The sequence below is a fragment of the Coregonus lavaretus genome (assembly GCF_964263955.1).
Source record: "Coregonus lavaretus genome assembly, chromosome: 11".
Lineage (NCBI taxonomy): Eukaryota > Metazoa > Chordata > Actinopteri > Salmoniformes > Salmonidae > Coregonus > Coregonus lavaretus.
Window position 1 is genome coordinate 45,201,574 of NC_139998.1, and position 144,179 is coordinate 45,345,752.

General features: G+C 42.5%; 5 protein-coding genes and 1 pseudogene across 6 annotated transcripts in view; 3 read left to right on the top strand and 3 right to left on the bottom strand.

Annotated features, from left to right (window-relative positions):
* Positions 1-4,174: 4,174 nt before the first annotated feature.
* On the top strand, positions 4,175-11,636 carry LOC311137734 (large subunit GTPase 1 homolog). The gene is made up of 14 exons (XM_084172299.1): positions 4,175-4,385; positions 4,839-4,965; positions 5,429-5,549; positions 5,843-5,929; positions 6,072-6,158; positions 6,256-6,316; positions 6,546-6,722; positions 6,910-7,314; positions 7,889-7,990; positions 8,598-8,741; positions 9,040-9,163; positions 9,290-9,369; positions 10,218-10,388; positions 10,485-11,636. Exons 1-14 carry the CDS (start codon positions 4,293-4,295, stop codon positions 10,674-10,676), a joined length of 1,971 nt encoding a protein of 656 aa, XP_084028425.1. The 5' UTR covers positions 4,175-4,292; the 3' UTR covers positions 10,677-11,636.
* An 860-nt stretch (positions 11,637-12,496) lies between these two features.
* LOC311137553 (transmembrane protein 44-like) lies at positions 12,497-53,104 on the top strand (annotated as a pseudogene). The gene is made up of 10 exons: positions 12,497-12,505; positions 15,607-15,693; positions 15,869-16,037; positions 16,186-16,320; positions 16,555-16,681; positions 16,714-16,860; positions 20,818-20,982; positions 23,074-23,102; positions 46,873-46,954; positions 52,910-53,104. The product of its transcript is annotated as a transmembrane protein 44-like (transcript).
* Positions 22,923-82,348, top strand: LOC311137331 (polyamine-transporting ATPase 13A3-like). The gene is made up of 32 exons (XM_084171771.1): positions 22,923-23,102; positions 46,873-46,954; positions 58,796-58,880; positions 59,223-59,396; positions 60,044-60,223; positions 62,032-62,102; positions 62,586-62,669; positions 63,241-63,310; positions 64,451-64,585; positions 65,124-65,196; positions 65,634-65,765; positions 65,987-66,163; positions 66,335-66,492; positions 66,745-66,933; positions 67,127-67,339; positions 67,655-67,774; positions 68,049-68,066; positions 68,169-68,322; positions 69,087-69,332; positions 70,579-70,751; positions 71,157-71,279; positions 71,390-71,469; positions 71,563-71,605; positions 71,722-71,831; positions 71,986-72,082; positions 72,227-72,299; positions 72,482-72,659; positions 73,022-73,206; positions 73,360-73,448; positions 73,581-73,661; positions 76,381-76,473; positions 77,375-82,348. Exons 3-32 carry the CDS (start codon positions 58,830-58,832, stop codon positions 77,585-77,587), a joined length of 3,783 nt encoding a protein of 1,260 aa, XP_084027897.1. The 5' UTR covers positions 22,923-23,102; positions 46,873-46,954; positions 58,796-58,829; the 3' UTR covers positions 77,588-82,348.
* Positions 82,349-85,794: 3,446 nt separating this feature from the next.
* Positions 85,795-90,862, bottom strand: LOC311136754 (small conductance calcium-activated potassium channel protein 3-like; the record flags this gene model as incomplete). Its single annotated transcript, XM_084171028.1, has 8 exons — positions 85,795-86,076; positions 86,168-86,237; positions 86,358-86,485; positions 87,349-87,459; positions 87,857-87,998; positions 88,517-88,935; positions 89,044-89,139; positions 89,255-90,862. The coding sequence occupies 8 exons, from the start codon at positions 90,860-90,862 to the stop codon at positions 85,795-85,797; spliced, it is 2,856 nt and encodes a 951-aa protein (XP_084027154.1).
* Positions 90,863-98,675: 7,813 nt separating this feature from the next.
* Positions 98,676-102,515, bottom strand: LOC311136957 (coiled-coil domain-containing protein 124-like). The gene is made up of 5 exons (XM_084171291.1): positions 102,416-102,515; positions 100,377-100,560; positions 99,970-100,177; positions 99,765-99,870; positions 98,676-99,469 (listed from the first exon to the last, which is right to left on the bottom strand). Exons 2-5 carry the CDS (start codon positions 100,533-100,535, stop codon positions 99,268-99,270), a joined length of 675 nt encoding a protein of 224 aa, XP_084027417.1. The 5' UTR covers positions 100,536-100,560; positions 102,416-102,515; the 3' UTR covers positions 98,676-99,267.
* Positions 102,516-127,280: 24,765 nt separating this feature from the next.
* Positions 127,281-144,179, bottom strand: part of slc5a5 (solute carrier family 5 member 5) — a gene marked incomplete at both ends in the record, with an annotated part of 18,186 nt that continues 1,287 nt past the window's right edge. Inside the window, 14 exons of the mRNA XM_084172072.1 lie at positions 127,281-127,483; positions 131,011-131,114; positions 131,346-131,548; positions 131,848-131,934; positions 132,084-132,154; positions 132,322-132,434; positions 132,531-132,619; positions 132,977-133,106; positions 134,257-134,397; positions 134,516-134,670; positions 134,778-134,845; positions 136,414-136,465; positions 138,656-138,721; positions 138,945-139,370. Coding sequence (XP_084028198.1) covers positions 127,281-127,483; positions 131,011-131,114; positions 131,346-131,548; positions 131,848-131,934; positions 132,084-132,154; positions 132,322-132,434; positions 132,531-132,619; positions 132,977-133,106; positions 134,257-134,397; positions 134,516-134,670; positions 134,778-134,845; positions 136,414-136,465; positions 138,656-138,721; positions 138,945-139,370 — 1,908 coding nt within the window. The remainder of the gene's footprint in view (positions 127,484-131,010; positions 131,115-131,345; positions 131,549-131,847; positions 131,935-132,083; positions 132,155-132,321; positions 132,435-132,530; positions 132,620-132,976; positions 133,107-134,256; positions 134,398-134,515; positions 134,671-134,777; positions 134,846-136,413; positions 136,466-138,655; positions 138,722-138,944; positions 139,371-144,179) is intronic.

Consider the following 144,179-nt stretch of genomic DNA (forward strand, 5'->3'; position numbering starts at 1 on the left):
TGGCGCAAACCCAACACCTCTCATCACCCGAGAACACCATCCCCACAGTGAAGCATGGTGGTGGCAGCATCATCACATTTACATTTTAGTCATTTAGCAGACGCTCTTATCCAGAGCAACTTACAGTTAGTTAGTGAATGCATACGTATTTTATTTTTTATATTTTTTTCTTACTGGCCTCCCGTGGGAAACGAACCCACATCCCTGCCGGCCAAACCCTCCCCTACCTTGGACCAATTGTGCGCCACCCATGGGTCTCCCGGTTGCGGCCAGCTGCGACAGAGCCTGGACTCCAACCAGGATCTCTAGTGGCACAGCTAGCACTGCGATGCAGTGCCTTAGACCACTGCGCCACTGTGGGGATGTTTTTCATCGGCAGGGACTGGGAAACTGGTCAGAATTGAAGGAATGATGGATGGTGCTAAATACAGGGAAATTCTTGAGGGAAACCTGTTTCAGTCTTCCACAGATTTGAGACTGGGACGGAGGTTCACCTTCCAGCAGGACAATGACCCTAAGCATACTGCTAAAGCAACACTTGAGTGGTTTAAAGGGAAACATTGAAATGTCTTGGAATGGCCTAGTCAAAGCCCAGACCTCAATCCAATTGAGAATCTGTGGTATGACTTAAAGATTGCTGTACACCAGCGGAACCCATTCAACTTGAAGGAGCTGGAGCAGTTTTGCCTTGAAGAATGGGCAAAAATCCCAGTGGCTAGATGTGCCAAGCTTATAGAGAAATACCCCAAGACACTTGCAGCTGTAATTGCTGCAAAAGGTGGTGCAAAATAGTTATGCACGCTCAAGTTCTCTGTTTTTTTGTCTTCTTTTTTATTTGTTTCACAATAAAACATATTTTGCATCTTCAAAGTGGTAGGCATGTTGTGTAAATCAAATGATACAAACCCCCAAAAAATCCATTTTAATTCCAGGTTGGAAAATAGGAAAAATGCCAAGGGGGGTGAATACTTTCGCAAGCCCCTGTAATTGGGCCTACAACACAGAGCGCCTCATTTCATTCATGGATGACCTCTATGGAAGGCTTTTGCCAGGTGAAGAAAGAGGGCAAGTCAGAAGAGATATGGAAACCTGGGTGATTGTATGGGACAATGTGGCATTTCACCACTCCCATGCAGTCACAGAGTGGTTTGTAGCCCATCCCGGCATGGTGTCACTGTTCCTCCCCCCTTACTCTCCCTTCCTCAACCCCATAGAATAATTGTTTTTCCTCATGGAGGTGGAACGTTTATGACCACCATCCACATTATCAAATGTCAGTCTTGGATGCAATGAATGCAGGATGCCTGGATATCTCTGCAGAAGATTGCCAGGGATGGATCAGGCATGCAAAGATATTCGTGTATTCTTTCCCAGGCCATACGGTGTGATGTGGATGAGAACTTGTGGCCCAATGCAGCAGACAGGGTTGACTAACATTGTTATATATCTGTTTCATTTGGACAATATGCTATGCATATTCATAGTGTGTTAACACTTTTTGTTTGTTTAACAGTACTGGAATTATTTAGTTTTGTGTATTTTGGAATTACTCTGCAAAAAGCAAAATACAATAATTTGCAAAAATACAGTAAATTGTATTGAAGCATATTGCAGCCTTTCTGCTTTATTTCTTTACTTATCTTGCAGGACATTCTATACAGTACAGGTTTGCCACTCTTCTTTTGTAAAAATGACTGTTGGTTCATCTAAAGAAAATATGATATTAAAGACAAATTGACACATTTTCAAGTGGTAGCTGTTTTTAGAGTTTTGTAGGTCATGAATGACAAATGAATGACAAAGTGTGCATGTCGTGAGAGACTATTAGCTTTCATTTGGTAGAAAGATTTGCTTTTGATGTATGTAGGATTTGCATTGCCAAGTTGCATGTTGTTTTGATAACTGTATTTAGAGTTTTGCACATGTATCCGCAGTATTGAAAAATGCTTGTTAGCAATACAAAAAACTGTAAATCCAATAATAACATTAATAATATGCATATGTTTTATTATAATATTAATAATAATAATAATAATAATAATAAGGCTATGCATATACAGTACCAGTCAAAAGTTTGGACACACATACTCATTCAAGGGTTTTTCTTTATTTTTACTATTTTCTACATTGTATTTATATTTGAGATTCTTCAAATAGCCACCCTTTGTCTTGATGACAGCTTTGCACACTCTTGGCTTTCTCTCAACCAGCTTCATGAGGTAGTCACCTGGAATGCATTTCAATTAACAGCTGTGCCTTCTTAAAAGTTTATTTGTGGAATTTCTTTCCTTCTTAATGTGTTTGAGCCAATCAGTTGTGTTGTGACAAGGTAGGGGTGGTATACAGAAGATAGCCCTATTTGGTAAAAGACCAAGTCCATATTATGGCAAGAACAGCTCAAATAAGCAAAGAGAAATGACAGTCCATCATTACTTTAAGACATGAAGGTCAGTTAATACGGAAAATGTCAAGAACTTTGAAAGTTTCTTCAAGTGCAGTCGCAAAAACCATCAAGCGCTATGATGAAACTGTCTCTCATGAGGACCGCCACAGGAAAGGAGTTACCTCTGCTGCAGAGGATAAGTTTATTAGAGTTACCTGCACCTCACATTGCAGCCCAAATAAATGCTTCACAGAGTTCAAGTCACAGACACATCTCAACATCAACTGTTCAGAGGAGAATGCGTGAATCAGGCCTTCATGGTCGAATTGCTGCAAAGAAACCACTACTAAAGGACACCAATAATAAGAAGAGACTTGCTTGGGCCAAGAAACACGAGCAATGGACATTAGACCAGTGGAAATCTGTCCTTTGGTCTGATGAGTCCAAATTTGAGATTTTGGGGTCCAACCGCCGTGTCTTTGTAAGACGCAGAGTAGGTGAACAGATGATCTCTGCATGTGTAGTTCCCACCGTGAAGCATGGAGGAGGTGTGATGGTGTGGGGGTGCTTTGCTGGTGACACTGTCTGTGATTTATTTAGAATTCACTTAACCAGCATTGCTACCACAGCATTCTGCAGCGATACGCCATCCCATCTGGTTTGCGCTTAGTGGGACTATCGTTTGTTTTTCAACAGGACAATGACTCAAAACATACCTCCAGGCTGTGTAAGGGCTGGTGGAGTGCTGCATCAGATGACCTGGCCTCCACAATCACCCGACCTCAACCCAATTGAGATGGTTTGGGATGAGTTGGACCGCAGAGTGAAGGAAAAGCAGCTAACAAGTGCTCAGCATATGTGGGAACTCCTTCAAGACTGTTGGAAAAGCATTCCAGGTGAAGTTGGTTGAGAGAATGCCAAGAGTGTGCAAAGCTGTCATCAAGGCAAAGGGTGGCTACTTTGAAGAATCAAAAATATAAAATATATTTTTATTTGTTTAACACTTTTTTGGTTACTACATGATTCCATATGTGTTATTTCATAGTTTATGTTTTCACTATTATTCTACAATGTAGAAAATATTAAAAATAAAGAAAAACCCTTGAATGAGTAGGTGTGTCCAAACGTTTGACTGATACTGTAATTAGACTATAGTATAATTTTCTCTTCATGAAACAAAGTAGTGTGGAATTTTTTGAAAATTATCAAAACAGATTTGGAGAAAAAAATAAGCATATTTGTATAAGGTCCATGTATTATTTGTTTCCCGTTTTTCCATGTCCAATTTTGACACAATAAATGAGAAAACAAGTCAATTTCCGATTTTCCACATCGTTTTTTGAATCAAATAACCAATGAAGGGACGAGTTTCTTGTGTTACGCATGCATTGCAGAAATGTAATTAGAAATATATTTAGTATTAAGTATTTAGAAATGTAAACAATTGAGTATCAACATTTAGATGATAGCACCTGTCACACATTTTTTTTGTTTTATTTAGATTTTAGACCGTGTCCTTGGCGGACATGTTATTTGACGGAGGATGTTTCCTTCAATGCATATTTGAGTGTTGGACATATCTTTTGGAATGTACCACAAAACCAAAGTCAATGCGCAAATCATTACAGTAATTCATAATAAAATTACAATTTAAGCAACAAAAATACATATTGAATCTGATTCAGTTACTTCCAGAGATTTATACACTTGAGGTCAATCTCTATAGTTATTATTATTATTAGTAATTATTCAGCGAAGTTGGTATGTTCCGTTTCACTTCCTCCTCATGCTACAACAATTCTCACTTCACATGGGGTATTGCTTGCTGAGCTGTTTAACGTGAAATACCAACGTGAACTAATAAAATTGACAAAAAGTAATTTGTGGTAACAAGTAAGGACTACCCAAAATGGGTAAGAAGAAGTCTGCCATGGGGCTCGGGAGATCGTTGATAAAGGAGAGACTCAACGCAGGCCGAGGCAACAAGAGGGGCGATACTTGGGTAACGTTAATTACGTTTTACATTTTACCTTTTAGCAGACGCTCTTATCCAGAGCGACTTACAGTGAGTGCATACATTTTTTATTTTCATACTGGCCCCCCGTGGGAATCGAACCCACAACCCTGGCGATGCAAGCGCCATGCTCTACCAACTGAGCTACACGGGACGCTACGTTAGCTAACTGTTATGTTGATAATGGCATCAGCAAGTTAGTTAGCTTAACCTATAGCTAGGCCTACCTCCAACTAAGGGTTCTAGCCTGTTCTGACTTCTAGCTAGTTAGTTAGCAGAGTAAAGTAAAACATTTGAGAAAAAGCAGGATTTGGTGAATACTGCTCTCCTGTAAATAAAGTAACACGTCTTGTTTTAATGGTCGTCTGTCTTGTTAGCTAGCTAACTACAGTAGCTAGCAATACAACTTGCTGATGATTAAACGTGATATCACATTGCCAGCTCCACACCAGTGAACTGAACGATGGCTACGATTGGGGTCGTCTCAACCTGCAGTCAGTGACTGAACAGAGCTCTATGGATGACTTCCTTGCAACTGCAGAAATGGCTGGGACTGAGTTTGTTGCAGGTAAATACTCCATTGCATTGACCTGACAAGTGATCCTTGAAACTGTCCTCTACCAGGGGTGTATTCATTCCGCCAATTATTTTGCAGTACGTTTCTTTAAACGGAAGCTAACGTAACTGAGAGGGAACTACCTGAATTTGTCCAATATAAACTAGAAACTGTTTCCCCAGCGGTGTATTCATTAGTCGGATTCCGTTGCAAAATATTTTGTCTGTTGCAAAACGTTTGCAACAGAAAACTATTTACTCCAAAAGGAAAACATTTTGCAACGAAAATAGTTTCTATTGGACAAATTCAGGTAGGTCGCTCCCCGTTTCGTTCCATTTACTTCTGTTTTGGTTCTTAGAGTTTTTGTAACAGACCAAATGTTTTGCAATGGAATCCGACTAATGAATACACCCCAGAACTTGCCTCTTTGGACTGGATTGCCAGGATGCAACTGATGGATGAAATGTTTCCCCAGAAAAGCTCAACATCAAGTTCGTGCCAGCTGAAGCTCGGGCAGGATTACTGACAGCCGAGGAGACAGCAAAGCTGAAGAAGCTGCACGAAGAGAACAAACAACTCCTCAGAATTCCACGAAGGTGCAGTAAGGGTCCTTGCTACCTGGGATCCATGGGAAGTCCCAATTCTGACGTTATCCTATTAAAGTTGACATTTTAAATGGTTAGGTTTAGGAAAGGGTTAAGATTAGGGTTTAGGGTAGGGACGTCCCAAGGATTACCGATAGCACTAACCGTGCAGTAAACACAGTGACATTACTTCCAAATGTTTTTTCATGTCCTCTTTCTAGTTGTCTTAGTAGTAGGGATTGTGCTGATATTGCATTGCCTCTGATGTTCCATTACTGTATCTTCTTTGTCTTGTCATGTTGCAGGCCTCACTGGGATGAGAGCACCAGTCCAGAGGTCCTCCAGCAGACAGAGAGAGACAGCTTCTTGGAGTGGAGACGAGAACTGGCACTGTATGAAACCCACTACAATCACAACACTTACCCCCCCATCAATTGAATAGGATCTCATTGTTTTGATGTTATAGATTGTGTGCCTTTAGTAACACTGTTTTCTTTCAGCAGTGCCCTAAAGTTGATCTATTTTGTTTCATAGACTTGAAGAGGAGCAGAAAATGTTTCTCACCCCTTTTGAGAGGAATTTGGATTTCTGGAGACAGCTCTGGAGAGTGATTGAGAGGAGGTAGGATTCAGAGCTGCTGTGTCTCATGACTGATTGTGTCCTGTGTCAGCTGTTCAGTGCCTTGTATGATGGTGGAAATGTGAATTTTCCTATGCAGTGACATCGTTGTTCAGATCGTTGATGCCAGAAACCCTTTGCTGTTTCGTTGCCCTGACCTGGTAAGTAAAGTGCCTAAGGGCGCAGCCAAACTAGCCCGTTGATTTGATCCACTGTTCTAATTTGGTGTCCGTTCTCCACGGATCAGTCTGGCCAAAGGCTGTCAAACAATTGAGGCCAATTTTTCATGGATGGGGGATGGCATTGCCAGGTGGGGGAATCCGCCCCACCAAACTGATAGTCGGGGAAACACTGCAGCATTTCACCCATTGATCTTCATGGTTCCTGTAGGAGTGCTATGTCAAGGAGGTGTCCCGGGACAAGGTGAACTTGCTGCTGGTGAACAAAGCTGACCTGCTGACCCGGGAGCAGCGGAGGATCTGGGCCAGATATTTCCAGAGAGAGGGCCTCCGCGCTGTGTTCTGGTCTGCACTGGTGGAGAATGAGAGGCTGGAGGCAGAGGAGAAGGTGAGGAGTCATTCACATTTTAATTGGAAGGGCTGGTCTTAGATGGCCTGGTTAAACCAGACTGAACGCTGTGCTCATCATTGTTTAACTTATGCCTGGTATACTTTTTTGACTGATGAAAGATGAGTTGTCAGGCTTCTCCTCTTCAGACCTCACAGTGATATCTTCCCTTGTTCATTCTCCAAAGGGAATGGAAGTGGAAGAGCAGGAGGATGAAAAGAGCGACGCAGAAAATGAAGACGAGGGAATGCCAGACAACAACAATGTGAGCCGAAGACAGGAGGTAGAGGATAACAAGGATGAGAAAGAGAGCGAGGAGGACGAGGAAGAAGATGAGGAGAGTGATATGGATGAGAAGCAGCAGAGAGGGGAGCAGTTTAAAGACTGTGTAGCAGAGGGAGACTGGCAGACCTGCTCAGAGGCATCAGAGGGTGAGGAAGCAGATGACGAAGACAGTATAGACGGCTCCACCCACGGCTCCTCCTCCTTCCACAACTCCAGTCGCCTGCTGACCAAAGACGAGCTGCTGGCCATATTTAAGGCTGCTCATGATGGGCCAACGTTGAAAGAGGGCGAGCTCACAGTGGGGCTGGTGAGTACACACACTGGACATCAATAGGCTTCAATACTAGGTTATGTTTAAGCAATAAGGCACGAGGGGGTGTGGTATATGGCCAATATATTACGGCTAAGAGCTGTTACGCACAACGCAACGTGGAGTGCCTGGATACAGCCCTTAGGCGTGGTATATTGGCCATATACCACAAACCCCCGAGGTGCCTTATTGCTATTGTGGTCCTCTGTAGCTCAGCTGGTAGAGCACGGCGCTTGTAACGCCAAGGTAGTGGGTTCGATCCCCGGGACCACCCATACACAAAAAAAATGTATGCACGCATGACTGTAAGTCGCTTTGGATAAAAGCGTCTGCTAAATGGCTTATTATTATTATTATAAACTGGTTGCCAACGTAATTAGAACATTAAAAATAAATGTTTTGTCATACCCGTGATATACTGATATACCACGGTTTTCAGCCAATCAGCATTCAGTGCTCGAACCACCCAGTTTATAATACTCTTTATATTACTACAGGAATCATTTACGAAGTAGGAGAACAGGTCTTGTGTTAGGAGAATTGAGATCACTCCAATCTGCTCTCTAAACAGGTGGGGTATCCCAATGTGGGAAAAAGTTCCACCATCAACACCATTCTGAGAAATAAGAAGGTGTCCGTCTCAGTCACGCCTGGGCACACCAAGCACTTTCAGGTAAAGAACTGCTCTCTGATCTAGCCTGCTTGACCTCTAAAAATTTGTGCCTTTGTTACAATAATAAAGCATTCAAATGTGTATGTACTCCTGATGTACTGACCTGTTGCAACCTCTACAACCACTGTGATTATTATTTGACCCTGCTGGTCATCTATGAACGTTTGAACATCTGGCCTTAATGGCCATGTACTGTTATAATCTCCACCCGGCACAGCCAGAAGGGGACTGACCACCCCTCAAAGCATGGTTCCTGTGGTCCTCTGTAGCTCAGCTGGTAGAGCACAGCGCTTGTAACGCCAAGGTAGTGGGTTCGATCCCCGGGACCACCCATACACAAAAAAAATGTATGCACGCATGACTGTAAGTCGCTTTGGATAAAAGCGTCTGCTAAATGGCATATTATTATATTATATTATATTATGGTTCCTCTCTAGGTTTCTTCCTAGGTTTCTGCCTGTCTAGGGAGTTTTTCCTAGCCACCGTGCTTCTACATCTGCATTGCTTGCTGTTTGGGGTTTTAGGCTGGGTTTCTGCATAGCACTTTGTGACATCTGCTGATGTAAAAAGGGCTTTATAAATACATTTGATTGATTGTGTGTTCTAGACGCTGTACGTGGAGCCAGGTCTGTGTCTGTGTGACTGCCCCGGCCTGGTCATGCCCTCCTTTGTGGCCACTAAAGCTGAGATGATCTGCTGTGGGATCCTGCCCATCGACCAGATAAGAGACCATGTGCCTGCCATCTCCCTCATATCCTTCACTTACCAACCCTGCAAACTGCTTGTCTGTTAACTTATGGGTGTAGAAGAGTCATATTTATTGTCCCTATCAGTAGATAATACTGGAGATTTGTTTTTCTAAAATACTTTTTAATTCACAGCTATATCTCTTTTTTTCAGTTGGACCAAAGTGGAGCTGCATACTATTATCATTTCACATTACAAAAATACAGCTAAATTCAGAGGCCTAATCGTTTCACTCGGGTAAAGGATTTTTCAGAAGTTTGATTGGGTGTTTAGTGTGGTTAAGGCCTTAACAGACTGCTCACGTGTGTCAGACTATTCCTCGAGATGTGCTAGAGGGCACTTATGGCATCAACATCATCCGCCCGCGAGAGGACGAGGACCCCGACCGCATACCCAACTATGAGGAGCTACTGATGGCCTACGGATGTGAGACCATAAACCCTGTCCTTATATAGTACAGTACAGTGTAGAACAACAGACACAGCACAACAGAAGCCATATGATAGTGATGGAGTCAGAGCAAGCCGTTGACACTGTCCTGCTCTCTTTCAGACATGAGGGGCTTCATGACAACACACGGACAGCCTGACCAGTCGAGATCAGCCCGCTACATCCTCAAGGACTACGTCGTTGTAAGTTAACCCTCCTCCTTCCGCCATCAAATGCATTCTCTTGATGTAAAATGGTGGTTAATTAGGCAGAATAGTCAAATTGTTTAGTCTGTAGACCTACACTGAACAAAAATATATAATGCAACATGTAAAGTGCTGGTCCCATGTTTCATGAGCTGAAATAAAAGATCCCAGAAAAGTTCTAAATGCACAAAAAGCTTATTTCTCTCAAATGTTGTGCACACATTTGTTTACATCCCTGTTAGTGAGCATTTTATCCTTTGTCAAGATAATCCATCCACCTGACAGGTGTGTCATATCGAGAAGCTGATTAAACAGCATGATCATTACAAAGGTGTACCTTGTGCTCGGGACAATAAAAGCCCACTCTAAAATGTGCAGTTTTGTCACACAACACAATGCCACAGATGTCTCAAGTTTTGAGGGAGTGCAATTGGCATGCTAACAGAAGGAATGTCCACCAGAGCTGTTGCCAGAGAATTTAATGTTAATTTCTCTACCATAAGCTGCCTCCAACGTCATTTTAGAGAATTTGGCAGTACGTCCAACCCGCCTCACAACCGCAGACCACGTGTAAACATGCCAGCCCAGGACCTCCACATCCAGCTTCTTCACATGTGGGATCGTCGGGGGGTGGGGCCTGACTCCCAAGTGGCTGTGCCCCTGCTGAGTCATGTGAAATTCATAGATTGGGCCTAATGAAGTTAGTTCATATAAGGAAATCAGTCAATTGAAATAACTCATCAAAATCTTTGAAATTGTTGCGTTTATATTTTTGTTCAGTATAAATTCAGTAGTAGTAATGGGAGAGGAAGCACCACTAACTGGTTCTTTCTGACCATCCCCAGGGGAAACTGCTGTACTGCCACCCTCCTCCCCACATCAGTGCTGTAGACTTCCAGCCCCAGCACAGCAAGTTCCAGTCCGGAGATGCAGACGGTGAATACTCCAAGACAGGCAACAAACAGAGCAAAGTCAAGAGACATGAGAATCTGGTGGACAAGAACTTCTTCCATCAGGTACAATAGAAGGCAACTCCACAGAAATTACTTTAATATGCCACTGGCAGAGATTGACACCAAACTCATGCCACATTGTTGTGCATTTTGTTCCAGGAGAATGTTCGAGCACTCACCAAGGGGGTCCAGTCTTACATGGGCTACAAGCTAGGCAGCATAGGCCAGCGTGAACAGGTAGGTCAGGGGCAACCTGGCACGGAACAGCCTGTGGTCAAACCCTGGAAGAAGCATGGCAACAGGAACAAGAAAGAGAAAGTACGCCGACTCACCAAGCACTTGGATGCTTGAAGAACATCTATAAACTGTTAGAAATCGCTGATAGTTTGGAGTGGAATGGAGTGTTAACCCCCAAAGGACTTTCCAATGCAATTCCACAGGAATTGGTGTTTGTTGTATGTAGATACTGGTCAACAACAGTAACCTCCATTGCATTTTGCAATATGGAGAACCAGGGATAGGTTGTGAATTAACTTATCATGCATTGCATTGATGATACATTCCACTATTTGATTATGATTGAGTTGTGCAACAAATCTTACAGAAGTTATGAGTGTAGCTACCAGAGCAGAATTGGGGTCAACTCAATTCCTGGAATTTTAGCAACTTAGGAATTGAATGGAATTGAGCCTTACTCCAGATAAAATGTATTGCTAAGGAGATCAATCAGTCAAGATTTATTTGGTTATGTGTTTGTTACATATACAGGAAGGTGCAAACTATTGTACTTTACATAGATAATGAACTACAGATAACTGCCTAAATAAAGGAAACACCAACATAGGGCATTGGGCCACCACGAGCCAGAACAGCTTCAAGTGTCTGGAACTCTATTGAAAGGATGCAATGCCAGAATCTCCCATAAGTGTTAAATTGGGTTGAGATCTGGTGACTGGGACGGCCTTGCGATATGGTTTACATCATTTTCATGCTCATCAAACCATTCAGTGACCACTCAAGTCCTGTGGATGGGGGCATTGTCATCCTATGGGGTAGCCAAAATAATAGCCTGCCCAACGTTTGTATACTTTACCCTAAGCATGATGGGATGTTAATTGCTTAATTAACTCAGGAACCACACCTGTGTGGAAGCACCTGCTTCCAATATACTTTGTCCCTCATTTACTCAAGTGCTTCCATTATTTTGGCAGTAGTTGGATTCCCTAAGATTTAGAACCAACTGCTACTCTGCGATAAATGTCTGATGCAATAACAATTGTGTAATATCCCTGATTAAATAATTATCTTTCAGATGGTTTTCAAATGTTACTTTGTGGTGTTTTTGGCTCTCTCGTGAGTGTTTCTAATATTTGCCCTGATTATGTGCCCAATGTACCCTCAAACTGCCACAACAGAGGCCTCAATGAGGTAGGCCTACTTGAAGCTGACCTACATTTTCTCTCTGAGAAATTCCTTTCATCTTTCAGTGTAGGGCTACAGCAGAAATTAGGAAAGGTGTTCTTTGGTTTGCAATTGATTTGCTTTGTTGCACATGATGTCCAAAGAAAGGTACATAAAATTGACCTAATAAATTATTTTAAAAATGTGACTCATATTAATGAAAATTAAATTGGATCAGCTCGAGTGTATTTATAACTCAAATTTGGTCAAATAAATTAAGAATTGAGTAAGGGCATCATCATGTCAATCTCATTCTAATCTACATGGAAATATGTTTAAATTTGAATAACCAGGCAGCGCTTTTGTGAAGTAAATTTGCATGCCATCAGGGCACAATTGCCCACACCTTTTACATAGGTCCGTGCTATCCGTGATTCTTGGGATGTCTTTACCCCCATTTAAGGTCAAATTTTAAATGGTTAGCCAAGGGTTTAGGGTAGGGACGTCCCAAGGATCCCGGATAGCACATACAATTGTACATACCTGTGCTGGGCTCCACGTATTTGCCAATTGCCATTCCAAATATTTTTTAGGACAATGTTGCCACAGTTTAGCGATATGGGAGAGGATACACAGTGTCACAAATGGACAGAGCAGAAAGCCTTTGGTTTGAAGTCTTGGTGGCACCTGACATATCAACCTGTTTTTCAAACCGACAAAGTTTGCATCCCGACCTGACTCAGCTGTTTGGCGGTGCTTTTGATAATAGCATGTTTTATGTGAGTAGGCCTGTGGGTAATTACGCATTTAAACATGGAGTAATTGCATTTTATGTAATGTACATACACAAAATAGTCCAAATTGGTGAAGTGAAATGAAAAAAACAACTTGTTTCGAAAAATTCTAAAAAAGAAATAACGGGAAAGTGGTGCGTGCATATGTATTCACCCCCTTTGCTATGAAGCCCCTAAATAAGATCTGGTGCAACCAATTACCTTCAGAAGTCACATAATTAGTTAAATAAAGTCCACCTGTGTGCAATCTAAGTGTCACATGATCTGTCACATGATCTCAGTATATATACACCTGTTCTGAAAGGCCCCAGAGTCTGCAACACCACTAGGCAAGGGGCACCACCAAGCAAGCGGCACCATGAAGACCAAGGAGCTCTCCAAACAGGTCAGGGACAAAGTTGTGGAGAGGTACAGATCATAGTTGGGTTATAAAAAAATATCTGAAACTTTGAACATCCCACAGAGGACCATTAAATCCATTATTAAAAAATGGAAAGAATATGACACCACAACAAACCTGCCAAGAGAGGGCCGCCCACCAAAACTCACGGACCAGGCAAGGAGGGCATTAATCAGAGAGGCAACAAAGAGACCAAAGATAACCCTGAAGGAGCTGCAAAGCTCCACAGCGGAGATTGGAGTATCTGTCCATCTGTCCACCACTTTAAGCCGTACACTCCACAGAGCTGGGCTTTACGGAAGAGTGGCCAGAAAAAAGCCATTGCTTAAAGAAAAAAATAAGCAAACACGTTTGGTGTTCGCCAAAAGGCATGTGGGAGACTCCCCAAACATATGGAAGAAGGTACCCTGAGAACACCATCCCCACAGTGAAGCATGGTGGTGGCAGCATCATGCTGTGGGGATGTTTTTCATCGGCAGGGACTGGGAAACTGGTCAGAATTGAAGGAATGATGGATGGCGCTAAATACAGGGAAATTATTGAGGGATATCTGTTTCAGTCTTCCAGAGATTTGAGACTGGGACGGAGGTTCACCTTCCAGTAGGACAATGACCCTAAGCATACTGCTAAAGCAACACTTGAGTGGTTTAAAGGGAAACATTTAAATGTCTTGGAATGGCCTAGTCAAAGCCCAGACCTCAATCCAAGTGAGAATCTGTGGTATGACTTAAAGATTGCTGTACATCAGCGGTACCCATCCAACTTGAAGGAGCTGGAACAGTTTTGCCTTGAAGAATGGGCAAAAATCCCAGTGACTAGATGTGCCAAGCTTATAGAGACATACCACAAGAGACTTGCAGCTGTAATTGCTGCAAAAGGTGGCTCTACAAAGTATTGATTTTGGGGAGGTGAATAGTTATGCACGCTCAAGTTTTCTGTTTTTTTGTCTTATTTCTTGTTTGTTTCACAATAAAAAATATTTTGCATCTTCAAAGTGGTAGGCATGTTGTGTAAATCAAATGATACAAACCCCCCAAAAAAATCAATTTTAATTCCAGGGTGTAAGGCAACAAAAAAGGAAAAAGGCCAAGGGGGGTGAATACTTTCGCAAGCCACTGTAGGTGCAGGAGCTCCACAATATTTTGAACGAATATTCAATAAGAGGTGCAGGAGCTCAAGCAGCTCCAGTGATTCAACTCCCAAGTCAAGCACTGTCATGTTTAGGATACTTGTAGTTGTTTTACTTAACTTTTATCTGCAACGCTTGTTCTAGGCTGGTATGTCAGAGATGCAGAGTGCGGGGCAGGAATTCAGGCGAGGAGGCAGCCTGTGCCCTCTGTTTCCTTGGCCATTTATGTAGCACTGTCGGGGTGTTTCTCTCCAATCAGCTGGCTCTTCAGTTGACAAGACAATTTATGCTGTTATAGATTAGAGTTATAGTTCATATAAGGAAATCAGTCAATTGAAATAAATTCATTAGGTCCTAATCTATGTATTTCACATGACTGGGAATACAGATATGCATCTGCTGGTCACAGATGCCTTAGAAAAAAGGTAGTGGCGTGGATCAGAAAACCAGTCAGTATCTGGTGTGACCACCATTTGCCTCATGCAGCATGACACATCTCCTTCGCTTAGAGTTGATCAGGCTGTTGATTGTGGCCTGTGGAATGTTGTCCCACTCCTCTTCAATGGCTGTGCGAAGTTGCTGGATATTGGCGGGAACTGGAACACGCTGTCGTACACGTCAGTCCAGAGAATTCCAAATGTGCTCAATGTGTGTCATGTCTGGTGAGTATGCAGGCCATGGAAGAACTGGGACATTTTCAGCTTCCAGGAATTGTGTACAGATCCTTGCGACATGGGGCCGTACATTATCATGCTGAAACATGAGGTGATGCCGGCGGATGAATGGCACGACAATGGACCTCAAGATCTTGTCACAATATCTCTGTGCATTCAAATTGCCATAGATAAGATGCAATTGTGTTTGTTGACCGTAGCTTATGCCTGCCCATACCATAACCCCACCGCCACCATGGGGCACTCTGTTCATAACGTTGACATCAGCAAACCACTCGCCCACACGATGCCATACACGTGGTCTGCGGTTGTGAGGCAGGTTGGACGTACTACCAAATTATCTAAAACGATGTTGGAGGTGGCTTAGAGAAATGAACATTCAATTCTCTGGCAACAGCTCTGGTGGACATTCTTGCAGTCAGTATGCCAATTGCACACTCCCTCAAAACATGAGACATCTGTGGTGTTGTGTGACAACTGCACATTTTAGAATGGCCTTTTATTGTCCCCAGTACAAGGTGCACCTGTGTAATGATCATGCTTCTTCATATGCCACACCTGTCAGGTGGATTAATTATCTTGGCGAAGGAGAAATGCTCACTAACAGGGATGTAAACAAATTTGCGCCCAACATTTTATAGAAATACGCTTTTTGTGTGTATGGAACATTTTGGGGATCTTTTATTTCAGCTCATGAAACATGGGACCGTTGCGATTATATTTTTGTTCCGTGTATTTCCAGAACATGTATGGGCCTATACTATATAAGGTTATGATTACCTGCTACATCCATCCATTAATAGTTTTATGGCAGCTGTGGAAGTTGTTCATTTCATCTCCATCCTCTTCCCTATATGTTCTGTGTTGCAACAGAGGGGGGTAGGACAGCACTGAGGTCCTGGGTTATGTTCTTGGTTTGCTCTTTTTTGTGATTGCCTGGACCTCCAAGTTCCGTGCCTTCTCCAGAGCAGTAAGTGACATCCCATCATAGTTCATGTCTGAGTTGCCATACTTGGATGTATTGTCACAACAGGCCCTCAAAGTCAAGTGTTATGTAGTGAAAACCTGCAACACAACATGACATAATGCTCACTGCAACACTACATAATGCTCTCAGCACTTTAACCTCTTCATTGATCTTTTAGCGCAGAGGGGAGATGAGTTCAAGGGCAAGTGTTCTCAGGGGTGCAGTGCTCTCTGGCCAGTGCCCTATACTCCTCGGCCATATTGCTCCACGACACCCAGTATGAGTTTGTACTGAGAGCCATGCCTTGGCTACTGGCATCAACGTGCTGTGCAGCCCTGGATCTTGCTGTATCCTTCTCCAGCTTATGAATATGTAACCTCGTCTCCAGGCTCGAGAGAGCTGGCTGGTGGGCGAGATTAATGAATATGTGAATAGAACTTCTAATTGAATTGAACCCCAACCATGTTGTCATTTCTGTCTTGACTCTGTGGTCAGGTTGTGTTCCTGTCCTGGTGCAGGAAGGGTACCACTCAGCAGCAGCCTGGAAGGGGTTCTCCAGACACAGTCTCCTAGGGGGCTTCTCTCCCCCACTCAGCATAACCCCAGAGGGAAGACTAAGAAAAACAGCCAGTAAGCCTTGAGTCCTGTCTACACATGCCTAGGTTAAGGAGATGGACTCAATGCCTGACAGTGTTGTATATGTGCTTTTATAGAAAGTATTGGAATGAAAGAGCAAATAAAGTTCTTTAAGCTAGAGAATAAAAGACTCAATGGCAGATTTTTGAGAACTCCCCTTTAAGTTGCTCTTTCATTCCTGTTCTGGCTTTGCCTCATACAGTATTTGATAATCATCTTTAAACACAGCTCTCTTTCCTCATGTGAGTTGGGCTTGGATGGCTCTCCTCTCCGTGTTCCCTCCAATAAAAAAAATCTCAACAAGATGGCTGATATGCGATATTACATGGATGTCAACATTCAACCAGTACGAAATGTGAGGGTAAAGACGTCTTTAGAACATTTCAGGTGTGTCTGAAGGAGGTGACTCTGTCCAGGGAAGCAGGTGTGTCAGAGAGCCATCCCCTCAGGAGGACCATGAGGGGGGTGAGAGTGGACGAACCCTGCACCTCAGAAACGTTCTCCGACTCGTCATCCCTCAACTCTGATCTGGAGGTCAGATCCCAACGGATCCTTACATCTTCCTCACATCCTTTATCAACAACCTTACTATCGTGTAAAATCATCTTCTACAGCAACATTTTGCCCAATATGGTTAAGTTCTTCTGAGTTTAATAGTGAAGTTTAGTATGAGATGGTAAAGAGATGTGAACTGTTAAACCATTTTCTGCCACAAGATGGTGATAGTATGTGAAGAATGGTTGAACACTTGTTGCTTTGGATTCATCTACGCATCAGGGAAGCCTATTATTTTCAGTCTTAACACATTGTAGGCCCTGCCCATTACCAAGTAAAAATCAAGACCTTTACCCGCAAGGTCTTCTGAAGTGCTTTGCTTGGTAACTTAGTATGTTTATTTAACGTTACTTCTTTATGCTCAGGCCTTCCCATGTGAACTCACTATTATGGTGCAGTGAAAGTCCACTCAAGGGTCGTTTCATATGAATTCTATCACTTTCTGACTGCACCCCTTTTGATTTGAACAAAACCTTCCATACATGTTTGCCCATGGTAGAAGTGGTCAAAAAGCGACTTTTTGGACCTGAATGCCAAAACATTCAGGAGACAGAGGTGCTCAAAGTTGACCCATTTTGCATACCTACCATTAGACATCCATGTCTTCGTCACTGAAAAATATAACTGACGTTAAAAGAAAAAAAAAATACATCGTTTTTTATATCAAACTCAACCGTTTATCTAAACTCAGATTTGTCACATTTTCACATTGTAGCTTAGACCCTAATTTATCTGAGGTGTTTACAGGGCTGGTTCCAGGCAGAAGCGACATAACCGGTAGCGTAGGGCACCCGGCCCCAAACTCAGTCGGGGTCTCAACTTACTATTGAGAGTAAAAATAGTAGGATACAACAGGTGCAATTTCAGGATTTGGTTGTGCATTAGCAGTTTTTCTCTTATATCAGTCATTGATAGTCACTCAATTACCCATGTCAGCTAACAATTGATAGATTGATAGTTAGTCTAGCAAGCTCTCTAAACTTGTAGTAATCATGGCCGGATAACGACCGAGCACGAAGGGCACGTGCCCAGGGGCCCTGACCTCCAGGGGGCCCCCATTGACTTTATTAGTCATTATTACTCAGATATTGTATTAACATCCCGTGACTTTTTCGAAATTTTTGTTCTGTTAAGAGAAACGACAGTCCATCATTACTTTAAGACATGAAGGTTAGTCAATACGGAAAATGTCAAGAACTTTGAAAGTTTCTTCAAGTGCAGTCGCAAAAACCATCAAGCGCTATGATTGAACTGGCTCTCATGAGGACCGCCACAGGAATGGAAGACCCAGAGTTACCTCTGCTGCAGAGGATAAGTTCATTAGAGTTACCAGCCTCAGAAATTGCAGCCCAAATAAATGCTTCACAGAGTTCAAGTAACAGACACATCTCAACATCAACTGTTCAGAGGAGACTGTGTGAATCAGGCCTTCATGGTCGAATGCTGCAAAGAAACCACTACTAAAGGACACCAATAAGAAAAAGAGACTTGCTTGGGCCAAGAAACACGAGCAATGGACATTAGACCAGTGGAAATGTGTACTTTGGTCTGGAGTCCAAATTTGAGATTTTTGGTTCCAATCGCTGTGTCTTTGTGAGACGCGGTGTAGGTGAACGGATGATCTCCGCATGTGTATTTCCCACCGTAAAGCATGGAGGAGGAGGTGTTATGGTGTGGGGGTGCTTTGCTGGTGACACTGTCTGTGATTTATTTAGAATTCAAGGCACACTTAACCAGCATGGCTACCACAGCATTCTGCAGCGATACGCCATCCCATCTGGTTTGGGTTTAGTGGGACTATCATTTGTTTTTCAACAGGACAATGACCCAACACAGCTCCAGGCTGTGTAAATGGCTATTTTACCAAGAAGGAGAGTGATGGAGTGCTGCATCAGATGACCTGGCCTCCACAATCCCCCGACTTCAACCAAATTGAGATGGTTTGGGATGAGTCGGACCGCAGAGTGAAGGAAAAGCAGCCAACAAGTGCTCAGCATATGTGGGAACTCCTTCAAGACTGTTGGAAAAATATTCCAGGTGAAGCTGGTTGAGAGAATGCCAAGAGTGTGCAAAGCTGTCATCAAGGCAAATGGTGGCTATTTGAAGAATCTCAAATATAAAATATATTTTGATTTGTTTAACACTTGTGTTATTGAATAGTTTTGATGTCTTCACTATTATTCTACAATGTAGAAAATAGTAAAAATAAAGAAAAAGCCTTTAATGAGTAAGTGTTCTAAAACTTTTGACCAGTAGTGTACATTACAAAAAGTGTATGCGTTTTTAGATATTGACATTAAAGGTAATAAAATGTTTTCAAGAAATGTATAAAATAGTTTGATAACCCTAGTTTGACAAAGCTTTCAAATTATATCCAACTCAACCGTTTCTCTTTTTCAGTGATGAAGACGGATGTATAATGGTATGGTATGCAAAATGAATCAATTTTGAGCACCTCGATCTCCTGAATGTTTTGGCATTCAGGTCAAAAAAGTCACTTTCTGATCACTTCTACCACGGGCAAACATGTATGAAAGGGGTGCTGTCAGAAAGTGATTGAAAACCCTTTGGCTCCACCGAAAGCAAAGTCATGGAGGATGTCATTTAACCTGAAACAATTGCAAATGGTGTGAGTGAAAACAATTGGAACTTTATACTATTCACCAAACAGGAAAAGGCTAATGATGTGAACCTTCCCTGGCTAAGTGTGTCAAAGAGCAGTAGGGCCCAAACAGGGGTTCAGAACATACTGTAGTTAACATGGCTTTGAATTGAGTCGTTGTCATTTTGTCAGCAGTGGCATGCAAGTATTTGAGGTCTTTTTCATCCATTTACTTAACATCTCAAATGTTATTCTTTCCCTCTGGTTAGAATTGACCAAGGTCTGACAAATGTCAGACGTTAGGTTACTTAGTAATATGGCGGGGGGAACGACTCCTGTTCAATTCCGTCGACACATATTGCATAATCTTCAGTCACTAACACTGACAAATCATCCATGAATGGGGATGGGCTGACAGCCTGCCAAATGTGTTCCTTTAGGTCTGAGAAGTGCTATTCTGGATTATTTTATTGCAGTGCCTGTCTACCTACCTTTCTATTATATAATACTAAACTATAGGCCAGGGCCATAGAGCTATAAAGTTGTTTGATCTTATTTGGAGAACAAATGGGTTAAGGATTTAATTTTACAACTGAATGATATTAAAATAAATTGCATAAATGATGAAGTTGACTGAAATAATTTGGGTCGTTTTGCATATCATTAATTGCTTTTGCATTGAAATCCCATGAGGAAATAAGGCCTTTTGCAATTTGTCGGCTGCATAATCTCATCACAGGACTCTGGCTCTGTTTCTTCGTACTCTAAAAACAACCTCAGCCACAAGAAAGCAGTTTGGAATTTTCTTTGTATTGTGTTTCTCGCTCATTTCTGCTGAGTGCTTGTTCTGGCGGGGTTGGGGTGAGGCGGAGGGGTTGAATTGTTCGAGATTTGCATTGTGGCCCGATTGTTCTGCTGTTAAAGATCTTTGATTAAAGACAAAGGCAGGGTCAGTCTGACTCGGAAGCAAGCAAAATGGTTGCCTAGCCTATAGGGGATTCATCACTCGGCTCTGCTATTTTGGGAGCTGTTTACAGTCTCCTGTGTGATGCCTACTGGTCAGGGGCTTGGCTCAACATTTTGTACACTGCTCTCCAAGGACTGAGGAGTTCATTGGTTGAACATGTGACAACATTGAGTATCACAGTTTGCAGGCTGCAGTGAACAAATGAACATTGTTATGTTTTTATTGCAGTGTAGAATATTTCCCTAGAGACCAAGAACACAATAATGTGATTAAGAGGTAGACATAAACAATGTGTCAATCATAGTGAATATGCATAATAGATAAACAGAATCTCTGCCCTATAACAAAACAACGGTCTTCTCTCCAGTGGGATTTTGAAGAAGCAAATGCACAGTGGAACAAACTGCCAAAAGAGCAAGAGAAAGTTTATCAGTTTCCCCTGCAAGAATGGCCAAAGAACCCAAGCCCAAAACCAAACAGTGTCTGCATCTGTGGCATCATTGGACAGACTGTGAAGACCATATCAAGCAGAGTGGGTGACTGGAGTGGCATGATCATTTCAAACACTGGTGAATGACCTGGTAATAGTTCCTCATTATATCACATTGTGTCAGATATGTGTTATGGATTGTGACTATATAAGGTAATAAAAGTGCAAAAAATGTGTATGTCATCAAACTTTGTGTTTTTATTGTCATATCTCATGCTTTCATTGGGTGTCATATAAGTTATTGGTTTGCCATCATAAGTGTCCTGTGGAGTTTACATAACAATTTGGATATTGATCCAGCAGTTTGTTGTTTCATTAAATATTGAATGACTGGGTTAAATGGCTCATAGACACACTGTATGGCAGTGTATCTGCCTTGTGATTCTCTTTGTCAGTGTGCGTCGACTACAGATGCAGTCAACGCTCCTCAGATGCTCAGGAGGCCTCGCAGACAGCTTGCCTGTAATAGGTTTGCACCGCTCATTAAACGGATGACACCCAAACTCACACTTATCAGCCCGGCTTTTGCATGGGCTGCACTAACTAACAAGGCCCATTAGGGATGTGTCACCGTAGACCTCCCCTTATAAAACAGTATCACTCCCTGGCCGCCTCGCAAGGTCAAGGGGTCACTTCCTGTATTTTGCTAGTCAGGCCGGGTTATCAGGGCTGAACTGGAAAAGGCCCAGCAAACCTGATAAGGGCCAGACTAGACGGAATGGGCTCCTCTGTCCTTCCCAGTAGCTCCCACTCCCCTGCCTGTCTGGTCCGTTTCTCTAACTGGCGGCTGGGTAGTACGGTGCCAGAGTCACAGACTTGTTTTAACTGATGGGCATTCAAGTGACTTCCCTGGGTTCTGATAATAGGACAATACATAGATTAAAGCAAAGTTGTGAAGCACATTCTTCTCCACCCCATTACATTTCCTTTGGTGACATGTCTGCTGAAGACATTGGTCTATGAGAAGAACGAGGGCTAGCCAAGCAATTGCTGATAAAAGGTAGGAATTTGGCATTCATTTAAAACCTCTCGACTATATCAACATGAATTCTCGTGACAATTAATGTCAGTGTCCTTATGACATTTCCTTTTATATTACACATCTATAAAGGCTTACTACCATATTTGTCTCAAGCTCCTTTGACATACAGAGTACATGCAGGTCCTGAAGCCCAGTCACTGCCAGTGCCTTGTGTTCTGATATGTGTGTTCTGATGTCTTCTGAGTGCTGTGATGGCGTTCCCCAGCCTCTGGGCTGTGATGGGCCAGGGCCTGAGGTTGATTCTTTTCCCTTCTGAGACTGGAGAAAATGAAAACAAACTGTCCTGTCCATATAAATAGGTGGAATTCTGTTTGCACAACTGACTGGGAGCAAGGATTAGAACATCTGAATCAGCAGTCCTGAATGGGCTTTATTGTTTTTCGTTAGGATTGGTGAGAATGTCATTGTACGTCATTCTGAGGGAAGAGAGATGTGGGATGTATTAAAGCTGGTCTAAACTGTATGAGTTTTTGCTCATCATATGCTATAACAGACTGTTATTTTCTCGCTAGTTTCAATAGATCTCATTATGTTTTGCCATCCATAGTAAAATACAACAAATTGCCCTGTTAAAGCAATTAAGCTCTATTGTCAGTGTATCCATTTTATTAATAAAATAATATTTCATGCAATAGGAACACACCTAGTCAGATGGAATCATGAATGGAAAACACCCTTCCACGCTGTGGGTATGCATGCCAGTGTACACGCATGTATAAACTGTAGATTGTAATGTTTAAATACAACAAATGTGACCCCAGCGAGGTGAATCAAGATATTTTGATGATAATATATGGCAGAAATATGTGCGCTATTTGACCACAGAGTTTCTAACCCATTTTTTCACCTCGCGTATGTTCTCTCGTGATCTCATATCCTGTGCCTCACGCCCTCACTTCCTCTTGGTAAGTGAGGCAGTTTCAGGCAGTTAATCCGAAGACTCGTTCGTTGTTTCACTGAGCTGTCAATATTGAATTGTGAGGCGACTACATTCGATATAAAATATAGATAGCCAGCCAGCTAGCTATACTACTCTGCAACAACGTTTTTCTTTTTGAAAACAGCTGCTCTCGTCTTACTATGACTCTCAGGTGATCGTCAAAGAGTCCAGGTGGTTCTGGTAAGTGTCTTTATTTCATTTGAGCGCTCCACATTACCCCATGTGTTGGAGATTGCTTGCTAGCGAGATAAAATGCTGCGTTTAGACAGGCAGTCCAATTCTGATATTTTCTCCACTAATTGTTATGTTGACCAATCTCATTCACATCAGCTCTTTATAAGAACTGATCGGATTGGTCTAAGACCAATTAGTGATGAGAAAAAGAAAGCTAACGTTAGCAACTAGCCACAGTGTCAGTCATCCTCAGCCATACCATAGTAGTGTAACGTTAGCCAGTTCCTGTGTAACACGAAATGGGGTTCCTCCTGTCTGTTTGCGGTCTCTCCTCACCTGACCAAAGCAGAGTGTTTCACATTGACAGGTAAACTAGAACTAACGTCGCAAGCTACCTATCCATCGAGCTCATTCTATTTCTATGAGCGAGCTAGCTTTGTTACTCATCATTATTGGTCCCCCTGCCCTATTATCTGAGAACATTAGCTAGCTAAGGTTACTTGGTTAGCTAGCTAGATAATATTTGTTAGCTGCTAATATATGCAGTTCCTCACGTAGTTGTATGGCTAAAATCACTAAGATGACTAACGTAAAATAACACAAGTATTTGCTTTTGTTACTAACTAGGTAGATAGTGCATGGGCGCCTAACTTTGTCTGAAAGTGGGGGTGCAAAAGCTTGGGAGGGTGTGTCCCCGCCCCCCCCTCTATGGAATTGTACATGTACACTGACCAAAAATATAAACGCAAATGTAAATTGTTGGTCCCATGTTTCATGAGCTGAAATAAAAGATCTCAGACATTTTCCATACGCACAAAGCTTATTTCTCTCAAATTTGGTGTAAAAATGTGTTTACATCCCTATTAATGAGCATTTCTCCTTTGCCAAGATAATCCATCTACCTGACTGTTGTGGCATATCAAGGAGCTGATTAAGCAGCATGATCATTACACAGGTGCACCTTGTGCTGGGTAAAAATTAAGAAAAACCCTGGAATGAGAAACCCTGGAACTGTATGTGTATACAGTACCAGTCAAAAGTTTGGACACACCTACTCATTCAAGGGTTTTTCTTCTGAAGACATTAAAACCTATGAAATAACACATATAGAATCATGTAGGTTTTTGCGACTACACTTGAAGAAGGTTCTTGACATTTTCCGCATTGACTGACCTTCATGTCTTAAAGTAATGATGGACTGTCATTTCTCTTTGCTTATTTGAGCTGTTCTTGCCATAATATGGACTTGCAAGCAATACCCCATGTGAAGTGAGAATTGTTGTCGCATGAGGAGGAAGTGAAACGGAACATACCAACTTCGCTGAATAATTACTACTAATAATAATAACTATAGAGATTGACCTCAAGTGTATAAATCTCTGGAAAAACTGAATCAGATTCAATATGTATTTGTGTTGCTTAAAGTGTAATTCTATTATGAATTACTCTAATGATTTGCGCATTGACTTTGGTTTTGTGGTACATTCAAAAAAATATGTCCAACACTCAAATATGCATTGAAGGAAACATCCTCCGTCAAATAACATGTCCGCCAAGTACACGGTCTAAAATCTAAATAAAAAAATATTTTTTTGTGACAGGTGCTATCATCTAAATGTTGATACTCAATTGTTTACATTTCTAAATACTTAATACTAAATATATTTCTAATTACATTTCTGCAATGCATGCGCAACACAAGAAACTCGTCCCTTCATTGGTTATTTGATTCAAAAGACGATGTGGAAAATCGGAAATTGACTTGTTTTCTCATTTATTGTGTCAAAATTGGACATGGAAAAATGGGAAACAAATAATACATGGACCTTATACAAATATGCTTATTTTTTTATCCAAATCTGTTTTGATAATTTTCTGAAAATTCCACACTACTTTGTTTCATGAAGAGACAATTATACTATAGTCTAATTACAGTATCAGTCAAACGTTTGGACACACCTGATCATTCAAGGGTTTTTCTTTATTTTTAATATTTTCTACATTGTATTTTCTACATCACCTTTGCCTTGATGACAGCTTTGCACACTCTTGGCATTCTCTCAACCAACTTCACCTGGAATGCTTTTCCAACAGTCTTGAAGGAGTTCCCACATATGCTGAGCACTTGTTAGCTGCTTTTCCTTCACTCTGCGGTCCAACTCATCCCAAACCATCTCAATTGGGTTGAGGTCGGGTGATTGTGGAGGCCAGGTCATCTGATGCAGCACTCCACCACTCTCCTTCTTGGTCAGATAGCCCTTACACAGCCTGGAGGTGTGTTTTGAGTCATTGTCCTGTTGAAAAACAAATGATAGTCCCACTAAGCGCAAACCAGAAGGGATGGCGTATCGCTGCAGAATGCTGTGGTAGCAATGCTGGTTAAGTGAATTCAAAAAAAATCACAGACAGTGTCACCAGCAAAGCACCCCCACACCATCACACCTCCTCCATGCTTCACAGTGGGAACCACACATGCGGAGATCATCTGTTCACCTACTCTGCGTCTTACAAAGACACGGCGGTTGGACCCCAAAATCTCAAATTTGGACTCATCAGACCAAAGGACAGATTTCCACTGGTCTAATGTCCATTGCTCGTGTTTCTTGGCCCAAGCAAGTCTCTTCTTATTATTGGTGTCCTTTAGTAGTGGTTTCTTTGCAGCAATTCAACCATGAAGGCCTGATTCACGCATTCTCCTCTGAACAGTTGATGTTGAGATGTGTCTGTGACTTGAACTCTGTGAAGCATTTATTTGGGCTGCAATGTGAGGTGCAGTTAACTCTAATAAACTTATCCTCTGCAGCAGAGGTAACTCCTTTCCTGTGGCGGTCCTCATGAGAGACAGTTTCATCATAGCGCTTGATGGTTTTTGCGACTGCACTTGAAGAAACTTTCAAAGTTCTTGACATTTTCCGTATTAACTGACGACCTTGTCTTAAAGTAATGATGGACTGTCGTTTCTCTTTGCTTATTTGAGCTGTTCTTGCCATAATATAGACTTGGTCTTTTACCAAATAGGGCTATCTTCTGTATACCACCCCTACTTTGTCACAACACAACTGATTGGCTCAAACACATTAAGAAGGAAAGAAATTCCACAAATTACTTTTAACAAGGTTAATTGAAATGCATTCCAGGTGACTACCTCATGAAGCTGGTTGAGAGAATGCCAAGAGTGTGCAAAGCTGTCATCAAGGCAAAGGGTGGCTACTTTGAAGAATCTCAAATATAAAATATATTTTGATTTGTTTAACACTTTTTTGGTTACTGCATGATTCCATATGTGTTATTTCATAGTTTTGATGTCTTCACTATTATTCTAAATAGTAAAAATAAAGAAAAACCCTTGAATGACTAGGTGTGTCCAAACTTTTGACTGGTACTGTGTGTGTATGTGTGTATCTCACACACAGTGAATTCGGAAAGTATTCAGACCCCTCTGACTTTTTCCACATTTTGTTATGTTACAGCCTTATCTAAAATTGATTAAATTGTTTTTTTCCTCATCAATCTACACACAATACCCCATAATGACAAAGAAAAAACCGGTAAAAAATAATAACTGAAAAAATTTCATTTACATACACTACCATTCAAAAGTTTGGGTCACTTAGAAATGTCCTTGTTTTTGAAAGAAAATCATTTTTTTTTGTCCATTTAAAATAACATCAAATTGATCAGAAATACAGTGTAGACATTGTTAATGTTGTAAATGGCTATTGTAGCTGGAAACGGCCATCAGTCCTGTGTTCCAATGGCACGTTGTTTGCAAATCTAAGTTTATCATTTTAAAAGGCTAATTCATCATTAGAAAACCCTTTTGCAATTATGTTAGCACAGCTGAAAACGGTTGTGCTGATTTAAAGAATCAATAAAACTGGCCTTCTTGAGACTAGTTGAGTATCTGGAGCATCAGCAATTGTGGGTTCGATTACAGGCTCAAAATGGCCAGAAACCAATAACTTTCTTCTGAAACTCGTCAGTCTATTCTTCTTCTGAGAAACGAAGGCTATTCCATGAGAGAAATTGCCAAGAAACTGAAGATTTCTTACAAAGGTCTTTGCAACTCTGCCTAGAAGGTCAGCATCCCGGAGTCGCGTCTTCACTGTTGACGTTGAGACTGGTGTTTTGCAGGTACTACTTAATGAAGCTGCCAGTTGAGGACCTGTTAGGCGCCTGTGTCTCAAACTAGATACTCAAATGTATTTGTCCTCTTGCTCAGTTGCGCACCGGGGCCTCCCACTCCACTTTCTATTCTGGTTAGAGCCAGTTTGCGCTGTTCTAAGAAGGGAGTAGTACACAGCGTTGTGCGAGATCTTCAGTTTCTTGACAATCATCTCTGCAGCACTCCACCAATCAGGCCTTTATGATAGAGTGACCAGACGAAAGCCACTTCTCAGTAAAAGGCACATGACAGCCCACTTGGAGTTTGCCAAAAGGCATCTAAAGGACTCTCTCGGACCATGAGAAACAAGATTCTCTGGTCTGATGAAACAAAGATTGAACACTTTGGCCTGAATGCCAAGCGTCACTGCTGGAGGAAACCTGGCACCATCCCTACGGTGAAGCATGGTGGTGGTTTTTCAGCGGCAGGGACTGGGAGACTAGTCAGGATCGAGGGAAAGATGAACGGAGCAAAGTACAGAGAGATCCTTGATGAAAACCTGCTCCAGAGTTCTCAGGACCTCAGAGTAGGGCAAAGGTTCACCTTCCAACAGGACAATGACCCTAAGCACACAGTCAAGACAACACAGGAGTGGCTTCGGGACAAATCTCTGAAGTGGCCCAGCCAGAGCCCGGACTTGAACCCGATCAAACATCTCTGGAGAGACCTGAAAATAGTTGTGCAGCGACGCTCCCCATCCAACCTTCCAGAGCTTGAGAGTAGCTGCAGAGAAGAATGGGAGAAACTCCCCAAATATAGATGTGCCATGCTTGTAGCATCTTACGCAAGAAGACTCAAGGCTGTAATCGCTGCCAAAGGTGCTTCAACAAATTATTGAGTAAAGGGTCTGAGTACTTATACATTTTGATATTTCAGTTTTTTATTTTTTATAAATTAGCTAACCTTTCTACAAACCTGTTTTTGCTTCGTCATTATGGGTTATTGTGTTTAGATTGATCCTGGGGGGGATAAAAAAAAAAAAAAAAGTCAATTTTAGAATAAGGCTGTAACGTGACAAAGTTAAGGGGTCTGAATACTTTGACTGTGGCAAATCAAATTTTATTTGAATTGTAATTAGATTTTTAAGATTGTTACAGCTTGGTTTGGATATTATCTGTGTTTTTCTGTCAAGAGAATACATTACTCTCTTAAAAAATTAGTTCTCATTTTTTGGGACATTCTTTCATTGTTGAACCTGGATTCTTATTCAAATTGGCTGATAATGAAAAATCCCTGTAGCTCAGCACCTGAAGCAAGGATATGCATTTTCTTGATACCATTTGAAAGGAAACACTTTGGAGTTTGTGGAAACGTGAAATTAATGTAGGAGAATACAACACATTAGATCTAGTAAAATATAATACAAACACAAAAACAGTTGTTTTCTATTGGTTTTTTTGTTCCATCACCTTTGAAATGCAAGAGAAAGGCCACAATATAAAATTGCAGTTTAGGCGCAATTTAGATTCTGGCCAGTAGATGGGAGCAGTGTGTGTGCAAAGTTTCAGATTGATCCAGTGAAGTATTGCAATACTGGACTATTTTGTATCAAGTCTGCCCAAGTGCCGAATTGGTCAATTGATACATTTTCAAGTACATAACTATAGAGAACATACAAAAATGATATGGTAATACAAAATGTAAGTTTACACACTCCCAGGAATGTCATACATGATGGATCATTAGCTTATACAGTAACTTTCACACATCTAGATGGCCGGGCAGGGTGGGTGTGGAGCCAGAGACAGCAGGGGTCCAAACTGTAGAGCCCAGTTCCTACGTTTGAATATAAAAAGGGATTTTATCAAACAAAACGATGCTACATTTTATCTCTGGGACCCTTAGGATGACAAATCATAGCAAGATTACTGAATGTAAGTACATTATTAACCTTCAGAGGTGAATGTATCAAACCAGTTGCCGTGATACATTTTTTGTTGTTGTGCACTCTCCTCAAACAATAGCATGGTGTTTTTTCACTGTAATAGCTACTGTAAATTGGACAGTGCAGTTAGATTAACAAGAATTTAAGCTTTCTGCCCATATAAGACATGTCTATGTCCTGGAAGGTTTGCTGTTACTTACAACAGTCATGCTAATCACATTAGCACACGTTTGCTCAACTGTCCTGTATACGGGACACTGATCCTGTAGAGGTTAAGTAGACTAGCTTATTGTTCCTGTTGGCTAAACCACATTGTACTTCTGTGGAAGTGACATAGTGGTCATGTTATGTGGCATAGCATCTTTTCTTTTGTCCATTGAAATGCTTTTCACGGCTTGAGAATAAACATTATCCATGAGTGTATAGACATTTGTGGGTGTTTTTCTAGTAGATATGATCAATGAAAAAGCAATGAATGAAGGTTGAATAGAAAGACCAAGAAGGAAGTGGAGAACTATATGGAACTCTGCACAAATATAATATGCGCTATTTTATTTTCATTTGAAAGTTAACTAAACTACCGGTTCTTTAATTTTTTTTGTTCTTTGTATTAGTGTTTTTGAAATCCTTTGATACTATATGCCTACATGGCATAACCTTATTTTGGAACCGGGCTGCATCCCGGGCGTGAGCCAGGTGGCCTGTTTTAGCCGATGGCAATGTCTACTCAAAACAAAAGCACGCGGGGTAATGAGTAGGATTTTGTGTTTTCAAATTCAAAAGTGATTGCTTTTGATAGTCTTTATCTGCCTTCCCAATAAAAACTAGTTTGACATTTCTAACATATTTTATCGAAAGAGATGTATGTTTCTGAACGATGCATCATGCTCCCTTGTTGACAATACAACCGAGCAGCACAGATTAATGTCCGATTTAAGAAGGGCGCTCCTCCCTCACCCCTTTTGCCCATTTCCTAGTTTGTCATTTTAGAAATATGGTCAAGTCTAGCCTAACTAAGGCAGATTTTGTTAATGGTCTTTCCCCTCTAACTGTCCAGAGGTGCGGCCATGCCAATGATTAACCCATTGTTTTTGTGGCTTTAAGTAAGAATCTGACCTTTCCTGTGGTGGTTCACAGGTCATGGCCAAGACTGGCCAAACTAAATATGATGCTGTAGGTTCTGTTGACCCATAACGGGTTTTACTACTGACTGATTCACCATTCCCTTTCAGGGATATGATACTATGATGATAATATAATTGTCACAGTCATCCTCCAATTGGGAAGGATGAGTCACTCTTTTAAATGACAAATCATCATGAGACCTCTCTCCACGGAGCGTTTACTCCTTGAGTCATTTCTGGCCTTCACTTGGCATGCCAACTAGGCCCTTAAGGAAATTAGGGCTTTCCCCAAATAAAATAAATGTAGTAAACCTTGGGATAACAGTGATCAGGAAATACGTTTATTTGAAAAAATAACTAAACTGCTTTGGACTAATAAAATGCTTCCTACTAGCCTATATTTATTTTTATTTTCTGTGATCAGGAGCATCTTTGAGGTAGGCTAAATCTTTGTTAATAGGAGATTAGCCTGGCTGTATCAGCTTTAGTTTAAGTTAAGACTTGACAGTCTCCTCTTGGCCACCTACGTTTTCACCTTAGTTTCCTCATGAATGCTCCAACTGCAGAGGAAGTCTTGATGCAAGGCTCTTCAGCATCATCTTTCACCTTGATTTGTATTCCATTGATAATGTCTATTTTATTCTCAGGATGAATTGATTAGGCTAATGTCCCTTTAAACATTCTTCAGATGTAATGACCAGTACCTTGTTGCTTTTTCTGCGTCTGGCTGCAGGGTTCAGGATCACGGTTAGAACCCCTCTTATTGACCTTGCCCAGTTGACCCCTGAACTCCCTGCTTTCTGGAAAGCTCAAATGCATAGAGGATGTCCTGGCTAAACTGGAGATTTGGAGGTGGTTAGGGAAGGCTTGAGAAGCACGGCGCCAATCTTCCCTAGGTCTTTGAGCCGAAGCCTGGGTACTTTTCACAGGAGAGCTGAAAGACAGCAGCATGTGACAGAAGGTCTGCCAATGTTGATCTGGAGTTGGGGCGAGAAATATTCTGACATGGTGCAAGTCCCTTCAGCAGCCCGGCACTGTTTGCACTCCGAGCCCCCGGGACACGGCGCAGAGACGGAGGCCTTTCTAGTCCCAGCCCTGTGGTTTACCTCCAACAAGCCCAAGACAAACAAGCAACCCCCATCACTGGAAGCGTGATTAAGAGCTTTCGATTAAAATAGAAACAACCGTGAAATTTAGCTCAACGGCGTGAACCAGATACGTTTTTCTGCCATAATGGGGAGTCCAACTTGTGCCCTCAAGGACTGAACAAGTGAGATTATATGGCACGCTGAAACGATATCCCAAGGGTTGGGTCCTCACATGTATACTCACTAAGGCCAGTGGGTTTTATAGCCTTACTGTTGCATGTGGACATAGAGTTGTGATATGTGGACCTCCTTCCACTTTGAAGTCCTTATCAAGCATGTCTCTCCTTGAAAGGCACTTTGCTAGGGATCTAGCTAGTTAGTTCAGGATCAGAGGGAAGTCATGACCTCCTCTGTCTCGTGTTTTTTGTATTATGACATTCATTCATAAAGAGGTCCTTGGTTTGTTCCGAGCTAGTGCGAATGGCGCTCTGCAGTAGCCTACACTTGCCGTTTGGAGGGCTATTCCATGCCAAGAATCGTCTCTTATGTAAAAATATTGCTTAATCTCTCTAAGGGTGTTATCAGCAGTTTTTCCCAGGCTGTAGGGCCATGCCACAGCTAATACAGGAGCATGTGGCCTGATTTAAGGCTCCACTGCCTTTATGATGTCTACATTTTGTTTTTCTCTCCTCTCCTCCTCCATGGGGTTCTCTCTTCTTCTAACCAGGGTGTCATCTCAGAACTCTCCTTTAAGGCCCAGTGCAGTCAAAACCTAGATGTTTTCTGTTTTATATATATTTCTACACTTCCACACTGCCCTTTTAGTGTAAGAGCTGTTTGAAAAGACTGCCTCGTGACATCACCAGGCAATACATTTGTTAATAGACCAATAAGAAAGAATTCCAAACCTCTGCCAATAACATCTAGTTTTCCCATCTCCACTCGTACCATTCCCAGCAAAATTATTGCTTGAGGAATTGCTCTTTGCTAAGAAGCTATTTTTGTTTATTTTTGACCATTTAATTGGAAACAGAGTAAGGTACTTAATGGTTACCCAGAAATGATTTGATATTGCGATTAAAAACGTCTGCATTGGACCTTTTAACCTCCCTCCCTGATCTCATCTCTTGTTTTTTTCTCGTCCTGGTCGGTGGATGAATGCCATCTCTAACGTCAGCTCCGTGGTCTTGTCTGTTCTGAGATATAAAGTTTGAGCGGTCTCCACCTAGGATTACTTGAGTCCCTCATCTTGACACTGAGTGAGACCTGACTCCTACTGTGGGCTATGGCTTAGAGTTAGGGACTCCTACTGCATCTTAAGGTGAGTTTGACTGGGTGAGTCATGATGTTTTGACAGGTTAGGATTGAATTGAACGCTGCTCATGAATTTGCAAAAAGGCCGGTGCTCTTTCTTTATTTTCCGTTAAAGAAAAAAGCTTGGCGTTTTATTTAAATACTCCTACCATTTGCATGGGTTGTAAAACTTGTTTCTACTTCACCTCTAGACAACTAAGATACATTTTAACCTGTTTAACATAAATTAATGCTCATTGAATTAATCTTATACCACAAAATGTACAGTCGTGAATTGCAACCATGGTTTTCACATGAATTGCAACCATGGTTTTCAAAGTACCTTGTCTGGTACTTGGCTCAGTAGAGGCTCTATCAGGAGGGGGGGTACACACACTAGAACAAAAGGCAGGGCTGACCTGCGAGTCGAGGCAGGGGTCCAGGGTCCTGGCCAGATCTGAGAGCAGAGGAAGGGCAGGTGACCACAGACTGGCCCAGGCCACTGGCAGGGGTTAATGTACCACTGAATGTTAGCACGGCCTGGAACAAAGCCCTGTGATTAGGAGGGGAAGTGATAAAGAAAGCGTATTGAGTTGAGAGCACGACTGCAACAAAACACTTTTCCTCCAATGCTTCCATGAATTATCACTGCCGTCATTGGGTCATGGCTTATTGTTAGCTATTCTCTCCCAGTGTCCAAGAACAGGAGAGAATAAAGAGAAGGACTGGCGTCTGTCTCTTCTTAGCCATCCAAATTGCTGAGTTACTGGTTTTGAAGGCTTGGTTTCCCTGAAGTCGAGCCTTTCATTAAGGTTGTTTTTTAATGTATGCAGCCGGTCAACTGTGTGGGTGGCTGAATTGTTGCTGCTGCCTAAGAAAAGCCTCCTTGACGCCAAAGAGATTGCTCAACCACAGAGCGGTGTGTACAAATCTTGCTCGGCCGCCATCACAACTGTTTTCATCCTGAGAACAAACTTGCCCGGTGACATTTAGAACAAAAGTGTTAAAAAATACAAAACAAACCTGCTACTCACTAGGCCTAGGCTGAATGCTTAAGTTTTTTCCAGGTGACCCTGTAACATGTCTTTTGATAGCTTTGTTTCAATCCCAGAGTTTGGGTCAATTCCATTTCTATCACTTTCAATTCAGGACTTTAATTTAGGGCCCATGAAAATAATTCAATTTCTATCATATTAATTTTGTCCATGTCATGCAAACATTACCCCAGACAGCTGGGGTGAAGTGCTGTAGATGGCAAAACTGGGTAAAGACTGAACAGAGTCCCAGTCTGTGGATGAATCATATGTAGGTGACTAATCAGGTTGGAGGGGCCGTATGGTTGTGCTCCCTCAGCCACGTAGGCTATATATATATGAATATAGACATCTGGTGATATTGGTAAACAAGTACCACAGTACACCTCAGCACATTTGAAAGTATTGGCTTTGTGAACTGATTTCACTCAGAACGTTGTTAGAAAACCAAGCTTTGTTTGAGTCACTTGTAGAAAAGGCTACTTGAAGTACGACTACAAACTGCCTGTGGAACTGTGTGGTTGTTAGCCTGTTCTAAAACATGGGCGGTGGTGCGGGTTTGTCCGTGATGTGCGAAAGACCCTTAACCCTAACCCTGCCTACCTACTAGTCTCACATAGGGCTGGGCGATATGACCAAAATATCTGATCACTGTATGAAACCATTTTTGGGAAGGTATGACTGTATTTGACGGTATTTAATGTTTTTGAATAATAAAAGTTCAGAATTTTCTTTATCAGTAGTGCGTGACCCTAGGGTGGAAACACATACATTCTAAGTGATTTCAATGGGTCTTTCTGCATTCTGATTGTTTTATGCTGTTCAATTAAACTTCAACCAAAAATCTTTTTCATCAATTTCTGCACTCATTTGAGATCATTTCCACACTGCACGATATGGGCAAACAATCTATTTTACATTTGAGTCATTTAGCAGATGCTCTTATCCATAGCGACTTACAGTTAGTGAGTGCATACATTTTCATACTGGTTCCCCGTGGGAATCGAACCCACAACCCTGGCGTTGCAAGAGCCATGCTCTACCAACTGAGCTACACAGGACTTGTGATTTAGAGCAAAACACTTGGGTGAACTGTTGGAATCATGGAAATAGAATGATTATTCAAATTCTATAGTTAGAATATAATAGTGGGGACTTTGAATACAGTGTTTGACATGAAAACAAATAAATGCCCGGGAGGAGTTATTGTGACAGGGCAGAAACCAAAGTGTTTCCTAGGGGACCCTATAATCTTTGGATACATTTAATGTTTTCTCTTAGCTACTTCATGTAGCTAACATATTCTTGCTTCCCGTATTCCTCTTTGATTTAGAAGATACTGTTGCACAAAAAACATGCAGATGTAGAGTACCAGTCAAAGGTTTGGACACACCTACTCATTCAATGATTTTTCTTTATTTTGACTATTTTCTACATTGTAGATAGTGAAGACATCAAAACGATGAAATAACACATATGGAATCATGTAGTACCAAAAAAGTGTTAAACAAATCAAAATATATTTTAGATTCTATAAAGCAGCCACCCTTTGCCTTGATTACAGTTTTGCACACTCTTGGCATTCTCTCAACCAGCTTCACCTAGAATGCTTTTCCAACAGTCTTGAAGGAGTTCCTACATATGCTGAGCACTTGTTGGCTGCTTTTTCTTCACTCTGTGGTCCGACTCATCCCAAACCATCTCAATTTGGTTGAGGTCAAGTGATTGTGGAGGCCAGGTCATCTGATGCGGCACTCCATCACTCTCCTTCTTGGTCAAATAGCCCTTACACAGCCTGGAGGTGTGTTGGGTCATTGTCCTGTTGAAAAATAAATGATAGTCCCACTAAGCGCAAACCAGATGGGATGGCGTATCGCTGCAGAATGCTGTGGTAGCCATGCTGGTTAAGTGTGCCTTGAATTCTAAATATATCACAGACAGCGTCACCAGCTAAGCACCCCCACACCATCACCTCCTCCTCCATGCTTCACGGTGGGAACTACACATGCGGAGATCATCCGTTCACCTACTCTGCGTCTCACAAAGACACGGCGGTTGGAACCAAAAGTCTCACATTTGGACTCATCAGCCCAAAGGACAGATTTCCACCGGTCTAATGTCTATTGCTCATGTTTCTTGGCCCAAGCAAGTCTCTTCTTCTTATTGGTGTCCTTTAGTAGTGGTTTCTTTGCAGCAATTCGACCATAAAGGCCTGATTCACGCATTCTCCTCTGAACAGTTGATGTGTCTTCCTTTCCTGTGGCGGTCCTCATGAGAGCCAGTTTCATCATAGCGCTTGGTTTTTGCGACTGCACTTGAAGAAACTTTGAAAGTTCTTGAAATGTTCCGGATTGACTGACCTTCATTTCTTAAAGTAATGATGGACTATCATTTCTCTTTGCTAATTTGAGCTGTTCTTGCCATAAATAGGGCTATCTTCTGTATACCACCCCTACCTTGACACAACACAACTGATTGGCTCAAACGCATTAAGAAGGAAAGAAATTCCACAAATTAACTTCTAACAAGGCACACCTGTTAATTGAAATACATTCCAGGTGACTACCTCATGAAGCTGGTTGGGAGAATGCCAAGAGTGTGCGACGCTGTCATCAAGGCAAAGGGTGGTTACTTTGAAGAATCTGAAATTTAAAATATATTTTGATTTGTTTAACACTCTTTTGGTTACTACATGGTTCCATATGTGTTATTTCCTAGTTTTGATGTCTTCACTATTATTCTATAATGTAGAAAATATTACAAATAAAGAAAAACCCTTGAATGAGTAGGTGTGTCCAAACTTTTGACTGGTACTGTAGGTGTACACCCTCACTGGTATTATCAGGCTGTATAGCTAGTTACGTTGGCTCTGACTATTAGCGATTAGCATTAGCAGCTAACAAGAGTTAGGCCCAACTTGCTAAGAAAAGACAAACTAGCTGTTTGCAAATGTAAGAAGCACAAACTAATAGTGTAATTACAGAACGCTAGTGGATTTATATTAAGAATCAAAGTTAAAACAGCATCGTTGTCATCAACATTGTTGCATGTGCTGCATTGACCATGCAGAGACTGAACACAAGTGTATCATGGTCGAGGAACAACAAATGTACTCCTTGAGTGATGGGGTGGGGCTAGGTCTGTGTAGAAAGTGGCATGGAGAGCAGAGAGAGATGACTCAAGTAGCGACGTAAACTATAAAAATGGACGTTACACACAGCGAATCACATTTAACAAACCAAACATTCAAATACCGTTCTAAAGTAAAAACCCAAACCGGTCCGTGCATCAATACCGGTATATCGTAAAATATGGTATACCGCCTAGCCCTAGTCTCACATTTTAAGAGGAAGCAGTTTGGCAGAGGCACACTCTTAAGCTGTGTTCGAATACTCATACTAACAGCACTAACCATACTATTTGTGACTTAAATTGAGGGTATAGTATATTAATTGGTCATAGTATGGATATAGTTAGTATACCTAAAAGTTCCCGGATGTCATACCACATTCGCCAAAATACGAAGTATACAAGCAGTGGACACTATTTCCATGCTTTTAGGGCCCATAATGCAATTCTTCAGAATATGGGTGTGGCTTCACAACGTTTTCAGATTGGAAGAAATGGCAGAAAATATGCATCCGAAGTCCGAGTGGCTACAAATGTATTACTTTAACTAATTAAGACAAATGTTAAGAAAATGTTGAGCAGTGTAATGACTTCAAGTTACCTTAGACGTTATGTTGGCTGACAATATTATTATTATTATTATTATTATTATTATTTTTTTTTTTCTTTATTACTTTTCAACCCCGCCATCCTTTCCCTACTTGGAGTAAATTAGTGAACAACAATGCCCAGGCCTCTACTTCCGGTCTATACTTACTATCTACACCTTATGGACACAGTTAATTTTACAATAATTCTATTATATATACAGTGGGGAAAAAATGTATTTAGTCAGCCACCAATTGTGCAAGTTCTCCCACTTAAAAAGATGAGAGAGGCCTGTAATTTTCATCATAGGTACACGTCAACTATGACAGACAAAATGAGAAAAGAAAATCCAGAAAATCACATTGTAGGATTTTTAATGAATTTATTTGCAAATTATGGTGGAAAATAAGTATTTGGTCACCTACAAACAAGCAAGATTTCTGGCTCTCACAGACCTGTAACTTCTTCTTTAAGAGGCTCCTCTGTCCTCCACTCGTTACCTGTATTAATGGCACCGTTCTAAATAAAATGGAATATTTTTTTCTCATATAATTTAAAAAACTGTTCGCTAGGCGTAGGCAAGACCATAAGCAAATAGGTAAACTGGGATAATACTAAAGAGTTAATCAGGGTGATTTTTCCACAAATTGACAGGTATTTACCTTTCCATGGTAGCAAGATCTTATCTATTTTTGCTAACTTTCTATTAAAATGTATTGAAGTGAGATCATTTATTTCCTTTGGGATATGTATTCCGAGTATATCCACATCACCATCAGACCATTTTATTGGTAAACTACATGGTAATGTAAAAATTGTATTTTTTAGTGATCCAATACGTAATATAGTACATTTGTCATAATTTGGTTGTAATCCAGAGAGGTTAGAAAATGTATCTAGATCCTCTGAGGCTGTGGAGGGATTCTCGTTGTGGATTTAAAAGAAAACATGAATCATCAGCGTACAATGACACCTTTGTTTTTAAGCCCTGGATTTCTAATCCTCTGATATTATTATTGGATCTGATTTTAATAGCTAACATCTCGATGGCCACAATAAATATATATGCCGATAGTGGACAACCTTGTTTCACTCCTCTTGACAGTTTAAAACTTTCTGAGAAATAGCCATTATTTACTATTTTACACCTAGGGTTACTATACATGATTTTGACCAATTTTATAAGAGATTCTACAAAATTGAAATGCTCCAGGCATTTATATATAAACCCCAGTCGAACTTTATCAAATGCCTTTTCGAAGTCTGCTATGAATAGCAGGCCTGGTTTCCCATATTTTCCATAGTGTTCTATTGTTTCCAATACTTGCCTTATATTATCTCCAATGTATCTTCCATGTAAAAAAACCTGTCTGATTAGAATGAATAATATCCGACAATACCTTTTTAATTCTATGTGCTATACATTTTGCTAGGTTTTTTGCATCACAACACTGAAGTGTAAGGGGCCTCCAATTTTGTAAATGGACTGGATCTTTATATTTTCCACTTGTATCCTGTTTCAGTAATAATGAGATCTTCTTGAGTGTCAGATAATCTACCATTTACATAGGAGTGGTTAAAACATGCTAATAACGGTCCTCTTAGTATATCAAAAAAGGTTTGGTATACCTCGACTGGTATGCCATCCAACCCTGGAGTTTTCCCAGACTTAGTCTTTAATTGCATCCAGAAGTTCCTCCTCTGTAATTTCACCTTCACATGAGTCTTTCTGTATGGCTGTTAATTTTACATTATCAATAGAAAAAAATCTCTACAATTAGCTTCAGTTAGAGGAGATGGAGGCGACTGAAAAGAAAACATATGCTTAAAGTACTTTGTTTCTTCCTTCAAAATATAATTTGGTGAATTATGGGTGACTCCGTCAATTGTAACCAGTTTCATTAAGTTATTTTTGGTAGGATTCCTATGTTGAAGATTAAAAAAGAATTTTGTGCATTTTTCCCCATATTCCATCCAGTTTGCTTTATTTTTATAATATATTACACTTGATCTTTCTTGAATAAGTTTCTCCATTTCTTTTTGTTTTTCCTCTAATTTATTCTGAGCCTCTACAGTGGGGAAAGAAAGTATTTAGTCAGCCACCAATTGTGCAAGGTCTCCCACTTAAAAAGATGAGAGAGGCCTGTAATTTTCATCATAGGTACACGTCAACTATGACAGACAAAATGAGGAACAAAAAATCCAGAAAATCACATTGTAGGATTTTTTATGAATTTATTTGCAAATTATGGTGGAAAATAAGTATTTGGTCAATAACAAAAGTTTCGCAATACTTTGTTATATACCCTTTGTTGGCAATAACACAGGTCAAACGTTTTCTGTTGGTTTTCACACACTGTTGCTGGAATTTTGGCCCATTCCTCCATGCAGATCTCCTCTAGAGCAGTGACGTTTTGGGGCTGTCGCTGGGCAACACAGACTTTCAACTCCCTCCATAGATTTTCTATGGGGTTGAGATCTGGAGACTGGCTAGGCCACTTCAGGACCTTGAAATGCTTCTTACGACGCCACTCCTTCGTTACCCGGGCGGTGTGTTTGGGATCATTGTCATGCTGAAAGACCCAGCCACGTTTCATCTTCAATGCCCTTGCTGATGGAAGGAGGTTTTCACTCAAAATCTCACGATACATGGCCCCATTCATTCTTTCCTTTACACGGATCAGTCGTCCTGGTCCCTTTGCAGAAAAACAGCCCCAAAGCATGATGTTTCCACCCCCATGCTTCACAGTAGGTATGGTGTTCTTTGGATGCAACTCAGCATTCTTTGTCCTCCAAACATGACGAGTTGAGTTTTTACCAAAAAGTTATATTTTGGTTTCATCTGACCATATGACATTCTCCCAATCCTCTTCTGGATCATCTAAATGCACTCTAGCAATCTTCAGACGGGCCTGGACATGTACTGGCTTAAGCAGGGGGACACGTCTGGCACTGCAGGATTTGAGTCCCTGGCGGCGTAGTGTGTTACTAATGGTAGGCTTTGTTACTTTGGTCCCAGCTCTCTGCAGGTCATTCACTAGGTCCCCCCGTGTGGTTCTGGGATTTTTGCTCACCGTTCTTGTGATCATTTTGACCCCACGGGGTGAGATCTTGCGTGGAGCCCCAGATCGAGGGAGATTATCAGTGGTCTTGTATGTCTTCCATTTCCTAATAATTGCTCCCACAGTTGATTTCTTCAAACCAAGCTGCTTACCTATTGCAGATTCAGTCTTCCCAGCCTGGTGCAGGTCTACAATTTTGTTCTGGTGTCCTTTGACAGCTCTTTGGTCTTGGCCATAGTGGAGTTTGGAGTGTGACTGTTTGAGGTTGTGGACAGGTGTCTTTTATACTGATAACAAGTTCAAACAGGTGCCATTAATACAGGTAACGAGTGGAGGACAGAGGAGCCTCTTAAAGAAGAAGTTACAGGTCTGTGAGAGCCAGAAATCTTGCTTGTTTGTAGGTGACCAAATACTTATTTTCCACCATAATTTGCAAATAAATTCATTAAAAATCCTACAATGTGATTTTCTGGAAAAAAAATTCTCAATTTGTCTGTCATAGTTGACGTGTACCTATGATGAAAATTACAGGCCTCTCTCATCTTTTTAAGTGGGAGAACTTGCACAATTGGTGGCTGACTAAATACTTTTTTCCCCCACTGTATGTTACAGTTTTTATTGCCATCTATCTGTTCTGTTAGACTTTCTATTTCCTTTCTTAGTATAAACTCTTTTGACCTAAATTGCTTTTGTTTTCGAGATGAGTACTGAATTGCATGGCCTCTAAAGGCACATTTAAAGGTATCCCATACAATAAGGGGATTCGCTGTACCTATGTTATGTTGGAAAAAGTCAGTTATAAATTCCTTTGGTCTAATTATAAATAAATTATCATCCAATAGGCTTTGATTAAATTTCCAATATCCTCGCCCACGTGGAAATTCAGTAAGATTAATGTATATGCCTATTATATGATGGTCCGACCACATTCTGTCCCCTATCAATACTTTTTTTAACTTTTGGTGCCAACGAGAATGAGATAAGAAGTCAAGACGACTAGCTTGATTCTGTCTCCGCCATGTATATCTCACTAGATCAGTATATTTAAGCCTCCATATATCTACTAGTTCTAATGTATCCATGACAATCACAATTTCCTTAAGAGCATGTGGGTGATTGATTGTGGTGTGATTTCCTTTACGGTCCAATGAGCTATTTAAAACAGTATTATAATCCCCCACCATAATAATATTGTCTTGAATTGCTTGCAGGGTTGATAATTTATTATACAGTGGGGAGAACAAGTATTTGATACACTGCTGATTTTGCAGGTTTCCTACTTACAAAGCATGTAGAGGTCTGTAATTTTTATCATAGGTACACTTCAACTGTGAGAGATGGAATCTAAAACAAAAATCCAGAAAATCACATTGTATGATTTTTATGGAAATAATTTGCATTTTATTGCATGACATAAGTATTTGATCACCTACCAACCAGTAAGAATTCCGGCTCTCACAGACCTGTTAGTTTTTCTTTAAGAAGCCCTCCTGTTCTCCACTCATTACCTGTATTAACTGCACCTGTTTGAACTCGTTACCTGTATAAAAGACACCTGTCCACACACTCAATCAAACAGACTCCAACCTCTCCACAATGGCCAAGACCAGAGAGCTGTGTAAGGACATCAGGGATAAAAGTGTAGACCTGCACAAGGCTGGGATGGGCTACAGGACAATAGGCAAGAAGCTTGGTGAGAAGGCAACAACTGTTGGCGCAATTATTAGAAAATGGAAGAAGTTCAAGATGACGGTCAATCACCCTCGGCCTGGGGCTCCATGCAAGATCTCACCTCGTGGGGCATCAATGATCATGAGGAAGGTGAGGGATCAGCCCAGAACTACACAGCAGGACCTGGTCAATGACCTGAAGAGAGCTGGGACCACAGTCTCAAAGAACAGTATTAGTAACACACTACGCCGTCATGGATTAAAATCCTGCAGCGCACGCAAGGTCCCCCTGCTCAAGCCAGCGCATATCCAGGCCCGTCTGAAGTTTGCCAATGACCATCTGGATGATCCAGAGGAGGAATGGGAGAAGGTTATGTGGTCTGATGAGACAAAAATAGAGCTTTTTGGTCTAAACTCCACTCTCCGTGTTTGGAGGAAGAAGAAGGATGAGTACAACCCCAAGAACACCATCCCAACCGTGAAGCATGGAGGTGGAAACATCATTCTTTGGGGATGCTTTTCTGCAAAGGGGACAGGACGACTGCACCGTATTGAGGGGAGGATGGATGGGGCCATGTATCGCGAGATCTTGGCCAACAACCTCCTTCCCTCAGTAAGAGCATTGAAGATGGGTCGTGGCTGGGTCTTCCAGCATGACAACGACCCGAAACACACAGCCAGGGCAACTAAGGAGTGGCACCGTAAGAAGCATCTCAAGGTCCTGGAGTGGCCTAGCCAGTCTCCAGACCTGAACCCAATAGAAAATCTTTGGAGGGAGCTGAAAGTCCATATTGCCCAGCGACAGCCCCGAAACCTGAAGGATCTGGAGAAGGTCTGTATGGAGGAGTGGGCCAAAATCCCTGCTGCAGTGTGTGCAAACCTGGTCAAGACCTACAGGAAACGTATGATCTCTGTAATTGCAAACAAAGGTTTCTGTACCAAATATTAAGTTCTGCTTTTCTGATGTATCAAATACTTATGTCATGCAATATAATGCAAATTAATTACTTAAAAATCATACAATGTGATTTTCTGGATTTTTGTTTTAGATTCCGTCTCTCACAGTTGAAGTGTACCTATGATAAGAATTACAGACCTCTACATGCTTTGTAAGTAGGAAAACCTGCAAAATCGGCAGTGTATCAAATACTTGTTCTCCCCACTGTATATATTGTCAAAGAATTGTGGATCATCATTATTTGGTCCGTAAAGGTTAATAAGCCATATCTGTTTATGGTCCAATAACATATTTAAAATAATCCATCTACCTTGCGTATCTATTTTGACAATTTGCACATTCTGATCGAAATTACTATTAATTAATATCATCACCCCTTTTGAATTTCTTTGCCCATGGGAGAAGTATATTTTTTCCACGCTACTTCATCTCGAATTGTTGAATGAGTTTCCTGTATACAATAGATATTATATTCCTTCTCTTTGAGCCATGTAAATATTGTTCTTCTTTTGTTATTATCAGCTAAGCCATTACAATTATAACTGGCTATACTTATTTCACCATACACCATAATGCGATACAAGTTTCAAGTCTATTTATCATTATATATGTTTGTAAATTTACCAATAAAAAATACCGTAATGATTGAGTGTCCATATAGCTGACAATTTGTTAGCTACGCTATCCTTACGAACTGCAAATCATTACAGCAGTATGTACCGGTATGTTAGTTAGCTACCGAATGTTAGTTGGCTACTAATACATCGAACTTGCCAGTATATTAACTATATGCTATCAAACTAACTACCCAACGTTTATTGTCTTGATTATTCCCGTCATTCTTAGTTTAGCTAAGTGGTATAGTCGTTGTGCGTTCTCAATGGAGTTTCGGGTGAGTTAGTAAATTCGCTCTGGCTATCTACTCCAATTTCAGATCACTCTCGTCTAAGTGTACCTGTGCCAGAGCGCAGAATAACTGATTAATTTACGAACGCTCAACACCATGTGAAGATGGCGGGTGTCAGTAAACGTCGGCAAAACATTGTAATTAAATTGTTGCCAGCAGTGCAGTTAGTCACCAACGCTCTGGATAACATGAAAACAGCCTAACCAGCTCTGCTAGGGCGATTTAAAATGGTCAGTGAGGTGTTCTCTCATTGTGTCTGGAAGTAGCTAGCAAGTTAGCCAGTTAGCTTGGGTGCTTGACTGCCGTTGTGAGGTCAGAACGCTCAGATCAACCCTACTCCTCGGCCAGAGCGTCCAGTGTGCGCTCTGAACGCTCTGAATTTACAAACGGACAATCTGATAACGCTCTGAATTTACAAACGCCCAGAGCGCACTCTGGCACTCCAGATTTTAATTTAATAACACACCCGAAGTCGTGAAATGTCTAGCTAGTAATTTGTTATGCTAGCAAGAGGTTGCATAGCAACAGCATCAACTTCCGGTAGACAGGCGAAGCGCTAGTATGCTCAACTGAAAGGATACCGTTCGTTTACAGTATACTAAAATGAACTAATAGTATATAGCATGTAGTATATACTCATTTAAGTATGTAGTAAACAGTATGTTAGTATGTGTATTCAAACATAGCTTTATTCTTCTCTCCAAACTACATGTTGAGGGGCCAACTGTAGTCCACTGATGGCCTTGTTCTCTTTCTCTACATAGCATAACCACGAACCAGAGAGATGTTGCTAGGCTAATCAAATGAAGACCAACAGTGCAGGGTTTAGCCCGGCTGTGGAGAAGTCTATATACAGTGCATTCGGAAAGTATTCAGACCCGTTGACTTTTTCCACATTGTTACATTACAGCCTTATTCTAAAATGGATTTCCCCTCATCAATCTACACACAATACCCCATATTGACAAAGCAAAAACAGGTTTTTAGAAATTTTAGCAAATTTATTAAGAATAAACTGAATGTACATTTACATAAGTATTCAGACCCTTTACTTAGTCCTTTTGTTGAAGCACCTTTGGCAGTGATTACAGCCTTGAGTCTTCTTTGGTATGTGTATTCAAACATAGCTTTATTCTTCTCTCCAAACTACATGTTGAGGGGCCAACAAGCTTGGCACACCTGTATTTGGGGAGTTTCTCCCGTTATTCTCTGCAGATCCTCTCAAGCTCTGTCAGGTTGGATGGGGAGCATTGCTGCACAGCTATTTTCAGATCTCTACAGAGATGTTATAATCGGGTTAAAGTCCGGGCTCTGGCTGGGCCCACTCAAGGACATTCAGAGACTTGTCCCGAAGCCACTCCTACGTTGTCTTGGCGGTGTGCTTATGGTCGTTGTCCTGTTGGAAGGTGAACCTTCGCCCCAGTCTGAGGTCCTGAGCGCTCTGGAGCAGGTTTTCATCAAGGATCTCTCTGTACTTTGCTCCTGACTAGTCTCCCAGTCCCTGCCACTGAAAAACATCCCCACATCATTATGCTGCCACCACCATGCTTCACCGTAGGGATGGTGGCAGGTTTCATCAGACCAGAGAATCTTGTTTCTCATGGTCTGAGAGTCCTTTAGGTGCCTTTTGGCAAACTCTTAAGCGGGCTGTCAGGAGTGGCTTCCGTCTGGCCACTCTACCATAAAGGCCTTATTGGTGGAGTGCTGCAGAGATGGTTTTTCTTCTGGAAGGTTCTCCCATCTCCACAGAGGAACTCTGGAGCTCTGTCAGAGTGACCACCAGGTTCTTGGTCACCTCCCTGACAAAGGCCCTTCTCCCCCATTGCTGAATTTGTCTGGGTGGCCAGCTCTAGGAAGAGTCTTGGTGGTTCCAAACTTCTTCCATTTAAGAATGATGGAGGCCACTGTGTTCTTGGGGACCTTCAATGCTGCAGAAATGTTTTGGCACCCTTCCCCAGATCTCTGCTTCGACACAATCCTGTCTCGGAGCTCTACGGACAATTCCTTCGACGTCATAGCTTGGTTTTTGCTCTGACGTGCACTGTCACCTGTGGGACCTTTTATATAGACAGGTGTGCCTTTCCAAATCATGTCCAATCAATTGAATTTACCACAGGTTGACTCCAATCAAGTTGTAGATACATCTCAAGGATGATCAATGGAAACAGGATGCACCTGAGCTCAATTTTGAGTCTAATAGCAAAGGGTCTGAATACTTATGTAAATAAGGTATTTGTGTTTTTATTTGTAATACATTTGCAAAAATGTCTAAACCTGCTTTCGCTTTCTCATTATGGGGTATTGTGTGTAGATTGATGAGGGGAAAATTAATATTTAATCAATTTTAGAATAAGGCTGTAACGTACCAAAATGTGGAAAAAGGGAAGAGTCTGAATACTTTCCGAATGCGCTGTATATCACTGAGGTCATATCTGACTGAGGAATACCAGGGGGTGCTGTATAGTAACTCTCAAAAACAAAGTTATGTCAATCATTATGGTGCCTGCTGCGATGCACTGAACATTCAGATACCGAACACATACTTTCAAGAGTGTTATGTCAAGTGTTTTTAAAAAAAGTTTTCACAGGAATGTGAATCCAGTGAAGTCTCAAACTGAAACTTACAAAATGACTGGAAAAATGCTCTTCAACATTGGTCCTTCTGTTTTCAGTCTAAAGTCTCTTGTTTGACACCACACTTTGTGATTTTCTTCTTCAGGTCAAACTTTTCAAAGTTCCCAACCATTCGTGTTAACCGCCAGTTGACCTTTAGTACCCCATGAGTGTCTTTATACATGGTGACAGTATAGAGAAAGGGTTCGGGGCCTTTGATAGATGTGTCTAATAATGACGCTCTCCTGTCTGTCTCCCAGGGGTCCAGGTTGCTGTCGTGAGAGAGCGAGCTACATAGGGGAGGAGGACCGCCTGGGGGGCGTCACTGCCAGGGCTCTCAAGGTAACAACACCTGGATCTCTCTGCATGGCTCTCTAGTGTCAGTCTGTCTGTCCGGCCATTCACGCTCTCAGTGTAAACCTGTCTGACTATTGAGACTTTAGTTTTGTCACTGAGTCCTTCTGTTTGTACAACTGCCACCTACTCACACACACACTCTGAAGTTATGTTTAATCAGACTTGCCAAATGAACATTAAAGGGTAGGTAGCATAAATGTAAAATATGGATTTGCATTAGTGTATGCATCAAAAGACCCAATGCAAAGTAACACCTAACTTTATATTTTGAGTTATTACATAAAACCGATCAGAATGCTGAAGTCATGGCGTAAAATGTTTTTGCGGGGTGTGACGTAATATGGAGAACCCGGCAAGCCAGCCTATTCCCTATAATGGAAACTCCAACAGAAATAACTTCAAATTAGGGCTGACCACATTTAGTCGACTGGTCGATTGTTTGGTCGATAGGCTGTTGGTCGACCGAGATTTCTTTAGTCGAGCAGTAGCAAAAAAGTTATAATTGTGTACAAGACACCTGTCTGATTCGCGCCTGTCTGAGTGGACTGATCCATTGTGGAGGCCGTGGGGATGGCACAGTCCATCAGTCTAAGAGGTGCCACTGAAATTGTATGTGGTTATGTTACGTAAGAACAATGGTGCAACACAAATATTATTTTATAACAAATGCACTTTCTCCCACGTTGAATAGTGGTCGCTGTCCGTGGTTCTGAAACACAGCAGTGCGCTGTTGAATTGGCGCCTTTTCCTAGACCATGTTGCTATGTGCTTAATAGCAAAGTTAACCAGCATATTGCTGTTGAGAACAATGCGGCAGAGGCAGCAGCGGTGTTAGGAGATGAGAGCCCTCGCCTTAATTGTCTAAGAAAAGTGAGGAGAGAGGAAACCCCAACTTAATTAGGTCTATAATCAATAGCCTAACTGTTAAATGGGCCTGGCTTTATAAATCATCCATATATATCTACAGAAATAAGACCGATCCTGCTTCTGTTGCCTATTTGAGTGTTTGTTTAATAGCCTACTGATTCCATGAGCACCAAGCCTCACGCAACCACATGTCAGATAAACAATTTCTCAAATTTGGCTGTTTTTAATCTTTGCTATGCTGTAATAAAGGCTTGACACTTATTTTCATTAGATCATAGTAATAGTAATAATAACAATGAGGAGATAATCGGGCTGTAGGCCTAAGAGCGCATCCTCTTTAGTCTTAATAACGTAATTTACTTAAGCCTATATTTCAATACTTATATAGGCTACTGTATCAATCAATAATGTATTCGTTCATGTCATCACACAGCATATACAGTGGGGGAAAAAAGTATTTAGTCAGCCACCAATTGTGCAAGTTCTCCCACTTAAAAAGATGAGAGAGGCCTGTAATTTTCACCATAGGTACATGTCAACTATGACAGACAAAATGAGAAAAAAAATCCAGAAAATCACATTGTAGGATTTTTAATGAATTTATTTGCAAATTATGGTGGAAAATAAGTATTTGGTCAATAACAAAAGTTTCTCAATACTTTGTTATATACCCTTTGTTGGCAATGACACAGGTCAAACGTTTTCTGTAAGTCTTCACAAGGTTTTCACACACTGTTGCTGGTATTTTGGCCCATTCCTCCATGCAGATCTCCTAGAGAGCAGTGATGTTTTGGGGCTGTCGCTGGGCAACACGGACTTTCAACTCCCTCCAAAGATTTTCTATGGTGTTGAGATCTGGAGACTGGCTAGGCCACTCCAGGACCTTGAAATGCTTCTTACGAAGCCACTCCTTCGTTGCCCGGGCGGTGTGTTTGCGATCATTGTCATGCTGAAAGACCCAGCCACGTTTCATCTTCAATGCCCTTGCTGATGGAAGGAGGTTTTCACTCAAAATCTCACGATACATGGCCCCATTCATTCTTTCCTTTACACGGATCAGTCGTCCTGGTCCCTTTGCAGAAAAACAGCCCCAAAGCATGATGTTTCCACCCCCATGCTTCACAGTAGGTATGGTGTTCTTTGGATGCAACTCAGCATTCTTTGTCCTCCAAACACGACAAGTTCTATTTTGGTTTCATCTGAACATATGACATTCTCCCAATCCTCTTCTGGATCATCCAAATGCACTCTAGCAATCTTCAGACGGGCCTGGACATGTACAGGCTTAAGCAGGGGGACACGTCTGGCACTGCAGGATTTGAGTCCCTGGCGGCGTAGTGTGTTACTGATGGTAGGCTTTGTTACTTTGGTCCCAGCTCTCTGCAGGTCATTCACTAAGTCCCCCCGTGTGGTTCTGAGATTTTTGCTCACCGTTCTTGTGATCATTTTGACCCCACTGGGTGAGATCTTGCGTGGAGCCCCAGATCGAGAGAGATTATTAGTGGTCTTGTATGTCTTCCATTTCCTAATAATTGCTCCCACAGTTGATTTCTTCAAACCAAGCTGCTTACCTATTGCAGATTCAGTCTTCCCAGCCTGGTGCAGGTCTACAATTTTGTTTCTGGTGTCCTTTGACAGCTCTTTGGTCTTGGCCATAGTGGAGTTTGGAGTGTGACTGTTTGAGGTTGTGGACAGGTGTCTTTTATACTGATAACAAGTTCAAACAGGTGCCATTAATAAAGGTAACGAGTGGAGGACAGAGGAGCCTCTTAAAGAAGAAGTTACAGGTCTGTGAGAGCCAGAAATCTTGCTTGTTTGTAGGTGACTAATACTTATTTTCCACCATAATTTGCAAATAAATTCATTAAAAATTGATTTTTTTTCTCAATTTGTCTGTCATAGTTGACGTGTACCTATGATGAAAATTACAGGCCTCTCTCATCTTTTTAAGTGGGAGAACTTGCACAATTGGTGGCTGACTAAATACTTTTATTCCCCACTGTAAGTCATTCATGATTTGAAATGCAATCAAGCATTTTAGTTTTAAAATAAAATAACAAAGCGACTATTGAATAATTAGCGTAAACAATAAATAGGCCTAAACCGTTCCATTTCGGAAATTGCATTCACAAATGAATGTGACTGTTTTCAGTCTTTGCTGTAATAAAGGCTTTACAAAAAATGTTTAAAAAAATGTTACAACAGACTCGCTGGTACGCTTATAATTTATTTAGTGTTGTTTACATTGTTCCAAATGGTCCCAAAAATTATACTGTAATCTAAAAGCACCTGTTTGGCACACATAATATGCTCACAGCGCTTACTCCTTACATTATTTTTGTTGATCTCCAGTATTTTCTACAACTAGTCAAATGTATTCCACACATCTGACTTCCCCTTTACCTCATGAGCAACCAGTAAACTTTCCCCCGTTTCAAGTTTATTTGTCACGTCCTCTGCATCCATTTTGCTGTCACGTGTTACGGTGTTCGGAGTTTGTTAAAACTAATGTATTGATGTGATTATGATATGCTATAGGTCAGGCCCTATTGGTCACGTGCATGCGATGCATACATGTGACACGTGAAGAGAGCAAGGCTTGAGGGAATAGGGAATGTTTCTCCTAAACAAATGAGGGATTTCGGTAACATCACTTTTCAGTCAGAAATGGCTGTAATTATGTTGAAGCTTCAGCAACACGGACAGCACGATAAACACTGTTGACGTTCTGTGGTGGTCGCTGCAGAAAGGTGGAGAGGGAGACACCGGGTGCTAGTCACACAGCGCAGCAAGTCTGAGCCAGGCCGGCACAATCAAATCAATTGTGGTCAAACTCCCTCTAGTCATTTGTGTGTCTTAATTATTTAATCAAGCAGTTCGCTTAAAGCATCAGACAAGCTCAGTGCTTATAGTTGATTTGATTAAAACACATAGGATGTGTCTATATAAGAAAAATCGATTGGTCGAAAGAACAGACAACTCTTCGTCGACCAAGATTTTTTTTTGTCGGAGACAGCCCTACTTCAAATATACATTATCAAATTAAACCAAATCGTTTGCACTCATGACTACTAGTTTCAATTACATTTTCAGCCAATTTACAAGCAAATACTTTATGAATGTATTTTTACAAATCAGCTTGCAAGGTTACTAGCCTGCTAACGTTAGCCCTACTAGCCTGCTAACATTAACCCTATAGCCTGCTAATGTTAAGTTAGCACTGCATGAGTCAGCCAGTTGCTATCAACACCTGGCTTCCAGCTACTGTACATTTAAAGTAAACCAACGTTTTGGAAATACATAACGCCATCTAACCAGTTATCAAATAAGGTTACCTGTATATGCTGTTATCTTAGCCATCAAGCCAGCCAGCTGAAGTTAGTTATTTTAACCTGCTAGATAGCTAACTAGCCTAGCTAGCCAACCACCACGTTCGACATAGCTAAGTAGTAAGCCAGATGGATAATCCCCAGGTTATAATGCTGTTAGTAAATAAAACTCCACACATTTCTTGTTAACAAACTATAGTTTTGGCAAGTCGGTTAGGACATCTACTTTGTGCATGACCCAACAATTGTTTACAGAGAGATTATTTCACTTATAATTCACTGTCTCACAATTCCAGTGGGTCAGAAGTTTACATACACCAAGTTCACTGTGCCTGTAAACAGCTTGGAAAATTCCAGAAAATGATGTCATGGCTTTAGAAGCTTCTGATAGGCTAATTGACATCATTTGAGTCAATTGGAGGTGTACCTGTGGATGTATTTCAAGGCCTACCTTCAAACTCAGTGCCTCTTTGCTTGACATCATGGGAAAATCAAAATAAATCAGCCAAGACCTCAGAAAAAAATAATTGTAGACCTCCACAAGTCTGGTTCATCCTTGGGAGCAATTTCCAAACGCCTGAAGGTTCCACGTTCATCTGCACAAACAATAGTACGATAGTATAAACACCATGGGATCACACAGCCGTCATACCACTCAGGAAGGAGATGCGTTCTGTCTCCTAGAGATGAACGTACTTTGGTGCGAAAAGTGCAAATCAATCCCAGAACAACAGCAAAGGACCTTGTGAAGATGCTGGAGGAAACAGGTACAAAAGTATCTATATCCACAGTAAAACGAGTCCTATATCGACGTAACCTGAAAGGCCGCTCAGCAAGGAAGAAGCCACTGCTCCAAAACTGCCATTAAAAGCCAGACTACGGTTTGCAACTGCACATGGGGACAAAGAGCGTACTTTTTGGAGAAATGTCCTCTGGTCTGATGAAACAAAAATAGAACTGTTTGGCCATAATGACCATCGTTATGTTTGGAGGAAAAAGGGGGACGCTTGCAAGCCGAAGAACACCATCCCAACCGTGAAGCACGGAGGTGGCAGCATCATGCTGTGGAGGTGCTTTGCTGCAGGAGGGACTGGTGCACTTCACAAAATAGATGGCATCATGAGGAAGGAAAATTATGTGGATATATTGAAGCAACATCTCAAGACATCAGTTAGGAAGTTAAAGCTTGGTCGCTAATGGGTCTTCCAAATGGACAATGACCCCAAGCATACTTCCAAAGTTGTGGCAAAATGGCTTAAGGACAACAAAGTCAAGGTATTGGAGTGGCCATCAAAAAGCCCTGACCTCAATCCTATAGAAAATGTGTGGGCAGAACTGAAAAGGCGTGTGCGAGCAAGGAGGCCTACAAACCTGACTCAGTTACACCAGCTCTGTCAGGAGGAATGGGCCAAAATTCACCCAGCTTACCCAGCTTAGGTCAAAATTAGCAAAAAATTGTTCTCTATTCATTGTTTTTGGAATTTCCGATGCTCCGTGACTGTTTAGCTTTCATTTCGATGATCATTAGCGAGCTGGACACAGTCAAGAAACTAAGTAATTTTAAAGTATATTGAGTTCGTCCCGTCCCCCAAACCACCCGCGGGCCGGATTGGACCCCCTCTCGGGCTGGATCCGGCCCTCGGGCCATATGTTTGACACCCCTTGTCTACACTGTCAGGGACAAACCTGTTATGAAATGGCTGTTTGTCTTTAATACACTGCCCATGTCATTTCCACACACCAGAGGGTGACCTGCCCAGCGCCCCGCCGCCTGCCCCGGGCTCCTGACCTGCTGTTAAATAGTAGGAAGGGCTTGGTCCCAAGCAAAATATCCCACTGTGTGCCAGGGGAAGAAAGTGTCAGAGAGCTGGGGGCAGATAAGATCAGGGCCGGGGGCCAGTGGCACAGGGCAGGGGAGTGTCGCAGCGGGACGGCCTAACGCCCAACCCACCGCTCCAGCGCCGGCCCGACAGCCAGCCAGGGTCAGTCCCATTGCTGGGCCCCCCTTCTTTGCTCCCTCTCTCCCCTTTTGCACTGCTCTCTCTCTGCATCTCTCTCTCTCCATCTCTTTTCCCTTGCGTCGCTCCATTGTTTATACGACGGCATATCCTGCCAAAAGTATTTTAAATCGCTGCCAGCCTTTTTTTTTCTCACTTTTGGGTCTTGAGAAAACGCAGTCCCCTGAGAGCACAGGCAAAGTGTCTGCTTAGAGGCCTTGTTGGGGTAGGAATAGTCTCTGTAGTCTGTACCATAGAGTGACCTACACTCTGTATGTGGAAGCAGGAGGCACCTGCTGTGTGCAATGCATCAATGGGGCTCAACCTACATGAGGGGGAACATGTTGCTGCACTACTACAGAACCTGTTTGGTGTGTTTTTAGTGGACACACGTAATAAAAGGTAAGAGAGGCTTTGATGATTATAATAACCACTGGCAGCATTGATGGCAAAAATGCTTCTCCGTTTTCAATGTTAAGAGGGCTGTGTGTGTTGCTACAGATATACAGTACCAGTCAAAGTTTGCACACACCTACTCATTCAAGGGTTTTTCTTTATTTTTACTATTTTCTACATTGTAGAATAATAGTGAAGACATCATCATAACTATGAAATAACACATATGGAATCATGTAGTAACCAAAAAAGTGTTAAACAAATCAAAATATATCTTATATTTGAGATTTTTCAAATAGTCACCCTTTGCATTGATGACAGCTTTGCACACTCTTGGCATTCTCTCAACAAGCTTCACCTGGAATGCTTTTCCAACAGTCTTGAAGGAGTTCCCACATATGCTTAGCACTTGTTGGCTGCTTTTCCTTCACTCTGCTGTCCGACTCATCCAAAACCATCTCAATTGGGTTGAGGTCGGGGGATTGTGGAGGCCAGGTCATCTGATGCAGCACTCATCACTCTCCTTCTTGGTAAAATAGCCCTTACACAGCCTGAAGGTGTGTTGGGTCATTGTCCTATTGAAAAACAAATGATAGTCCCACTAAGCCCAAACCAGATGGGATGGCGTATCGCTGCAGAATGCTGTGGTAGCCATGCTGGTTAAGTGTGCCTTGATTTCTAAATAAATCGCAGACAGTGTCACCAGCAAAGCACCCCCACACCATAACACCTCCTCCTCCATGCTTTACGGTGGGAACTACACATGCGGAGATCACCGCGTCTCACAAATACACGGCGGTTGGAACCAAAAATCTCTAATTTGGACTCCAGACCAAAGGACACATTTCCACCGGTCTAATGTCCATTGCTCGTGTTTCTTGGCCCAAGCAGGTCTCTTCTTATTGGTGTCCTTTAGTAGTGGTTTCTTTGTAGCAATTCGACCATGAAGGCCTGATTCACACAGTCCCCTCTGAACAGTTGATGTTGAGATGTTTCTGTGACTTGAACTCTGAATTATTTATTTGGGCTGCAATTCTTGAGGCTGGTAACTCTAATGAACTTATCCTCTGCAGCAGAGGTAACTCTGGGTCTTCCATTCCTGTGGTGGTCCTCATGAGAGCCAGTTTCATCATAGCGCTTGATGGTTTTTGTGACTGCACTTAAAGAAACTTTCAAAGTTCTTGAAGTTTTCCATATTGACTGATCTTCATGTCTTAAAATAATGACGGACTGTCATTTCTCTTTGCTTATTTGAGCTGTTCTTGCCATAATATGGACTTGGTCTTTTACCAAATAGGGCTGTCTTCTGTATTCCCCCCTACCTTGTCTCAACACAACTGATTGGCTCAAACGCATTAAGAAGGAAATAAATTCCACCAATTAACTTTTAACAAGGAACACCTGTTAATTGAAATACATTCCAGGTGACTACCTCATGAAGCTGGTTGAGAGAATGCCAAGAGTGTGCAAAGCTGTCATCAGGGCAAAGGATGGCTACTTTGAAGAATCTCAAATATAAAATATATTTTGATTTGTTTAACACTTTTTTTGGTTACTACATGATTCCATATGTGTTATTTCATAGTTTTGATGTCTTCACTATCATTTTACAGTGTAAAAAATAGTACAAATAAAGAAAAACTCTTGAATGAGTAGGTGTGTCCAAACTTTTGACTGGTAGTGTATATGAACTCATCGGGATTCTCTCCAGCAAGATATGACACCAGCCCAGCGGTGGCAAAGCCCGCCCTGTTTATGTTGGGGGTGTGTGTTTTTAAACGTGTGTGTATTATCTCCCCTGCTGCAGCTAATTGCAGACATGCACGGGCAAGCCGGTTTCCTCCCATAGCCCACCTCTCAGCAGTTAGCCCAGCTAAATCATCTGGCCTTCCAGCACCACACTACCGGCACATGTACAAAGAGAGGATGGACCTCCCTCTGGGTCAACCAGGCCTGCTAAATATCTTTTAATAAAGCAATTTGTTATTTTTTATATTTTCATTGCTGCCCAGTGCCCCTGGCACAATGCACTTTTAATGTGGGGACTTTCAAACTGCTGCCATCATACTCTGGTGGGCATCATGAAATCTCGCCAGGTCATCCATTGGGAAGCCTTCTGAAGTGTGACTTCCTGGTCGCTTTCTTTGGGGATCGTCCCAATCATGTTGTCAGGATATGCGATAAAACATTCCATGGGTTATTTGGTTGTATTTCAGTCTGGGGCTGATATGTTGCTGTTGTTGGAAGTTTTGATTGAGTTCCCTTCTTTCAGTCACTTCACGACCAAAACACTGGGAAAGTTTGAGTGGAGCAATCAGGCCCTTGGGAGGTTAGCTAATTGTTTTGAAACAGACTGTTGCTGCAGACGCTACACATATTGTTGATTTGAATAGATACAGTGGCTTGCGAAAGTATTCACCCCCCTTGGCATTTTTCCTATTTTGTTGCCTGGATTTTTTGGTGGGTTTGTATCATTTGATTTACACAACATGCCTACCACTTTGAAGATGCAAAATAAAAAAATTTGTGAAACAAACAAGAAATAAGACAAAAAAAACAGAACTTGAGCGTGCATAACTATTCACCCCTACCAAAGTCAATACTTTATAGAACCACCTTTTGCAGCAATTACAGCTGCAAGTCTCTTGGGGTATGTCTCTATAAGCTTGGCACATCTAGCCACTGGTATTTTTGCCCATTCTTCAAGGCAAAACTGCTCCAGCTCCTTCAAGTTGAATGGGTTCCACTGGTGTACAGCAATCTTTAAGTCATTGGATTGAGGTCTGGGCTTTGACTAGGCCAATGCAAGACATTTAAATGTTTCCCCTTAAACCACTCGAGTGTTGCTTTAGCAGTATGCTTATGGTCATTGTCCTGCTGGAAGGTGAACCTCCGTCCCAGTCTCAAATCTCTGGAAGACTGAAACAGGTTTCCCTCAAGAATTTCCCTGTATTTAGCGCCATCCATCATTCCTTCAATTCTGACCAGTTTCCCAGTCCCTGCCGATGGGAAAAACATCCCCACAGCATGATGCTGCCACCACCATGCTTCACTGTGGGGATGGTGTTCTCGGGGTGATGAGGTGTTGGGTTTGCGCCAGACATAGCGTTTTCCTTGATGGCCAAAAAGCTCAATTTTAGTCTCATCTGACCCAAGTACCTTCTTCCATATGTTTGGGGAGTCTCCCACATGCCTTTTGGCGAACACCAAACGTGTTTGCTTATTATTTTCTTTAGCAATGGCTTTTTTCTGGCCACTCTTCCGTAAAGCCCAGCTCTGTGGAGTGTACGGCTTAAAGTGGTCCTATGGACAGATACTCCAATCTCCGCTGTGGAGCTTTGCAGCTCCTTCAGGGTTATCTTTGGTCTCTTTGTTGCCTCTCTGATTTAATGCCCTCCTTGCCTGGTCCGTGAGTTTTGGTGGGCGGCCCTCTCTTGGCAGGTTTGTTGTGGTGCCATATTATTTCAATCTTTTATAATGGATTTAATGGTGCTCCGTGGGATGTTCAAAGTTTCTGATATTTTTTTATAACCCAACGCTGATCTGTACTTCTCCACAACTTTGTCCCTGACCTGTTTGGAGAGCTCCTTGGTCTTCATGGTGCCGCTTGCTTGGTGGTGCCCCTTGCTTAGTGGTGTTGCAGACTCTGGGGCCTTTCAGAACAGATATATATATATATAGAGATAGATAGATAGATAGATAGATAGATAGATAGATAGATAGATAGATATAATATATATATATATATATATACTGAGATCATGTGACAGATTAGATTGCACACAGGTGGACTTTATTTAACTAATTATGTGACTTCTGAAGGTAATTGGTTTCACCAGATCTTATTTAGGGGCTTCATAGCAAAGGGGGTGAATACATTTGCACGCACCACTTTTCCGTTATTTCTTTTTTATAATTTTTTGAAACAAGTTGTTTTTTTCATTTCGCTTCACCAATTTGGACTATTTTGTGTATGTCCATTACATGAAATCCAAATAAAAATCAATTTAAATTACAGGTTGTAATGCAACAAAATAGGAAAAACGCCAAGGGGGATGAATACTTTTGCAAGGCACTGTAAGTGTTTATTTAGTTGCACGTTCTGTAGCGTCTCTTGGTGCGTCTTTGATTCTCCTTTATCTTTGGCTGTACTTGTTGATTCCATCTGCCGGTGACCTTTTTGACCCTGGCATTCCCCTTCAACCCTGTCCTCTCCGGTACAGAGGCCTAGGTCAGGTTCAACTCATACAGGTGGCATCAGAACAAACACACACACACACTGACAGACTTCTGATTCATCAGATGGGTGTGACTCAATACCCCCCATGCCTCTTCTCTCTCCCTCTCAGCTGTCCTCCAGGGCTGGCCAGCTGTTGGGAAAGGAGCTTGTCACTGTCTGTGGGAGTGTTCCATACTGGGTGTCCATAAATATGCACCACTCAGGTGCTCTCAGGTCAACCAGCTGTCTGTGCCTGTAGGGACCTGCAGAGGCAAGCCCAGTCATATGGCAAGCCAACTGTCATACAGTAGGGATACATAGACTACGTTTGGCCAACTCGAGTAGGACAGTGTGTTTGCTAGTGATGGGGGGGATCGATAGTTGCATATCCCAATGTTATTTTGATCGATATTCTATAGATATTTTGACTGCAAGTATCGATTTTGTAAAATAGTAAAAATGACAAATAAAATTGTCGGGTGTTGCTGCGACAAAACTCTGGTATTTTTTCATCCTATAGCTTTTTTTTCCCATCTTTTAAAATAGTGAACCAACATGTTTTCAGCACTTTTATTTCCATGACTGATAAAAACACATTTTCTCATGCTCTCTCGTCTCTGCAGCAGACATATAGTGAGCAATATGTTTGGAACAACAAATCGCAATACCATTTCAGTATCGAATCTCAATACAAATTGTATTGTCACCTAAGAATCATGATAATATCGTATCGTGAGGTCCCTGGCAATTCCCAGCCCTAATATTTGCTCCTGAATATTCCAGCCCTGTCCTGTCTGTTCTAATTCATCATTCATTCAGCGTCTGCTAAATGACTAAAATCTCAATCTAATGTCAAACTGTGCGTATATGGCTCTGGTTTCAGTCACTACACTGGTGGTGTGGTTGATCTCATTGGTCTCACTTGAATGTTCAATGTGGTTGACTCATGTTCTGGTATGCGCTGGGGAAGACTCACATTCTCATGTAGTGGTGTCATTGTGTTCTTGTTTCAATGAAGCGGTGCTCTGTGGGCTTGGTGACTCCTCTGCAGAATGGAGAAAGAAGAACTGAAGATCGTGAATAAGGATGAGGAGGATGAGATGGTGTGTTTCCTCATTTTACCACCTCGAGTTCTCGCTCTCTCTCTCCCGCTCTCTTTCCATCTCTCCCCCTCGCTCTCTCCCACTCTCGCTCTCTCCCACTCTCTTTCGTTCCTGCTCTCTCTCTCCTTTCCCTCGCTCCCTCTATTCCCGTCTCTCTCTCCCCGTCTCTCGTTCCTTCTTGCTCTACCCTTCTCTCTGAATTGTGCATATGCCAACTCCTAATAGTTTATTCAAATCAAATGGGATCCAAACTCATGTTAAAACTTGACTCTGAAACTCCCCTGATGACCCCATATGAACTGCAGTTTTAACCGTCTCCTCTTCCCCTCTGGCCCCCGCTAGGAGCTCCAGGGGTACAGTGTGTGTCGGTGGCGCGTGGCGGTGGTGGGTCTGGGGGTGCTGTGTACGGGGGGCTTCCTCCTGCTGCTGCTCTACTGGATGCCAGAGTGGTGTGTGAAGTCCACCTGCACCCGGACCACCATCAGAGAGGCCGAAGTGGTGCTGCTCCAATCCACCGTAAGCCAATGTCCTCCTCACGATGGCGGCAACCAAACGGAATATTTTCGTAACACTTAATTTTAAAGTAGACGTATCAGCCACCAATTTGTAGTTCATAAGTGTATTTATAAGTATCTAAAAAATGCATGTATTTCTTATTAGGCCTTAATGAAGTGTTTTCTTATTCAAACATAAGTAATTTGTTACTGGCCAATCCTTAATAACCACACCTCTCCACACCCATGAGCAAAAGTATATAAGGATTTCCTGACACTATGGACTTCTGTAGGTTCATGAAATAAAAATTGAATTATATAATGTAGGCCATACAGCCAACATTCAACAAAATATTTGACATAAACAATTAGCAACAAAACTTCCATGGTGATTACAATGGCCACTTTCAGAACACACGTCACCGTTAATCATATCAATGTTGTCACATTAATGTTCCTTCCTACTGTAGGATATGAGAGAAGTTGACTTATTAAGGTGTCAATCTGACTTTTTGCACCACCTGTACAAACACATATAATGCATCAAAATCAAACTCACCCTCACTGAATCATAGGCTCTTCACATACTAAGGAAATTGTTTAGCTTCACTGTGCAAATATGTGAATACCAGAGAACCTGTCACCGCTGATGGTGTGTGTGTGTCTCAGGATGAGTTTAAGCGCTGGTTCCTGGCCAAGGTGCGTGTGATGCAGGCCCCCGGAAGGAACCCCTTTGACAGCCTGGAGACCCAGACCACTCCCCCCATGGCCAATGGACACTCCCCCCACCACTCGGACGGCTACACCCATGATTTAATCAGGAAGTACGCAGAGTACCAACCCACTCAGGTAATAACACGTGATGGCACATACAGTGGGGAGAACAAGTATTTGATACACTGCCGATTTTGCAGGTTTTCCTACTTACAAAGCATGTAGAGGTCTGTAATTTTTATCATAGGTACACTTAAACTGTGAGAGATGGTATCTAAAACAAAAATCCAGAAAATCACATTGTATGATTTTTAAGTAATTAATTTGCATTTTATTGCATGACATAAGTATTTGATCACCTACCAACCAGTAAGAATTCCGGCTCTCACAGACCTGTTAGTTTTTCTTTAAGAAGCCCTCCTGTTCTCTACTCATTACCTGTATTAACTGCATCTGTTTGAACTCGTTACCTGTATAAAAGACACCTGTCCACACACTCAATCAAACAGACTCCAACCTCTCCACAATGGCCAAGACCAGAGAGCTGTGTAAGGACATCAGGGATAAAATTGTAGACCTGCACAAGGCTGGGATGGGCTACAGGACAATAGGCAAGCAGCTTGGTGAGAAGGCAACAACTGTTGGCGCATTTATTAGAAAATGGAAGAAGTTCAAGATGACGGTCAATCATCCTCGGTCTGGGGCTCCATGCAAGATCTCACCTCGTGGGGCATCAATGATCATGAGGAAGGTGAGGGATCAGCCCAGAACTACACGGCAGGACCTGGTCAATGACCTGAAGAGAGCTGGGACCACAGTCTCAAAGAAAACCATTAGTAACACACTACGCCGCCATGGATTAAAATCCTGCAGCGCACACAAGGTCCCCCTGCTCAAGCCAGCGCATGTCCAGGCCCGTCTTAAGTTTGCCAATGACCATCTGGATGATCCAGAGGAGGAATGGGAGAAGGTCATGTGGTCTGATGAGACAAAAATAGAGCTTTTTGGTCTAAACTCCACTCGCCGTGTTTGGAGGAAGAAGAAGGATGAGTACAACCCCAAGAACACCATCCCAACCGTGAAGCATGGAGGTGGAAACATCATTCTTTGGGGATGCTTTTCTGCAAAGGGGACAGGACGACTGCACCGTATTGAGGGGAGGATGGATGGGGCCATGTATCGCGAGATCTTGGCCAACAACCTCCTTCCCTCAGTAAGAGCATTGAAGATGGGTCGTGACTGGGTCTTCCAGCATGACAACGACCCGAAACACACAGCCAGGGCAACTAAGGAGTGGCTCCGTAAGAAGCATCTCAAGGTCCTGGAGTGGCCTAGCCAGTCTCCAGACCTGAAACCAATAGAACATCTTTTGAGGGAGCTATAAGTCTGTATTGCCCAGCGCGACAGCCCTGAAACCTGAAGGATCTGGAGAAGGTCTGTATGGAGGAGTGGGCCAAAATCCCTTCTGCAGTGTGTGCAAACCTGGTCAAGACCTACAGGAAACGTATGATCTCTGTAATTGCAAAGAAAGGTTTCTGTACCAAATATTAAGTTCTGCTTTTCTGATGTATCAAATACTTATGTCATGCAATAAAATGCAAATTAATTACTTTAAAATCATACAATGTGATTTTCTGGATTTTTGTTTTAGATTCCGTCTCTCACAGTTGAAATGTACCTATGATAAAAATTACAGACCTCTACATGCTTTGTAAGTAGGAAAACCTGCAAAATCGGCAGTGTATCAAATACTTGCTCTCCCCACTGTACAATAACACACAGCTGTCTTTTTTGCTTTCTTTACCTGTCTCTTTCTCACATACGCTCACGCTCAAAAGTATACAACTTTATGGTCAATGAAATGGAGGAAACGCGCACACCAAAAGTGTTTCTGCCTTAGTTATTTTTGATAACATTGTCTTATTGTTTTTTTCTCCCTTTAGATTCGCTATTTTACACTCCATAGCACAAAGTACTACTGGAACGATGAGGTCCAGAATTTTGAAGTATTAACGTAAGCAATTTAACAGACCAAAATTATAGCCAGTGACCTGGATACTTTCCAAAATGGTTTACGTAATGCGTATCCAAGCAAATGTGTTCTAATGGAGGTCTCTTTTCCCTTCTTTCACTCACACACATCCATCCGCACACACATCCATCCGCACACACATCCATACACACACATCCATACACACATCCATCCACACACCCACACCCACACCCATCCACACCCACACCCATCCACACACACACACCCATCCACACACACACACCCATCTACACACACACACACACACACACACACACACACACACCCATCCACACACACACACACACACACACACACACACACACATCTACACACACACACACACACACACACCCATCCACACACACACACACATCCATCCACACATACATCCATCCACTCACACACACCCATCCACACACACACACACACACACACATCCATCCACACACACACACCCCACAGGGGCCTGGAGGACCTGGAGGTGACCTGTTCCACCATCCACTCAGAGCACAGCACGGGGCTCACCAGCAACCAGCAGGCGTACAGGTAACTTATACCAAACACCTTGTACAGAGTGGAAGGCCATGATGGTTTGAGCAATGTGATGTGTTGAGGTTAAATTCACCCCATAGGAATGCTTGGTTTTGTTGCATTAGCTAAGTGGTCCTGATACCCGCTTATTTTTTATTGTTACTCTATTACATTTAACCCTGCCCTTCCTATGATAGATTCATTACCCCCATCCCCCAGTGCCAGACTTCACAATTGAAAGCAGATACTGTTATACCACTGCAGGCCACAGCAGCCTCTTTGTCACCTTAGACGACCAGACTTCCAAAGCCCAGTCACCTCACAAAGCCCTGACAACACCTTATAATAGCCCTACTGGGTGTCATTCCACTCAGAGCTGGCCTACTGTTCCCCATGTGTCACTCACCCAGGAGGGAGGGAGGGAGGGAGGGAGAGTTTGTGTTTGTGACTCTGACCTACTTAATGTAGTACTGTCAGTGTCACACCTTATCAACGGTTTTATTAGACAGTTTGTTATAAAGTGGAATGAGTTGTTAGTGTTTGAACTGTAAATGTTGAACCTTTGTTCTCTCGTGCTTTCCCACAGGAGACTGTTTTTCGGAGTGAATGAAATTGCAGTGAAAGTGCCTTCAGTTTTCAAGCTGCTAATCAAAGAGGTAGGAGAGGTTTTGGGTGTAAATGGGAATGTGTTCATACCCACTTCTTAAAGGATGCTTGATATTCTTACCATAGCTCATTTTCAATTTTCTCTGAGAACTACTTGATAATATAAGCCTATATGAATTATTTACATCCAAAGGTGCCTATGGAAATCAATAACTAATTTAGCTGAGATAATGATCAAGATAATGAGAATGTGCCTGGCATTCTAATGGGAACATTCTGTTGAATGGAAGCCAACTAGGCTTTAAGCTTTTCTGACCGGCCAGATTTAGATTCTGAGTTGTTGCGGGGAGGTTGTCTTTAGTCTAATGAGTGAACACTGTGAACAGGGCCAACAATGGCAGTAGAAACAGCATTTTCCACCTCCGCAGTTCCTCTCAACTCCTTATTGTTTGTCTATCTCTCTGATGTCTCTCTTGCTCTCTTTGACCTCGCGCTCTTTGCGACAGTCTCCGTCTCTCTGTCTCTGTGTCTTTCGCTCTGTCTGTCTTCCTCTCTCTCTGTCTGCTATACTTTCTGTATAAAGAAACAAATTGACGCAGATGTGTCAATCAAGATATTTCACGTTAATTTAAACCCTTTTCACACTATTGAGCCAAACCATGACAGATTATGGTTAGCCTGCTATAGGGCTTAATCAGGCATTATTCTAGTGGCTGTCAAAATGGATGCCTTGTTGCAGCTTGTTGTTTTGAAGAAGTTGTTTGACATACCTCTTTCTTTCCCTCCCTCCCTCCCTCCCTCCCTCCCTCCCTCCCTCTCTCCCTCCCTCCCTCCTTTCTTTCTTTCTTTCTTTCTTTCTTTCTTTCTTTCTTTCTTTCTTTCTTTCTTTCTTTCTTTCTTTCTTTCTTTCTTTCTTTCTTTCTTTCTTTCTTTCTTTCTTTCTTTCTTTCTTTCTTTCTTTCTTTCTTTCTTTCTTTCTTTCTTTCTTTCTTTCTTTCTTTCTTTCTTTCTTTCTTTCTTTCTTTCTTTCTTTCTTTCTTTCTTTCTTTCTTTCTTTCTTTCTTTCTTTCTTTCTTTCTTTCTTTCTTTCTTTCTTTCTTTCTTTCTTTCTTTCTTTCTTTCTTTCTTTCTTTCTTTCTTTCTTTCTTTCTTTCTTTCTTTCTTTCCCCTCCCTCCCTCCCTCCCTGCAGGTCCTCAACCCTTTCTACATCTTCCAGCTCTTCAGTGTGATCCTGTGGAGCGCTGACGAGTACTACTACTATGCCGCAGCCATCGTCTTTATGTCGGTCATTTCCATAGCTACCTCGCTGTACACCATCAAAAAGGTATGTCTGCCACCGCCCCTTGAGCTCCTCTATGCCTTGTTCTCTTTCTTCCCTTTCTGACTCTCTCATTCCCTCTCATCCACCATCTTATACCTTCCGCCATTTTGAAAAATGTATTCAATAATCAAAAGGTGAGTCTGGGGCCTTGCTGAACTGGCCAGAACCAGGCTGAACTGGGCTAATTTGGACTAAGCCAGAGTTTAGCCCCCTCCCCACTCTAGGGCCCTGGGTTCACCCCCTTACAATCACACTGCATTAATAGATAGATGGAGGGAGGGAGGTGAAGGGGTGGAGGCTTCTCCCGGGGCCCTAGGTTTACAGAAAGAGAAGGAGAAAGCCCCCCTTAGAATCACATAGCATATGGAAGAGGGAGATAAAGAAGAAGGGAATGGATGGAGAGAGGGGGATGGCTGGATGGATGGGGCGGTTAAGTCTTCTCTGGAACTTTCAAGGGACATTGAGAATCTATTAACCAGAGGCCTGTTTTTGTAGCGCCTGATGTGTGGTTCTGCTTATTTGCTGTTCTCCTTCTTTTCAGCAATACGTCATGCTTCATGACATGGTGTCAGCACACAGTATTGTCCGAGTTTCAGTCTGCAGAGCCAGCAACGGTTTGTCTAATATACCTCACTAAGATTTCATTACATTTGACTAGTGTTCAATTCGCCACTAGAACGGCACACTTTTCCGTGTGTGTGTGCACGCCCACAGCGGGCTCAGGCTGTGCATATGATGCCTCAGCACTTTCCCCCTGCTGCCCAGAGGGGCGTGAGTAATGAGAGATGTGCTGAACAAGACTGGGGCTCTGACGCACAGAATACCTCTCTTTTCTCCTCCTCTCTTCCCTCCACTCCTCTCTCTCCCACTCCTCTCACTCCCTCCCTCTCCTCTCACTCCCTCCCTCCCTCTCCTCTCACTCCCTCTCTCCCCCTCCTCTCACTCCCTCCCTCCCCCTCCTCTCACTCCCTCCCTCTCCTCTCACTCCCTCCCTCTCCTCTCCCCCTGTCTCCACACCTACTCTCCTCCCCTCTGTGTTGAATCCTAATAGACATCGAGGAGGCCCTGTCCACTGACCTGGTGCCCGGCGACGTCATGGTCATCCCTAGCAACGGGACCATCATGCCGTGCGACGCGGTGCTGGTCAGCGGCACCTGCATCGTCAACGAGAGCATGCTGACGGGTGAGACTTGGAGATTCTGCCTTCTCTCGCTCTTGCTCACTCTCTGTCACTGCTGGACACTTTCCAAATACAAAATTCTAAATTATATTTATTTTACATTTGTGCAAAGCCTCACACAACACTACACTCTGTAAATACTTATGCAAGGCATCAAAGCTCCCAGACTCACCCTCAGTCTCCCCTCCCCCCTCCTGTCCCTGTCTCTTCCTCCTCCCCCCCAGGCGAGAGTGTGCCAGTCACCAAGACCAACCTCCCCAACCCGGGCGAAGGGGACAAAGAGGGCGACGGGGCCTACAGCATGGAGGAGCACAAGAGACACACCCTCTTCTGTGGCACGCACGTCATCCAGACCCGCTTCTACTCAGGGGAGCTGGTCAAGGCAGTGGTGGTCCGCACAGGTTAGCCGTGGGTGTCCGTCCGTGTCCTCAGTCACAACACACTCAATATACCTTTTCACATTTTTGTACGATCATGATCTGCTCTTCCATAGTAAAATAAATCAAATAAGGAGCATTTACCATATTCTGAATTTAGCCGTCTAAACACTCCCCCCCCCCCCCCCCCCCCAGGTTTCAGCACGGCTAAGGGCCAGCTGGTGCACTCCATCCTGTACCCCAAGCCCACCGACTTCAAGCTGTACCGCGACGCCTACCTCTTTCTGTTGTGCCTGGTGGCTATAGCTGGCATCGGCTTTGTCTACTCCATCGTCCTCAGCATCATGAACAATGTACTGGGCCACACCGTACACTATACTCTCACTGGGCTACTGCTAGGCTGGGGAGAAAGACAGGGTAGAGGGAGAGTGACTAGTCCTATAGAGGCTGTAGAAGGTGTCTAGGTCACAGTGGATTGTGGTCAAAGCATTTCATTGGAAAATGGAACAAAAAAGATTATTATGTCTATTTAGCTTCACGTCCAATTCCTACATTAACCCCTGTTGTATTGGCATTTTCTCCTTGCCTTCTCTACTGTACCCCAGGTGCCAGCCAAGACCATCATCATCGAGTCCCTGGACATCATCACCATCACCGTGCCCCCTGCGTTGCCCGCTGCCATGACTGCAGGCATCGTGTACGCCCAGCGCCGCCTCAAACGCATCGGCATCTTCTGCATCAGCCCCCAGAGGATCAACATCTGTGGCCAGCTCAACCTGGTCTGCTTCGACAAGGTGGACACACACACACATACACACACACACACACCTACCTCACACATTGGTAGAGGAGAGGCTGTGCTTGGGAAACTAGTTGTGGTCTGGTGATCTGATATGGTAATCGCCCTGCTCAACAGTTAGTGCTGTATATTTACTTTAAAGAAAGGGTCATCTCCCCTATTCACTATTTCTGTGCTTCTCTCCTCAGACGGGTACACTCACAGAGGATGGATTAGACCTGTGGGGAGTCCAGAGAGTGGAGAAGGGGACTTTCCACCTGTCAGAGGAGAATGCCTACAAGGACACTCTGGTCAAGTCCCAGTTTGTAGCCTGCATGGCCACCTGCCACTCTCTTACCAATATCGATGGCAAGCTGTCCGGAGACCCTCTGGATCTGAAGATGTTCGAGGCCACAGGCTGGGTGAGTGACTGAAACTTTACCTTTAACCCCTAACCTATGTGTCCTTCACTCTTTCTTTACTCAAACAATTTGTTTCATGCTCAGAATTGTTGACTCAAAATATGGTAAACAAGTTGCTTTGAGAGATTTTCCGGCCTTCTATTTTCGGAACATATATTTGCTTCCCCCTGACTTTCAATGTTGTTCCGATCACACTTATGGTATCCATTTTGAGATGCTGGTAAGTTGAATTCTCGACTTTCGATGCCGCTTAGACTTTCTCACGTTGACTCCTCTCCTGACGGTGTCTTCTCTGCTACCTCCTCTCCCTGTCAGATCCTGGAGGAGGCCACTGAGGAGGAAACCTCACTCCACAACCGTATCATGCCCACCGTGGTCCGGCCCCCAAAGCAGCTGATGCCCCCTGAGCCCGTCATGTCACCCGAACAGGACATGGTACGAACAGGTTACCCCTCCTGAGAGCAAGGCTCAGTGCTGCCCCCAATGGACACCCACCATAAGCATTGATCACGTCTCCCTCATCACATGTTGATTTTGTCTGTTGCTGTTAGCTCTTGGTCATGTGTAAACGTTTAAGTTCCTTCATGTTAATCATAGTTCTGAATGGTACCTGGGTTTTCTATGTTCACATTCTATGGACCTCTCGCATTCTTTGAAATGCACTGTTTGATTGTACATTCACTCTGTTTACTTCACTTTCACATTGTAGGAGCTGTATGAGTTGTCGGTAAGTAGTGTAATCTCTCATGTTTTTAATATTTATTGTAGATTTACTTAGAGGTGAAAGATCTGGAGGTGAAAGGTTATTGTGTGTTGTATCTCCATGCAGTCGGCCTATGAGATTGGGATTGTGCGTCAGTTCCCCTTCTCCTCGGCGCTGCAGAGGATGTGTGTGGTGGCCCGTCTGCTGGGGGAGAAGCGCATGGACGCCTACCTCAAGGGGGCGCCAGAGGTGGTGGCCAGCCTCTGCAAGAAAGACACTGGTTGGTCTCTTAATTATTTACTCTGAATTTGACTATACACTTTGCAGACGGTCATATTGAGAACATTACGGTCAGTATAGTAATGAATTAATACTCTGCTACTGAATTGTTAGTCTCTTGGTCTAACCAAGTGAGATAATCGACCACTTTTATGTCAATGGTGTAGTGACATGATCACAAAGACCAGCAGTTTCAAAGGAATCTTGTCTTTTCCTTCATTTCCAAGAAGTGTCTGAACCCATCCCCCGCTCGCTGTCTCTCTCTCTCTCTCGCTGTCTCTCTCTCTCTCGCTGTCTCTCTCTCTCTCGCTGTCTCTCTCTCTCTCGCTGTCTCTCTCTCTCGCTCACTGTCTCTCTCTCTCGCTCACTGTCTCTCTCTCTCTCGCTGTCTCTCTCTCTCTCGCTGTCTCTCTCGCTGTCTCTCTCGCTGTCTCTCTCTGTCTCTCTCTCTCTGTCTCTCTCTCTCTCTCGCTGTCTCTCTCTCTCTCGCTGTCTCTCTCTCTCTCTCTCTGTCTCTCTCTCTCGCTGTCTCTCGCTGTCTCTCTCGCTGTCTGTCTCTCTCTCTCGCTGTCTGTCTCTCTCTCGCTGTCTGTCTCTCTCTCTCTCACTGTCTCTCTCACTGTCTCTCTCGCTGTCTCTCTCGCTGTCTCGCTCTCGCTGTCTCTCTCTCTCTCTCTCTCTCTCTCTCTCTCTCTCTCTCTCTCTCTGTCTGTCTGTCTGTCTGTCTGTCTGTCTGTCTGTCTGTCTGTCTGTCTGTCTGTGTAGTTCCAGAAGACTTTGCAGAGGTTCTGGAGGACTACACCAAGCAGGGCTTCCGGGTTATCGCCTTGGCCCACCGCCGCCTCGAGTCCAAACTCACCTGGCACAAAGTCCAGAATGTCAACAGGGATCACATCGAGGCCAACATGGAGTTCCTGGGGCTGATCATCATGCAGAACAAGCTGAAGGCTGAGACCTCCGGGGTACTGGAGGACCTCCGCAGGGCACACATCCGCACCGTCATGGTCACTGGTGAGAAAGCTGGCACATGCCCATGTTTAACATATAAACAGACATTCAGTAACACACTAAATGTATCCTCCCTCCCTGGGAAGTAATCACTGATCGGATTTGATTGGATCTGTGATAACCATGCAGTAGACTTGCATGCCAATGGTCTTGGATCAGTGAGTTTCATTTTAGTATTAGTACAGGGCCCTTGCTTCAGGTATTAGGCCATTTTATATGTTTTATTTATATGCCATTTAGCAGACGCTATTGTCCAAAGCGACTTATAGTCATGAGTGCATACATTTTCCATATGGGAATCAAACCCACAATCCTGGCGTTGCAAGCGCCATGCTCTACCTACTGAGCCATACAGGACCACTATCAGACATCATTCTCTAATGACAACCACTAGTGCCCATTCATACTGTAGCAATGCCTCACACACAGATAATGTGAGGGTGGCTGTGAGGAGCTTGGGGTTTTTGTTGTGGTTCTCAAAGCTTGGTGGAGGTATTCCTGGAATCCTGACTAATAAAGTTCTGGGTCTTGCAGCTTAACGGGCAGAAAGCTCCAAAGTCCAGCCCGGTCTCTCTCTCTTTTGCGCTCTCTCTCTCACTCTGTCGCTTTCAGCACTGTAAATGTAATCAAACAATCAGATAGCATTTCGGCGCCCGCCAAGTCCAGAGCCAATAAGCGCATTTCGGCGCCCGCCAAGTCCTTTCATGCAGACCGCTGGTCCAGAGCCAGTACGCGCAGGCCCCGCCCTCAGAACAGCCTCAATTCGTCAGGGCATGGCCTCTACAAGGTGTCGAAAGTGTTCCACATGGATGCTGGCCCATGTTGACTCCAATGATTCCCACAGTTGTGTCACGTTGGCTGGATGTCCTTTGGGTGGTGGAGCATTCTTGATACACACGGGAAACTGTTGAGCATGAAAATACCCAGCAGCGTTGCAGTTCTTGACACACTCAAACTGGTACGCCTGTCACCTACTACCATACCCCGTTCAAAGGCACTTATATATTTTGTCTTTCCCAATCACCCTCTGAATGGCACACATACACAATCCATGTCTCAATTGTCTCAAGGCTTAATAATCCTTCTTTAACCTGTCTCCTCCCCTTCATCTACACTAATTGAAGTGGATTTAACAGGTGACATCAATAAGGGATCATATATTTTACCTGGATTCACCTGGTCAGTCTGTCATGGAAACTGTGTTCTTAATGTTTTGTATACTCAGTGTAACATCTCTCCTCTCCTCCAGGTGACAACATGTTGACGGCCATCTCGGTGGCCAGGGACTGTGGCATGATTCCCCCTCAGGACCAGGTCATCATCGCCGACGCGCTGCCCCCCAAACATGGCCAGGCGGCCAAGATCACTTGGCGCTACGCAGACAACACTAGCAAACACGCAGGCATAGCCCCACGCCTGGAGGTGAGGGTCCCCTGGTGGTGGGTGTGGCTCATTACAGCTCCGACAGACAGACAGACAGACAGACAGACAGACAGACAGACAGACAGACAGACACACTGATCCCCCTCAGAGCCATGCAGGAAAACATCAGAAATCAGAAATAGCCCAGTGACCACACACAGCAGGAATGGATGAGGTCACACAGCCAGCCAGTCATTGTGTCTAGATGCTATCAGGGATATGAATATTTAGTGGCATACCTTGAGGTCTCCACATCAGTTAATATGGAAACTGAAGTTATTAGTCTCTAGCTTGAATGATTATTAATCTACATACGCCATGTTGTACCATTCAATCATTTGCAAAACGTCATTCTTCCCTTGCTCACCTGCACCTGCTTTGCCCCGCCCCTTCCTGTCCCAACAGGAAGTAGAGATCAATCTAGAGGATATGCGTCACACTCACAAGCCTCAGGACCAGTACCACTTTGCTATGAGCGGCAAGTCATTCGCTGTCATCACCGAGCATTTTCAGGACCTGCTGCAGAAGGTAACGGGACAGAAGTCACTGTAACACCACCCCTCCATTCCCCAATAAACACAGCTACTGCTGTTGTGATTTGGTTGTCTAATGCATTGTTGTTGACCTATCTGGTGTAGTTGGTGCTGCATGGCACAGTGTTTGCCAGAATGGCCCCCGACCAGAAGACTGAGCTCATAGAGGCACTGCAGAGTGTGGAGTGAGTAGAACATTTGTTGACACAAATAGTGAAAAAATATTTCATTAATTACATTTACAAACAGTAAATTATCTTCTCTTTCCCCATCTGCAGTTATTTTGTAGGCATGTGTGGAGACGGCGCAAACGATTGTGGTGTAAGTACAGACCTCTTTGAAAGCATGCAGATAGAAGTAAAGACATTATGTCATTCCTTTAAATTTGCTTAATGTTTCTTTCGACTTTCTACCCCCTCCTCACCCTTGCTCTCCAGGCTTTGAAGAGGGCTCACGGTGGGATCTCTCTCTCTGAGCTGGAGGCCTCCGTAGCCTCTCCCTTCACTTCCAGGACCCCCAACATCTCCTGTGTGCCTAGCCTCATCAGGTAGGCCTTCCTTGGGCCTCGAGCATCAGCTGAACATGGCTGACAAACTAACACCAGCCTACTGCCAAGCTAAGAGGCTAATCAGTCAGCCTTATAAACTTGCATGCTGACTCACTCGTTTATGCCTCCATAAAAAACGACTATTTCTCCACAGAGAGGGGCGAGCGGCTCTCATCACCTCCTTCTGTGTGTTCAAGTTCATGGCCCTCTACAGCATCATCCAGTACATCAGTGTCACCCTTCTCTACTCTGTGAGTACAGTACCCCTCTCTTAGTCTCTGCACTCCTGTCAGGAGATTTCCTCAGAGATCCTATCAAATATGTCATTCTATGGATTTACTCTCTGGCGTATACAGTAGCTGACCTCTGACCTTATCTCTCTGTAACCCTGTCAGATCCTCAGTAACCTGGGAGACTTCCAGTTCCTCTTCATCGACATCGCAATCATCCTCCTCGTAGTCTTCACCAGTAAGTAAAGCAACACCAGTTAGATTGAGCTTTATGTTATCGCAAAGTTCACTTTTTGATGCTGCAGACATTATACTTGTTTGATCTACTACCAACTTTGCTTGGTTTGTACTTCACTCTCAACCCATTCGATCTTCTGGTTCCGTACTTCTCTCTCTTTCTCTCCCACCTTCTCTGTCCAGTGTCTCTGAACCCAGCGTGGAAGGAGCTGGTGTCGAGGCGTCCCCCCTCAGGTCTGATCTCAGGCCCTCTGCTGTTCTCTGTGCTGACTCAGATCCTCATCTGTCTGGGCTTCCAGACCATTGCCTTCCTCTGGGTCCGACACCAGGACTGGTACCACATCTGGACACCACAGTCCGAGTGAGTCCAAGTTCAACCCCCAAGATAACTACTGGACCTATTGAAAACACACCATTGGGAGGATAGCAGTAACAATCTAGAATCACCAATGAATCACCAATAAGACAACAGTTCCAATGCAAACACACCAATAAGACACCTGTAACAAAACACCAATGAGACAACAGTACCAGACTCAAAACAAACCAATAAGCCAACTGTAAACACAGTAATATCATTAGCCGTGAATGTCTTCCTGTATGTCATTACCGCAAAGAGTAGGGACATTGACAGTCAGCTTTTGACTTGTAAAGCTGCTTTGTGCTAAATATCTCTGACTGTGTGTGTGTCTGTGCGCCCTGTGTGTGTCTCTCCTCTCCCAGTGCCTGCAACTCGTCCCTCCATGCCAACTTCTGGCCAGAACACAACTCCTCAGAGGAGAGGGACGACCACAACATCAAGAACTACGAGAACACCTCCCTGTTTTACGTCTCCTCCTTCCAGTACCTCATCGTGGCCATCGTCTTCTCCAAGGGAAAGCCCTTCAGACAGCCCAGCTACAAAAACTGTGAGGATCACTACTTACACCAATGTTCCCCACGTACCTTAGTGTTGGTTCTAAAATTGGTTTGAGATTGGTTGGAAGTGCACCATTGTGGTGAGTATTCTTTGCTGTGTGACTGACATGTAGGTTTTATCGTTTCTCTTTCCGTCTCTGCAGGGCCTTTTGTGGTGTCATGTATTGGCCTGTACATATTTCTGTTCTTCATCATGTTTTACCCTGTGTCTGCTATCGATGAATTCCTAGAGGTGAGTGGACGTCAACCACGAGAGACAAGCTTTATACAGATATTAGCCTCAAGCTTCGGTTGAATTGGGTCCTACAATAGTGACATTGTGAATGTGCTCTTGTGAATCTTTCTCTTTTATTTTTCGATCTAGATTGTGTGTGTTCCGTTTCAATGGAGAATCACTCTGTTCTTCATCATCATAGCCAATGCAGCCTTGTCTGTCTTAGTGGAGGTAAGATACACACACACACACACACACACACACACACACACACACACACACACACACACACACACACACACACACACATCAGAGAGATGTGCGCTGTTCTTTTTTGCAGTATTCTGAGCTCTCTTTACCCCATGTTACATAGGTCATTTTCTCATGTACAGTTTTTGTTTTGTCATGCAATGTTTTCATCAGTGGTGCTTAGGTTCAGTCAGGTGGTGCTGGATTGTGTGTTGACTGTGTCCTACTGACCGACTGGAGAGTGACTGTGGCCTACTGGAGAGTGACTGTGGCCTACTGGAGAGTGACTGTGGCCTACTGGAGAGTGACTGTTGTGTGTTGACTGTGACCTACTGTCGCAGAATGTTAACGGATGAAGCTGAGGGCTGAGACAGTGTCTGTCTGTGACGTACCATTTGACTACCTTTTCATTATGAGAAAGCCTGACACTGCCTTGTCTTTCATCGATGTAACCCAATGAAAAGAAACTCTAACATTAGCGGACCCACACAACGGGTGAGTATCCAGGAACACAAAGAAGAAGGAACATTCTATTTCTAGATAGATCTGATATTTATTGACGGGACATACAAAAACAGGCTTACGTTTCGGCTTAATCGCCTTCATCACATAATTCCTACCTGTAAATACAACCTGCAATCACCACAGTGACTGCCACACTGTAAACCACTCATTAAATCTAATGGGTGGTTGGTTACGCACCCAGTTCCTTTTCTCTCTCAATCTCCAAGTGTCAGAAAATGATGACCTTGAGCTTTGTGGCCCAATGATAGATGGCTCACCAGTGATTTACTATTAGAAAATGCCTCTGGCTTGCCCTGCACAGTAGAGCAGAAGCACTACAGAAAGTATTCACACCCCTTGACTTTTTCCACATTTTGTTGTTACAGCCTGAATTTAAAATAGATTAAATTTAAGAAAAAACATTTCACTGGCCTACACGCAATACCCCATAATGTCAGTGGATTCTTTTTTTTTCTTGTTTTACAAATAAAATAAAATGGAACAGCTGCAATGTCTTGAGTCAGTAAGTATTCAACCCCTTTGTTATGGCAAGCCTAAATAAGTTCAGGAGTAAAAATGTACTTAACAAGTCACATAAGTGCATGGACTCACTGTGTGCAATAATAGTGTTTAACATAATTTTTGAATGACTACCTCATCTCTGTACCCCACACATACAATTATCTGTAAGGTCCCTCAGTCGATCAGTGAATTTCAAACACCGATTCAACCCCAAAGACCAGGGAGGTTTTCCAATGCCTCGCTAAGAAGGTCACCTATTTGTAGATGGGTAAAAATACAAAAAGCAGACATTGAATATCCCTTTGAGCATGGTGAAGTTATTAATTACACTTTGGATGGTGTATCAATACACCCAGTCACTACAAAGGTACAGGCGTCCTTCCTAACTCAGTTGCCGGAGAGGAAGAAAACCGCTCAGGGATTTCACCATGAGGCCAGTGGTGACTTTAAAACAGTTTGCATTTAATGGCTGTGATAGGAGAAAATTGAGGATGGATCAACAACATTGTAGTTACCCCACAATACTAAGCTAATTGACAGAGTGAAAAGGAAGCTTGTACAAAATATTACAAAACATGCATCCTGTTTGCAACAAGGCACTAAAGTAATACTGCAAAAAATGAGGCAAAGCAATTAACTTTTTGTCCTGAATACAAAGTGTTATGTTTGGGGCAAATCCAAAACAACACATTACTGAGTACCACTCTCCATATGTTCAATCATAGTGGTGGCTGCATCATGTTATGGGTATGCTTGTAATCGTTAAGGACTAGAGTTTCAGGATTTCAAAAAAACAAAATGGAATGGAGCTAAGCACAGGCGAAAACCTGGTTCAGTCTGCTTTCCACCAGACACTGGGAGATGAATTCACCTTTCAGCAGAACAATAACCTAAAACACAAGGCCAAATCTAAATTGGAGTTGCTTACCAAGAAGACTGTGAATGTTGCTGAGTGGCCGAATTACAGTTTTGACTTAAATCTGCGTGAAAATCTATGGCAAGACTTGAAAATGGTTGTCTAGCGATGATCAACAACTTGATAGAGATTGAAGAATTCAGAAAATAATAATAGGCAAATATTGTACAATCCAGGTGTGCAAAGCTCTTAGAGACTTACCCAGAAATACTCACAGCTGTAATCGCTGCCAAAGGGGATTATAACATGTTTTGACTCAGGGGTGTGAATACTTAAGTAAATGAGATATTTCTGTATTTATTTTTTCAAATATTTGCTCAATTTTCTAAAATCATGTTTTCACTTTGTCATTATGGGGTATTGTGTGTAGATGGGTGAGAGAAAAACATATTTAATCCATTGTGAATTCAGGCTGTAACAATAAAATGAGGAATAAGCCCATGCACAGCTTAGCAGTGACACAAGATGATGCTCTCTCCAAAGCTGCCAACCTCTCACTCCCCAACCAATGACGTTCAATGGTTAATCACCAGCAACAGATCTGTCACAAAACAAAATCACAACAAAATCCACTTTAAAAAGCTTCTGTTGTAGATTTAGATAACTCGCACAGCCCTGAAATCACCCTAAATGTCCTTTCAATAGTTTGACTATTCAAAAAAACAAATGTACAAAATCTTCTTGAGAAAAGCTGTGTGATCAGGTAGCGACTCTACTCTTTGTAATTATTTCCTGCCCACTGCGCCTATTATTCCATAGACCCTCGTCCTTGACGTCGTCTTATGGAAGCTTGTCTTCAGCCGAGACAAGCAGGGCAGCTATGGCACCACACACGGCGCTCCAACAAAACAGGTTGGGAATTCTGACGCGCCTCCTCTCTTCCACCGTCGCTTTTCACCTCCCCCTATGCCCCCCCCTCCTTCTTCTTTCCTCTCCTCCTCTCCTTCTCTCTTTTTCAGTCACCCAGCACTCTTTCTATATAACCTCCCCAGACCTTGCATGTGCATACCTGATTGCTCTCTGCCTCCTCTCTTTCGCCCCCTGGTTGGTCTCCTGTGTTATTACTCATCTGGGAGCATGATTGCCCCAGTCTTCACTCCTGTCTATCTAAAGTTCCAGCATTAGTACAGACGTTGCTCCGGTAAGCTCCCCAGGTTGCATGCACCTCACTGTAAGCCGCTAACAGAGTGGAAATAGCATGGCCTAGATCAGGTATGTATACACTGCAGGCTAGCTGAGAATGGTATGTCCCACACATTGTGTGACTCTTGGCCTCCTTCCATATGTAGCAGGTAAAATGTGCTCCAATTTCCAATTGCAAATAGTCACACTTACCTTTTTTGTTGAACTGCGGTATCTTAGCTTGTCTGCTTGTTTTTAGGTAATTCTCTGACAGAAAAACATCGATCCCCAAAACGTATTGCCATGCTGGACGTTAATTTGAATGGCCTAAGAACATTTTCTGTTGAGGGGAAAGTTCCCCAGGAAATGATTTAATTGTTTCAATTATTAACCAAAACAATGTGCATTTGCAATAAAGTGAACCAATCTGAATCCCATCGCTACCTTCTTTTGGTTATGTAGTGCATGTGATATCATTCTACTGTCTAAAGGCATGAAAATAAAAATATATAATTTAAAGGGATCAATTGGAAAGAGAATAAATGGGGAAACCTATCCATAGAGGAATAAAATATTCATTGTTTTCTTTTCCCTTTCCCACCATTCTCGTTGTTGTTATCGTTGTTTCCAGGGGGGCATTGACCTCTGGGGACCCAAGTGTCTGTCGTGGCTGTGCTGCCGGCGAAGGAAGGTACCCAAGGCGCGCTACATGCACCTGGCCCAGGAGCTTAGCGTGGACCCCGACTGGCCCCCCAAACCCACCACCACCACCGAGGCCAAGCCCCTGCTGCCCGGTAACCCCCCTGAAAACGGCTCCTCCTACCAGATCATGGCCGACTCCTAGCACCCCCCCGCCCCCCACTTTGCTAAAGCAGACACTCACACATACACACACACGACCAAAAGGACAAAAAGAAACGGTGGTCTATGGAAAGAAGGAGGAGAAAGCTAGGGTGATGGTAGAAAAATGTTTTGGGGTGAAGAAGTGGTAGTGTGGAGCTCTCCATGCTCTTTGTTGCTCAGATCCAGCACACTGTTCAGACCCTGGCTGATCTACGTAACCCTCACCAACCAACACCCCCTGGTATACAATTGTTGGTCTACTACACAAATACACCCCCAGGATGGTCTACTCTATATCCACCCCGCCTTCTCCTCCACAACCTCAGCTGGTCTACCTGCAGTCCAAGAGTCCATGTTTTCCACAGGCTGGGTCCTGTGGCAGTCAGACCCCTTTGTCATTATGAGTTTAATCATTGCCTCACTGCTTTTTAACCCTTGCAGAAATATGCAGCGAACTGACAAACTCCAATCTTAGTTTTAAAACGATAATGATTTCTACAATTGTTATTGCTGTCGCCGTGATTCCTCCAGGAGCTCCAGATCTTCTCCCATTTGCGTTTGTTTGTAAGCAGCCACCAGACATCTCCACTAACATGGTCATCATACAGGGGACTTGAAGCATGGATGTGCATGAACCTAGCTCCGTATAGCCATTGTTATATGGTGGTTGGAATACTACTGCTTACCCAAAAGTACTGTAGTATTAATATTGCTGAACAGTGACCAGAACCTTTTTGCATTATGAAACGAGTCACAAGGCATAACAAGGGGCAGAATGCAAACAGATTGGAATCATGGGTAGCAACAACCCCCATGCATTGTATTACCATTTGCAAACTGCACAGTCAAAAGAAAAATCAAAGGGCTAAAACTCATTGTCCATCAGAGGAGGCTGCTGGGTAGAGATATGACGACGTGCTCATTGTAATGGCTGGAATGGATGAATTAATTTCATTCCAACCGTTACAACGAGCCTGTCCTATATCTCCGCCCACCAGCCACCATTGTTATCCTTATATTTTCAATACAGAAAATGTACAGTGTGCATTGCTGTCCACCCTCATGTGTTGTACATGTCATATTTTCTGCCAGTCAGTTGTGTACTTCATAAGCCTGTCTTTCTCCTCATAGTAGCAGGTCATCACATAATGGTCAGATCCTAGTTTGTGTTCATCTGATATTTTATTTGATGACATCCAAAATGTGTTTGTGTCAGAATTGCCAAAAACACAGTACTGAGGGGTATCGCTCGAATGCTAGTTCAAATCTTTAAAAATAATGTATTTACATGGTGTTAAAGGTCCAATGCAGCCGTTTTTATCTCATTATCAAATCATTTCTGGGTAACAGTTAAGTACCTTACTAACCAGGTTTACATCCAACCTTTTTATGCGAGTAAAGTACATGTTGGATAAAAAATGTCTTGACAGGCCTGATGGAAACCGATAGACAACGTGGGATCTTTTTGTGTCTAAAATGAATTATGTGGAAAAAAAGGTAATGCTTTTTTTGCGCAAATATTGATATAATAACCATCATATCAAAGTGAACTTGGAGTCACGCGATGACGTGTGGTCCTCCCACTATGACTCATCAGGAAAGCATGCAGTTTTAGGTTACAGATAAAATAAATGATGAACTTCACAGGGTGGGGAAAGTGCAAGGTTATTTGCTTAATTCTCCTTTCCAATAAATATCGAGGGTCTTCATCTGGTGACATGATAATCGATGCTTGGCTGCCGTTTGACAAATAAAAATAGTCTTGCTCTTTTGTCCATAATAATAATCTAATGTAGACTATATGTGCGCTCTAAGCAAAAATGGCTTCTTAGAAAATAGCAATTTCGCAAGCAAGAGTTTTGCTAGGACTGTCTGGGAGTGGTCCGAGTGGGGAGTGGTCCGAGTGGGGAGGGGAAAACTGAGAATTAGCTGTTATTGGCAGAGAGGTTTTGACCTCACCAAAACAGGCTGAAATTTCAGGCAGTCTTTTCAAACAGCTCTTACACTAAATGGTTATCATTTTCACAAGTTCACAGTATTATTCCAACCTCAGTGTGGAAATATAAAACATAGAAAAATCACGTTTTTGACTGCACTGGGCCTTTAAAGCAAAGTGTTAACTTATCTTGTTTTAAATTTCTGCATAAATCACTTTTGTTTATTTTTCAGATTCACATTTCAATTTCAAGAATGACAAAAACAGATGTCCTAGTTTACATGATTATATGCTCAAACCTTACAGATCTCTACTAGGCCTATATTGTTCCTGATTTTTTAAGTGTTGGTAATATGACACAGGTGTATAGAGAATGCAAAGTAGAGCGAGCATTCTCCAGGAATATCCAGCAATATTGGTTGTTGACAATATGACCAGGGAAAAAAAGAGTACATTCACCTGTGTCTGCAAACCAACTCTAGATTGAATCCGTGACAATTCTGCTTTTAGTAAAGGTATATTTACTCAATGTTTCTGAATAATTATTTACATTGGTGTTGGTATTTTCTTCTGTTGAGAGGATCTTTCCTAAATATCTGCACAAGATGCAGATTGCTATTTTCAGAACAAAATGTTAATTGTAATTATTTAAATTCAAAATGACATTTTTGTTGCGTGATTATAGAAAACCAAACATTTTGTGTTTCCCAAAGAGTAAAAAACATTTCAATACATGTTTAAATGGTTGTAAACAAGTCACATCTGTTCATTTTAATTGTACAAAAAAATGGGACTACCTGTGTATTTTTTTTAGATGTACATTTACATTATTTGTGTTTAAATGCATCTTCAAAAAGATTGTTTAGAGATGTGCTTGAAGTCTGGATTATGCATTTATATCCAAGGGCTGTAGTGTTGCTTTCTATTCTTGGTACTGTTTTGTCACAATCAGTGGTCTGTACACTTTTTTTTGTTGTAATGTCTGGATTTCTTTCCAGTGTTTTGTCACTATCAATGTTACAGAACAAGTGATTCTATGTGTTTATCATCCTGAATTAGACATGAGTCCATTGGGCATTTCTATAATTATTTAAGCCAATGATGTTGAGGTGCAATTGTCTGATACTATAGGGCCCTCAAACTCAACTTTGGACCTCAAAGCCAGTTCCCCTTATTTTTTTTCATTGTTCCCCTCTAATCAGGGACTGATTTAGAACTGGGACACCAGGTGTGTGCAATTAATTATCAGGTAGAACAGAAAACTAGCAGGCGCCGGACCTCATAGGGAAGGGGTGTCAAACTCATTCTAGGGAGGGCCTAGTGTCTGCAGGTTTTTGGTTGTTCCTTTCAATTAAGCCCTAGACAACCAGGTGAGGGTAGTTCTTAACTAATTAGTGACCTTAATTAATAAATTGATTACAAGGGAGGAGCGAAAACCCGCAGACACTCGGCCTTCCGTGGAATGAGTTGGACACGTGTTGTAGGGTAAAAGTTAAATACCCCTGCTATAGGGCTTGTGACCTAACCAGGGAAAAACTGGGCCCTAGTTATCTCTAAAGCATGGGTGTCAAACTCATTCCATGGAGGGCCGAGTGTCTTCTGATTTTTCCTTTCAATTTGTCCAATTAAGACCTAGACAACCAGGTGAGGGAAGTTCCTAACTAATCAGTGACTTTCATTTATCAATCAAGTACAAGGAAGGAGCGAAAACATGCAGACACTCAGCCCTCCATTAAATGACTTTTGACGCCTGTGCTCTACGACCAATATAAAGTCATGTGAGAAATATCTTCTCAGTACTCTCTGAAAAGAGTTACCATGAATCTAACGATTGAAATAAGGGATTCCATGTAATTCATATATTGGCACCTCAGCTCGACAAACACTGTTTCTGGGCAGAAATATTCTAACCATCTTTAGCTGAATGTTAGTTTTCACTAGCACCCGTCACGTAAAACATGTTAACAATGCTTTGAGTTTTATATACGCTGTCTGTTTTTTTTGTAAAATCTCAGTGTTACAGGCTGAAGAATGTGCATTGCTGTGGATATCGTAACCTGTATTCTCGCTCTCGTCTAGAAGGGATAATTTTGCTGCTAGGGGAACGATTCAGTCTCAACTGTCATAATGACTCACCTTAATGCTTCAACTTTGAATCAATAATGATAACCCAAAACCTGCAAATAGTTACTCTGCAAAATTATACTTCCTGTTTTTCCCCTCCACAAAGTCATATTTTACCAAGATACGGCTAAATCAAAGCGATGAAGTGTATGCTGAAATTCTAAGGTACATTATACCGCCTGTTGACATCTCTAATCACCTGCTTTTTATTTAAGTGTTTGAAACAAACCATTAAGAGGCATTTAGAACATATCAGCCACTAAGTCTGTAGAACTTCCAGTGGAATTGTTTCCTCAGGGAAATGTGTGTATTTGTAACGAAGAGAAATACAATTCAGTTAATTACCTAACTGAATTAAAAACAAATCCTGTTGGTAGACATTTTATTACAGTTCTCTTGTATGTTGATTGATTGTTGTGCTACAAAATCCAATCTCCCAACCCTTAAGAGGCTTCTGAAAAAAAAGAAAAAAAATTGTACTTGTAATTTATTTTTTATTTATTTGTATTTCTTTACTGAGGATTGTGTTTAATTTCTTTTGATTTATTTTTTCTTTTCAATAAATGTGGTTGTCAAATAAACAGATCTATTTTTTGACTACATTTCAAGTTAAAAAAGTATACTGAACAAAAATATAAACACAACATGTAAAGTGTTAGTCCCATGTTTCATGAGCTGAAATAAAAAATCCCAGAAATGTTTCATATGCACAAAAAGCTTATTTCTCTCATTGTGTTCACAAATTTGTTTACATCCCTGTTTGTGAGCATTTCTCCATTGCCAAGATAATCCATCCACCTGACAGGTGTGGCATATCAAGAAGCTGATTAAACAGCATGATCATTACACAGGTGCACCTTGTGCTGGGGACAATAAAAGGCCATGCTAAAATGTGCAGTTTTGTCACACAACACAGTGCCACAGATGTCTCAAGTTTTTAGAGAGCGTGCAATTGGCATGCTGACTGCAGGAAAATGAAATGTTAATTTCTCTACCATAAGCCACCTACAACATTGTTGTACCTCCAACTGGCCTCACAACTGCAGACCACGTGTAACCACGACAGCCCAGGACCTCCACATCCGTCTTCTTAACCTGTGGGATGGTCTGAGACCAGCCACCTGGACAGCTGATGAAACTGTTGGTTTGCACAACTGAAGAATTTCTACACAAACTGTCAGAAACCGTTTCAGGGAAGCTCATCTGCATGCTCGTCATCCTCACCAGGGTCTTGACCCGACTGCAGTTCGGCGTCGTAACCGACTTCAGTGGGAAGATGCTCACCTTCAATGGCCACTGGCACCCCTGAGAAGTGTGCTCTTCACGGATAAATCCCGGTTTCAACAGACCACGTGTATGGCGGTTTGCTGATGTCAACGTCGTGAACAGAGTGCCCCATGGGGGGTTATTGCAAACTATAACGTTGCCACCCAGAACCATATCTCGCTTGGATTTAACATTGCTAAACCGTGTGATTATGGTTTTAATAGACATTTTCATAAATTCCATGGTGTTATATTGTCTGATTAGTAATAAAAAGTAAATAATTTAACACATCAGGAGCTAAAAATATTAAAAGATGATACCAATATTATTCATATTAGCCTAGTTGCTGAGAAAGTTAGGCTACATTATGTAGTCAAAATTCTGGAAAATAGCAAATCTCATAAAAACAGCGCAGAAATGTAGGGCTCTATTCAAACCGCATCATGTTCCCGCTGTAGTGGAGACTGCATTCACGGTAAATGCTGCAATTTATCCAGAACGCTGCAGCCCGTCTGGTGTTCAACCTTCCCAAGTTCTCTCATGTCACCCCGCTCCTCCGTTCACTCCACTGGCTTCCAGTTGAGGCTCGCATCTACTACAAGACCATGGTGCTTGTCTACGGAGCTGTGAGGGGAACGGCACCTCCTTACATTCAGGCTCTGATCATATCCTACACCCAAACGAGGGCACTACGTTCATCCACCTTTGGCCTGCTAGCTCCCCTACCTCTACAGAAGCACAGTTCCCGCTCAGCCCAGTCAAAGCTATTCGCTGCTCTGGCACCCCAATGGTGGAACAAGCTCCCCCACGATGCCAGGACAGCGGAGTCACTGACCACCTTCCGGAGACACTTGAAACCCTACCTCTTTAAGGAATACCTGGAATACAAATAAAAGTAATCCTTATACCCCCCCTCCCCTCCCCACCCACCCATAAAATAAAATAAAGTGGTTGTCCCACTGGCTACCATAAGATGAATGCACCAATTTGTAAGTCGCTCTGGATAATGCCCTCTGCTAAATGACGTAAATGTAAATGTAAATATGTCGGCTTAATTGGAACTGGCCATTACATTTCTATCGCGGAATCTGTAACGCTTCAACTTTAGGCCGGGATTCTAGTGTGGGACCAATGGCTCTGATCGACTGATCTATTGTCCCCTCCCCGCCCTGAAACCTGAAAAAGCCAGTGAGATGTCTCGCTTATGCCGGTGCCAGAACATATCAGTTGGAAGGGCCTTTGATTTCCATAGGCGGGCATGTTTTTTCAAGGGAACTCCGACGCGTTCAAAATGTTTTAAATGGGTGTAATAGTAAAGACCATAGGCTGCTTGTGAGTTTCAAGTTTGGGGAAGCTTACAATTTATCCTACCATTTCTACCAATCTGCGTGCCAGTTATGATTATTTTTATATGCGCATTTTTGTGGAACCGTTTCATTTCAATAATAAGGTTTTCGTTTCTCAAAATCATTGTCACGTGGTTAATCATAAAAATCTGAAGTAAAATGATAATCTAAAAGTTAAAATTCAACTATGACGAGAGCACTAGCCTCTGCCACATGGACACATTGATACACTGTGATCCATTGGAGGCTAAAGAAAAAGAGCATAGAACTCAGAGATAGCCTATATGCTATAGATAGCAGTAGGCCTATAACTTCCATCGTCAACTAATTAAAATACATGGGCCTTAAACCCACGAATAAAAACAGTAGAAAATATCCTGATGAAAATTCTGGTTCTTTCAATCACATTCATCTCTCTACTCCGGCTGTCTGCCTCCCTTTCTATCTGTCTTGACTTGAGCAATTGCTAGTGAAGTGCACCATTGTATCAAATCATCACTGGATCCGGCCCGAAGATGTCACTAGCGAACTTGCAACACTGTATCAACTAGCCATTTCCAGGCCCTCAGTTTCCTGCACCAGTGAGCTCGGGACAGACAGCTGTTTTTTAATTAAGTTTCCACTGGATATATGGGATCGTCAGATCATGATATTTTGCTCTTTCACACGGCTTGGTGATTATCGAGGTCGGGAATGTTGGAAAGATTTTTCAAATACTGAGGAACTATCATTCGCAATGAATGTTAAAAAAAACAGACTTCGTTGACTTGTGTGAGGCGAATAAAAGATTACTTAGAAGCTCAGTTTATTAGTGGTGTACGTGGTGAGTTAAGACGATCAGAAATCAGACATTATCCAATTGGGCACTTTCCTACATATGCATGCATTCTGGAAAGAGACGCACCTAGCAAAACGGAGAACACCATAGTATTCGTGAGTCTCATCTTTCAATAGAGGGGTCAAACTGTTCGGACGCTACAGACGATGTTGTGAGAAGACAGATTTTTGGGACGTCTCATGGTCTGACAAACACCGCCCTAGCTCTGTCACCTTTCACCACAGATGCGGAATTGCCACATTGGCGGATGCGGTGGATTCAGACGCCAATGCAAAAAACAAAAAGATATCTCTAGCTTAAACTGACAGATTTTTATGGGGATTTTTTTACTATGCTAATTAGACTTTATGGGGTTAAAGACAATTATTAGCTAATCACACTTTAGTATGACAGCCTACATTTGGTGTAATTGGTATTACAAAAACAAAAAAATAGTATATAAAAAATGTAAACCATTTAACAAAATAAAACAATAGTATAAATACAATTTAAATAATTTTTTCCCAAAATGCCATGCCCAAATTCCACCGCAATTCAAGAATGACCCAGGTACATTGACAGGAATTTGGGATTCAGAAAACCTTCAAATCGGTCACCCCTCTACTTGTTTTGGTAAACAGCTGAGGGATGGTGCTGGAGAGATCTAACCACTCTCAAATTAATAGACAGAGGCTAAAATGTCCCGAGCTGGCAGGCTGTCAGCTGTAAGGTATGGTCTGTGGTGCAGTGGAGAGGGACCGTTGGCGCCTGGCGGGAACCCAATCGTCCTCGGAGCCCTTCGAGGCTGTCCGTACACGGGGGGCCAAGCCATCCAGGAAGTCCCTGTGCTGCTGTGTGACGGCCTGGGACAGCAGGCTGGGTAGGGCCTGCAGACTGACTAGGAGGGAGTCCAGTTTGTCGTCCAGACTACCGATCCTCCTATCCAGCTCCTTGCTGAGCCGCTGCAGGTCAGACACCAGGTCGTACATCATGTTCTGAGTCTGTGGAGCAAAAACGGTGTGTCAAACTCTTATGATCAGTGTTTAGAAAAAAATCTATAAATTAGAGATGATGATGAAGGTGCTTAGTCACCTTGGCTAGATCCACAAGTGTATTAGCCTGGTCGATGAGTTTCCTCTGTTCCATTTTGACTCTGCGCAATCTAGGGGAAGGTGAAGTGGGAGAGGGAGAGAGTTATGGAGAGAAAAGGTAAGGGTTATACCGATACACACAAATCAACTAATCTTTATTTAACAACGGTTTGAAAAGGCACACTACTTACTGGTGAATGGCTTGCAGGAATTTCCTTTGATGTTTGCGTACCCTGGCGTGATCGATCTTCTTGACTAATTTGGTGTGTTTGTAGATGAGCCATGTCTCCCTGAGTACATTGGCAGCTGTGTTTTTCACCTGTGGGAACATTCAAGAAAACAGAGACATGACAGACTGGCTGACATGGCAGACTGTCACAGTGGACTGCCCTAGCAGTGGAGTCTGTCTTGCCCATAGATATAGATAGACTAATGCTCAAAAGCCTGTTAGCATGGGCAGCGCCATTGAGGACTTTCACCATTTTGAAGTAGTCAACTGGACTTCCTATGGGTTAATGAATGATGATAATAATTCCATCCAGGTCACCAGGGGGATCAGCCAATTAATTATACTTGTGAGGAAACATTCCATAACTGCAGGTGGAGGTAAATTGCCAACCTTGGCTTTATTCCTGTTCAAACAACACACTCTTGGTGGCAGTGTGCACCCTTTCAGTTTGTTTGCCAACTCATAGAAGTAGTAGAAGAAGAAAATGGACTACTTCGAAAGCCTTCTACTAATTGGATAGTAATGAAGAGGACAGGATTATGTTCACAAATTGAATAGGTGATGTCACCAGGCATGGCAAAACTCCATCCCACCAAAACAGCAATTACACTAAAAGGGCATTATCATCATTTTCACAATTTCCCAGTATTATTCCAACCTCATAGTGTGAAAATATATATAAAACACAGGAAAATCACGTTGTTGACTGCACTGGTCCTTTAAACCTGCCCTTGGAACTGAAAATGAACATGCCTTCAACATTAGACAAATATACCTTTTCGACAACATTTTGCTTATTGGGTTGCTGATTGGGGGCATTATCTTTTTTTATAATGTCTATTTATAAAAAAGTTGTTATTCGGTATGTATCAGGTTTGGGTAGTAAATCCACAGGTCCAGTTCAGGTCAGGCACAACTTTTTGTAGCCATGAAGACCTCTAATGTCAACTTACTCGTTTGTAGAGCTGAGAGTCTATCATGAAGTTGTGAACGTGCTTCTCAGCTCTGGTCAACTCTGACTTCCTGGCAACTACCGCAACCACCAGGGCAGTGCAGCCGGCCCCCTGGGGAGAAAAGACACAGGCAGTAATATTTTCAAGAGTCGTTATATATGATTTATTCAATATTATAAACTGGGTGGTTCGAGCCCTGAAAGCTGATTGGAAGACAGCCGTGGTATATCAGACCGTATACCACGGGTATGACAAACATTTATTTTTACATTTCTCTTGGGAATACTTTGGAACAGATTTCCAAAATGAAAGTCACTTGGAGCTAATTTGATGGTGTTTTTAGTCTTTTGTCCAACAAAATATATATATATTTTTTCTCAAATCATGGAGGGTCAAATAAAATCACCCTCGGGCCGCCCGTTGGGGAACAATGCCCTAGAGCTACCTCATCCTGAATGCCAAAGATCTCTTTTGACACTTGTGGATGGGGAATGTGTTGGAAACATACCATGATTCCAGTCAGTAGACACACACCCTTTCCACAGTAAGTGTGAGGGACCATGTCTCCATAACCAATGGAGAGAAAGGTGACAGAGATGAGCCACATGGCCCCAAGGAAGTTACTGGTCACTTCCTGTGTGTCATGATATCTGGAGGAACAAGAAACATACCTGTTATAATAAACACATGTATCTACCCACTGAGCAAAAACTGGTTGAATCAATGTTGTTTCCCAACAAAAAATCTATGTGATGACATGGAATCAACGTGGAAAACTGATTGGGTTTGCAAAAAGTCACTGACATAAGGGAATTTTGTATTTTTTCCACCCGACTTTTAACTGAAATGACGGGGTGAATTGTTTTGTTGATTTCACATTGAATTCCTGGTTAATTGATAACTCAACCAAATGTCAGTCAAAAGTAGACGTTGAATTGACGTCTGTGCCCAGTGGGTTTTTCCTACAGTATATTAACATCTTATATAATTAAACATATAGAAATGTATGAACTATATCAAGCAGAGAGGCAAAGTAGAGCCATAATCAAGACTTGAGAGGCCGTAATCTCTCATGATCTCAAATAAGGATTTTCAGTGTGAAATGTACTGGGTAGGAGTGATGCAGTGCTAGTGGAATGGCCTACTGTGTTGGGGGCGGAGCCTGTACCTCTCACAGACGCGCACTGTCCACGATGCGATGATCCAACAGGAGACGCTGAAGACCAGCAGCACGGTGCCGGGGCAGATGGTCATGAGAGTCTTCATGACGAAGCGCGTGTTGAAGTTGATCTTGTTGAGTGCGCCAATGCTGCGCGACGAGGCGTCTGTGAAGAGCTTGCTGTGCAGCAGCATGACGCGACCGATCAGGTAGAGCCTGAGGAACATGGGGATGGAGAGGACGATGTCGACGTCGGCATCGGTTACTGAGGGCGTGTAGGTGAAGGCCAGCCGGGCTGTCCAGGTGAAGACGTACTGGCCCGGAATGGGGTGGATGGCACAGACCAGCAGCTCCAGCAGAACCAGGAAGATCCGCTCATATGTCATGGCAATCCTCCAGTCATCAGCTGCATTGTCCACCATGAAGAGCTGTGTGTAAGGAGAGTAGGGCGAACAAGGGGATTTAGTCAATGGGAAAATAAGAGCAAGGGGGAAAACTGTAGTAATATTGTAGAGATGGGGATGGTGGCATATCACCTGTATTTCCCGTGTATGGTACATCATGATTAGTCCGAGTAATATAGCAGTTGAAAGGCTGATAAGGCATTTCAGAGAAAATGAGTATGAGGATTCCTACAGAGAAGACAGACAATTAAGATAAGAAATCCCCTCTTTTGAATCAGTCCTGTTTTACCAATGCTAGCTTACATTATTATTATCAATCCACTGCAATAGAGACATTTCTTACCTTCGTGTAAACCCCCCAGGACAGTTCCGTCTCCATCACCATGATGACGATTCCAAGCATCCCAAAGATCAAGGCATAGTCGCTCAACTGTTTGCGCTTTCCAAAGAGCGCCCTACGCTGGCTCAATCTATAGCCAATATCCTTGGTCCTCTTCTGTGGCGCGTCTCTTGCTCCTTCACTGTTGGCCTTACTGTTGTTCTCGCTGAAGCCTTTCGAGAACACCTCCTCCAAGACGGACCTTTGGAGTGTCTGGAGGGGCTCTTGTCTCTCTGAGTCCAGCTCTGAAAGGTTTGGTGGCGAAGCTCCAAGGCTGCTCAGGAGTCTCCCAACATCCCCACTGTATTTAGCACTGGTCACAACTGTGTCGGGAAGGAGTGGGCTACTGCTCTTGGACAGGGAAGGCGTCAATCCAACATGACCAACCTTTTTGGTATGAGGATGTACCTGCTGCTCTCTTTGTCGTTGCCTTTTTCCCACTAGATTATGGTTCTCCGGCCACCGATGGCTACCGGAAGCGTTCCTCACTCGTGGGCTGCTGCTGATGGATGGGTAGAGAGAAAACTGATGGCATTTTAGGGTGCTAAAATGATCACAACAATGCTGCCATTCAGGGTCTTGATGCTGGTGTAAGGAAGGTTGTTGGCTCCCACAATGTACTCCATCTTCATTGGCACAGCAGCTAGGTAAACCACTCCTTAACATCCATTGGTGTTGCATTTCTATGGGAGGTAGCTGCTGGTCTTGAGGTTGAGACAAAACAAAGAGCTGCCTAACTTCACTTGACTCATTGCCATTCATAGGTATATTGAGCGAAGGTTCTGGTTTTTCAGTAGTTGAGACTGGTGGTAGGTTATGCTCTTTAAGCTTGAAATGATTATGGGTCTGCTGCCATTGACTATACTCCTTCAGCCAGTCTTCTCCTCTGCATCGGGATGTGAAATGATCCTGCTGGTGATCGACAGTCTCTGTTGAGGGATCCTCTTGATTTGGTTCCTGCCTGAAAAACTGGGATGACGATGAGACCAGGGTGTTCTGAGGATAGGAGTGAGTATACTGCAAAGAAGGAGGAGTGCCCTTCTTGGGAAATGTGGAGAGGCAGTCCTTCAAGAAGCCCTGCTTTGATCGTGGCTGGAAACCTGCCAACCCTGAACCATGTTTTGTGCTAGGAGAATAGTGAACAGAGCCACAGTCCTCATCAGAACGTCCCACCGTGGTCCCATGCCACTCGGCCATGAGTGGGCTTCCACACTGCAGTTCAAGAGTACCGCCCACCTGGCTACAAAAGCGGAGGAGATCTTGATTGCTCAGTTGTGAAAGTGTAGTGCAACGTGTTTTTAATGGTGGCGATTTCCTTGGTGGAGCGACTCCATTCGGGGTAGCCAGTGGCAGAGAAGTTAAAGGGGACATGCTGTTAGTGCTCTGCTCTGGTACTGATGTTTGGTGCTGGAGGGCAGTTCCAGAGTAGCGATACTGCATGACCTCAGGGGCTTTGTCTGGTAGGAACTGCCCTCTTGAGTTGCAGTGATCGGGGTCTCGGTCGTTGCAAGCGTCTCCTGTTGAATCAAGCCGACGCGTTGCATTGGTGGGTTTGACTAGAACCAGCCTCATAATGTATAATGATGATAATGGTTTATTTCATTTCATGTGTACTATGGCAGCTAAAAGCTAAATTCCAGTAACACATACAAGGAACCACATTTAAATTAATAAAATGTGATAAAAAATAATAATCTAAAAGTCAGGGAGTTGAGGCAAGAATAGAGGTAGAGCGGTCCGAGCGGTGGAGGGAGGGGGGAGCATCTTGGTTACAGCGAGGGAGGTCGGTGGTCATATCAGAGTCAGCCAGAGACAGGTCCAGAGCCTTTAGTACACCTGATTGTCCCTGATGTCCTCAGCCTCTCCTTATGGACTCCGTAGGTAGCTGGCTAGCTACTCCTCTACACTACCAATGTGTAGCACCCAGTTGGGTGATGCCCCAGATCCGCTGGAAGCTTATCTTAATGGCTCCTGTACATTTTGAATATTTTATTCATATTTAGTTGTTTCTAAGTGTCTTTTTAATCAACTTTTTGTTTTTGTTAGTTAACTAAGAATTGATTAATAATCCAGTGATTTTGTCCAGGTTTTTCAGCACTGTGGTGCTGGAAAGTCAGTTGGGAAAATCTTGTCACTTTTAACACTGTTTACATTGATGAACTGCAAAGAGTTTGCTAGGAAGGAATCCAGATTCAAATAAAAATGTTTCCCAAAGCAACCGCTTATATTGCTGTAACCATGTGCAATTGCCAATGCATGGTGTATTACAGCCATCCAGCTAAAAGAGTGTTGCGTTAACACAAGAATAATCTGCAAGAAAGCAGAGAAAACATGAACGAATACTAAACAAAGACATTGAGTCAACTCCCTCATAAAGGTGTAAAGTGTCATATCTGATCATAAAGAGAGAATTTTCTAAGGTTTTTTAAGTGAACTAAAACCAGTGTGCACTACAGTTTAGGGCAAAAGCTAACAAAGATCTAAAGCAAACATAGGACTTCTAACAGAGACATTTTCTTTTGTGAGACTAGAGAGCCCCTGTCAAAACCAGATGAGAGCCCTTCTGATATGAATCATCCTCAAACAGGGAAATCACCATTGCTACTGAAGGGATGTAGGGCTGGCTTGAATAAAATAAACCTATATTGGCTTTAACTGGCGCATCAATGTTGAATACACTATTTACACATTTTTGCATTGCTTTTTGTTTTTGTTTGTACTCTTAATATTTTTGTCGTTATGTAGCCTTGTGTATTTGCCAACTGTGCTAAAACATCCACAGTACTATTTATTTAAGAAAATGATTAGAATCAATTTCACAGATTATTCATGATTCATCATTTCTGTCTCCTGTCCTACTGCACCACAAATATTTGCCCTCCACATATAACTGATAACCTATGAAAGGATTTCAGGACAAGAAACCTAGTCTAATTTATCAACCAACTACACAATATTCAAGAAACTCCACAAGGAACTGGTTAAATCCAATTGAAGTTATTGTCTTTAAACTAAACCGTTATCGACCCTCTCTTTGCTTGCTCAAAAAATGTATCCAATCGTGTGACCCTTTAAGAAAAAGAAAAACTCTTGCATGTATTATTGTCATTTTCTCTGCTCTATCGACCCAAAGCATGAGAGAGAACTGACCAGACCAGTAGTCATACCCCATAGCCTGGAGACTCTTACCTTATTCCTTCAGATCCATTTGTCTCCCTGTCCTTGTAGAAATCCAGACACAACTTGGAGGTGATCTTGGCCAGTGCCGGGGAAGGGCACCGCTCGAAATGCTTCTGAAGTGGGAGCCAGACAACAGACAGGCTCTTCTTAGACAGGCTCTTCCTATACTTGAGATAGGTCCGCTTTCCTTTGAAAGTGATCATTAGGATTCAAACTGAAGAAAGGGCAGCTGCTGGGCTTATTAAAGGCTTGACATGCAAATAGAATGCGAGACAAAGCAACAGGATACAGAAAGGGGTGTGACATCGAATCTAAGCAATAAGGACCACATCACAGATCACACATACATGGACTCAAAGCAGGCCCATAAATAGCTAAAATAACTATTGGTTCTTCAAAGCAGAATTTTCAATTAGCGGTCAGAGAAACTTGTCATTGATGCTTCATAGTTCAAAGGCCTACACATGGCCTCTTATCTCCTCCGTCAAGGACAGACCATACAAAGCCTTTTTCTTATTCATCTTTCCTCGATTCCTCACATGCTCTCTCCTTCTCAAAACTCATTGGGGAAAAAGGACTCAGGGTTAGGACCTTGGATCTTCTTCCCCAATACACTTGAGAAGGAGGTGATGAGATAGGATGCGAGGAATCGCAGAGACAAATTGAGATGGGGTCAAAGTGTCTTATCTGCTCACGAATGAGACCACCAGAACATCATAATAAATCTAAAATCTGTGACACACTAGAGTACTCAGACTTGTTCTTAATTTATGTTATATATCCTCCTGACACACAGTTTAATATTCATTATTGAATCAATAACAGGGGAAGTTTGTATGTTTGTAATAATAATCCAAGCTATCTGCTCAAATCCAACGTCCTAATTTAAGGTTAGGTTGTGCCACATCACATTTTTTTAGGGAAAAGGTTCCCTTACCCAGCTCTCTCGACCTGGCATCGTTTTATATAAGAATAGCCTATATACAGCTATTACTTCCTTATGTGTCTATCATATATACAGCTGTCATAAATGAAGGCTCTTGTCCAAAAGTGACTTTGGTTTTTGCCATAGCAAGTCATCATAAAACATCTGATCTATACTGAACAGAAATATAAACACAACTTGTAATTTGTAGGTCCCATGTTTAATGAGCTGAAATAAAATGTTCCAGAAATGTTCCATACTCACAAAAAGCTGATTTCTCTCGAATGTTGTGCAAACATTTGTTTACATCCATGTTAGTGGGCATTTCTCCTTTGCCAAGATAATCCATCCACATGACAAGTGTGACATATCAAGAAGCTGATTAAACAGCATGATCATTACACAGGTGCACCTTGTGCTGGGGACAATAAAAGGCCACTCTAAAATGTGCAGTTTTGTCACACAACGCAATGCCACAGATGTCTCAAGTTTTGAGGGAGCATGCAATTGGCATGCTGACTGCAGGAATGTCCACCAGAGCTGTTGCCAGAGAATTGAATGTTTATTTCTCTACCATAAGCTACCTCAAACGTCATTTTAGAGAATTTGGCAGTACGTCCAACCGGCCTCACAAACGCAGAACACGTGTAGCCACGCCAGGCTAGGACCTCCACAAATGCATTATTATACTGATCAAACATATAAATGCAACACGTAGCAATTTCAACGATTTTACTGAGTTACAATTTATATAAGGAAATCAGTAAATTGAAAAAAATTCATTAGGCCCTGATCTATGTATTTCACATGACTGGGCCTGGCTCCCAAGTGGGTGGGCCTATGCCCTCCCAGGCCCACCCATGTCTGCGCCCCTGTCCAGTCATGTGAAATCCATAGATCAGGGCCTAAATATTTTTTTTTGCAATTGACTGATTTCCTTATATAAACTATAACTCAGTAAAATCGTTGAAATTGCTGCATGTTGCATTTATATTTTTGTTCAGTATAATAATGCATTTGTGGAGGTCCTAGACTGGCGTGGGTACATGTGTTCTGCGTTTGTGAGGCCGGTTGGAAGTACTGCCAAATTCTCTAAAATGACGTTGGAGGTGGCTTATGGTAGAAAATAAACATTCAATTCAAATAATGCATTTGACAACATACACACTGCTTAATGCAGTCATTGAATAATGTATACATTCTTAAACGTATAGGCTTAATATGTGTTATTTTATGCTTAATGTAGTTCTAGGGTTGAGGGCTTTAACTCAATGGATACCAGTGATAGTCTCTTACCAACCAAAAGAGACTATGAAGGTTCAAAATCATGGGTGGAGTTATGACATTTGAATGAACAATCATATTCACTATTATAATTAAACGATCATAATACATTTTGACACCCAGCTACTTTCAAGAAGCCAGTGAGGTAAAGCTACAAACATTTCCTTTTAGTAATACATTGTGGTCACACACTTTCAAACTGGTGGCAGGCAACGTTAAAGACTGCAGTGTGCTTGGTCAGCAGGCTACCGTTTGAATGTTGCTGTGCTGTAAAAAAAAAAAAACGTTATAGAGAAAGGCAGCACAGAACAAATAAATAATTGCCAAGCATCATCAAAGCTCAATGTCTATTGTGTTCCAAGTGAATTGTAGTATAAATGTGACACAAATTAATAACATCAAAAGGCAGTTGATTTCACAGCAAATTTATTGGTCAGCCTCAGCTACAACGTTCATTGGAACTAAAAAGGAACACTACCTACAGTGGCTTGCGAAAGTATTCACCCCCCTTGGCATTTTTCCTATTTTGTTGCCTGACAACCTGGAATTGAAATGTATTTTTTGGGGGGTTTGTATCATTTGATTTACACAACATGCCTACCACTTTGAAGATGCAAATATTTTTTATTGTGAAACAAACAAGAAATAAGACCAAAAAAAAAGAAAACTTGAGCGTGCATAACTATTCACCCCCCCCCAAAGGCAATACTTTGTAGAACCACCTTTTGCAGCAATTACAGCTGCAAGTCTCTTGGGGTATGTCTCTATAAGCTTGGCACATCTAGCCACTGGGATTTTTGCCCATTCTTCAAGGCAAAACTGCTCCAGCTCCTTCAAGTTGGGTGGGTTCCGCTGGTGTACAGCAATCTTCAGTCATGCCACAGATTCTCAATTGGATTGAGGTCTGGGCTTTGACTAGGCCATTCCAAGACATTTAAATGTTTCCCCTTAAACCACTCAAGTGTTGCTTTAGCAGTATGCTTAGGGTCATTGTCCTGCTGGAAGGTGAACCTCCATCCGAGTCTCAAATCTCTGGAAGACTGAAACAGGTTTCCCTCAAGAATTTCCCTTCAAATCATTCCTTCAATTCTGACCAGTTTTCCAGTCCCTGCCGATGAAAAACATCCCCACAGCATGATGCTGCCACCACCATGCTTCACTGTGGGGATGGTGTTCTCGGGGTGATGAGAGGTGTTGGGTTTGCACCAGACATAGCGTTTTCCTTGATGGCCAAAAAGCTCAATTTTAGTCTCATCTGACCAGAGTACCTTCTTCCATATGTTTGGGGAGTCTCCCACATGCCTTTTGGCGAACACCAAACGTGTTTGCTTATTCTTTTCTTTAAGCAATGGCTTTTTTCTGGCCACTCTTCCGTAAAGCCCAGCTCTGTGGAGTGTAGGGCTTAAAGTGATCCTATGGACAGATTCTCCAATCTCCGCTGTGGAGCTTTGCAGCTCCTTCAGGATTATCTTTGGTCTCTTTGTTGCCTCTCTGATTAATGCCCTCCTTGCCTAGTCCGTGAGTTTTGGTGGGCGGCCCTCTCTTGGCAGGTTTGTTGTGGTGTCATATTTAATGGTGCTCCGTGGGATGTTCAAAGTTTCAGATATTGTTTTATAACCCAACCCTGATCTGTACTTCTCCACAACTTTGTCCCTGACCTGTTTGGAGAGCTCCTTGGTCTTCATGGTGCTACTTGCTTGGTGGTGCCCCTTGCTTAGTGGTGTTGCAGACTCTGGGGCCTTTCAGAACAGGTGTATATATACTGAGATCATGTGACACTTAGATTGCACACAGGTGGACTTTATTTAACTAATTATGTGACTTCTGAAGGTAATTGGTTGCACCAGATCTTATTTAGGGTCTTCATAGCAAAAGGGGTGAATACATATGCATGCACCACTTTTCCGTTATTTTTAATTTTTATTTTGTGTATGTCCATTACATGAAATCCAAATAAAAATCCATTTAAATTACAGGTTGTAATGCAACAAAATAGGAAAAACGCCAAGGAGGATGAATACTTTTGCAAGGCACTCTATGCATAATTATTTGGATCAGAGGGTTTTGACTATTACATTCTACAGTAACAGTATTTTCTTACACCTGTATGGTATTAGCATCTATAACAGTATTGTAGCAGAGTAAAAGGCATGGCTACCACAATACTGTATTCCTCTATAAACGGCAGCAGCTGATTCCACCTTATAAATATAACATTGATATATCTTCTAGATAAGCAACTCATTAACTATACTGAACAAAAATATAAAAGCAACATACAATTTCAATGATTTTACTGAGTTACAGTTCATATAAGGAAATCAGTCAATTTAAATAAATTCATTAGGCCCTAATCTATGGATTTCACATGACTGGGCAGGGGTGCAGCTATTGGTGGGCCTGGGAGGGCATAGGCCCACCCACTTGGGAGCCAGGCCCAGCCAATCAACAAAAGGGCTTTATTACAGACAGAAATCCTCCTCAGTTTCATCAGCTGTCCGGGTGGCTGGTCTCAGAGGATCCTACAGGTGAAGAAGCCGGATGTGGCGATTTATGGTAAAGAAATTAACATTAAATTCTGTTGCAACAGCTCTGGTGGACATTCCTGCAGTTAGCATGCCAATTGCACACTCCCTCAAAACTTGAGACATCTGTGGCATTGTGTTGTGTGACAAAACTGCACATTTTAGAGTGCCCTTTTATTGTCCCCAGCACAAGGTGCACCTGTTAATGATCATGCTGTTTAATCAGCTTCTTGATATGCCACACCTGGCAGGTGGATGGATTATCTTGGCAAGGAGAAATTGTCACTAACAGGGATGTAAACAAATATTGTGCATTGGAACATTTCTGGGATCTTTTATTTCAGCTCATGACACATGGGACCAACACTTTACATGTTGCCTTTATATTTTTGCTCTGTATAAATGGATGAGGATGTGAATGTCGTCTGATGAGTGTCATCCAGTGTTAGAGAGTACGAGTGTCACATTCAGGAGCCACTGGGAAACAAAGATGAACAGAGCGATAGGTGTTGTCACATGGATGAGTTCCAATTCTCCTTTTCCCATAAATTGACTCCCCGTCATGGATGTAAAAGCACTAGATTGGTGCATTTTAAATACCCATTTGTGCTAAGTTATCGTGCATAAGTGGTGGGTATTGAGACACTTACCTGCAGCTCCTAAAACACAACTGACAAGAGATGTGTTGAGCTTTATGCTTTTCATAAATGAGATGGTGTTTCTAAATAGGAACTCCATTCAGGAGTCTCTCAAACAAAGGTGAAAAAAATGGTACGTAAACCTGCATAGAATAATTTTTTGGTATTTGGATTTAGACGGATCACTGGAGTTGAAAGATCTTTTTTTTTTGTAGTCTTCTCAAATCTCACTTATGAAAAGCAATAATCTCCATACAATTCAAAGTCTATATTAAGTCTTTACTTGCTGTAACCTGCAAGCAGATGCAGAATTAAGACCTAATTTGGCATGCTACCAGGATTAGGAACAACAGTATTGATCTATTGAGTAGGTACACCTAATAAGGCCGTTAGGATGGGGAACAGGTGCCACAAGACACATTATCATAAGGAAAAGGGGCAGTCATTTCCAATGGTGCTCAAAATAGCAGTTTATAACAAGCCAGTGCTCTTACAAGTCCACAGCTGGCTCTGGTCATGATATTTTCTTGTGTGGGTCATTATCATCAAGGGTTAAAGTAAAGGCCCAGTGCAGACAACTCAGTTTCTGTGTTTTGTATCATATTGTCCAACAGCTGATGAAACGAACCCTGTAAAAGTGTGAAATGTGTCATTTCCTGATAATTGCACAGGACCTTCTAAATCATCAGGTTTGCATGGGCGGGAGTTTCGGCATGCCTGGTGAAATCACCAGGCAGTAAATTAGACAAATAACAATGAGTTCCAAACCTCTCTGACAATAACAGCTAGTTTTGAGTTTTCCCCTCCCCATTCAGACCACTCCCAGACAGTCCTAGCAAAAAAATAATTTCACAATTTTAATGGAAAACTAGTACAGTAACATACTTAATTGTAACCCAGAAATTGTGATATTTATATAAAAACAGCTGCATTGGGCCTTTAAAGGTGGCGATTACTATAGGCAAGAGTGCAGACCACATTTGACATTTTTGTAATTTAGCTGACGCTCTTATCCAAAGCGACATACCTGTAGTCTCACTCTCAGAAACAATTAGATGTTAGTATTGTGAACTGAAATAAATTATTTTAAATCTCAAACTTCTGTCACACACCCTCCCATTTTCAACTTAAGTGGCAAAAACTGATAATGGGAATAAAATCCATAAACCGCTGAGATGCTTCACAAGTGGGAATGCACAGTAACAGAAAATCAAAAGGATGGGGGGGGGGTTGCTTTTCCTCTAAATGAAACAAGCTGAAGTCCCAAGGCGATTCCTTGCATCAGAGGTCCTTCCTAGGGAGTGAGTGCAGCTTTTCCAGCAACGCATTCATAATGGGGGAATAATTATAGGTTGGAGGCATCTTCCATTGTAAGGGCCAATGTGCATAGGTAACAGTTTTGTGTTAGCTGCTGCTGGAGTTGGTTCACTTGGTGTTGTAGTTGGCAAAGCGCTGGTTCAGGGGGTTCTCTGGTGACTTCATCCACTCCTTTTTCAGTTGCTGCTTGAGCTGCGACAGCCGCATGTTGGGGTTCTCTTTTTTAAGGAGGGGCATGTTCAGCTCCTCGTACGCGGCGAACGCTGCCTTCACCCTGCGCTCGGGGTGGCGGTCAAGCTCTTCAGCCATGCTGGAAAAGAAAAAAAGAGTAGAGGGCTGAAACTTGGCTATCTTGACTTCTCTCAGTTTAGCTACTCCATGGAACCCCATACTTGTTATACCTGTCATGCCTGCTTCATCTTTTATATAGCCTGGAGTACGGAAAGTAACTTATGTTATATCTACATTGTAGGTCACACCAAACCCACTATGTTGATAACGTATAGTACACTGATAGAAAGGCTCCCCTTGTTCTCTACTGTAATCTCAACATTGCTTTTGTAGGGGGTAACATTGAGAGGTTATGCCTCTTCAGTATTCTGTACCTGAGCATAGCAATGGCATCCTCTATGGATCTAGCCTCCACTGCACCTTCCTCAGGGATGATGCGATTCACATTCTCCTCCAGGGGCGACTCCAGGTGACTCTTCTCTGTGGACACAAACATAGGAGAGGGGTAACATAAGAATACAACATAACCCAGAGAGGAAAGAGAGCCTGGTTAATGTTTAAAGGAATAATGGTCATTGCCTTTCTCTTTGGAATGCTCCTGCTGTTGTAGCTGCTGCTCGACATGCAGCGTCTCCTCAATCTGGGCCCGGGTCACTTTGCCCGCCGCCACAGCAGCAGCAGCAGCCTCCTTGGCCTTGCCCTTAATCTTTGCAGCCTCCTCATCCAAGAGCCGCTGGTTCTCCTTCTTTCTCTCCAGGGCCTCAAGGCGCTTCTTCTCCTTGTCGTCCTACAGGTTCAGAGAAAATACATTTAAAGTAAAGTCTAAATTATCAGACCCACTTCAACATATCATGGAATTACTTAGTAGATTCGCCTGGTCTGTACATACATAGCCAGACATTGGATTGTGATACAGCCCAATTTAATAGTGCTGCAGACTATTTGATCCAGTGTGAGAATAGGAAACTGAGCAAGAAAGGTCTCACCTTCCTCTGTTCTTTCTTCAGGACATGTTTATCGTTCTCCTGCCATAAAGCATCCTCCAGCTCCTTCTTCTTGCGGGCGTCTTCCACTGCTTTGGCCTCTGACTTGCGGGCCTTGGCAGTCATCGCCTTTGAGTTCTCGCCCTGGAACTTCTTCGGCATTCCTAAGACTAGGCCTACTCTTCAGCTGACACAATCAAAGTATTATTTAGACATTCTATCATAAACCAAACCAGGTGGCAAGCTTACTTACTGAGTTACCATCTAATTGAGCTATGGGCCAAAGATAACATTGGCAAATAAAATAGCTAGCTAGATAAAATAAACAGTACATAGTAGCTAGCTACTACACCAAACATACTGGTTCCAGTTTCCCAAAAGCATCTTACGGCTAAGTTCATCGTTAGAACCATAACATCCCACGGTTCTAATGATGAATTTAGCCTTAAAGGCCTTTGCAGACTATGTCAGATTCAGTCTTTTACGATTATCGCGTCACACTATGCGATGTTACCAAATTAAAATATTGATATCAACCTGGCCAGATTGTACGATTTGCTTCAGTTCTGTCGTCACATTCTGCGATTGGCTTATGAGTAGTAATGATCGGTTCGCGAACGATTCGTGCTTTTTTAACTACTATTTTTACTGACTCCAGAGTCATGATTTGTTTTTCTGAGTGGCTCGTTCATTTTAGTCGTTCGTTTGACCTGCTAGTGCTGGCTGCAATGAGTCCTACAGCAGGACTAATACACGCTCCTCCGGCTCAGCGGCTCCATCTGAGGATGCCAGCCCATTCACATAGCTAGTTATCTGCACAGATAGCCATCTGACCAGGGCCCGGTTTCCCGATAGGGATGGAATTTAGGCTTACGAGTGTTTTAACAATGCATCTTTCCTACAACAGCTGAAGATGTAACATGCGTTTCTCAAAACACCACTCAGAGAGAACGTTCGCTAAGTGCGTTGTTGGAGCATGTGTCAATACTGATAGTATTGAAATAAAGGGAGCGCTGCTCTCAGATCAGCATTCTCCATATAAATCTTACCATAACATTATAATTATTTCACAATACTGACGACGGATCAGCGACTATTACATCTATGGCTGCAAATATTGAGGCTGCTTATTATAATGCTTTAGGCCTACCCAATAAAAAAACACTAAATTACCAATTCGGCACGTTAGGCTACACATCATGAAATATTGAGACAAATTACAGACAGCAGCCTACAAGCAGCAAAATATCAATATGTTTGAAATAATTTATTTTTAATGCAGTCATTCATTTGAAGCATTTTTATACTTAGCTTGTTTGAATCAATTGCAAAGACATTGGCCACTTTATTTGTAGTGCACTTCGTTCTGAAGTTATTGGTAATCGGCTGTGACAGAAAGATAAATGCAAAAACCATGTGATTCTATGTTTAGCGGAGATTCGTGTATAAAGTGAAGCTGGGGGGAAAAAAACAATCCACGACACACGCTAGTTCTACGAGTGGCTGAGTCAGGCAACATTAATAACGATGGTTTTGGGAAACAGCTCGGAGACTTAATGATGCTCCTTCGAAGATTCTAACGACGAACTTTGCCTTAATGCTTTTGGGCCAGGTCACTGTCAACAACATGTGTAGTTTTGGCTAGCAAACGGATGTTACACACTGGCTAGCTGATATAGCTAGTTAGATTAGAAGTTATACATATCAACCATGTAGCCTAACTTTAGGCAACTCTAAGGTAACCTTAGTAGCAAGCTCACAAAACATTCGACAAACGTTAACTACCTAGTATCTACCCAACATATTACAACTAACCTCACATAAAACGTCTGGCAAGCTAGCTAGTTTCCAGCTTTCATAACACTGGCTGTATAAATTAGCTAGCTACTAAGCTAACTTTAGCAAGCTTAGCCAACTAGCTAGCGAACCAGCCTGCTACAAGTTAACTAGCCAAGACCAAGATTTCAGTGTCTCGATTCGTGCCAATTGAATCTATTAACCAATGTTTTAAAAAAAAAAAAAGGAAAGGAAAAGGGCTGTACCTGAGCGACAACAGATAATGTTGTTTCGAAAGAGGCATCTGAGCGCCAGCCCATTGACCTATGAAATAACCCCCCTTTCGTGACAACGACGCACCGCGATGACGTGCTGAACGAAATGGCTCGTTTAAGTGACGTTCCAAACTATCCCAATCAATTGAATTGCATTTACATTTTAGTCATTTAGCAGACGCCCTTATCCAGAGCGACTTACAGTTAGTGAGTGCATACATTTTTCATACTGACCCCCCCCATGGGAATCGAACCCACAACCCTGGCGTTGCAAGCACCATGCTCTACCAACTGAGCTACAGGATTGACTTGTTTATTGGATTTACACTTTATGTGTTCTAATAAATTCTAGTTCTGGATATATATATATAAGTACAATTTAGTTTTATGATTTCCAAGCAAAGGTTTTAAAATATCAAAACTAAAAGGACTTGCTTTTCCCACCAGTTTCCCACTAGCTTGTTGATATCAGAATGATTCTCATAAAAATAAAAACAATTTATTTTCAACATACAAACAGAAACACTAGCCTACTCACTACACAGAGATTTAGAACATTTAAACAGTAAAAATTGGGGGAGCAGGCGTATCTACTTTCATGACGTCACATGAAACATTATGGAGCCAGCTGAAGAAGCTCTCCACAACGAAGTTGAGTTGTCTGGAAATGAACCTAGTCATGCATGCGCCAATGCAGGCACTACACACAGCAAACGATTAAAAGAACTGGAAAATTCTGCGTTGCAAACGACCTTGAATTCTCTACTAATGGAGACGGAATCCGCCACAGATACCGGGAGGAGGAGAGGCCAAGAGTCCGGGGAGGAGGAATATTCGAACGGCTTGTCGTCAAACGAGTCGGGGTCCTTACCACCACAAACCCCGAACCCGAGGCCTGAGGCAGTAGAAGAATCTGATACAGATGTTGCAAACGAACGAGTTGAAGAAGAAAGGACCCTTACAGACCATTTAAATAAACGTCTCCTCTCATCATTTCTTGATAAATTGAATCAAAGAGACTTGGCTCTTCCTGGTATTCAAAGCCTGGCCTGCGCTGTAGCTGACGAGGATTCTAACCGGGCCGCGGAAGAATGGTGATGGAGTTGGGAGATCTTTGGCACGAGAAAGGAACACCGACCTCCAGTATCTGATGCTATCAATGTGGACAGGCAGTAACATTAATTTCACAACAACTCAAGCTTTATTTCATTCATGCATAATACCAGCCTCGTTTCGTTTAAGATTGAGCGTCTTGGTCGCTGTTTGTCCCAAATGTATTGCCCGTCAATTTAGCTAAAAGCGGGCCAAAGACAGTGGTGACTGAATGCAAGAAAATAAAGACGTATTAGCTATGTTGAATCCTCAACAACATTCGTCAGCTTTATATTTGTTAGGCCATGTTTTGATCTCAGTGATTGAAATAAACTACACATTCTGTCCTGAATTTAAGCATGCATGTGTTTTTTCCCCCATCAATATAGAGCCTATTCAGTCATTGGCCATGGCAACATTACACAGCTAATGCATGCACAAGTTCATTGTCATATTAGACACACAACCTGGTAAATAAATTGCATAATTTTGAGATACAGGTGTTGCAACATTTCATCAGTAGCCCACTCATCCTATAAAAGTGACCTACCTTTTAATGCAAATGGATGATATTGATACATCTGATCTATTGCATAGGTAGCGCATTCAGTTAGACTATTATCAAGCTATAAAGGTGACCTACCCTGTCTAATGGTATTTCAATTAGTAAAATGATGATGGCAAAAAAGCAGAAGGTGATGATGTACTTTTGCCTCATAACTAGCCCATTAGGATAATTGATCTCAAATCCAAATAGCTGGAATAGAGCAACAATTCAAATGTTGACTTCACTGTCCAAGGCTGGTACATATTACAAAGGCTTGCACATAGCATTCATTACATCAATTCCATTAACTAAAACATTTTGAAAGCATTCTTTGTCAATGGCTTATTCTATCAGTTCTGTGGAAATTATCACTTGAGAAGAGCATCTTGTCAGATATATAACTTTCTCTTTAATTTGTACTGTATTTATTAAGGATCCCCATTAGCTGCTGCCAAGGCAGCAGCTACTCTTCCTGGGGTCCAAACAAATTAAGCCAAAAATAAAACAGTACATATAACAATATTACACCATTACATATATACAATAGAACATGTATAATACCACCATACATACGTGTGTAGAGTGCGTGTGCTAGTGTTTGTGTGCATATGCATGTGTGTGCGTCTCTTCACAGTCTGCGTTGTTCCATAAGGTGTAGTTTTATAAATCTGATTTTACTGCTTGCATGAGTTACTTGATGTGGAATAGAGTTCCATGTAGTCATAGCTCTGTGTAGTACTGTGCGTTTTCCCGAGTCAGTTCTCTACTTGGGACTGTGAAGAGACCCCTGGTGGCATGTCTTGTGGAGTATGCATGGTTGTCTGAGCTGTATGCTAGTCATTTGAACAGACAGCTAGGTGCTTTCAACGTGTCAATACCTCTCACAAAGGCAAGTAGTGACACAGCCAATCTCTCCTCTATTTTGAGCCAGGAGAGATTGACATGCATGTCATTGATGTTAGCTCTCGGTGTACATTTAAGGGCCAGAGGGACATAGGCAAATTAGTTTGATTTAAACATGTACATGCTGTGCAAGAATAACAATTTCCCTAATAATCATGTTTACATGACACTTCTGAAATCAGGCTACCTGATGGGATTTTGATAAATGCACAATATCACCAATCAAATAAATCATTCTACCACAGCGACCATGTTATTTTGGGGAAGCCTATTTGATTCTGAGTTCAGACATATACACTTTGTACGTGATAATCGTAAAAGACTGAATCTGACGTGCAGTCTGCAAATGCCTTTTTGCTGGGCATACACTATACGACTTCTAAAATCTTAGCAACTTGGATGTGCTCACATTTCCCTATTTCTTTGTCCCAAATCCTTTATTCCGTCCATCCTCAACCCAGGATGTGGGTGCTCACATTACACAATTCCTTAGTTGATCCTGCCCTGCTTTTCTCGGTTGTCGTATTAAAAAAATGCCGACACACAAACAGTGAGCTGTTCTTTTTTTTTAAAGAGACGGAGGCGCAGAATATGGACTTAATATGAAATAAAAATGATAATATGAAATGATATTTTCGGGTTCTGTCATAATAGGACGCAGATGTAATATTGGTGGAGTTCGTTCTGCTTGGCCCGGTGCCCCAGGTGGGTGGAGATTTCACTTAAGGGCCAATGGAATGGTCTAAAATGTGGAAACTCCATGCAGCTGGCGCACCGGGCTATGTAAAACTAACTTGCCCATTGAAAAGGCAGCCGCGTTCTCTCCACAGCGCCACCAATCTGTCTTCCATCACCTCGGTCTACATGGTACATGTTGTTGTTGCTATGCTCTTCGCCATTTGGTCTCACATGCTGAGTGCTCATTGGCTATTGGCAGCAGTCCTTGCCCAATCGCATCGTAGCACTGCTCATTCTACAAGATGCACGACCGAAATAGCTGACACGTAAGAAAAGTATCTGGACATCTGGCTGGAGAACGGAACAGCCATCATCAGTGCGTCCTTGACCCGCTCATACTACCCGAGTCCCGACGTACTGATCCTAGCCCAAGTTCATAGGATTTCACCCCGAGTGGCGCAGTGGTCTAAGGCACTGCATCGCAGCGCTAGCTAGCTGTGCCACTAGAGATCCTGGTTCGAATCCAGGCTCTGTCGTAGCCGACCGCGACCGGGACACCCATAGGGCGGTGCACAATTTGCCCAGCGTCGTCCAGGGTAGGGGAGAGAATGGCCGGCAGGGATGTAGCTCAGTTGGTAGAGCATGGCGTTTGCAATGCCAGGGTTGTGGGTTCGATTCCCACGGGGGGCCAGTATAAAAATAAAATAATGTATGCACTCACTAACTGTAAGTCGCTCTGGATAAGAGCATCTGCTAAATGACTAAAATTTAAATTTGTCTGGGACAGCAAAAACGTGGCAAAATTGTGTAGTGTATACCTGACAGATAACTCTTGATCCACAATATAACAGGGGATTAGGTCCAGATTAATGTAGGGATTTACTGGTGCTGAAGCTCTGGGCCCAGGCTTGTGGGGGGCCCAAGAGGAAGCAAAAAATAAATACATATAAATGAAATACACTGCTCAAAAAAATAAAGGGAACACTAAAATAACACATCCTAGATATGAATGAAATAATCTTATTAAATACTTTTTTCTTTACATAGTTGAATGTGCTGACAACAAAATAACACAACAATTATCAATGGAAATCAAATTGATCAACCCATGGAGGTCTGGATTTGGAGTCACCCTCAAAATTAAAGTGGAAAACCACACTACAGGCTGATCCAACTTTGATGTAATGTCCTTAAAACAAGTCAAAATGAGGCTCAGTAGTGTGTGTGGCCTCCATGTGCCTGTATGACCTCCCTACAACGCCTGGGCATGCTCCTGATGAGGTGGCGGATGGTCTCCTGAGGGATCTCCTCCCAGACCTGGACTAAAGCATCCGCCAACTCCTGGACAGTCTGTGGTGCAACGTGGCGTTGGTGGATGGAGCGAGACATGATGTCCCAGATGTGCTCAATTGGATTCAGGTCTGGGGAACGGGCGGGCCAGTCCATAGCATCAATGCCTTCCTCTTGCAATAACTGCTGACACACTCCAGCCACATGAGGTCTTGCATTGTCTTGCATTAGGAGGAACCCAGGGCCAACCGCACCAGCATATGGTCTCACAAGGGGTCTAAGGATCTCATCTCGGTACCTAATGGCAGTCAGGCTACCTCTGGCGAGCACATGGAGGGCTGTGCGGCTCCCCAAAGAAATGCCACCCCACACCATGACTGACCCACCGCCAAACCGGTCATGCTGGAGGATGTTCCAGGCAGCAGAATGTTCTCCACGGCGTCTCCAGACTCTGTCACATGTGCTCAGTGTGAACCTGCTTTCATCTGTGAAGAGCACAGGGCGCCAGTGGCGAATTTGCCAATCTTGGTGTTCTCTGGCAAATGCCAAACGTCCTGCACAGTGTTGGGCTGTAAGCACAACCCCCACCTGTGGACGTCGGGCCCTCATACCACCCTCATGGAGTCTGTTTCTGACCGTTTGAGCAGACACATGCACATTTGTGGCCTGCTGGAGGTCATTTTGCAGGGCTCTGGCAGTGCTCCTCCTGCTCCTCCTTGCTCAAGTGTTTCCTTTATTTTGGCAGTTACCGTTAAGCCTACAATCGGGAAGGCCTCAGTTTTGGCAGCATGCATACCGCCAAATATACAGCTTGTTGCGTTGTGGCCATAGACATATAATCCATAGAAGGGTTTTGTAACCTCTTTCTTACCCTGGCAATTTGACTGTTAAACTCATGGGTACACTAGCAATGGATGCCAGTCCTGACTTGAATGGGAACTGCCATCTATGGATTATATGTCTATGGTTGGTTGTGGCTGTCGGTTTACCTTTTGCAAATTTCAAAATACAATCGCAGGAAAAACGTACAGTTTGGAAAGCAAATGCCTACTGCTGAAAAGAGAAGACTAATCTGTCTGAGGAACCGATATAATTTTTTTTGCGCTATTGGCACAAGGAACGCATCGACCATCACTGTGAGTAGCCTGTTGCTTCATCTTCATCATTAGGTGAGTCAGTGTGCCACTGGACATTCATTTAGTAGCATTATATATATATATATATATATATATATATATATATATATATATATATATTTCCTCCTAATACTGTGCTGTGTGTTGCTTCATTGGCCTGGGGTATTATTTGTTTGAATTCAAGAGCAGATTGTTCTCAGTTTGTCAGTCAAAATACTTATTTTTTTCCGGATCCTGCTATCCCCATGTGTGGATATCCTAAAACGCCTCTGCTCAACTGTAGTTTATGCCACATGGCAAACGTTATTAGGAGGGGTTATAAAACAACCTTCCTAATCCAGCCCTACAGGGGATGTAAAGCCATAACACATTAGTTTTTCCAGCAGCAGATTATGATGGATAATGTCAAAAGCTTCGCTGAAGTCTAACAAAACAACTCCAGGGTTTCTCAGTACATTTCTTATCCGGAGAACTTACATGTGTGTTACCCAAAATTCGGACATTAGATACTTCAGAAAATGTCATTTGTGTGCCCTTTAAGGTGCATCCTTTCTAACCTGTGAAGAACCTACTAAAACCAAATTAAAAGACCCCACACGGTATTACACGGTATTAACACCACTAATAAATATTTATAAGCGGTGGGTTGTGTGTGCGTGTGCTGGTGTGTGTGGTAGAACGTAGGGCAAAAACAAACAAATGGCCAGGCCTTACTTAATTGGGAGCTCCCTTTATACTTTATAAAACTGCTCTCCCAAGACAACAGCCTCGGGAATCATTTCAAAGACTCTTTTCTCTTGGAGGAGAAAATGTACATTTCGTTATATTCACTATGCTAAATCTTAATCAGCAACACAAAAGTTGTAATTACAGACAAAACAAAATACCAGGAGTCCACTGTCCTCCCTACACTCTTCAAAAGGGGGTGACACTCTAGATCCAAACTGTTACAGACCTATATCCATCCTGCCCTGCCTTTCGAAAGTATTTGAAAGCCTAGTTAACAAACAGATCACCGACCATTTCGAATCCCACCGTACCTTCTCCGCTATGCAATCTGGTTTCCGAGCTGGTCATGGGTGCAACTCAGCCACGCTCAAGGTCCTAAACGATATAATAATAACCGTGATCGATAAAAGACATTACTGTGCAGCCGTCTTCATCGACCTGGCCAAGGCTTTTGACTCTGTCAATCACCGCATTCTTATTGGCAGACTAAATAGCCTTGGTTTCTCAAATGACTGCCTTGCCTTGCTCACCAACTACTTCTCAGATAGAGTTCAATGTGTAAAATCGGAGGGCCTGTTGTCTGGACCTCTGGCAGTCTCTATGGGGGTACCACAGGGTTCAATTCTCGGGCCGACTCTATTCTCTGTGTATATCAATGATGTCACTCTTGCTGCTGGTGACTCTCAGATCCACCTCTACGCAGACGACACCATTTTGTATACATCTGGCCCTTCATTGGCCACTGTGTTAACAAACCTCCAAAGGAGCTTCAATGCCATACAAAACTCCTTCCGTGGCCTACAACTGCTCTTAAATGCTAGTAAAACTAAATGCATGCTCTTCAATCGAACGCTACTTGCACCCGCCCGCCCGACTAGAATCACTACTCTCGGCGGGTCTGACTTAGAATATGTGGACAACTACAAATACCTAGGTGTCTGGTTAGACCGTAAACTCTCCTTCCAGACTCAAATTAAGCATCTCCAATCCAAAGTTAAATCTAGAATCTGCTTCCTATTTCGCAACAAAGCCTCCTTCACTCATGCTGCTAAACATGCCCTCGTAAAACGGACTATCCTACCGATCCTTGACTTTGGCGATGTCATTTACAAAATAGCTTCCAACACTCAACTCAGCAAATTGGATGTAGTCTATCACAGTGCCATCCGTTTTGTCACCAAAGCCCCATATACTACCCACCATTATGACCTGTACGCTCTCGTTGGCTGGCCCTCACTACATATTCGTTGCCAAACCCACTGGCTCCAGGTCATCTATAAATCACTTCTAGGCAAATCCCCGCCTTATCTTAGATCATTGGTCCAAAAAATAAAACACTCCTTAATCGTTTGTGTTTTAATCCATCCTTTCTGAGGTTGCAAGGAGTGTTTGGCCGTGCCAATTTGAACTTGTTACCTTTTAGAATCCATTCCCCTGTCATTTTGCATAGATTATCCAACCCCAAAATTGGTTCCACACCCGTCGCCATGTAAAATGATCTGGGTATTGTTACTGGTCCTACGGTCAGAGACATGGGTAATAGTTGTATTGCTTCCGATTCTGCCACTGTTACCCCGCTAAATGTAATACTTTTTCCTGTCGCAATTTTAGCCAATTTCTCATCATAAGGAATCAGTGATATCTGAGCGCCAGCCCTATGTGAAGTTTTCCTGTCCCGCTGCCTTCAAGAGAGTTTGCTGTTGCTCGTCTGTTAATGCTGCAAACTCCTGCATCTTAGCATTCCCTCCAAAGGCAGCGGGTGCAGTAGGCTCCCGTACCATCCCACACTCCCTTTTCCAATGACCAACAGCCCCACACCTAAAACAGGGCTCTGACGCCTTGTGCCTTGGGACCGATTCACTGCCCTTTCCTCCCTGTGTTTTTGTCTTACCTTGGCCATTGAAACCACTGTTAGTGACTTTCACTGTGGCTGTATTAACCACAAGCAGGGCTGCGAAGTGAGTGGAATTAGATACCACTCTCAAAGGCGCGTTTACTATCTCATCCCAGTGAAAATGTTGGTCCACTACCACCGCAATAGCCGTTTTGATAACAGGTTTCAGACCTGCCATCAAAGCAGACATACCCATTCCATTCGATGCTAAGTACATCTACACATTTTGGTTCCATCGGTTTTGCTTTTCTGTTGATAGAACGCTGACATCAAAATGCTGGTGTATTGAGCTTTTGATTTTTCTTTTATGTCATTTTGCCAACTCACAATAGTATCTCTGAAATCTTTATTAGATTGGAATTTTCCGTCAGCAGGGAAATGCTGACCAATTTTATCCAGTTTGCAAAATTTTTCCCATATTTGAGCCAAATTGGAAGAATGCTTGTGCGCTTCTTTTAGCTCCTCTATGGCTTTGCTATAGTTTTCCTCCTCTATTCCCCGTTTTACGGGAGTGTCTAAAAACCATGACAGTGTTGCCAACTTAGCGACTTTGTCGCTATATTTAGTGAGTATTCAGACCCATCTAGCGACACATTTTCAAATAATCGACTAGCGACAAATCTAGCGACTTTTTCTGGTGTTATTGGAGACTTTTGGAGACTGACGTGAAAGCACGTATCGTTCTTACTCTTCTCAACGAGCAGCGGGTGCTGCTGTGGACCCTACCCCCATCCCAAAGCACACACAGGCGGCCCAGTCCTCGCGCAGCAGTCCCTCCCAGCTGCAGTCAGAGCAGGAGATATTCACCCCTCCGCGTCCAGACTGCAAATGAATTGCGCATGCGGGAAGCTGCCGCTGGCTGATCCCGCCCTGGCTTACATTCAGGGCGGGATGTAAATGTAAAATGTTCTTTGTCTAAAATAAATCACTGCATTTGACTCACACAGCCTCAGTCACTTACTCACCTCGTCCACTGTGTGTGTGCCTCTCTGTGACATAAGCTAAACATCTAACTGGCTAGCTCATCATGTCTCAGTCTAAACTGTACACTCAAAAATACAGAAAGGAGTGGGAATCAAACCCTGAATTCAAAGGCTGGTTGAAGCCGTTTATTGGAGATGATACACAGGCATACTGCCTGTATTGTAAGGCTGATTTCTACGCCAAACTTAGTGATGTAAAAAAACACATGACAACTCAAAAACATACTCAAAAGGCAAAGCCTTATAACAGTTCCAACCAAAACAAGCTGCCATTTATGGTTAAAAAAATTGACTTTGCAAAAAAGGCTGAGGCCACCATGGCATTAGCTATCGCTGAACACTGTTCCATGCTGGCATGTGATCACATTGGAGAAGCATGTAGAGCTATTTTCTCAGACTCCACTGCTGCTACCCACTTCAAAATGCACAGGACAAAGTGCACAGAAATGATTAATGTTGTTCTAGCACCATACTTTCTGAAAAAGTTGGTCGCAGATGTGGGTGACCAGTGTTTCAGCCTCCTCCTCGATGAGTCCACGGATGTAAGTGTTTCTAAGTACCTGGGGGTTGTGATAAGGTACTTTAGTGACACCAAGCAGACAATTGTATCAACATTTCTGGGGCTTGTTGAGTTGGAGAGAGGAGATGCCAAATCTATAGCCTGTGCTGTTGTGGCTTTCCTCGAGAAGTGTTGTCTTAAAAAAGAGAAACTCCTGGGGATATGGACTGACAATGCCTCTGTTATGACGGGGATTAACAATGGGGTCCATAAAGTCCTCAAAGATCTGGTTCTTATTCGCTGTGTGTGCAGCTTGCTGTAAGTCATGCTTCCAATGACACCATCCCCCGTAGTGTGGAGTACTTGGTACGAAATACTTATAACTGGTTTTCAGTGTCTCCAAAGCACAGGGAGGCCTACAAGGCCATATATGAGACCATGAACTGTGGGGAGAAACCTTTACATATAACCAAGGTGTGTGCCACACGTTGGCTCTCCATTGAACCCGCGGTTTCACGCATTTTGGACCAGTGGGAGGAGCTTAGGCTGCATTTCGCAGTCACCAAGTCCAGTGAACACTGCTACATGGCTGAGGTTTTATACTCCATGTACAGTGATCCTCAAAACATATTGCATCTAACTTCAGTGCTGGGTGAGGTACAGTCAGTGCTGGGTGAGGTACAGTTGGCCATCAAGGCTTTTGAGGGAGATCAAGTAGATCCTCTTAAGCTACTTGACAGCTTGGTTAGCCTGATCAAGTCTGTGAGCAGCAGGGTGCTGAATCCACTGGCAAATGTTGATGTACTGAAAGGGCCAATAGATGGATACATCAGTCCCAAACCGTACCTTGGTTACCTTTTTGAGTCAAATGGGTAGCCATTTGATTAGATGTTCAGGAGTCTTATGGCTTGGTGGTAGAAGCTGTTTAGAAGCCTCTTGGACCTAGACTTGGCGCTCCGGTACCGCTTGCCGTGCGGTAGCAGAGAGAACAGTCTATGACTAGGGTGGCTGGAGTCTTTTTTTAGGGCCTTCCTCTGACACTGCCTGGTATAGAGGTCCTGGATGGCAGGAAGCTTGGCCCAAGTGATGTACTGGGCCGTACGCACTACCCTCTGTAGTGCCTTGCGGTCGGAGGCCGAGCAGTTTCCATACCAGGCAGTGATGCAACCAGTCAGGATGCTCTCGATGGTGCAGCTGTAGAACCTTTTGAGGATCTGAGGACCCATGCCAAATAATTTCAGTCTCCTTAGGGGGAATAGGTTTTGTCGTGCATTCTTCATGACTGTCTTGGTGTGCTTGGACCATGTTAGTTTGTTGGTGATGTGGACACCAAGGAACTTGAATCTCTCAACCTGTACCATTACAGCCCCGTCGATGAGAATGGGGGCGTGCTCGGTCCTCTTCTTTTTCCTGTAGTCCACAATCATCTCCTTTCTTGATCATGTTGAGGGAGAGGTTGTTGTCCTGGCACCACACGGCCAGGTCTCTGACCTCCTCCCTATAGGCTGTCTCGTTGTTGTCGGTGATCAGGCCTACCAATGTTGTGTCATCGGCAAACTTAATGATGGTGTTGGAGTTGTGCCTGGCCATGCAGTCATGAGTGAACAGGGAGTACAGGAGGGGACTGCGCACACACCCCTGAGGGGCCCCCGTGTTGAGGATCAGCGTGGCAGATGTTTTGTTACCTACCCTTACCACCTGGGGGCGGCCCGTCAGGAAGTCCAGGATCCAGTTGCAGAGGGAGGTGTTTAGTCCCAGGGTCCTTAGTGATGAGCTTTGAGGGCACTATGGTGTTGAACGCTGAGCTGTAGTCAATGAATAGCATTCTCACATAGGTGTTCCTTTTTTCCAGGTGTGAAAGGGCAGTGTGGAGCGCAATAGAGATTGCATCATCTGTGGATCTGTTGGGGTGATATGCAAATTGGAGTCGGTCTAGGGTTTCTGGGATAATGGTGTTGATGTGAGCCATGACCAGCCTTTCAAAGCACTTCATGGCTACAGACATGAGTGCTACGGGTCGGTAGTCATCACAGTCGTCCGGACTGTGATGACTACTGTGATGTCCGACCGCGATCACACAGTCGTCCGGAACAGCTGATGCTCTCATGCACGTTTCAGTGTTACTTGCCTCGAAGCGAGCATAGAAGTAATTTAGCTCGTCTGGTAGGCTCGTGTCACTGGGCAGCTTGCGGCTGTGCTTCCCTTTGTAGTCTGTAATAGTTTGCAAGCCCTGCCACATCCGACGAGCGTCAGAGCCAGTGAAGTATGATTCGATCTTAGTCATGTATTGACGCTTTGCCTGATTAGCGGGATTTCTTATAAGCTTCCGGGTTAGAGTCCCGCTCCTTGAAAGCGGCAGCTCTACCCTTTAGCTCAGTGCGGTTGTTGCCTGTAATCCATGGCTTCTGGTTGGGGTATGTACGTACAGTCACTGTGAGGACGACGTCATCGATGCACTTATTGATGAAGCCAGTGACTGATGTGGTGTACTCCTAAATGCCGTCGGAAGAATCCCGGAATATATTCCAGTCTGTGCTAGCAAAACAGTCCTGTAGCTTAGCATCTGCTTCATCTGACCATTTTTTATTGACCAAGTCACTGGTGCTTCCTGCTTTAGTTTTTGCTTGTAAGCAGGAATCAGGAGGATAGAATTATGGTCAGATTTGCCAAATGGAGGGCGAGGGAGAGCTTTGTACGCTTCTCTGTGTGTGGAGTAAAGGTGGTCTAGAGTTTTTTCCCCTCTGGGTGCACATTTAACATGTTGGTAGAAATGAGGGAAAACAGATTTAAGTTTCCCTGCATTAAAGTCCCCGGCCACTAGCAGCGCCGCCTCTGGATGAGCGTTTTCCTGTTTGCTTATGGCCATATACAGTTCATTGAGTGCGGTCTTAGTGCCAGCATCGGTTTGTTGTGGTAAATAGACAGCTACGAAGAATATAGATGAAAACTCTCTTGGTAGATAGTGTGGTCTACAGCTTATCATGAGATACTCTACCAAAGGCGAGCAAAACCTTGAGACTTCCTAAGATATCGTGCACCAGCTGTTGTTTACAAAAATACATAGACTGCCACCCCTTGTCTTACCAGAGGCTGCTGTTCTATCCTGCCGATACAGTGTATAACCCGCCAGCTGTATGCTATTCATGTCTTCGTTCAGCCATGACTCGGTGAAACATAAGGTATTACAGTTTTTTAATGTCCCGTTGGTAGGATATTCGTGCTTGTAGTTCGTCAACTTTATTATCAAGCGATTGTAAATTGGCCAATAGTATCGATGGCAAAGGCAGATTAGCCACTCGTCGCCGGGTCCTTACCAAGCACCCCGATCTCCTTCCGCGATATCTCCTTTTTGTTCTACTGCGAATGACGGGGATGCGGGCTCTGTCGAGTGTCTGGAGCAAATCCCTCTAGTCCGGCTCATTAAAGAAAAATTGTTCGTCCAGCTCAAGGTGAGTAATCGCTGTTCTGATGTCCAGAAGCTCTTATCGGTCGTAAGAGACGGTAGCAGCAACATTATGTACAAAATATGTTACAAACAATGCGAAAAATACACCATAAAATGGCAGCCATACCCTCCGGTGCCATCTTCAAGTAGGTCATTGCACCTGATATCTTGTATTAGAAGCAATACTGAAGCGTTTGTCAATTTACTACTGGAGAATATGGGAGACCTAAGGTCTTATACCAGTGTCACGCTTCAAATATCACTGTTGTTGACAACACACATTACCAAAATTATTCACAGTTGTCTGCCTATTTTCACATAATCTGTCACGGTTCCCTGCCCCAATAGGGCATAAACCAACCTCTCGCCTTATAGCTACTGCTAATACACTCTAATCATGTTCAAACAACGTTCAAATATCTTTTTGCTTTTCTAACAATGGATGAGGCTCTCTTCCATAACTTGTAGGCAAACTTTTATCACCATCCACATTCCCACTCACTGACAATGTTTCATCTTTAAGGACAGATATTCTCAGATATCTCCTGTTCTCCACCGTATGCTCTTCCTTCCTTTGTCCTTCTACATGGACTACTTCTCTACAACCTTTCATACTAGTACACAAACATTACAATTTATCCATACACACACACTCTACGGCCTCACAGCCACCACGGTTGGGACTTTCGTCCCACTTACGGATCTCGCAGGGGAATAACCCCACTAGGGAACTATTCTTACAGAACCTACTCTAAACCATGTATTTCTATGGATCTCGCAGAGGAACACCCCTACTCGTGAGCTATCCTTATGGAACCTACCCTAAGCCATATATTTCCGACCGGTCGTTACACAATGGGCCTACTGAATAAACTCAGGCTTTCTAGGTCCGTATCTTATAATTGGTTCAGCCTACGACTCTCATCTCTCCAAGATGTCAGAATAAGTGGTAACAGGTGTAGGAACTGTGCCTACCTTGTTTTTGGTTCCGGCTCCTGTTTCACTGATTCGGACTCTCTAGTTCGACTGTAAATCATGGTGAATCCTGCCGACAATGCCAACTGTTAGGTAAAAACTCACGGACAACTACTAAAAGCTAAAACCAAGTTGATTCACCAACTGGGTCAAACAGCTGCAAAGACAGACATGTTTCCACCAGCAGAAGTATTTCTACCCTCCTACTAGGCGGAGGCAACTCCTTGCACATCTAAACAGCCAATACATCTCTGTTGCTAGGCACTTCATCTTTATTTTTAAACCTTTAACTAGGCAAGTCAGTTAAGAACAAATTCTTATTTAAAATCACAGCCTACCCCGGCCAAACCCGGATGACGCTAGACCAATTGTGCGCCGCCCTATGGGACTCCCAATCACGGCCTGATTGTGATACAGCCTGGAATCGAACCAGGGTCTGTAGTGACATCTCTAGCACTGAGATGCAGTCCCTTATACCACTGCGCCACTCGGGAGCCCACTCAAGAAAAAACTTCAAACTGTAACCAGTGCCTGCAACCTGGTTCAGGTTGTCAGTCAATCTACCAGGGTAGTTACAAATAGCACAGGAATGAAATTGTCAACATGTATTGATTACATGTTGACTAATGCTGCAGAATTATGCTTTAAAGCAGTATCCAAATTGATAGGATGTTGTGATCACAATATAGTAGCCATATCTAGGAAAACCAAAGTTCCAAAGTCTGGGCCTAATATAGTGTATAAGAGGTCATACAATACGTTTTGTAGTGATTCTTATGTTGATGATGTAAAGAATATTTGCTGGTCTGTGGTGTGTAATGAGAAGCAACCAGACGCTGCACTAGACTCATTTATGAAATTGAAAGTCTCGCTGACCAATCGATTGGCAAACATACTGCAAATTAAGAAATAATGTGACTAAACTAAATAAAAATAAACTATACTATGAAACAAAAAATTAATGATATAAAGAATGATGGTAAAAAGCTTTGGGGCACCTTAAATGAAATTTGGGGGAAAAAGGCAAACTCGGCGCCATCATTCATTGAATCAGATGGCTCATTCATCACAAAACCCACTGATATTGCCAACTACTTTAATTACTTTTTCATTGGCAAGATAAGCAGACATAGGCATTACATGCCAGCAACAAACGCTGACACTACATATCCAAGTATATCTGACCAAATTATAAAAGACAAGCATTGTACTTTGAATTCCATAGAGTGAGTGTGGAAGAGGTGAAAAAAATGTGACAACAATGACAAGCCACCGGGGTCTGACAATCTGGATGGAAAATTATTGAGGATAATGGCGGACAATATTGCCACTCCTATTTGACATATCTTCAATTTAAGCCTACTAGAAAATGTGTGCCCTCAGGCCTGGAGGGAAGCAAAAGTAATTCCGCTACCCAAGAATAGTCAAGCCCCCTTTACTGACTCAAATAGCCGCCCAATCAGCCTGTTACCAACCCTTAGTAAACTTCTGGAAAAAATTGTGTTTGACCAGATACAATGCTATTTTACAGTAAACAAATTGACAACCGACTTTCAGCACGCTTATAGGGATGGACATTCAACAAGCACAGCACTTACACAAATGACTGATGATTGGCTGAGAGAAATTGATGATAAAATGATTGTGGGGGCTGTTTTGTTAGACTTCAGTGCGGCTTTTGACATAATCGATCATAGTCTGCTGCTGGAATAACTTATGTGTTATGGCTTTACAACCCCTGCTTTATTGTGGATGACGAGTTACTTGTCTAACAGAACACAGAGGGTGTTCTTTAATAGAAGCCTCTCCAACATAATCCAGGTAGAATCAGGAATGTAGCTGTTTAGGCCCCTTACTTTTTTCAATTTTTACTAACGACATGCCACAGTGTTTCTATGTATGCGGATGACTCAACACTATACACATTAGCTACTATAGCAACTGAAATGACTGCAACACTTAACAAAGAGCCACCCTTTGCTTTGATGACAGCTTTGCACACGCTTGGTATTCTCTCAACCAGCTTCACCTGGAATGCTTTTCCAACAGTCTTGAAGGAGTTCCCACATATGCTGAGCATTTGTTGGCTGTTTTCCTTCACTCTGCCGTCCTACTCATCCCAAACCATCTCAATTTGTTTGAGGTCGGGGATTGTGGAGGCCAGGTCATCTGATGCAGCACTCCATCACTCTCCTTCTTGGTAAAATAGCCCTTACACAGCTCATTGTTATGAATGTCTCCAAATAAATGTCACTAGAAACAGCTTAAAGAAATGCAAATGCAGCTACTTTGCTGTTATTCTGTCTGCACTGTTTGACGTGACAGTAAGTTAGCCGTAGTTGGCTAGCTAATAAGCAAGGGATAAGTCATCCAGTATGGCAATAGAACATTTTGAACAAACAACTGGGTCGCATCCATAGATACAGAACAAAAAGACTTAGCGACTGGGTCGCATCTCTGGCAACCGAACCCATAGAACGAAAAAAAGCCGGCTTGGGTAGCAAGTCTAATTTTGTGTCGGGACTATATCTCGCTGAAGGATGAAATAGTATGAATAAATTCAACAAAATAACGTTTTTAATGAAAATATATTTGTAACCCGTTGTATAAAAATGATAATGCCCTCGAAGCCAGTGTTTGGAGGGTATATTGGCACGGTATGCCGGCCCTCGACTTTGTCTCGGGCCTAACAACACCCGTGCTAATATATCTGACATTATCACTTAATTATGCAACAGTGTTAACATATAGACTAATATGTTATTAAATTGTGTTCTTACACTGGGACAGTCATGCCCTATGAGAGATGTACAACTGCGCATGTGCGAAAATAAAGAAAGGGCATTCCCCCGGTTCTGGTTGAAACACCAACGATGAACATGTGTGTTTATTCCTCCGTTAAGTAAGCCGGTATTCCTGTCCTGAAGATGACAGCACCAACAGGTTATGGGCCCAGAAGGGAACATGGAAGCCGATGGAATAGATTATGTTTCGACGGAGATTAAAAAAACTACGAGTTATGGGAGACAACGTTTTTGGGGCACTTGCGTTTGCTAGGGCTAAAGGCCACCATATTGAGCGTAGATGAAGATGAAGAAGATGGAGAGAAAAATGAAGAAGCCTACGCCGAATTGATACAGGTTTTGGATGATAAAAGTCTTTCCCTGATAATGAAAGAAGCAGCAGATGATGGGAGAAAAGCATTGAAGATATTGAGGGAACATTATGCAGGTAAAGGGAAGCCACGTGTGATTAGCCTCTACACTGAGCTAACTTCTCTTCAGAAAGTGGCTGACGAAAGTGTTACGGATTATATAATTCGTGCTGAGACGGCTATTACAGCACTGAGGAATGCTGAAGAGACTTTAAGTGACGGGCTGTTGATTGCAATGATTGTGAAAGGTTTGCCCGAATCATTTAAGCCATTTGCCATCCACATAACGCAGAGTGACGAGCCGACAACTTATGGCAAGTTCAAAACCAAGTTGAGGAGCTATGAAAGCACCGAGAAGTTTAGCGCCATTTCCACTGACGACAACGTGATGAAGGCAAGTAACATTAAAGTTAGCTGGCCAAGAGGAAGAGATAAAGGAACCGAGATAACCTGCTTCAACTGTGGCCAGAAAGGGCACAAGGCCCGGGAATGTACCGTTACTGGAGAGCGCAGAGAACGGAGACAGTGGTGTAGTTTTTGCAAGAGCTCCACTCATACTGACGCAAATTGCAGACGAAAAAGAAGAGACAATGTGAAACAAGCAACAGATGCTGAAGGCCACACATTTGCATTCAGAATAAGTGACTGTCAGGTTCGTGGACTGAAACAAAAAGGGCTGATGGTTGATACGGGAGCAACGTCACATATAGTCACGGACATCGGGAAGTTTAAGGAGTTTGACGAGACTTTCAAACCGGAAAAACATTCTGTGGAGCTGGCTGACGGAACAAGAACGAATGGTGTCGCGGAGAGGAGAGGTGCAGCGGAAGTTTACCTGAGAGACAACACTGGTCGTCGGGTGAAAACAACGCTGACGAAGGCGCTGTATGTGCCGTCGTTTCCACAGGACATTTTCTCTGTTAAAGCAGCGACAGCCAACAGAGCTTCAGTCAACTTTCGACAGGGGTGTAACAAGCTCATCCACAAGAACGGTACCACTTTTGACATCGAGGAGTATGATAGTAAAGTCTATCTTAACACTGTAAGTGATGAAAATGATGATGGATGTCATGGGTGCTATGATATTCACATATGGCACAAAATTCTTGGCCACTGTAATTTTGAGGATGTGTCAAAGTTAGAAAATGTGACAGAGGGAATGAAAATCACAGGTAAGATTGACAAATCTACCCTCAACTGTGAAATCAGCACACAGGGAAAATTTGTTCAGAGCAGAAACAGAGAGCCTGATGAAAAGGCAAAAGCAGCTCTTGAGCTTGTGCACACTGATTTGGCTGGCCCTATTGAGCCAGAGGCGAAAGATGGTTTCAGATATACTCTAGCATTTACGGATGATTATTCAGGGATAGTTTTTGTGTATTTCCTAAAAGCAAAGAGTGATACTGTAAAAGCTACTGAGAAGTTTATTGCTGATGTGGCCCCTTATGGGAAAATAAAGTGTGTGAGGTCAGATAATGGCACAGAGTACACAGCCAGAGTTCCAGTCACTGCTCAGTAAGAATGCCATAAGACATGAAACTTCAGCCCCTTACTCACCCCATCAAAATGGGACCGCTGAGAGAAATTGGAGAACACTGTTTGAAATGGCAAGATGCATGCTACTTGAGAGCAACCTACCAAAGAAATTGTGGACATATGCTGTAATGACTGCTGCAGTAATTCACAATAGGTGTTACAATAAGCATGTAGGACAGACTCCATACTACATGATTACTGGGAGAAAGCCTGATCTTTCAAAGATGAAAGAATTTGGATATGTTTGCTATGCATACAGACAGAACAAGAAAAAGTTGGACTCAAGATGTGAAAAGGGTATTTTTGTCGGGTATGATAAAAATTGTCCAGCATACCTAGTCTACTACCCAGACACTGGAAAAGTTCTTAAAAACAGATTAGTCAAGTTCGTTACAAAAGGTGTAGTCGAACGCCAAACTCAGACAGATTTGGAAATGAGTGATGATCTTCATGGGGAGAGATTTGAATCCCCCATGCCAAAAGCCAAGATGGCAGATCAAAATTCCGAAGAGACACAAGATGTGCAAATCGAGACTTCAGATAGTCAGAGTCCACGCTATCCAGACAGAGCGAGGAAGAAACCCCAGTACTTAAAAGACTATGAGTGTAAAGTGAAGGGTGATGACCAGATACCACCTAGTGTTGACTACTGCTACAGAGTAATGTGCAATGCACCACAAACCTTCAAAGAAGCAATGATTTCACCAAAATCAGAGATTTGGGCTACTGCTATGAAGGAGGAGATGGATTCCCTTAGGGAAAATGATACATTCACATTGACTACACTGCCAGAGGGTAAAAATGCAGTGGGGGGCAGGTGGGTCTATGCGGTCAAAAACAATTCAGATGAGACTGAGACATACAAGGCAAGATATGTTGCAAAGGGGTATAGTCAAGTGGCAGGAATAGACTATAAGGATACTTTTTCTCCAACTGCAAATATGACATCAGTACGCTGTTTGATGCAGCTAGCAGCTCAGTATGACTTAGAGTTACATCCGATGGATGTCAAAACAGCACATCTACATGCTCCTATTGACTGTGAAGTGTACATGGAGCAACCAGAGTGTTTTGAAGTCAGGTCAGATACAGGTGAGCAACTAGTCTGCAAACTGTACAAGTCACTGTACGGCCTGAAACAGTCAGGAAGGAACTGGAACAAAATGTTGCATGATCACCTTAATGAAAATGGTTTTACACAGAACCCAGCTGATCACTGTGTTTATAACAAACAAACTGCAACAGAAAGGATCATTTTGATAATTTGGGTCGATGATCTAATTATCGCTGCTAGTGATAGTGACTCACTCACAAGTGTAAAAGAAATGTTAAGTGAAAAATTTAAGATGAAAGATCTTGGGAGGCTTAGACATTTCCTAGGCATTGATTTTACACAAAGTGAAGGGAAAATAAAGATGAACCAAACAAGGTACATAACCAAGATACTGGAAAGGTTTGGTATGTCAGACTGTAAAACAAGGTCAACACCATGTGAACAAAAACAAAACTTTGATGGTGATGGTGAACCTATTGATTCAAAAAGGTATCGTGAAGTGATAGGCAGCTTGATATATGTGATGACATGTACAAGACCGGATATCAGTTGGATTGTCAGCAAGCTGTCACAATACCTATCAGAACCAAAAGAGCAACACTGGATAACAGCTAAACATGTGTTGAGGTACTTGAAGGGGACAATGAATCAGGAGTTGTGTTACAAAAAGGGGGTGGAAAAACTCAACCTCGTAGCATATAGTGATGCTGATTGGGCAGCAGATCAAAGAGACAGACGAAGCATAACAGGGTATTGTTTTAGTTTAACTAAATGTGGACCTGTTATTTCATGGAGGTCTAAGAAGCAGCCAACAGTAGCTTTATCTACATGTGAAGCAGAGTACATGGCACTGGCTGCTACTACACAAGAAAGTTTGTACCTTGTACAGTTATTGGGCGAGATGGATAGTGAGTGCCAATATGCACAAGTAACAATCTTTGAAGATAACCAAGGTGCAATTGCTCTGTCAAAGAACCCAGTATGTCGTCAGAGATGTAAACATGTCGACATCAGATATCATTTCATTCGATCTGCACTCAGTGATGGTAAAATAAGTATTGAATATTGTCCAACGGCAGACATGGTTGCAGATGTTTTGACTAAACCTGTAACGAAGTTCAAAAATGAAAAATTATTGGGTTAGATGTTTGGAATGTAAACTGACCTTTGTGAGATGTATAACTGTAAGCTAAATATGTTGATAGTTAAGTTGAATACGACTTGTAAAGTATAAGAGCAAGTGGGGGTGTTAACATATAGACTAATATGTTATTAAATTGTGTTCTTACACTGGTACAGTCATGCCCTATGAGAGATGTACAACTGCGCATGTGCGAAAATAAAGAAAGGGCATTCCCCCGGTTCTGGTTGAAACACCAACGATGAACATGTGTGTTTATTCCTCCGTTAAGTAAGCCAGTATTCCTGTCCTGAAGATGACAGCACCAACAAACAGTTTTTATGATTTAGCCTGTTAGGTAAGATATCAACATCACCTTTATATTCTTAACTGCAGACTAAAATACTCAGTGAGATACATTATACAAAATGAGAATGCTCATGCCAAGATATGTTGGCATCTAATAGACGGATAGGCTGACAACGTCACGAAAATGATGTGTGCGCATCGATGTGGCTGGAAGCCTTGCTTTGTTAGGATTCTAAGCAGTCAGATGGATAGCAACAATGACAAGAAGCTGCCATGGGGGGAATCGTAGGTGGCTCGTTTCAGCTCGTTTTATCTTGTTCTTGATACCATATCTTGTTTTGAGGTGTTTTGACTGATTTCATGTCAGTGCTAATATGGCAAAACATTTGCTAGCTAGCTAACCAACAACTACAGTTGACGTTGGAAGTTTACAAACATTTAGGTTGGAGTCATTAAAACTTGTTTTTCAACCACTCCACAAATTTCTTATTAACAAACTATAGTTTTGGCAAGTCGTTAGGACATCTACTTTGTGCATGACACAAGTAATTTTTACAACAATTGTTTACAGACAGATTATTTCACTTATAATTCACTGTATAACAATTCCAGTGGGTCAGAAGTTTACATACACTAAGATGACTGTGCCTTTAAACAGCTTGGAAAATGCATGGCTTTAGAAGCTTCTGATAGGCTAATTGACATTATTTGAGTCAATTGGAGGTGTACCTGTGGATGTATTTCAAGGCCTACTGTCAAACTCAGTGCCTCTTTGCTTGACATCATGGGAAAATCAAAAGAAATCAGCCAAGACCTCCGAAAAAAAGTTGTAGATCTCCACAGTCTGGTTCATCCTTGGGAGCAATTTCCAAACGCCTGAAGGTACCACGTTCATCTGTACAAACAATAGTACGCAAGTATAAACACCATGGGACCATGCAGCCGTCATACCGCTCAGGAAGGAGACGCGTTCTGTCTCCTAGAGATGAACGTAGTTTGGTGCGAAAAGTGCAAATCAATCCCAGAACAACAGCAAAGGACCTTGTGAAGATGCTGGAGGAAACAGGTACAAAAGTATCTATATCCACTGTAAAACAAGTCCTATATTGACATAACCTGAAAGGCTGCTCAGCAAGGAAGAAGCCACTGCTCCAAAACCGCCCTAAAAAAGCGAGACTACGGTTTGCAACTGCACATGGGGACAAAGATCGTACTTTTTGGAGAAATGTCCTTTGGTCTGATGAAACAAAAATATAACTGTTTGGCCATAATGACCATCGTTATGTTTGGAGGAAAAAGGGGGTACTTGCAAGCCAAAGAACACCATCCCAACTGTGAAGCACGGGGGTTGCAGCATCATGCTGTGGGGGTGCTTTGCTGCAGGAGGGACCGGTGCACTTCACAAAATAGATGGCATCATGAGGAAGAAAAATTATGTGGATATATTGAAGCAACATCTCAAGACATCAGTCAGGAAGTTAAAGCTTGATCGCAAATGGTCTTCCAAATGTACAATGACCCCAAGCATACTTCCAAAGTTGTGGCAAAATGGCTTAAGGACAACAAAGTCAAGGTATTGGAGTGGCCATCACAAAGCCCTGACCTGAATCCTATAGAACATTTGTGGGCAGAACTGAAAAAGCGTGTGCGAGCAAGGAGGCCTACAAACCTGGCTCAGTTACACCAGCTCTGTCAGGAGTAATGGGCCAAAATTCACCCAACTTATTGTGGGAAGCTTGTGAAAGGCTACCCGAAACGTTTGACCCAAGTTAAACAATTTAAAGGCAATGCTACCAAATACTAATTGAGTGTATGTAAGCTTCTGACCCACTGGGAATGTGATGAAATAAATAAAAGCTGAAATAAATCATTCTCTCTACTATTATTCTGACATTTCACATTCTTAAAATAAAGTGGTGATCCTAACTGACCTAAGACAGGGAATTTTTACTAGGATTAAATGTCAGGAATTGTGAAAAACTGAGTTTAAATGTATTTGGCTAAGGTGTATGTAAACTTCCGACAACTATATTTGAGAGACAAGTGCTCATTGTGCACATTTATGTTTTCAAATATAGTTTACATGTTGTGAACAGTCTAAGCCAACCCCGTCTGTTTTGCCCCATAGTTGCGCACTCGTTGGTTTTGTTGCTAAACAACCAACCAGTCTATAAGCCTGGATTTCAAAGAATATCCCTGAGCATAAAGCTGCATCTCAATAGTCTAAAGTGGATTCCTATACTTGTCTCCTTTCCTTCATCTGCACTGAAGTCAAGTGAAGGCATTATAATGAATAACTGCTGGGAATGTCCATTCATCTGTCCAGTTCTTTCATATGAGATTTTTCTTATTTTGAGCTTATATCAGGAGGAAAGGAGGCTTGGAGATATTAGGATGGGTCAACACTTTGGTTGCAGATGCTCTCTTTGGGTTTCATTTTTATCATCGCCCACTGTTGGAATTGCAGGTGTGTGTGTAGCCGATAAGGCGTGTGGACAGAACCATAATGGACTCCTTTGTGAAAGGTCCTTTGATCAATGACAAAAAAACGTCTGTGGCTTTATTTTATTCTATTGATTGATGCCATTCAACAAGTCTTGCCAACTGACTACAATTAAATAAACCTTTCCATTCTACTTAAGTGTTACTATAACTGTATTTGCATGGTAGTTATATAGGCAGATGCTGTAAAACTGTAGTGTATAGTCAGGCTTTTATATTGCTTACAACTATGTAACATAGTATAATACATTACAGACCAAGGTCAAATGCTTTAAAATACTTGAGCTGCACTTGGTTTTGTTTTCCTGGTACTATGGAACCAAGGGAAATGTCCCAAAAGTGCATACTCCAAGCTAAATCAGTATTGATCTAGGTCTGCTATATCCCCTTATATAACCACAATGAAATCACATTTTAAAATGAAAGACCAACCCAAAATATGCTATTCAAAACACATGATATGAACATATACTGGCTACCTCAGATAATTATACATGATATACATGTTGCTGAAGAACCTCAATTAAACTGCTGTGCCTGAGGATGACAATTTCTGTCCCTTTCAATATACAGTACCAGTCAAAAGTTTGGACACACCTACTCATTCAATGATTTATCTTTATTTCTACATTGTAGAATAATAGTGAAGACATCAAAACTATGAAATAACACATATGGAATCATGTAGTAACCATAAAAGTGTTAAACAAATCAAAATATATTTTATATCTAAGATTCTTCAAATAAAAACCCTTTGCCTTGATGACAGCTTTGCACACTGTCATCAAGGCAAGGGGTTTTTATTAGAAGAATCTCAAATATAAAATATATTTTGATTTGTTTAACACTTTTATGGTTACTACATGATTCCATATGTGTTATTTCATAGTTTTGATGTCTTCACTATTATTCTACAATTTAGAAAATAGTAAAAATAAAGACAAACTCCAGAATGAGTAGGTGTGTCAACTTTTGACTAGTACTGTGTATATATGTCCACCCTTCTTCTCTCAAAGCTCTCTATACTTTATTGGGGAACATTGAGGTAAGGTTGTTTTCCGCGTAGCACTCAGGGCCTCTTTTTCATCAACATCTTCATTGTGCAAGTGGTGTAGAGGCACTATCTGTGGATTGTCCATCTGACTGTCCAGGGTTTTCTTTTGCAGGTCCCACCAGATTAAGCCAGGGTCAATGGTATTTCTCTTGGTAGGTCCTGTTTATAAACAGAAAATATCATATATAGATATATATATATATACAGTGGTGTGAAAAAGTGTTTGCCCCCTTCCTGATTTCTTATTTGTTTGCATGTTTGTCACACTTAAATGTTTCAGATCAAACAAATTTAAATATTAGTCAAAGATAACACAAGTAAACACAAAATGTAGTTTTGAAATGAAGGTTGTTATTATTAAGGGAAAACAAAATCCAAACCCACATGGCCCTGTGTGAAAAAGTGATTGACCCCTACAACCTAATAACTGGTTGGGCCACCCTTAGCAGCAACAACTGCAATCAAGCGTTTGCGATAACTTGCAATGAGTCTTTTACAGCGCTGTGGAGGAATTTTGGCCCACTCATCTTTGCAGAATTGTTGTAATTCAGCCACATTGGAGGGTTTTCGAGTATGAACTGCCTTTTTAAGGTCATGCCACAGCATCTCAATAGGATTCAGGTCAGGACTTTGACTAGGCCACTCCAAAGTCTTCATTTTCATCAGAAGTGGACTTGCTGGTGTGTTTTGGATCATTGTCCTGCTGCAGAACCCAAGTTCGCTTCAGCTTGAGGTCACGAACAGATGGCCGGACATTCTCCTTCAGGATTTTTTGGTAGACAGCAGAATTCATGGTTCCATTTATCACAGCAAGTCTTCCAGGTCCTGAAGCAGCAAAACAGGCCCAGACCATCACACTACCACCACCATATTTTACTGTTGGTATGATGTTCTTTTTCTGAAATGCGGTGTTACTTTTACGCCAGATGTAATGGGACACACACCTTCCAAAAAGTTCAACTTATGTCTCGTCAGTCCACAGCGTATTTTCCCAAAGGTCTTGGGGATCATCAAGATGTTTTCTGGCAAAAATGAGACGAGCCTTAATGTTATTTTTGCTCAGCAGTGGTTTTCGTCTTGGAACTCTGCCATGCAGGCCATTTTTGCCCAGTCTCTTTCTTATGGTGGAGTCATGAACACTGACCTTAAGTGAGGCAAGTGAGGCCTGCAGCTCTTTGGATGTTGTTGTGGGGTCTTTTGTGACCTCTTGGATGAGTCGTCGCTGTGCTCTTGGGGTAATTTTGGTCGGCCGGCCACTCCTGGGAAGGTTCACCACTGTTCCATGTTTTCGCCATTTGTGGATAATGGCTCTCACTGTGGTTCGCTGGTGTCACGGTTTCGGCCGAGGCTGCTCCTCCTCCTGGTTCGGGCAGGCTTCGGCGGTCGTCGTCCCCGGAGTACTAGCTGCCACCGATCTATGTTTCATGTTCGTTTGGTTTTGTCTTGATGTTGTACACCTGTGTCTTGTTAGTCCTCGTTAGTGTCCTATTTAGTTCTCGTTGTGTGTGTTTGTCTTTGTGTGTGATTGCTCTTCTGTTTTGTGTTGGAGCTACGTACTTCCCTCCAGTGTTTTGGAGAGGTTTTTCGCACATGTTAGTGCGCCGTTTGTTTGACGCCTGTGTGCGCCGTTATTTCGCCTTCGGGCTTATTGTGCTTATTTTCTACGTGAATATTGCACTAAAGTCTTTTGGACTGAGCTTCTGCGTCCTGTGCTTGATTCATGCACCACACCCACCTTCAGCACCCCTTGACAGCTGGAGTCCCAAAGCTTTAGAAATGGCTTTATAACCTTTTCCAGACTGATGGATCTCAATTACTTTCTTTCTCATTTGTTCCTGAATTTCTTTGGATCTCGGCATGATGTCTAGCTTTTGAGGATCTTTTGGTCTACTTTGTCAGGCAGGTCCTATTTAAGCGATTCCTTGATTGAGAACAGGTGTGGCAGTAATCAGGCCTGGGTGTGGCTAGAGGAATTGAACTCAGGTGTGATAAACCACAGTTGAGTTGTGTTATAACAGGGGGGCAAACACCTTTTCACACAGGGCCATGTAGGTTTGGATTTAGTTTACCCTTAATAATAACAACCTTCATTTCAAAACTGCATTTTGTGTTTACTTGTGTTATCTTTGACTAATATTTAAATTTGTTTGATGATCTGAAACATTTAAGTGTGACAAACATGCAAACAAATAACAAATCAGGAAGGGGGCAAACACTTTTTCACACCACTGTAATATATATACAGTGCATTCGGAAAGTATTCAGACCCCTTCCCTTTTTCCACATTTTGTTACGTTACAGCCTTATTCTAAAATGGATTACATTTTTCTTCATCAATGTACACACAATATCCCATAACGAGAAAGCGAAAATAGGGTTTTAGAAATGTTTGCTAATTTATAAAAAATAAATATATTTACATACGTATTCAGACCCTTTGCTATGAGACTTGAAATTGAGCTCAGGTGCATCCTGTTTCCATTGATCATCCTTCAGATGTTTGTACAACTTGATTGGAGTCCACCTGTGGTAAATTCAATTGATTGGACATGATTTGGAAAGGCACACACCTGTCTATATAAAGCCATGAGGTCGAAGTAATTGTCCGTAGAGCTCCAGAGTTCCTCTGTGGAGATGGGAGAACCTTCCAAAAGGACAACCATCTCTGCAGCACTCCACCAATCAGGCCTTTATGGTAGAGTGGCCAGACGGAAGCCACTCCTCAGTAAAAGGCACGACAGCCCACTTGTAGTTTGCCAAAAGGCACCTAAAGGACTCTCAGACCATGAGAAACAAGATTCTCCTGTCTGATGAAACAAAGATTGAACTCTTCGTCCTGAATGTCAAGTGTCACATCTGGAGGAAACCAGGCACCATCTCTATGGTAAAGTATGGTGGTGGTAGCATCATGCTGTGGGGATGTTTTTCAGCGGCAGGGACTGGGAGACTAGTCAGGATCGAGGGAAATATTAACAGAGCAAAGTACAGAGAGATCCTTGATGAAAACCTGCCCCAGAGCCCTCAGGACCTCAGACTGGGGAGAAGGTTCACCTTCCAACAGGACAACGACCCTAAGCACACAGCCAAAACAATGCAGGAGTGCCTTCGGGACAACTATCTGAATGTCCTTGAGTGGCCCAGCCAGAGCCCGGACTTGAACCCGATCAAACATCTCTGGAGAGACCTGAAAATAGCTGTGCAGCGACGCTCCCCATCCAATCTGACAGAGCTTGAGAGGATCTGCAGAGAAGAATGGGAGAAACTCCCCAAATACAGGTGTGCCAAGCGTGTAGCGTCATACCCAAGAAGACTATAGGCTGTAATCGCTGCCAAAGGTGCTTCAACAAAGTACTGAGTAAAGGGTCTGAATACTTATGTAAATGTGATATTTCAGTTTTTTATTTGTAATAGATTTGCACAAATTTCTAAAAAACTTTTTTATGGGGTATTGTGTGTAGATTGAGGGAAAAAACAATGTAATCAATTTTAGAATAAGGCTGTAACGTAACAAAATGTGGAAAAAGTCAAGGGGTCTGAATACTTTCCGAATGCACTGTGTCTGCCTGAGCTGAATGGCCATGACATGGTATTAACAATAAGAACATTGAGGAGGAAATGAAGGAAACGATAAAGAAATTTAAAAAAACAGACATGTCCTTTTGCAGTAATAAAAGTGTTTTCATTACCTGTTGCATAGCTCACAGCTACCCCAACCAGCACCACTGAAATTGTCCCCACAGCACCAAAGTAGAGGTAGGACATGGAATAAAAGTTCTGCAGACTCGTCAGTCTGTGGAGAAATGTTTCCTTGGTTAGCGTACCTCATAAGGCCAATAACTTTTCCTGACTATGTGACCCGACCAGGAAAATCTGGGCCAACATTCAAGGTAAGAGACGAGTTAATGAGTTATGAACACTTTAATTAGATATATGATTTCTGATAATAACACACTTTTTCTACTTGTACTGGTGGTACACTACTCTCAGTTTGTTAGTATGTCTCTCCATATCTCTTCCTCACCCATGTTGAAATAGGGGAAGAGGCGTGGAGACGGAGGGTGTGTCCATGCCCAGGCTGCTGTTGACTGTGCTGTTACTTGATGGACACTGATCTGTATAGGTGGGCAGGACTCCCATGGTCTGCAGACTGGGAGGATGGAGGGTTGATCCAATGACCAGCCACAAGGAGATGGAGAAGCCCACCACCACACCACTAAACACGCCCTGAAGACAAAAGTAAAAAGGCGATCCACACTCAGAAGTCATTATGGAATTCTCTGGAATCAGCTAAAACAAAACTGTGGCATTAGCTGTACTGATATTCTTCCTATGGAGGGTTATAATTACAAAGGTGAAAAAGGGTACTGGGCAATACCCCCATAACAAATCAGGGCACCCTCCTAAGCATCAAAATATAACCATGGATGGACACCCCTGTAACTCTGATTACATGAACAGCTGATCTTCACTCTCCTCCCAAATGTTCCCATTGTACAAAGCAAACATAATCTTGTCCAACTCACCGGCCTGTTACTAGCTGGAACAAACATCCCCAGGATGAAAGCCCCAAGAAGTGGGCCACTGACCACTCCCATGACTGTGAAGGACCCCTGAGGAGGAGAGGAATAAGGACAACTCCTTCATTATTCTCAGTCCCCAAGGCTTATGGCTGTATGTCAGGACATACAGGACATAGTCTGTGGCCTACGGAGACTTTAAACATGAGGAGGAATGTAATATGGTGAAGGGAGGGACCTACTTGAAGAACTCCCCAGTCCAAGAAGGATGAGAGAGCAGCCACTGTGATACATCCAGACCCATACATGAAAGCTAAAACCAAAACACAGTGACACATTAGACGCTACAATGCCAGCTTGATAAAGGTCACATTGTTTTGTACCAAATTATTTAAAAAATCTAACTATTTAGGGTGTTTTTCACTTCATAGAAAGAGTTGCTGACCTAATATAAAAATATAACTTTAAAATTGCGCTTACACAACCCTCTGGAAATGAAAATCAACCTCTTCTGTGACATGTTGGCTAGATGTGGTTTCAGTAGATCATCCATGGTAACAGCTGCCATGGCGTTGATGCTGGTGGAGGCGGTACTGTAAAGCAGTGAATTACCAGCAATGATGTCATCAGTGGTGTCAGTCATATGCTGATTTATGATTTGATGCATATTACAGACAGGGATTGGATACCTCAGGGTGCCACTGTATGCACAAGCCAGAAAAAGACCGGGAAAGCCAGGGTGGTCTTGAAAGATGTCCAGCACCAAGTATGGCATATACTTTGAAAGAGAGGAGAGGGGAAATGTATGAGAGCCCAAATATTAACACAAGCGCAATCATTTCATAAGAAGGGAGAAAATAAAATGTTTACGATTCTGTGAGAGTTCATTGGGTGTATTCACTTTAGCTCGCCTGGTACCATGAGTGGATGTAGATTTCACTTTAGGACCACTCCGGTCTTCGAATACCCCCAAGAGTACACATTTGTATTGTAGTCCCAGACAAGCACACCTGATTCAACTTGTCAACTAATCATCAGGTCCTCAATGAGTTGAATCAGGTATGTTTGTCTGAAGCTACAACAAAAGTTGGCAACCACTGGTGTAGATTGTAGTAGTTATGTCATTACTCATTACCTGGTCTGGAGCAGCAATCTTTCCAGATTTCAAAGGGTCACAGTGAGAGTACAAGGCAAACATGACAATGCCACAGGTGGCTGCACTGCCCACAACGAGACACAAGCCCACTTGGTTGACGAACAACGCCCTGCAGAGAAGGATAAGCAAACATCCACGTTTATTCCAGTGCAGCCTTGTGAGACATTATTTTTCAGCAAACATCCTTGTTTTATATTATCGGTCAATAGACAGTGTTTTATCAGTAGACGTCCTGTGTGCTGATCTTATTCATTATATTCTAAAAGGTAAAACTGATCCTAGATCAGCACTCGTTATCTGAGGATCGCACTTTATGAATAAGGGCCCTGGTCTTGTGGGCAAGACATGGACACCATTCCCTCTAGTCCAACTAATCTGGGATAGGGACAGGGACTCTGCTGGACTGCCATCATTTGAGTGAGTTGTCAAAAGGGATGGTCTAAACCAGGGCTCGCCAACCCTTTTCCTGGAGAGCTACTGTCCTGTAGGTTCTATCTCCAACCCTTTTCCTGGAGAGCTACTGTCCTGTAGGTTCTATCTCCAACCGTAATCTAGCGCACCTGATTCTAACAATCAGCTGGTTGATAAGATGAATCATGTTAGTTTCAACTGGAGTTGGATTGAAAACCTACAGGAGAGTAGCTCTCCAGGAACAGGGTTGGATAGCCCTGGTCTAAACAAATACTGAAAATGTTCCTTACAGAAGTGCTGTGCATCTTATAGGGTAAAGGGAGTCATTCTGGAGTGATTTGGGAATCGTTACATCCTTCTAGTCTAATTACTCTGAACCTTTCTATCAGTAATCAGCCTTTCATGTGTGAAGCTATTGTGATTTGTGTCTCTTATTTGTAAATGATAAAACACCATTGCTCATTTTACTTACTATATAACAAACTATTGAACGTGCACTGTGCTTCTCTTAACGTTCATTTGATAGCCTGTATGCGTCAGGGTTCCTTAGTATTTCAGAACTTCCCTTTGCTTCTGTATAAACCAAGAGGTTGCATACTACCAGTTTATTTTATACTACTAGTCCAGTTGGTCACAGTTATATTCCTCCCTTTTTTATATAGGAAGGTCTAAAGAATCTAGAATCTGCTTTTATTCATTGGCAGCGCTAAAAATTAATATATTTCACAAAACGTGAATTTGCACATGATCTTATGATCTTGATCTTACATGATCTTGCATTATCTTATGTGAAAATAAGAAACTGTGATCCACCATAGGCTTTGCTGAAAGCGGACATCTGCACTCACCACTGGGCCTGTCGCTCTGTTCTGCAGGAGATGTAGCGTTGCACCTGTGCCTGGTTTACACCATACATGGACAGCCACACCAGCGTACCGCCAACAGTAAAGCTCCAGAATGTGTATCGCCTCCTTGGGTCGAAGTCAAAACTGATCAAAAGAGAAGGTATTGATGGTGTAGTAATGGTAAGTGTGATTTTATTTTAGCCATTATGCAATGGATAGCTGAAAGGCATATTGTTAGTTGAATAAAAGGCAGTTTTTTTACTCATTAAAGTTCATGCGTGATCCATTGTTGGCAATCTCCAAAACCATTGCTGGCCCACCAACCAAAACAGTGCCCTGGATGAAGATGGCGATGAAGCCAGAGAGCATGACCAGGATCTGGAACACGTCTGTCCAGATGACTGCTTTCATGCCCCCCTGTGGTGCGGAGGACAGACAGACAGACAGACAGGCTCAGAGTAGCAGCCTGCTCTAATACAGTCCATTTGATGTGAAGTATGGAGAAGGCGTTCTCTAAGTCTTACCAATGTGGTGTAAAGAGTACAAATGAACCCAGTTGAGAAGAGGGACGCCCACATATTGAGCCCAGTGGCTGGAATACAATAATTAAAACATTTATTAATAACAATTGTACATAACACATTGCTAATGTATCACACACAGGTGGGATAGAGCATTATAACGCTTACTACGCCTTCACAACAGCTCATGGTCTCTATAGGCATACAGTGCCTTGCAAAAGTATTCATCCCCCTTGGCGTTTTTCCTATTTTGTTGCATTACAACCTGTAATTTAAATGGATTTTGATTTCATGTAATGGACATACACAAAATAGTCCAAATTGGTGAAGTGAAATGAAAAAAATAACGGAAAAGTGGTGCGTGCATATGTATTCACCCCCTTTGCTATGAAGCCCCTAAATAAGATCTGGTGCAACTAATTACCTTCAGAAGTCACATAATTAGTTAAATAAAGTCCACCTGTGTGCAATCTAAGTGACACATGATCTGTCACATGATCTCAGTATATATACACACATCTGTTCTGAAAGGCCCCAGAGTCTGCAACACCACTAAGCAAGTGGCACCACCAAACAAGCGGCACCATGAAGACCAAGGAGCTCTCCAAACAGGTCAGAGACAAAGTTGTGGAGAAGTACAGATCAGGGTTGGGTTATAAAAAAATATCAGAAACTCTGAACATCCCACGGAGCACCATTAAATCCATTATTAAAAAATGGAAAGAATATGGCACCACAACAAACCTGCCAAGAGAGGGCCACCCACCAAAACTCATGGACCAGGCAAGGAGGGCATTAATCAGAGAGGCAACAAAGAGGCCAAAGATAACCCTGAAGGAGCTGCAAAGATCCACAGCGGAGATTGTATTATCGGTCCATAGGACCACTTTAAGCCGTACACTCCACAGAGCTGGGCTTAACGGAAGAGTGGCCAGAAAAAAGCCATTGCTTAAAGAAAAAAATAAGCAAACACGTTTGGTGTTCGCCAAAAGGCATGTGGGAGACTCCCCAAACATATGGAAGAAGGTACTCTGGTCAGATGAGACTAGCTTTTTGGCCTTCAAGGAAAACGCAATGTCTGGCGCAAACCCAACACCTCTCATCACCCCGAGAACACCATCCCCACAGTAAAGCATGGTGGTGGCAGCATCATGTTGTGGGGATGTTTTCCATCGGCAGGGACTGGGAAACTGGTCAGAATTGAAGGAATGATGGATGGCGCTAAATACAGGGAAATTCTTGAGGGAAACCTGTTTCAGTCTTCCAGATATTTGAGGCTGGAACGGAGGTTCACCTTCCAGCAGGACAATGACCCTAAGCATACTGTTAAAGCAACACTCAAAACATTTAAATGTCTTGGAATGGCCTAGTTATGCACGCTCAAGTTCTGTTTTTTTGTGTTATTTCTTGTTTGTTTCACAATAAAAAATATTTTGCATCTTCAAAGTGGTAGGCATGTAATGTAAATCAAATGATACAAACCCCCCCAAAAATCCATTTTAATTCCAGGTTGTAAGGCAACAAAATAGGAAAAATGCCAAGGGGGGTGAATACGTTCGCAAGCCACTGTACATGCATTTATAATGCATTACATACAGGAGGTTGCAAACACATTATTGTGCTTCTCCAGAGGTCATACCTTGGCTCAGGATTGAGGATGGCGCATAGATCACTATTCCTGTGTAGAGCAGCTGAAGAAAATTATAAAGTATAAAGCATAAATCAATGGCCAACTGATGTTTTATATATACACTACCAGTCAAAAGTTTGGACACACCTACTCCTAACCAAGGGTCTTTCTTTATTTTTAAAAATGTTTACATTGTAGAATAATAGTGAAGACATCAAAACAATGAAATAACACATATGGAATCATGTAGTAACCCAAAAAGTGTTAAATCAAAAGATTTGAGATTCTTCAAATAGCCACCCTTTGCCTTGATGACAGCTTTGCACACTCTTGGCATTCTCTCAACCAGCTTCATGAGGTAGTCACCTGGAATGCATTTAAATTAACAGCTGTGCCTTCTTAAACGTTTATTTGTGGAATTTCTTTCCTTCTTAATGCGTTTGAGCCAATCAGTTGTGTTGTGACAAGGGGGGGTATACAGAAGATAGCCTTATTTGGTAAAAGACCAAGTCCATATTATGGCAAGAACAGCTCAAATAGGCAAAGAGAAACGACAGTCCATCATTACTTTAAGACATGAAGGTCAATACGGAACATTTCAAGAACTTTGAAAGTTTCTTCAAGTGCAGTCGCAAAAACCATCAAGCACTATGATGAAACTGGCTCTCATGAGGACCGCCACAGGAATGGAGTTCAAGTCACAGACACATCTCAACATCAACTGTTCAGAGGAGAATGCGTGAATCAGGCCTTCATGGTCGAATTGCTACAAAGAAACCACTACTAAAGGACACCAATAAGAAGAGGAGACCTGCTTGGGCCAAGAATCATGAGCAATGGACATTAGACCGGTGGAAATGTGTCCTTTGGTCTGGAGTCCAAATTGAAGATATTTGGTTCAAACCGCTGTGTCTTTGTGAGACGCGGTATGGGTGAACGGATGATCTCCGCATGTGTAGTTCCCACCATAAAGCATGGAGGAGAGGTGTCCCCTGTAGCTCAGTTGGTAGAGCATGGCGCTTGCAATGCCAGGGTTGTGGGTTTGTTTCCCACGGGGGGGCAATATGAAAATGTATACACTCACTAACTGTAAGTCGCTCTGGATAAGAGCGTCTGCTAAATGACTAAAATGTAAATGTGTTATGGTGCTTTGCTGGTGACACTGTCTGTGATTTATTTAGAATTCAAGACACACTTAACCAGGATTGTTTTTCAAGGGTTTTTCTTTATTTTTCTTTAGTTCCCATTCTTGAAGGAGTTCCCTCATATGCTGAGCACTTGTTGGCTGCTTTTCCTTCACTCTGCCGTCCGACTCATCCCAAACCATCTCAATTGGGTTGAGGTCGGGGGATTGTGGAGGCCAGGTCATCTGATGCAGCACTCCATCTCTCCTCTTGGTAAAATAGCCCTTACACAACCTGGAGGTGTGTTGGGTCATTGTCCTGTTGAAAAACAAATGATATCCCATCTGGTTTGGGCTTAGTGGGACTGGCGTATCGCTGCAGAATGCTGTGGTAGCCATGCTGGTTAAGTGTGCCTTGAATTCTAAATAAATCACAGACAGTGTCACCAGCAAAGCACCCCACACCGTAACACCTCCTCCTCCATGCTTTACGGTGGGAACTACACATACAGAGATCATCTGTTAACCTACACCTATTTTCCGGATTGACTGACCTTCATGTTTAAAGTAATGATGGACTGTCGTTTCTCTTTGCTTATTTGAACTGTTCTTGACATAATATGGACTTGGTATTTTACCAAATAGCGCTATCATCTGTATACCCCCCCTACCTTGTCACAACACAACTGATTGTCTCAAACGCATTAAGAAGGAAAGAAATTCCACAAATTAACTTTTAAGAAGGCACAGTTGTTAATTGAAATGCATTCCAGGTGACTAACTCATGAAGCTGGTTGAGAGAATGCCAAGTGTGCAAAGCTGTCATCAAAGCAAAGGGTGGCCATTTGAAGAATGTCAAATATAAAATATATTTTGATTTGTTTAACACTTTTTGGGTTACTACATGATTCCATGTGTTATTTCATAGTTTTGATGTCTTCACTATTATTCTACAATGTAAAAAATATAAAAAATTAAGAAAAACCCTTGAATGAGTAGGTGTGTCCAAACTTTTGACTGGTAGTGTATATATGTTATACGTCTATATACACACATTCTGTCCTCAACATTATGAATAAGTCATATGAGGATGACTTTGCGTATGCTCTATCTGTTTGCCTTACTTACTGTTGAGACTATAAACTGGGCACTTCCAAGCAGCTGCATCCCTCTGCCAAATCTCATCTTGAGGTACTGTGACAGCAAAGCAAAGAGTAATTGTAACAAAACACCATCCTTCCACACATACTGTTTCCCCTATCCCCCCCCCCCACACACACACACACACACACACACACAAACATTTAAAGTTCAACAGTTGCTATTTCCCTATTTCTTACTTGCATAGGTTTAGTAGCTATGTATTGTATGTGCATGGCATCTCTACGGATTCTGTCAATGTAAAGGGTAACAAAACCTGATTGGTGCTGGTGATACCAAGGCGGTAGAACACTGGCAGGAACAGGTATGCAGTCAGACAGGAGTTGATGGTTTGCCCGAGGCACATGTAGAGGAACTTAAAACCATAGAGGGAGGCCTCGGCTGGCACTCCCAGGACCTGGACAGCTGACATGAAACTGGCACACAGTGACATTCCCACAGGTATGGCTGGCATACTACGGCCACCGGTGAAGAAGTCATCCACCTTGGCATCACCCGGTTTCTTCTTCAGGGCCTGGAACAGCCCTATTCCCATGGAAACTAGCAGCATGGCAGAAAAGACTACGTAGTCTGCCAGGACAAAGCCTGGTCGTGGTTGTTCGGTGATATGTTCTCCGTCCATTGCTTTGTCCTCCTTATCGTGTTGGACGGTAGAATCAGATGCTCCAGGTGTTTCTTGGTACTGAATAGGATGTATGCATAATATGAGTATAAATTACGACGTAGAGGATATGATATAGCACCTTTAAACTGCTGTTTTGACGTTTCAACTGCAATTGGAGCATCTGATAAATGGTTGCTAGGAGAAAGAAAAATGAATGACATAAAAACTTTCATTTACAGATAAAATTAGTCCCAGTCATTTTTTTTATTTATTTAACTAGGCAAGTCAGTTAAGAACAAATTCTTATTTACAATGATGGCCTACACCGGCCAAACCCGGACGACACTGGGCCAATTGTGCGCTGCCCTATGGGACTCCCAATCACGGCCGGTTGTGATACAGCATGGAATCGAACCAGGGAGTCTGTAGTGACGCCTTAAGCACTGAGATGCAGTGCCTTAGACCGCTGCGCCACTCAGGAGCCCATATATAGTGCCTTCAGAAAGTATTTACAACCCTTGACTTTTTCCAAATGTTGTTGTGTTACAGCCAGAATTTAAAATGGATTAAATTTAGATGTGTAACTGGCCTACACACAATACCCCATATTGTTTTTAGAAATGTTCACAAATGTCTTGAGTCAATAAGTATTCAATCCCTTTGTTTAGGCAAGCCTAAATAAATTCTGGAGTAAAAATTAGCAAACAAGTCACATAATAAGTTGCATGGACTCACTCTGTGTGCAATAATAGTGTTTAACATACCCCACACATACAATTATCTGTAAGGTCCCTCAGTTGAGCAGTGAATTTCAAACACAGATTCAACACAAAGACCAGAGAGGTTTTCCAATGCATCGCAAAGAAGGGCACCTGTTGGTGGATGGGTAAAAAAAAAAAAAAAAGCAACCCTTTGAGCATGGTGAAGTTATTAATTACACTTTGAATGGTGTATCAAAAAGACTCACAGCTATAATCGCTGCCAAAGGTGATTCTAACATGTATTGACTCAGGGGTGTGAATACTTATGTAAATTAGATATTTCTGCATTTCATTTTCAATAATTAGCAATAATTCCTAAAAACATGTCTTCACTTTGTCATTATGGGGTATTGTATGTAGATGGGTGAGAAATATAAATATTTAATCCATTTTTTATTCAGGCTGTAACAACAAAATGTGGAATAAATCAAGGGGTATGAATACTTTCTGAAGGCACTAGCTTTGTGTTCTTCAAGTGTTTGCAGGACAACATTTTATACTGTATAATAAACAAGGGCACAACTTCCCCGACAATACCCCCCCCCCAAACTTGTTGGATGCATTTACTGTTTGTTTTGGTTGCGTTTCAAATTATTTTGTGTCCAATAAAAATGAATGATAAATAATGTATTGTGTCTTTTTGGAGTCACATTTATTGTAAATAAGAATAGAATAAGTTTCTAAACACTACTACATTAATGTGGATGCTAACATGATTACAGATTACATTTTTTACATTTTAGTCATGTAGCAGACGCTCTTATCCAGAGCGACTAACAGTTAGTGAGTGCATACATTTTTCATACTGGCCCCCCATGGGAATCAAACCCACAACCCTGGCATTGCAAGCGCCATGCTCTACCAACTGAGCTACAGGAGATAATCCTGAATGATTCGTGAATAATGATGTCTGAAAGTTAGATGCACAAATATCATACCCCCCCAAAAATGCTAAGCTCCCCTGTTATTGTAATGGTGAGAGGTTAGCATGTCTTGGGGGTATGATATTTGTGCGTCTGTAACTTTCTCACCTGGGCCTAAAATTTACATTTTGGTCCACCAGCCACTGTGGCAGGTAGATGAAAAAAACGTCGACCAGCCACACAGATTTTTTACCAGTCAAAATATATTTGACATAATTACATGAAAATAACTAAACAGATGACCATGCTTTATAATGTGTCTAAAACAATAAATGAATTTGTAATAAGTAATGTGGTACAGTGAGGGGAAAAAGTATTTGATCCCCTGCTGATTTTGTACGTTTGCCCACTGACAAAGAAATGTTCAGTCTATAATTTTAATAGTAGGTTTATTTGAACAGCGAGAGACAGAATAACAACAAAAAAATCCAGAAAAACGCATGTCAAAAATGTTATAAATTGATTTGCATTTTAATGAGGGAAATAAGTATTTGACCCCTCTGCAAAACATGACTTAGTACTTGGTGGCAAAACCCTTGTTGGCAATCACAGAGGTCAGACCTTTCTTGTAGTTGGCCACCAGGTTTGCACACATCTCAGGAGGGATTTTGTCCCACTCCTCTTTGCAGATCTTCTCCAAGTCATTAAGGTTTCGAGGCTGACGTTTGGCAACTCGAACCTTCAGCTCCCTCCTCAGATGTTCTATGGGATTAAGGTCTGGAGACTGGCTAGGCCACTCCAGAACCTTAATGTGCTTCTTCTTGAGTCACTCCTTTGTTGCCTTGGCCGTGTGTTTTGGGTCATTGTCATGCTGGAATACCCATCCACCACCCATTTTCAATGCCCTGGCTGAGGGAAGGAGGTTCTCTACCAAGATTTGACGGTACATGGCCCCGTCCATCGTCCCTTTGATGCGGTGAAGTTGTCCTGTCCCCTTAGCAGAAAAACACCCCCAAAGCAAAATGTTTCCACCTCCATGTTTGACGGTGGGGATGGTGTTCTTGGGGTCATAGGCAGCATTCCTCCTCCTCCAAACACAGCGAGTTGAGTTGATGCCAAAGAGCTCCATTTTGGTCTCATCTGACCACAACACTTTCACCCAGTTCTCCTCTGAATCATTCAGATGTTCATTGGCAAACTTCAGATGGGCATGTATATGTGCTTTCTTGAGCAGGGGGACCTTGCGGGCGCTGCAGGATTTCAGTCCTTCACGGCGTAGTGTGTTACCAATTGTTTTCTTGGTGACTATGGTCCCAGCTGCCTTGAGATCATTGACAAGATCCTCCCGTGTAGTTCTGGGCTGATTCCTCATCGTTTACATTTACATTACATTTTAGTCATTTAGCAGACGCTCTTATCCAGAGCGACTTACAGTTAGTGAATACATGTTTTATTAATTTTTTATACTGGCCCCCCGTGGGAATCGAACCCACAACCCTGGCATTGCAAACGCCATGCTCTTTCAACTGAGCTACCTCCCTGCCGGCCATTCCCTCCCCTACCCTGGACGACGCTGGGCCAATTGTGCGCCGCCCATGAGTCTCCTGGTCGCGGCCGGCTGCGACAAAGCCTGGATTCAAACCAGGATCTCTAGTGGCACAGTTAGCACTGCGATACTGCGCCTCTCATGATCATTGCAACTCCACGAGGTGAGATCTTGCATGGAGCCCCAGGCCGAGGGAGATTGACAGTTATTTTGTGTTTCTTCCATTTGCGAATAATTGCACCAACTGTTGTCACCTTCTCACCAAGCTGCTTGGCGATGGTCTTGTAGCCCATTCCAGCCTTGTGTAGGTCTACAATCTTGTCCCTGACATCCTTGGAGAGCTCTTTGGTCTTGGCCATGGTGGAGAGTTTGGAATCTGATTGATTGATTGCTTCTGTGGACAGGTGTCTTTTATACAGGTAACAAGCTGAGGTTAGGAGCACTCCCTTTAAGAGTGTGCTCCTAATCTCAGCTCGTTACCTGTATAAAAGACACCTGGAAGCCAGAAATCTGTCTGATTGAGAGGGGGTCAAATACTTATTTCCCTCATTAAAATGCAAATCAATTTATAACATTTTTGACATGCGTTTTTCTGGATTTTTTTGTTGTTATTCTGTCTCTCACTGTTCAAATAAACCTACCATTAAAATTATAGACTGATCATTTCTTTGTCAGTGGGCAAACGTACAAAATCAGCAGGGGATCAAATACTTTTTTCCCTCACTGTATATTGCTCAATTTCATTTTATCTTTTGTGTGACCTGAGTCTTTTAACAAAAATATCAGATGAGACAAAATGTTCAAGTGCGGGAGGTTACTGTGGTAACGGGGCCTGAGATGTAGGCTCTAACTAGGGCTTCTCTTCGCTATCAGTTGAAGCAGCAGACTCAAACTAACGTTGAAAAACAACCGAGCTTGTGATCAAAATGATGTAAATATCCAAGAAACACGAGGACAAAGTCTCACTTTGTAGATTTGAGTAAATTAGACCAGCTGTTATGCACAGCGCCTCCAAAAATAATCTATCAGCACTTCACTCAGAGCGCACAGCTCTCCTGCCAGGTAGTGTTGCTGCCTGAGGTGGGATGTAGAATTAGTATTTCTTTGTGCGATTAGCACCTATGAAACAAAACAGCTGAAATACTTTGAAAACTGCAGCTGTAGCATTTTTCTACAATAACTTGCACGTGCTCATACTTGACTTTTGACCATTTTTATTTGCAACGTGGCTGGTAAAATAGACATTCTTACTCGCCAATACCTAAATCTACCCGCATTTGGCAGGTGGCGGGTGTGAATTTTATGCCCTGTTTCTTACTCATCATTATTCACCATTCATTCAGGACTATCCATAATCATGGTAGCATCCACATTAATGTAGAAGTGTTTAGAAACATATTATATTCTCATTTACAATAAAAATGACTCCAAAATGACACAATACATTATTTACCATTCATTTCTATTGGGCACAAAATAATCTGAAACACAACCAAACGGCAAATGCAACCAATACGTTTGTAGAGTCACAAGCTTGATGTAATCATTGCGTGCTAGGGATGTGGGACCAAATACTACACTTTTGACTACTTCAATACACATAAGTGAATTTGTCCCAATACATTTGGTCCCCTAAAAATGGGGGAACTATGTACAAAAAGTGTTGTAATTTCTAAACGGTTAACCCAGAATGGATGACAATAACCTCAAATTAAAG

Bases quoted from the DNA above. Each gene is read 5' to 3' on its own strand.
- LOC311137734 (XM_084172299.1), top strand. From the start codon at position 4,293: ATGGGTAAGAAGAAGTCTGCCATGGGGCTCGGGAGATCGTTGATAAAG. The intron at 4,386-4,838 runs GTAACGTTAATT...TCACATTGCCAG, and splicing joins ACAAGAGGGGCGATACTTGG to CTCCACACCAGTGAACTGAA. The intron at 5,930-6,071 runs GTATGAAACCCA...TTTGTTTCATAG, and splicing joins TGGAGACGAGAACTGGCACT to ACTTGAAGAGGAGCAGAAAA.
- LOC311137331 (XM_084171771.1), top strand. From the start codon at position 58,830: ATGGAGAAAGAAGAACTGAAGATCGTGAATAAGGATGAGGAGGATGAG. The intron at 70,752-71,156 runs GTGAGGGTCCCC...CTGTCCCAACAG, and splicing joins GCATAGCCCCACGCCTGGAG to GAAGTAGAGATCAATCTAGA. The intron at 71,280-71,389 runs GTAACGGGACAG...TATCTGGTGTAG, and splicing joins TTCAGGACCTGCTGCAGAAG to TTGGTGCTGCATGGCACAGT.
- LOC311136957 (XM_084171291.1), bottom strand. From the start codon at position 100,535: ATGCCGAAGAAGTTCCAGGGCGAGAACTCAAAGGCGATGACTGCCAAG. The intron at 100,178-100,376 runs GTGAGACCTTTC...CTGAACCTGTAG, and splicing joins TGAAGAAAGAACAGAGGAAG to GACGACAAGGAGAAGAAGCG. The intron at 99,470-99,764 runs GTACAGAATACT...TTTCTTTTCCAG, and splicing joins GATGCCATTGCTATGCTCAG to CATGGCTGAAGAGCTTGACC.